Genomic DNA, 144179 nt, shown 5'->3' on the forward strand with positions numbered 1-144179 from the left:
CATATCGGCTTTTTATCGGATGAAATGTATTCTAGAGTTTTTGACTTCAATAGCACTAAACTAAAAGAATTGCGACTCTTTTGATCTTTTACGACTGTACTGAAAAGGTTGCCTAACTTCAATGACAGTTTGTGTATTTAACCCGAACATCTTCAATAAATTTTGACTATATAACAACCCTCATCACTGGTTAGCTAGGATAAACATATTGCATTTTTATGTTCTCTAATATTACGAGCAGCATAATCTAAAAATTTAATGAACTCAATGTACTGTCTTCGGTTAGCCAATTTCATGTCCCTTAGCAAAATCTCTGTATTCATTGAAAATTTTCTCATTAGAACTATCAAATACTAAAGGCTTAATAGGCACCCCCCCTAAACTTGTAACTTTTTTTTTACCTGGCCCCCTCAACTTAGGGGACAACCTCTCAACCCCCTCAACTCTCCAAAAAATCACATACAGCCCCTTACACCCCTATGTTCGGTCAAAATATTGACCCGTGTAGAAAACGCGTTTGACTGTTGACCACACCAATGCCACGTGTCATTTTTTATTAAATTTTTCCATTGAGACCCCTGCTCGGCGAGCAAGCCCAATTGTGCTCGGCGAGCAACTACCAGAGATGGATTTCGATCAGAATTCTTATGCCAGAATGAAAAATTTTAATAAAAAAAATGACACGTGACATTGGTGTGGTCAACAGTCAAACGCGTTTAGGGGGCTGGGTGCCTATTAAGCCAATACTAAATGTTCTTTCTACAAGCTCCAAAAGGAAAAGACTTATCGAACCTTGGCAAAAGATTTATTTCAGAATATATTATTACAGCTAAGACATTATATAAATTAGCTAAGTAACACAAGTATTAAATATGTTTGATCAATTTCATCTACTTACTCTAAATAAGACTATGAGACTAGGACCCAGGCTATAGTCACATGGCAAAGTTTAATAAGTTATGCAAAAGATATTGAGGTGTTAAACGGTGATTAGACATAGTTCTCTTAATGGAATGAGATGTATATATTTTAATGTCAATTGAAATGATAATCAGAAATTATTTACTCACAATCTACTTGCGAAAAGGATATCAATTTGTGATATAGCGTTAAATAATGATCAGATATTATAATTCTTTGGCCACAATGACATGATTATATAATCACATTTATAATTGGACTCAAACAGGCATAAGAAATTCTAAACCTGAACTTTGGAAAAGAATCAACAAAAGCAAACATCTGATATATTACTTACTAATACAAGGAATGATACCGATTAAACTCAATAAGAGATGTAAATTAAAAACTCTTTTGACCTGAAATCTCACACAAGAAAAACCAAAAACTAAATATAGAACAAACGAAATCAAACAATTGAGTTCTATGAAGCATTTGAGACACAATTTCCTTGCACATTTTCAGCAGTGATATCAGTCAATTTGCAACCACAGAGAGAAGAAAACAAATATAACAAGATAGCTATTTCGAATTGTACCTGGTCATAGATCTTTGAAACTTCCTTGTAGTTAGTCTCAAATGACATTAGACTATTATAGGTGACAGTAGATTGTGGAACCCCTCGTTCAGGCATTACTCCAAATAGTTTACGAGCTTTCTCATAATTCCCTGCTTTTCTATACATGTATATCATCATATGGAACATTTTCTGGTCGGGTTTTAGAGGTGGTTGGTCTTCATTCAAAAGAGTCTCAAAAACTTCTTCAGCCTCCTTAAACTTGTTTCCCTGTAGTAATCTCAAAAATATCATCAAGCTGCAAAATGCATCAGGTGACATCATGCAATGCAAAATGCATGATTCCTCATAGAAAAATGAGAAAGACAATGTTCATAGTAGACTTTTAATAAAACTTATCAGATAGGCAATTCTCTACCCCTAATGAGAATAAAGTAGAAAAAAGAAAATTGCATTCCAAGCACTAGGAATACATACAATGTTGTTATCCAAATCAGTTTATTTCCATAGAGAAACCATCAGATGCAACTCAAAAGAAGTATGGACATTCCTATCTAATAACCTCCATGTTTCTATTTATTATTTTAATATGGGCTCAGTTTAAACGAACTTTATCTGCTATATACTATTGCTGTAAGCATGTAATCCTCATACACAGATACATGTACACATTTACAGAGCATGCCATTCACTAATTGTGTCAGATTCTACTGCAATTGGATCCATCAATTTTTTTTTAATCCACCTCAAAGTATATATAGCCAAAATGGTAATACTGTACAAAGTTTCCCAGATAAACATCCATCCTACCAGCTTAGAAGTTTTGATCATTCAGGAATATGTTCAAAATTGCAGAAAATATAGATGTATAGATTAGAAATATAGTAGAATAGGCTTGCATTTTTTTATTTTATTTCGTTTTCTTGTTCAATGCCTTCCTTATGCTTGTTTTGCACATAATTCTTTTACCAGTGCTATTAAAATTTAGAAGAAAACATAAATGCAATGGTTGTTTTTCCAAGCTTGTGCAAATACAAACAAAGATGACATTCCAAGTCTGTGTTACCAGTAATAGTTTCTTCTATTAAAAATGCATGAATGCAGGCAAAGATCAAATTAGAATCTTGTTTTTCTTCACCGCAAACAGAGCGAAAAGATGCTACTACACAAGTCCAGAATAAAGGTCGATGAACAGGAATATTGCCAAAGTACAATGAAGATATAACTACTCGATGAATATGCATAGCAAAGATGAAAACAAACATATATACAATAGATAACTGCAGGCAATAGCCAATAACTACTAGTAGGATCACATATGTAAATCAGTTGCCAAGTTCGCAAAAAAAAAAAAAAAATCCTGATAATTAACTTGTTACATATGATATGATATCTTACAGAACTTATTTCAGAAATATATCCTAATTCAATCTTAACTGCACAGCATAAACAAGCATATGCAAGTACATAAATGACACACATACATGTGCAATTATATGCTTCAAGAAAGCTAAATTACCTCCACAAATATTTTTAGTATTATTTGATACGTTACAGCAGAAGGCTTGGGGCCTGAAGATTGCATCCTCCTAAAAATAGCTTCCGCGTTATTATATTGAGCTCCTCTTCCATATGCCTCCATAAGGGCAGTGTGGGATACAACATTCGGCGCATAGCCCCTCTTATTCATGTAGCTTAAAACCTTCTCAGCTGCATTGAAGTTCCCTTGCTTTCCATGAGCAGTTATAAGCATGATTGAATCCATTTCATTGAAGTCCCACCAATGTTGAGTCCGAAGCCACTCTAAAATCTAGTAAATGAAGCAAATAAGCACACAATAAGCAAGAAAAACATCCAAATATTTTTCAAGCCCATACAACAAAGAATTCAGAACTTGGTTCACTGAATCAATGGGTACCAATTTGGTTCTTCAACTGGGCATTTATGGTCTAAAACCACGATAAATTGTATATGCTGCCACTTTATTTTTTAGCATAATCGGACAAAGGAAATGTCAAGTCCTGGACTGAATTGAAACCTAAACTTTATTTCAGAGCAACTTGATCCTATGATTACGGGACAAGTTCAAAGGCCAAATTGACCAATCATTGGAACATCCAACTATTTCCTTTCTCATATAAGAATAACTGAATTACCAAAACAAATCATATATAAAATTGCAAATGAAGGGTTTGATTTGGCATTGGTAATGGTGGTTATGATAACAAAAGAACAAAAAAAGCAGAATTAGAACAAAGCCATTAAGTTTCTCAGAATTACAAACCTCGGCCACAACATTCCACTTCTTGAGCTGCTTAAATCTAACCAAAGTACCCAAAACCAAGTCTTTAGGAAGTGCACGAGTATCATTTCTCCTAGTTTTAAGAACAGAAACAGCAGAACCTGTTTCCTCAATTTGCTTCATAAGTCCCCTCCATTTCCTCTGGTCAGCTTCATGTGCCGCATCTTTAAACACCTCTAACTTCTTCCGCCTCTGCAAAAACTTCCTAGGAGACAACATACCCCTGGCTACTACCTCTAATCTTCTACTAAATTTAGTATTCAAGTTGACAGGATTCACAACCATGTTTGACTGGCTGAAATTGGAAACAGAACAATGATTAATAGATGAAATTGAACGATAGAAAATAGAAAGAGAGATGAAAGTAGGACCTCCAATTATTTGAAGAAGGTGAAATGCAAGGCTTGAAGTACAGCGTTGGAGCCATTTCCGTGTGGAATTCGGAGCCTCTTTATTTGTTTGTCTTCTTCTTTTTATCTTGGTCTTACAGGAGACCCAAACATGGAATACGCAGAGTTTGAAGTAGAAGGAGACGCAGTAATCAGCATGATATTTCTTCAGTGGAGAGGATAGATAGGAAAATCATTCCTTGCATTCTACAAGTGAAGTGAATGGGTATTGTGGTGGGAACCGTAAACGACCTCGTTTCGACAGTGTGCAATATGGGATTCACCTCAAACTTTCGATTTAGTGGCTATTTGATAAAATTGGAAATTAATTGGTAAAAAAAAAAAAAAACACCCAAAAACTAAAGCAATTTAAGGCCCTATGATTATTTATTTATATTAAATTTTGGATATTGCTATTTACCGTTTCCAAAGTAATTTTCACCGGTTCAATAGGTGAGCAAGTGAAATTTGATCCGCCACCCTTGGATATATAAGTATTAAATCAAAGGGCTGAGAATTTTTAGCGGTATTATTCAAATTAAAAATATCCTTTTAATTTTTAATCCATTAATAATTAATGAAAACTGGATCAAATACTAACTAACCTTCAATTGTTTTTCGCCGGAGAAAAAAAATTACCGCCAGTTCCTATTCGCAAGTCCAGTCCACTCTTTCGTTGACATGAGATTAAATTGGGTCTGTTCCTTCTCTTCTCTTTCATCAACGTGACACATATCCTCAAATTGGAACTGCTAGCTTGATTTTAATTGGAACTGATGGTTTGATTCCTCTTGTGTTCTTCTTTTAATGGGTTCTCTATATTTAATCTCAATTCCGTTTCATTTACAGTAATTGGATTAAGAAAGTAGCCTCTGACTTCTTTTCTATTTTTTATTTTTTAGGGAAAAAAGAAATAAAGACCACATCAGGTTCTTGTTCACCAGAGAAAGAACCACAGCCAGTTCCTATCCGTGTTCGCGAGTTTTGGTATGATTGATTAAAAAAATTATGAGTTCATTATGAGTTTTGCACGGAAACAATGGATTTTGAGTTGAGTGGATTAATGAGCTTCCCAGATCTTGAAACTGGTGCATTTCGAATTACTTCAACAGTGGGATTATGTTTCAGCAGCAGATCTTGAATAGAAATTAATGAAAATTGTATAATTATCAACAAGATAAACAGAAACAATTAAAGTATACAATTAGGATAATCCTATCAAAATAATCACCATGGACTAAATAATTAAAATGAAAAAAAAAATCAAGTCAGCAGTTTCAATTTAAGGATATGTTTAACGATGATAGAAGAGAAGAATAGAAATAAATCCAATTTAATCTTTCACCGCGATGGAAGAGTGGACTAGATTTGCGAATAAGACAGACGAACAGGAAGTGACGGTAGTTTTTTTTTCTCCGACGAACAAGAACCGACGGTGCTGTTATCGTTTTCTCTCAACCTAAGAAGTCGAGATATTGATTCAACAGGTTAGTTAGTATTTGGTCCAGTTTTCATTAATTATTAATGGATTAAAAATTAAAAGGATATTTTTAATTTGAATAATACCACAAAAATTCTCAGTCTTTTGATTTAATACTTATATATCCAAGGGTGGTTGATCAAATTTCACTTGCTCACCTGTTGAGCAGGTGAAAATTACTGTTCCAAATTACTAGTTATCGTTCTCTACTAGATAATTTTACCCTTTTTATTTTTTTTTTCAAAAACCGTGAATCGCTAGTCGGTCACGGAAAATGGCTGGTCAATGGTCAGACGGTTTCCGTGACCACTTAGGGGAAATAACGTATATTTTCATGAAAAATATAACTCGTCCAATTTCTCCGACTCACATTCATCCATTTTCGGGGTTCTTGGGTTGTAACTCATCAATTATTTTCAGAATTTCAGTTTTGATCGGAAGAGAGAAACCATTTACAGTTTTAAAAAAAAAAAATTGAAAAGGGCAAAATTGTTCAATAGGGGGACGATAACTAGTAATTTGGAGACGATAAATAGCAATTCACTAAGTTTTTGATCTTTTCTTTAGACATATTGAATCACTGTGTTTTTTTTTCGCATTAAGCTTTTGTAGTGCATAGGACGAAGTGGAGGGAGAGAATTTATATCGCTGACACAATTTGATTTCACGATTTTGTATGATGGTTCATGTTAGCCGACCCCGAATCATTTCGGGACTAAGCCTTTGTTGTGGTTGTTGTTGTTATTATATTAAGCTCTTGCTTATCAAATTAGTTAAAAAAGACATTATTCATTTATATGAAATGAATAACAACATAAATGAAATACAATAATTTTCACCTGCTCAACATGTGAGCAAGTGAAATTTGATCAACCACCATTGGATATATAAGTATTAAATCAAAGGGCTGAGAATTTTTGCGGTATTATTCAAATTAAAAATATCCTTTTAATTTTTAATCCATTAATAATTAATGAAAACTGGACCAAATACTAACTAACCTGCTGAATCAATATCTCGACTTCTTAGGTTGAGAGAAAACGATAACAGCACCGTCAGTTCTTATTCGCCGGAGAAAAAAAACTACCGTCACTTCCTGTTCGTCTGTCTTATTCGCAAATCTAGTCCACTCTTCCATCGCGGTGAAAGATTAAATTGGATTTATTCCTATTCTTCTCTTCTATCATCGTTAAACATATCCTTAAATTGGAACTGTTGACTTGATTTCTTTTTTTCATTTTAATTATTTAGTCCATGGTGATTATTTTGATAGGATTATCCTAATTGTATACTTTAATTGTTTCTGTTTATCTTGTTGATAATTATACATTTTTCATTAATTTCTATTCAAGATCTGCTGCTGAAACATAATCCCACTGTTGAAGTAATTCGAAATGCACCAGTTTCAAAATCTGGGAAGCTCATTAATCCATTCAACTCAAAATCCATTGTTTCCGTGCAAAACTCATAATGAACTCATAATTTTTTTTAATCAATCATACCAAAACTCGCGAGCACGGATTGGAACTGGCGGTGGTTCTTGTTGGTCCCGTGTAATTAGTTCCAATGGGGGGGGGGTTAGGAACTAATGTAACCTTTTCGTTTAAGAATGCTGACTTAATCAAATCTTTAAATTACTTAACTCAGTTTTGGTCAGCACGGCCGAGAGAGACGTAAGACAACTTTAGTCAGAGGCTGACTAGAACCGTTTTACTTGCGAGTTGGGAATTAACACTTAAGTCAGCTTCCAACTCAGCACTCTGATTACTCAGTGTCAGCTTAAATAATTTATATCCTGAGTAATTTAAGCAAGCAACACATACATATATATTGAGAGAGAGTTAGAAATTACTCAGCAGACTTATCCTGGTTCGGCCTCACCGCCTACGTCCAGTCCCCAGAATCCTTCCGGGCTTTTTCAATCCAATACTGAGCTCTTTAAAGGTAGAGCACAAACCGTTTACAAGCAATTGAGTATGCAAGAGTACCTTCCTCTATTCGTCTACTCAACCCCTACTAAGTGCTATAACCGAACACTTAGATTTTCTCTACCGCTGAGTACTAAAACCGAGTACTCAGCACCACTCTCTCAATTTTTATAATTGATACAAACTTGTTCTTTCTAGATGAAGAACACTTTAGATGAATACAAAATTCAATCTAGCTTTTACACAGAGATAGAAATTTGGTGTAAGATTTTCTTTTCTTGTTTGAATGTGCTTTGTATGTATGCTCTTTTCTTTTGTACTTCGGCAAAGGATCCAAGAGTTGGACTTGTCCTTTTATAGTGAAATCTGATGGCTTAATCATTTAAATTCGGATCTATCCGTTGAATCCAAACGGCTCCTTGAGTCATTTACTGGTCAGCATACAGATTTTGCAGGCCAATCCCGTCGTCTCAAATTAGCAGGCGTCAGGCCTGTCTTCTTCCGCCAGGTTCATCTTCTAGCGCCAGTTTCGTCTTTTAGCTAACGTCCAGTTGACCCATGCATCTCGAAACTGTCTCTGTGCGTAATTCCAAAGCTTCTGTTATTGGTGCAGACAGTTGTCGGATCTTGTCTTTTAGCAAACAGATCATTCGCGATGTCCTGACGAACACTTAGCTTGAACTTATAAACGTTGCCTTTGATCTTTTATCTTTGGCCAGGCTGAGTCATGTTTCACTCAGTTTCTTTGATCAGCTTCGTCTTCAAGCGTTGATTCTGAGGAAGGCCTTTTCTTCTATTATGCTGAGTTGTGTTCTACTCAGCTTCTTTGGTCAGCTTCATCTTCAAGCGTTTGTTATGAAGACGACTTTTCTTCTATTATGCTGAGTCATGTTTTACTCAGCTTCTGTGCCTCATGCTGACTTCATTCTGCCGTTCTTTTTATTTCTGTTTACTTAAAATTATACTCAACATTGAACAAACACATTAGTACAATTAAACCAAAGCACTTAAATTTAATTGCCCCTTAATCATGGATTAACTTAAATAATTTTGTCAAATCAAAATCATGTGGAAAGGTGTTTCAATAAACTCCCACATTTTGATGTTGGCAAAAATATTTACTTGTGGAACTCAGCATTAAAGTTCCCCATGATTGAATCACTTTTCATACTTCTGAAGTTACTCCCCCGTAAGGGTTGCATCTATTGACTCAATTCAACTCTAAACCTTCTAAGATTTAATCGAGTGAAATTAAGACATGGTTTTACTGACTTAGTTCAATTCTAGACCTTCCAAGATCTAATTCAGATGAGCCTAGGTCAGCGTTCAGAAGATGGTCAATACTTGGAATACTTAGTTATAACTCAGTGTGGCACATAGGCATCAGAGTTATTATATAGGTATCAAAGTTACGTGTACTGAGTATATTTTACTTGTATTTTTCTTATGTTCACAAGATTTTTACTTTGTTCAATGTTTAGTTTAAGTATGACAGATCAGCATAGAATCATAATAGGTAAGCATCTCATATAGATAAGTCAGTTTGAAAAAGAAAAGATGCTTATATAGATAGTCAGCAACAAAATAGGACATGCCACATATGAAGTTACAAGTCTAAGGCTATTTTTAATCTATCTCTTCATGTTGACTTGAATTTTTCCTTTGCCTTTGGCAGTTCTTGGTTGCTGACTTGGATTTCTTGGGTCAGCAGAAGATGGACCAGGCTTCTGCTGAGTTCCGGCGGCAGACCGAGTGATCTCCCCTTGTCTCTGCTGAGTTCCAGTAGTGCGTTCTTTCTCCCCCGTTTTGCCAGCATCAGGATTGGAAGGAGGAGGAAAGAAGATTCCCTGTTGATCAGCACGAGACAATTTGGATGAGTACATTTGAAGCTGACTCGTACTTTCTCGAAAACCGTCGAAGACTGCCATGCCATCGGCCATAGTGGAAGCGGGGATCTTAATATTGGTACTGAGCATACTTAAGAGATACTCTTGAGACTTTCCGATCCAAGTTATAGATTCTATCATTTTGGCATAAGATTGATGATACATCTTGAGCAGGGCAGTATCATATTATTGACGTTGAACATTGGTATGTCGAACCTGCTTAAGGGTAGATTGAGTACACTGCAGAATCTCGTTTGTCTTCACTAGGTCAGTGTCCATTTCTTGTTTATTCAGATTGAGTAGGCAAACGGCTTCACTAATCTGTTCGATGGAACACTGGGAGGAGGAGGAGGAGATAAGCTCACGAGCTCCGGTCAGCTCAGAGGTCAGCTGGGTGAAGTATTGATTAACCTCAGCAGAGGTTGCATAAGTTGAGTTAGCAGCTGATAAGGCATTGAGTTGACCTTGGATGGCGTCCATATGAGTTACCATCATCAGCTGGAGTTCAGCCAGCTTCACTATTGATTCTTGCTTGGGTTGTTGAGATTGAAAGGATATCATGACACTCATCAAGTCCTTGAGACCCTTGATTTCAGATAGAAGTTGAGTGACAGAAGAAAGTTGTGTTGGCTCAACATTGAGAGACCCAGCATCATCAGCATTAGTTTGATGAATATCCTGAAGTAAGGCTTGAGCTTAGTCAATTATTCTTCGTCCAGACTCAGTAGCATGCAAGTAAGCATAGGATTCATCATTTCGTGGTTCAGAGGGCGGAATGTGAGTAGCACCGGATGGAGGAGGTGTTTGGTGCTGTCCAGAAAGAGATGTGCCAACGTGGTCAGCAGCTGGACTTTTATTTAAATCAGCAGCAGGAGCTAACTGGTTATCATTCTGCGTTGAAGGATTTGGAAGAGGTGGATCAGCAGAGATATTGACCTGCTCAGTATCAGTCTGAAGCTGAATAGTTGTAGAAGGTGGAGGTAGTTCAGAGCTGACTTAAGCAGGATTTTCCTTTGCTAACTCTTTATCTTGAGCAGCAGGAACTTCGAGCACTTGCTTAGTGGGGAGTTGAGCAGAAGTGTCGGCAGAGATAGGACCCTTAGGAACTGTGGGGTCGGCTTGTTCCTCAGCTTGAGAAATAGAGGCTTGCTTTTCCTTGAGTTGTTCTAGAGTTGGCTCAGTGACGGTGGAGAAGAATTGAAACTGGAGTGTGGTGAGGTCAGTGATTGGTTCCCGTAGTGGAGAATCGTCCAGAAGGTCGATGACTGGAGATTTCTGAGCCTTTCGTTTAAGGCGTTTGCCTGTGCCGTCCTTTTTGTTTTGAGAAGGGGGGTCAGCATCAATAGAGTCAAGTGACTCAGAGGCAGAGATAGGACCAAGGTCAGTATCAAGACCTTCCAAAACCTTGTCCTATACTTTTTGCTCAGTTTGATTCTCAGTCTGCTCAGCATCAACTGTTTTATTTTGCTCAGCAGCAACTGTCTCACTTCGCTCAGCAGAGCCTGTCTTATCAGTATGAAACTGACCTCCAATATCACCCAGTTCTTCTTCGTGGTTAGTAGGAGTTTTCTCAAGATCAATCTCTTGACTTCTCACAAAGTGTGAGTCTCGGAGATTACAAAGTCAAGAGGAGGTGCATCAATTGGCTTTAACCCAGAATTTTTCTTCTTCTTTTACAAAGGTTGCTCAGGGGTTTCTTCACTTTCTTCCTCAGGCTCAACTTGCCTTTTCTGTTTCTCTGCTGACTTAGGTTCACCTTGAGTTTGGGCAGCAACAACTTTGCTAGAGATTATTCTCAGCTTCCTTGGAGCTGTGTTGACATCCCTTGTGGATTGGTCAGCTTTTCGCTTCTTATCTTGCCTTGTTCGGTCAGCATGTTCAACCATTACCTTCTTTCCTTTCTTGGTTGGCACATCCTGTGCAGCTTCAACCATATTATCCCCTTCTTCATTTTCTTATGCACCTTTCCCTTTCTTGGATTTAATCGACTGGTTATAAGCTAACCCAAATAGCAATGCCGCTGTGATTTCTGTTCCCCAAGTCTCAACTTCTTCAACCGTGCTTACTTGGTGGTCCTGAAGGATTTTCGTGATAAGGGAACCCATCCTGAGTTTCCCGGTACTTCGTTGGAATGCGCCGATAAGAAAGACATGCATATTGAGTGGTTGGTAGGTCAGCATATGCCAAATAAAGCATTGCTTGAAGTTTGAGGCCGATGAGGAGGAGTTGACCTTTGGGAATAGGAAGTTGGTCAGGATGTAATGAGCCATTTTCTGAGGCTGACCCATGCACGTGCTGGCTATTTCTCCTTTGTGGTCTTTTGGCTTACAGAACTCAGCAGGATAGTCAATTTTGGTGTGGTCGTTCCTGGTCCTGAATTCAGTACCTTTGGCCGGTAGCTTTAGAAGAGTTGCTAGATAGGATGGAGTAATCGTGATGTCTTTGCCTTTGACCCTGGTCACTAAGTGGTCAACATTGTCCTCGTTAACTCTGAGGTTTGTGTAAAACTCCCTTACCAGATGTGGATAGGTGTTACCGGGGAGAGAGAAGAGTTGGGTCCATCCGTTTTTGGAGATCCACTCACAGAAAGGTTTCTCAGCCTCTACAAACCCTTTGGAGAACCAACGACAATGGAGTACCTCACAACCCTTAACGCTGTTGTATACAGGGATGAATACCTTCTCCTTAGGTGGCTTGTTCTTCTTTTCCTTCTTCCTTTTCGATGGTGTTGCTTGGTCAGCTTGAGGATTTTTACTTGGAGTGCTGACCTTAGTTTGGTCATGCTGACCATGTCCTTGAGACTCAGTTGAAGTCTCTTCATAGTCCTGCTCAGCAGGAGACGGAGGGTTTTCATCGGAGCGATTGTCATCGTAATCGGCACCGGAGATGTTTTGAGAATCGTCAGACATGATTCTTTTTGAGGGATTTTGAGAGAATTTTGGGATTTAAGAGAGAGAGAGATTTAATGCCAAAGATTTCAGATGTAAAGAGGGATAAGTGGGAATTCGTCCACTATTTATAGAGGTGCCGAGTTGATCTGATAGGTCGGAATGGCGGTTTGACATCGAGATGATCAATCGACAGTTATCCTGGCATTTATGACACATTCGGCGCATGTGTTTTTCTAATTATTGCGCTTACGTCATCCTAGGTGGCTATTTAATGTGCGTGCTAGCATTTATTGTTTTTACTGGCTTTACTCAGTATCTAGAATACTAAACATTTTTGTCATTCTGAGTGCACAGTTTTACGTAGAGGAAGTATTTGTATGCTTAGTAACTCAGCTTATGATAATCACTCAGTATGTATATCTACTCAGCATAAGGTGATTTTATGTAACTCATGTTAACTCAGCATGCAATAGTTACTAATTTCGCATAAATCACTCAGCATGGTAATCACTCAACATTCATTTAAACACATAATTTTATTGAAGAGGATTAGACATACCGATAGCTTCCCTTAGTATGTTAAATTGCTCACGAGCCAGAGGCTTCGTAAAGATATCCGCAAGCTGTTCATCGGTTGGTACGCAGGTCAGCTTGATCTCTCCTTTGAGTACATGGTCTCTAATGAAGTGATGCCGAATGCTGACATGCTTCATCCTGCTGTGCTGGATTGGATTCTTGGATAAGTCAATGACACTCTTATTGTCGCATTTGACTTCGATTATTTCTGTTTTTACGCCATAATCCTCAAGCTGTTGCTTAATCCATAGGACTTGGGCCACACAGCTTCCAGCAGCAATGTACTCAGCTTCAGTTGTAGACAGGGCCACTGATGATTGCTTCTTGCTGAACCAGGATACTAGACAGCTTCCAAGGAAGTGACACCCTCCTGAAGTACTCTTGCGCTCTAGCTTATCTCGTCCATAGTCAGCGTCAGTGTATCCAATGAGTGTGAAGTCTTTTGTATTTGGATACCATAAACCTGCATTAACTGAGCTCTGCAAATATCTAAAAATTCTTTTTACAGCTATAAGGTAAGATTCCCTGGGGTCAGCTTGATATCTTGCATAATAACATACTGAGTACTGAATGTCAGGCCTACTAGCAGTAAGATAAAGTAGAGAGCCAATCATACCTCGATATACCTTGCTGTCTACTGACTTACCTTTCTCGTCAGCACAAAGGACAGTGTAAGAACCCATTGGGGTAGATATGGGCTTACATTCTTCCATATCGAATTTCTTTAACATTTCTTTGGCATATTTAGACTGACTAACGAAGATGCCGTTCTTCCCTTGCTTGATTTGTAATCCAAGGAAGAAGTTGAGTTCGCCCATCATTGACATTTCGAACTCAGTTTGCATCTGTTTACTAAATTCCTTGCACATAGTTTCATTAGTAGCACCAAAGATAATATCATCTACGTAAATTTGTGCCAGCAGAGTATCTTTACCCTTTTTCTTAATGAATAAGGTTGTGTCAGCTTTGCCTCTGACATAGTTCCTGGTCAACCTTTCGTACCAAGCACGTGGTGCTTGTTTCAGACCGTACATGGCCTTCTTGAGTTTATAAACGTGGTTTGGAAACTTTGGATCTTCAAACCCTGGAGGCTAACTAACATATACCTCTTCGTTTATAAATCCATTAAGAAAAGCACTCTTAACATCCATTTGATATAGTTTGAAGTTCATGAAACTAGCATATGCACATAGTATTCGTATAGCCTCTAACCTAGCAACGGGAGCAAAGGTCTCACCATAGTCAATGCCTTCTTGCTGACTATAGCCTTGAGATACAAGTCGGGCTTTGTTCCTGACTACATTGCCTTGCTCATCTAGTTTATTTCTAAAGACCCATTTAGTTCCTATGGTCTGTTTTATTCCTAGGTTTTGGTACTAAATCCCATACCTCATTTCTTTTGAATTGATCAAGCTCTTCTTGTATAGCATTGATCCAGAATTCGTCGTGCTCAGCTTCAGTGAAATTCTTGGGTTCATGGACTGAGACGAATGCAACATTGCTAAGATATCTCCTGAGTTGATTTCTTGTCATCAGGTTGTTCTCAGCAGCATCAAGTATGGACTTCTCCGAGTGTCCTCTTGGAATTTTGATTTTTTTGGGTAATGTTGAGTTGTCAGCAGCAGGTGTTTCAACAATCTCTGCAGGTTTAGATTGGTCAGCAAAGGTAATTTCAGGTTCGTTTTTACCTTTGGTAAGCTCGTGTGGTAATGACTCAGCGGCTCCATTTTGGTCAGCGAAAGCTGAGTCTGGGTCATCTTCGCCAGACTGACTTGACTTACCTGCAGGGTCAGTTTCATCAAACTCAATATGGACAGACTCTTCTACAACTTGAGTTCGTTTATTGAACACCCTATATGCTTTACTGTTAGTTGAGTACCCTAGAAAGATCGCTTCGTCAGCTTTAGAATCAAATTTGGCAAGGTTGTCTTTCGTATTGAGTATAAAGCATTTACAACCAAAAGCACGAAAGTATCCAATAATTGGGCTTTCGTCCTTTCCAAAGTTCATAGGGGTTTTTCTTAAGAATAGGTCTAACTAAAGCCCTATTGAGTATATAGCATGCTGTGTTGACATCTTCTCCCCAGAAATACTTTGGAAGCCTATTCTCACTCAGCATTGTCCTAGCTATTTCAACTAGTGTTCTGTTCTTCCTTTCAACAACCCCATTTTGTTGAGGAGTTCTAGGAGCAGAAAAATTGTGGTCAATGCCGCTGGCTTCACAGAATTCATCAAACTGTTGGTTTTTGAATTCTCCGCCATTATCACTACGGATCTGAGCTAATTTTAAATCTTTGTCATTTTCAAGTTTGCTGATCAGTGTTGAGAATGTCTCAAAAGCTTCATCCTTGCTACTCAGCAAGAGGACCCAAGTGTACCGAGAGAAATCATCCACAATGACCAAGAAAAATCTCTTACCGCCCAAGCTGAGTGGTTGGACAGGTCCGAAAAAATCCAAGTGTAGTAGTTCCAATGGACGCTTGGTTAAGACAATGTTTTTACTTTGAAAAGACTTTTTGGTTTGTTTACCTTGCTGACAAACATTACATAATTGATCTTTCTCAAATCTAAGTTTGGGCAAACCCTCAACTAATTGCTTTCTTACTAATTTGGCAAGGAGGTCCATGCTTACATGACCAAGTCTCCTATGCCATAGCCAGGAGTTGTCCTCCTTTGACACTAAGCATATGTTTTTCGAAAAATTCTTTTCTAAACTCAACATATAGACATTGTCAACATGAGGGGCAGTTAAAATCAAATCATTTGTTTTTCCCTCGAGTATCCGACACTCAGTGGCATCAAATACAACCTTTCTACCGCTGTCACACAGCTGAGCCACGCTCAATAGGTTATATTTGAGACCCCTGACTAAGGAGACTGACTCAATAGTAGGGTTACCTCCGATAGTACTTGAACCTACTATCTTACCCTTCTTGTTGTCTCCGAAGCTTACACTTCCACCTTGTTTACGCTCAAGTGTGATGAATTGAGTTTCATCATCGGACATATGCCTCGAGCATGCGCTATCAATATACCAAAGTTTTGACTTCTCCACGCACCTCAGGCTCACCTGCATTTTAAACTATTCATCTTTAGGTACCTAATTCCTTTTGGGTCCTTGTTGGTTAGCATAAATAGGTGACACATCATGTTTTAATTTGTGACGACATACATTTATCGTGTGGCCATCTTTTCCACAATAGTCACAAGAGATTACTCTTGGAGGGTGTTTCCTCTTTTGGTCAGCACGATTGTGCTGAGCATACCAACACACTTTTATAGTGTGTCCTCTTTTTCCACAACAGTCACACTGACTGTTCTGATGAGTGTACTGTCGATGCTGACCAGTATCTTGATACTCAGCATTGGGATAGAACCTTTTCTTAGCCGATGTACTCAGCTGGTTTTGTATATTTGTGATGTCCTTTCTCAGCTTCTTTGAATCTGACTGGACTTCCGAGATAAAACCATGCATGATTTTCAGATTTTCATCTTGCCTGGTGTTGTCTTGGAGAAGATGTCGGAGGTCACTTACCTTGACCTCTTCGATCTCATCACATCGCCTGCTGAGTGCCTTTATTTTCTTGTTACACTTTTTGGTCAGTGTATATAGATCACTCAGGGTGTTAACCATTTCATTTCTAAGCAAGAGAAGAGATGTTACCTCATTGGAGTGTTCCTCTTAGTCAGATTCACCTGAGAGGTCAGCTTGCTCAGATCGGCATTGGTCAGCAGTTTCATCGGCCATGAAGCATATGTTTGCTGACTCATTTGCATCAGCTTCTGATGAGGTTGACTCATCACTATCGCTCCATATTGCCACCATAGATTTTCTGCTACCTTTCTTATATTTCTTCAGTGAGGGGCAGCTTGATTTAATATGCCCAGTTTGATGACATTCAAAGCATGTGACAGGCTTGGAGCTGTCCTTTTTGTATCTGCTGTCACTGGACTCAGCTTTGCATTTATCGCTTTGTCTGAATGTCCTTTTGCTGTTCTTGTCATTCTTTCTGAATAGCTTCTTCATTTTCCTGGTAAATATGGCCATCTCCTCATCATCCGACGAGTCAGCTTCCATTGAGTCAGCTTTCATGACAAGCGATTTTTGCTTCTTGTCTTCTGACTTTTCTTTAGCTTCAAAATTTTTCATAGAGATCTCGTGGGTCAGCAGAGATCCGATCAGCTCGTCATATTTGTAGGTGGTCAAGTCCTGAGCTTCTTCCACAGCTGTCTTCTTAGCTTGCCAGCTCTTGGGTAGACTTCTCAAGATTTTCTTCACCTGCTCTTCTTCTGTGAAGTTCTTGCCGAGTCGTTTAAGCTCATTAATGATATTTGTGAACCTTGAGTTCATTTTTGAGATGTCTTCATTCTCATTCATCTCGAACAGCTCGTATAGCCTCATATGTTGGTTCACCTTTGATTCCTTGACCTTGCTGGTACCTTCATAGGTCACTTCCAGCTTCTTCCATATTTCCTGTGCTGACTCACAACCTGAAATTTTATTGTCCTCTGCAGCATTGACAAGACCATTTTAGTCTTGTTACTTTCTATCTTATTCTATGTAATTTGGAAACATTTGGTGTTTAATTGATGTTTTTGTTTCATATTTTGTTTTGGGAGAAAGTTTAGATGTTTGGTGAAAAATCTGGAAATTAGTGGCCTTTTGGAGCATTTTGGAGTATTTGCAAATCAGAGGCCAATTTCAGTTAAGGCGTGGGCACGTCCTGTCTCAGCTGTAATTGAGAAACAGCAGTCAACTTCAGTTAAGGCGTGGGCACGTGGCTGGACGAATTTGGAAGAGATAAGAAGATATTTTCAGATTTGATTTTGGGATATTATCTTATTTAATTGTATTTTATTTTAGTTAGGATTTGAATATTTCCTATTATACCTATTTAATCATTAATTAATTAGAGATTTATTTTCTTTCCTTATCTCTTAATGATATTTTAGTCTTTCTTCTTAGGGTTTTCCCCCTATAAATAGAGGCTTAAACTTCCTTAGAGAGAGAACTAGGTTTTACAGATTTTCAATTGTATTGTTGAATTGTTTTCATTATGAGTAGCTAAGTTTCATCTTCTGATTCAAGAGGGATTTCATTAGGTTGAAAGTTGTGAGGTTTCATGTATTATTTTCTTCAAGTATTAATTCAAGTTCTGATTTTCTTCTTCAATTCTTTTTATGATTATTGAATCGTATTCGATCTTCTATTGCTAAGTATTTATTCTTGATCCGTAATTGTCTTGAATGAATTACAACAAGTAGCAAAAATCGATCTTGAGTAATTGAGTTTTTGCTTGAGATTGATTGAGAAGAAAATTCAACCAATTGCTATTGTTTGTCGACGTTCCTCTCAATAGGAATTGATTTGATAAATTTTCTTAATCCTAATGCGGTTATTGAGAAATTGGATATGCTTCATTCCCTTTTCTTAATAACCAGGTTGATTTAGATGCTTCATTTAAATTAATAAATTAAGAGAAAGTGAAACAGTGAATTAGGTAATCCTTATACTCTTTAATCAAAGATTTGAATTTTAATTTGTTTATCATTTAAACCAAGGATCAACAAACACCCAATGAACCCAATCTCTTGAATCAGGCTCTCTCATTATTGAATTCCCATTTACTTTACTTGTTTAATTTGATTTAATCATCCATCAAAATCAAAACCCCCCTTTTTTTATTTTATTTGCTCATTTGAATTAAGAGGTTAATTGTTCTCTTGGGATTCGACCTGGTCTTACTATTACTACAAATCAAATTGTAGTCCAATAGAGAAATCAGTAAGTAAAATTATAAATCTATTTTGTCGGGCTTCGACAAACCCGCCAAAATTTGGCGCCGTTGCCGGGGAACAATTTAGTTTCTTGATTCATTTTCCTTTGTTTTTGATACTTTTTATGACCCGCACCTCCCGTGGAAGTGAACGAATATTTATTTCTGAAATAGAAAAAGAAATACGGAGGTTAAGAAAAGAAACAAAACAAAGGAGTGTTTGTTCATCGTCTTTAGAAAATTTTGAAGAAATCAGAGAAAATTTTGTTTTTCAAAGTGAGGAAGAGACGATGGCTGGAAATAGAACATTAAGGGACTTTGCAACACCCAATTTAAATCGCCAATCATTTTGCATTGAGTTCCTAAATCCAGAGGTACCTTTTGAACTTAAATCTGGATTAATCCACTTACTCCCTTCTTTTCATGGTCTTACAGGTGAAGATCCTCATAAACATTTGAAGGAATTTCATGTCGTTTGTTCCGGTTTGAAACCCGAACGAGTAACCGAAGAGCAAGTTAAACTACGAGCCTTTACTTTTTCTTTAAAAGATAAGGCTAAGGATTGGTTGTACTATCTTCCATCGCGATCTATCACGACATGGACAGAAATGCAAAGGTTATTTCTTGAGAAATTCTTTCCATCTTCACGTGCAACGAATATTAGAAAGGAGATATGTGGAATTAGACAAGCTTTTGGAGAGACCTTATATGAATATTGGGAAAGGTTCAAGCAACTATGCACTAGTTGCCAACATCATCAAATACCCGAACAACTCCTAATCCAATATTTTTATGAAGGATTGGCTCCAATTGATAGAAGCATGATTGATAGAAGCATGATTGATGCAGCTAGTGGAGGAGCGTTAGTGAATAAGACACCTGATGAGGCAAGACAATTAATCTCCATTATGGCTGAAAACTCCCAACAATTTGGAACAAGATCAAATAGCACCACCAAGCAAGTTAATGAGGTAAATAATTCTAACATTGAAAATAAATTTGCTGAATTAGTTTCTTTGGTGCGTCAAATTGCAGCAGACAAAGTACAGCCTGAAAAAGTATGTGGAGTATGCTCAATTGTGGGACATTACACTGATGAGTGCCCATCATTACAAGAAGATTTCCAACAAGCAAATGCTATTGGAGGATTTCCAGGACAACCACAACGCAATTATGATCCTTATTCTAACAATTACAATTCGGGATGGAGGGATCATCCAAATTTTAATTATGGAAATCAAGGAGGACAGCCAAGGTTGCAAAACCAGTCATATAATCGACCACCTTAAGTGCAAGGACCATCCAGACCTTCAACTTCTAACTCAGGTATGCCTTTGGAAGACATTGTTAAAAGCCTTGCTGAAAGTACTTTTAAATTTCAACAGAAAATGGAGGCAGAAATTCATAATTTGGGAAGCCAAGTGGCTCAATTAGCTACATCAGTTCACAAATTGGAGGCACAAAATTTTGGAAAATTACCTTCCCAAACTATGGTGAACCCAAAGGAAAATGCTTGTGCAATCACATTAATAAGTGGGGAGGAAGTTCAATCAAGTCGACCTCCAACAAGAGAAGAGAAACAAAAAGAACCACTCTCTGTACCTCAGAATGATCCTAAGGTAAACTCTAATCGTATTCCATTAATTCCATCTAAATTGGCTCCGTTTCCTTCAAGATTGGCAAAATTAAAGGACGAATATGAGAAAGAGGTATTGGAAACCTTTCGAAAGGTAGAGGTAAACATTCCACTACTTAATGCAATAAAGAAAATTCCAATGTATGCTAAACTTTTGAAGGAATTTTGCACAAATAAGAGAAAATTGAAAACTGATGAAAGAGTAATGGTGGGCAAAAATGTTTCAGCTGTGATTAAAAAGAGTCTACCCACTAAATGTAAGGACCCAGGCATGTTTACAATGCCTTGTATGATTGGAAATAAACGAATTGAACATGCCATGCTAGATTTAGGAGCATCAATAAATGTAATGCCTTATTCTATTTATATTGCTCTTAATTTGGGACCTTTGAAAGAAACTAGGGTAGTGATTCAATTAGCTGATCGTTCTAACTCTTATGCGGAAGGAGTTGTGGAAGATGTTTTGGTGCAGGTGAATGAATTGATTTTTCCGGTGGATTTCTATATTTTGAAAATGGAGAATGATGCATCTGGAAATTCAGCACCTTTGCTACTTGGAAGGCCATTTTTGAAAACAACAAGAACAAAGATTGATGTTCATGAGGGTACTCTCTCCGTAGAATTTGACGGAGAGATTGTAAAATTTAATATTTTTGATGCCACGAAGTACCCCAAAAATTCAAATGTTGTTTATCATGTTGATGTCATTAACTCACTTGTGCAGGAAAATTTTCAAGAAAAAGAGAGTCTATATGAGTTGGAAGAAGGTGAACAAGCAAGTGATGATTCATCGAATAAGATGCAAAAAGGTGTAGAAAAATCTGAAATTGAAATGCCCAATACTTACAAGAAAATTCTACCTTCTATTTTGCAGGCTCTAACAGTCGAATTGAATATTTTGCCGGATCATGTGAAGTATGTCTATTTGGGAGAAGATGAGACACTTCCGGTGATAATTGCAAAAGGCTTAACTACAGAGCAAGAAGAAAGTTTGATCAAAGTTCTTCAAGAGCACAAAATGGCAATTGGTTGGAATTTACTCAACATTAAAGGCATTAGCCCATCCACTTGCATGCATCGAATATTTTTGGAGGAAGCTGATTTAAATCGAAAATTGCAAGTGCAAGAACTTAAGGAGCTACATTTGGAAGCTTATGAGAATTCGAGAATTTACGAGGAGAATATGAAGTTGTTTCATGATAGTATGATCTTGAGAGAACAATTTCAAATTGAAAAAAAAGTTTTATTATATAGTTCTCGATTGAAACTCATTCCCGGTAAGTTATGTTCTCATTTGATTGGTCCTTTTGTTTTTATTAATATTATTCCTTATGGTGCAGTTGAGATTAAGAGCGTCGAGATGGATAAAGTTTTCAAAGTAAATGAGCATCACTTGAAAGTGTTCCATGAAGGCTTCAAAGAGGAAAGAGAGTCGGAGATGAGTGTGGAAATTCTACACTATGAGAACGATTAGAAAAGGGAGTTCGTCGAGCATAGCGACGTTAAATAATTGCGCTATTGGGAGGCAACCCATTAAATAACTTTTTTTAATAGTGTTGATTTTTAGTTTAAATTCCAGGAGCTAATTTCATTTAAGTCGTGACCACGTGTCAAATTATAACCTTTGTCAAAATAGAAGCAGGAACCAATTTTGTTTAAACCGTGCCCACGGCTTTTGAAAAACTGGTTACAGCTTTTATTGTACAAGTGCATTGACGATTGACGTGCCCATGACTTAAGCAAAATTGGTCTTTGTTCCTTTTTATTTTCTTTCACTGCTATTTTTTTTATTAGTTTTTTTATTATTATTAATAGTTTTCTTTAATTAATTAATTTATATCATAATTATATAAAAAAGGTTGAAAAAAAAGAAAAAAAAAAACTAAAGAATCGTGAAGTACTGTATTTGCTTTGCTTTATTCAAATAATAAAAGACCAAGTGGTCATTTGTAAATTAATAATAAACAAAGCAAATAGATAAGTGTATGCTACCCAAAGTCTAACCTAACTATTTCTCTTTCTTCGACTCTTGTGCAGCAGCAACATCGACGGACAGCAGCGGCGACTAACGGTTTTTTTTCTTTCGTCGTTCTCGTATCACCAGAATAAGGGTTTAGCGGTCGCTTTTCTTTCTCCTCTCTTCCCATCTGTTCCTTTCTTAAAGTCATGGGAAGGAAGCGTGCCGCTAGAATAATGAAAGTCGATGTTTCGTTTGTCTCTTCGCCACAAAAATCACCAACACCGGAGGACCCATTTGAGGACGTGATCGGAGCAGTCCCTTCTTCCAGTCACAAGCAGAAAACCAAACCAAAAGGTTCTAAAATTCCTCCTACTAGCAGATCAAAAATGCAAAAAGGAACCTTCTGCTTTCTTCCCATCTGGGGATTATGGGGAACCCAAGAAAATCGCCAAGCGAAAGCGAATGGATGAAAGTGACAATGTTTTTGAGGATGGTGAGCCTTCTTCGTCTTCGAGTTCGGATATTCAGAAATTATTGACTCAAAATCAAGAACTGAAGGATGAAGTCAGGAAACTAACTCACATTGTGGAAGGGCTTTGTAGTTTTTTGGGTTTCGCTCCACCTCCTCCACTAACTATTTGATCTGTTATCAGCATCGGCTCAGTTAAGGGACGTTTTCTATATCTCTATCTTTATCTTTCTGAGCCGTTTGCTTATGCATACATTGGGGACAATGTAGATTTTAAGTGTGGGGAGGGAAATCATTGATTGTAACCAACATCTGCATCAATTGCCTAAATGTTTCCAAAAAAAAAAAAAGTCAAAACAAGTTTTGGAACCCCATTTCTCTTTTATACAACTGTTTTGCATTGATTTTTAACGTGATATGCATTCTTCAAATTTAAGTTTTGATTAATGATGAAGGCAAGTATCAAAGTAGTTTTTCCTCAAAAATTTGGGCATTTTTGCTATTTTCAACATTGGAATTGGATGAAAAAGTGCAAGATTTAACTCTATAACATATGTCAGTTTTTGAGCCTTTTGAGCAATTCATCACTTATTGCTCCATATTTCTTGTTGTGTGTTTAATCGAACATAACTTGTTCATTCTAGAATTTGCTCTTTGATGCATTTCAAGACCACATAGATGATTGTGTGCCTTCAAAATGATTTGGGCATTTAGGTATAGCCACTTTTGAATTCTTAAATAGCCTACCCTACTCTTGTCCATTAGTTAGCCATGTTGAGCCTCTAGCATCTTTCCTTCATTGACACACCTCATTTCATCCTTTTCCCTTTCACTTTTATCCTTATAAATTACCCCATTTTTTTTAAGAATTAGTAAGTCGAATCCTTTCTCTGCAATTATCAATATCTTCAGTCAACTATTAGCATAGGTGGGGTGAACTTTTCACCACCCCCTTCTTTTAATGTTATGTCAAAAAAAAAAGAAAAATAAATAAATAAACAAAGTTCATCCTACAAGAACTTGTTTCATGTTACTCTTCCTATATTAAGTGTCAAGCATTCAAACGTCATTCCAATATCCTTATTATGCTTGAACACTTGTTATTAGTAGCTTATTTCTTAAAGCTATCTCCTTATTTTAGTTGCGTCTTGTTATCTTAAAAAAAAGAGAAAAAGAAAAAAAAAGGGGACTGAATTGTCATTTTCGTTAATTGCAGACTCACGTTATTTACTTTGGCTTACTATTCTTATTTTCGCCCAAAATTTCCTTTCTCTTCACACCCTTACCTAAGCCCCATTACAACCTTGAACAAAGACCCGTTGATTGATTGCATACTTTCATTCCAAGTGGTGGCGATTTGATCTTTGAACAAACTTATGGTAATGACATGTTTATGTTTTGATTCGAGTGCTTATTGATTACCCTAAACACTTTGAGTGAATAGAGTGAATTCCCCTTGTGAGAGAGTTAAATTGTGTGCTTTGATTCTAAGGAAAGTGTTGAAAGAAGTTAAATGCTTGTTTTCTCTATTAAAACCAAATGCTTAGATTACTTGCCTATGAGTCATTCTTCTTAATGGAAATTCTTGATGCATACTCACTAGTGAGATTGTGTAGATAGTTCTTAATTGAGTTTTGGATGTTCTATATGCATGAGGACAAACATAGTTTAAGTGTGGGGAAGTTTGACAAGACCATTTTAGTCTTGTTACTTTCTATCTTATTCTATGTAATTTGGAAACATTTGGTGTTTAATTGATGTTTTTGTTTCATATTTTGTTTTGGGAGAAAGTTTAGATGTTTGGTGAAAAATCTGGAAATTAGTGGCCTTTTGGAGCATTTTGGAGTATTTGCAAATCAGAGGCCAATTTCAGTTAAGGCGTGGGCACGTCCTGTCTCAGCTGTAATTGAGAAACAGCAGTCAACTTCAGTTAAGGCGTGGGCACGTGGCTGGACGAATTTGGAAGAGATAAGAAGATATTTTCAGATTTGATTTTGGGATATTATCTTATTTAATTGTATTTTATTTTAGTTAGGATTTGAATATTTCCTATTATACCTATTTAATCATTAATTAATTAGAGATTTATTTTCTTTCCTTATCTCTTAATGATATTTTAGTCTTTCTTCTTAGGGTTTTCCCCCTATAAATAGAGGCTTAAACTTCCTTAGAGAGAGAACTAGGTTTTACAGATTTTCAATTGTATTGTTGAATTGTTTTCATTATGAGTAGCTAAGTTTCATCTTCTGATTCAAGAGGGATTTCATTAGGTTGAAAGTTGTGAGGTTTCATGTATTACTTTCTTCAAGTATTAATTCAAGTTCTGATTTTCTTCTTCAATTCTTTTTATGATTATTGAATCGTGTTCGATCTTCTATTGCTAAGTATTTATTCTTGATCCGTAATTGTCTTGAATGAATTACAACAAGTAGCAAAAATCGATCTTGAGTAATTGAGTTTTTGCTTGAGATTGATTGAGAAGAAAATTCAGCCAATTGCTATTGTTTGTCGACGTTCCTCTCAATAGGAATTGATTTGATAAATTTTCTTAATCCTAATGCGGTTATTGAGAAATTGGATATGCTTCATTCCCTTTTCTTAATAACCAGGTTGATTTAGATGCTTCATTTAAATTAATAAATTAAGAGAAAGTGAAAGAGTGAATTAGGTAATCCTTATACTCTTTAATCAAAGATTTGAATTTTAATTTGTTTATCATTTAAACTAAGGATCAACAAACACCCAATGAACCCAATCTCTTGAATCAGGCTCTCTCATTATTGAATTCCCATTTACTTTACTTGTTTAATTTGATTTAATCATCCATCAAAATCAAAACCCCCCTTTTTATTTTATTTGCTCATTTGAATTAAGAGGTTAATTGTTCTCTTGGGATTCGACCTGGTCTTACTATTACTACAAATCAAATTGTAGTCCAATAGAGAAATCAGTAAGTAAAATTATAAATCTATTTTGTCGGGCTTCGACAAACCCGTCAAGCATCTAACGCATAGTGAAGCATATTGATAGCCGAAGCGTTATTTTGTAATTTTCTAAGGTCATCTTCTGACCACTCAGTTTCGCTCTTAGCGACTTTCTCGTTATTTACCATTTTGAAAGGCACAAATGGGCCTTGGACTATTGCAAGCCATGCACTCATGTTTGTGGCTTGAATAAAATTTTTCATCGTGTTCTTCCAGAATGCATAGTTTGATCCGAATAACAAGGGAGGCCGACTAATTGATAATCCCTCAGGGAGAATCTGTGTTGTTTGATTTCCAGGAAGGAAACGAGTGCTGTTCTCAGCCATTTATAGGGATCAACTCGAGATAGTTATATCTTTAAGTAGTGAGCTACTGAGCTCTGATACCACTTGTTGGTCCTGTGTAATTAGTTCCAAGGGGGGGGGGGGGGTTAGGAACTAATGTAACTTTTTCATTTAATAATGCTGACTTAATCAAATCTTTAAATTACTTAACTCAGTTTTGGTCAGCACGGCCGAGAGAGACGTAAGAAAGCTTTAATTAGAGGCTGACTAAAACTGTTTTACTTGCGAGTTGGGAATTAACACTTAGGTCAGCTTCCAACTCAGCACTCTGATTACTCAGTGTCAGCTTAAATAATTTATATCCTGACTAATTTAAGCAAGCAACACATACATATATATATTGAGAGAGAGTTAGAAATTACTCGGCAGACTTATCCTGGTTTGGCCTCACCGCCTACGTCCAGTCCCCAGAATCCTTCTGGGCTTTTTCAATCCAATACTGGGCTCTTTAAAGGTAGAGCACAAACCGTTTACAAGCAATTGAGTATGCAAGAGTACCTTCCTCTATTCGTCTACTCAACCCCTACTAAGTGCTATAACCGAACACTTAGATTTTCTCTACCGCTGAGTACTAAAACCGAGTACTCAGCACCACTCTCTCAATTTTTACAATTGATACAAACTTGTTCTTTCTAGATGAAGAACACTTTAGATGAATACAAAATTCAATCTAGCTTTTACACAGAGATATAAATTTGGTGTAAGATTTTCTTTTCTTGTTTGAATGTGCTTTGTATGTATGCTCTTTTCTTTTGTACTTCGGCAAAGGATCCAAGAGTTGGACTTGTCCTTTTATAATGAAATCTGATGGCTTAATCATTTGAATTCGGATCTATCCGTTGAATCCAAATGGCTCCTTGCGTCATTCACTGGTCAGCATACAGATTTTGCAGGCCAATCCTGTCGTCTGAAATTAGCAGGCGTCAGGCTTGTCTTCTTCTGCCAGGTTTGTCTTCTAGCGCCAGTTTCGTCTTTTAGCTAACAGCCAGTTGACCCATGCATCTCGAAACTATCTCTGTGCGTAATACCAAAGCTTATTTTATTGGTGCAGACAGTTGTCGGATCTTGTCTTTTAGCAAACTGATCATTCGCGCTGTCTTGACGAACACTTAGCTTGAACTCATAGACGTTGCCTTTGATCTTGTATCTTTGGCCAGGCTGAGTCATGTTCTACTCAGTTTCTTTGATCAGCTTCATCTTCAAGCGTTAATTCTGAGGAAGGCCTTTTCTTCTATTATGCTGAGTTGTGTTCTACTCAGCTTCTTTGGTCAGCTTCATCTTCAAGCGTTTGTTATGAAGACGACTTTTCTTCTATTATGTTGAGTCGTGTTTTACTCAGCTTCTGTGCCTTATGCTGACTTCATTCTGCCGTTCTTTTTATTTCTGTTTACTTAAAATTATACTCAACATTGAACAAACACATTAGTACAATACCAAAGCACTTAAATTTAATTGCCCTTAATCATGGATTAACTTAAATAATTTTGTCAAATCAAAATCATGTGGAAAGGTGTTTCAAAAGTTCTTTCTCTGGTGAACAAGAACCTGATGTGGTCTTTATTTCTTTTTTCCCTAAAAAATAAAAAATAGAAAAGAAGTCAGAGGCCACTTTCTTAATCCAATTACTGTAAATGAAACGGAATTGAGATTAAATATAGAGAACCCATTAAAAGAAGAACACAAGAGGAATCAAGCCATCAGTTCTAATTAAAATCAAGCTAGCAGTTCCAATTTGAGGATATGTATCACGTTGATGAAAGAGAAGAGAAGGAACAGACCGAATTTAATCTCATGTCAACGAAAGAGTGGACTGGACTTGCGAATAGGAACTGGCGGTAATTTTTTTTCTCCGGCGAAAAACAATTGAAGGTTAGTTAGTATTTGGTCCAGTTTTCATTAATTATTAATGGATTAAAAATTAAAAGGATATTTTTAATTTGAATAATACCGCTAAAAATTCTCAGCCCTTTGATTTAATACTTATATATCCAAGGGTGGTTGATCAAATTTCACTTGCTCACCTGTTGAGCAGGTGAAAATTACTTTACAAATTAAAAAAAAAAGAAAGATCAGAAATTGGAAGATATTTTTTTTCTAAAAAAATGTTAAAAATTGTAAATGGATAAGGTACGAAAATAGGTTTATGACTTTTGGGAAGTATCAATTGAGGCTTCACGTACAAAATAACACCAATATAGGTTTAACGTTTAAAAAAGGTACCAGTTTAGGCGTTTAAAAAAGGTACCAGTTTAGGCATCGATAACGGAACGTGACACATCATTCATATTAATCCATTAAGTTCTGATTTCTCTCTCCACGTACAATTCAGAGAACTTAACGGAGTAATATAAATGACGTGTCACCTTCCGTTATCGAGACCTAAATTGGTACCACTTTTTAAACGTTTAGTCTACATTGAACTTGTAAAGGCTCATAGCTCTAAGATTATGTTTTTAATTGAAACATTGCTTCAGAAAGAGCGGATTGATATGCTTAGGAGGAAGTGTAATTTTGATTTTTTCTTTGTAGTAAACTGTCAAGGAAGGAGCGGAGGGTTAGCCATTATGTGGAAGATATATGGGATGGTGATAGTGGCTGGATCTGGTGATCATCCCATTGATATGGTGGTTCATGATAGGTCAGGCGGTGACTGGGGGCTCATAGGTGTTTATGGTATGCTGACTGCAATAAGCAAAGGGAGTCATGGGCTTTATTGAACTCGATAGCTATTGGGTCTAATCTCACTTGGATTATCATTAGAGACTTTAACTATATCCCGAGTCGAGCAGAGAAGAAACAGGGGCCTGTGTATCCTCAGTACCTTATGAATGCGTTTGAAGAAGCTATGGAGGGTGAGGTTTTTACTTGGGAGCGCAGTAGAGTAGACCTGTTCACGGGTCCAAGTACTCATCCGGTCTGCCCAGATCCGTGTCCCTTAGGTTGGGTTTAGACATGAAAATTTAGCTCTAGGTCCAGTCCGGTTCAGATCCGCTAAAACCCGCCTCTTTTTTGGATGGGCTTGGGATTTATAAAAATAGTACGGATCGACTCAGCCCAACTCGCCTATTAATATTAATTAATAAAATTTATATATTTATATACTAATATTTATTTTTAAATATAAATTTAATTTTTTATTATTAAAAACTATACATATATATATTAGCAAGGCTTATATGGGCTGGGCTTGAGATTTTATTTTTTAGTCCGAGCCCAACCCACCTAAATTAACAGTGGGCTCTTGGGTTTGGGATGAACAATTTTAGACAAAAATCCGATGAGCCTGGCCTGAGCCCGGTCCAGCCCGACCCATGAATATGTCTACAGTAGAGGGACAGATTTCTAGGCCCAAGAGAAACTTGATCATTGTTTTTCTTCTACGAGTTGATTGGATTGTTATTCAGATTACCATTGTTGAATGCTTGTTTTTGCTTATTCTGATCACAGACCTGTCCTTTTAAGCACTATTCCTCATCTTCATAGCCATTCGGGGCGTAGCTTTAAGTTCGAGATAGCCTAGATTTGAGAGGAGGGTTTTGATGACATGGTTAAACAATGACGAGTTGCTAGTGGGACATGTTTGGTCATAACCAAGCTTCCGGCTTGTGTGAATTCTATGGAATAGTGAGGCAGTGATTTTAGGAGCCATTTTACATATAAAATCGTTGGTTGCAAGTGAATTTTTACTCAATTGTCTATAAAAGGGATGGTGCCTCCATTACACATTTTTTGAAGCAAAACGCAACCTGAATCACTAGCTCGAAGTTGAAGAAACATTCTAAAGACAGAGATCAGCAGCTTTTTGGCTTGCGAGGGGAGACAACAACTCCAAATACTTTTAATAGCCTTTGTGATTCTTCTGGGGCAATTCATACTGACAAATAAGAGATGGGTAACATTATATCTTCCTATTTTACCTCTCTGTTTGCACCATCTATTGTTGATGATTATGATATTATGAATATGCTCCCTGGTGTGGTGACCGACGACGCTAATATGTTGTTAATTGCTCTGTTTGACTTATGTGAATTCAAAACCAATGTGTTTCAAATGCATGCTGGTAAAGCCCATAGCGCTGATAGACTAAATATGGGGTTCTTTCAACACTACTAGGGTCTGATTGGTGTGGATGTTTTTAATGCTTGTAGTGGTTGGTTGAGTCGTGGTGAATTTCCTGCTAATTTGAATGGTACAATCATTGTCCTAATTTCAAAGTGTGATAATCTTGATAAAATGATTGATATCAGACTTATCTCTCTATGTAATGTGTTTTACAAAATTATCACTAAAGTTTTAGCCAATCAGTTGAAGATTCTACGTCCTGATTTAATCTTTGAGTCCAGTCTGCTTTTATTCCTGGATGGTCTCTTGTTGACAATGTTCAGATTGCTGTTGAGCCTGTACATTATATGGAAAGGAAGAATAGAGGGAGACATGGTGAGGTGGCTCTAAAATTGGATATTAGTAAATCATATGACTGAGTTGATTGGGGTTTCTTAAAGGCTATTCTCAATCGAATGGGGTTTCATAGTAAATGGATCGACTAGTTAATGCTATGTGTTACCATTACTTTTTATACTGTTTATAGTAATGATATGATGGTTGGACGTATCAATCTTGAGAGGGGGATTAGACAAGGAGATCCTCTCTCACCTTATTTGTTTATTCTGTGTTCAGAGGTTCTTTCTCATATGATTCTCAAAGTGGAGATGGATGGTTCTATTTATGGGAGCAAGGTTAGAAATAAGGCCCCAAGTGTCACTCATCTTCTGTTTGCCGATGATAGCTTCATGTTCTTCAGGTCCAACCTAGAGGAGTAAAATAATATTGCTGATATTCTCAAAGCCTATAAGATGGAATCAGGGTAAGCAATAAATCATCTTAACTTAGGTATTTTCTTTAGCACGAATGTTCTACCTTAAGTTCGTGATTCTATTTGCTTTAAATGTTCATCCGGCTTTGAATACAGAGCGGTAATTAGGCCTTCCTTCCTTTATTGGAAGGTCTAAAAATCATATTTTTTGTTTTCTGAAAGATAAAATGAGGGCCCATTTTGGCAGTTGGAGTTTCAGATTTGATGACTTGTGGAGAATTTCCGATTAGCTTCCGTCCCTGTGGGGGCGTCGTTGGGTTCGACGGGGGGAAGCTCCGATGCCAAAGTCAGTATAAAGTAAAAGAGCAAACTGAATTAACAAAGCAGGGTTTCTAGGATTGTGTGAATGTGTACCTTGATAGCTTGAGATGCAAGCTATATATAGTCATGAAGTTGTAACCTTTAGTAACTAGAAAGTCTCCATTAATGCTTCATTAATGGCGGTTACTAGTTTTCTTTAAGTATGCCCGTTAGCTTATTAATAGCTCATTAATGGTCTTTATTGCGGGATTGGCTCAGCTGTTCCGCTGGCGGATTGAGAGGTTATGGCGGATCGCCACATAGACATGACTGCGGATCTCTTGTGGCGAAGTCTTGGTGATCCACCTGTCAGATCTCCTTGCCTGATACGCCATCACATCTCGGTATTAGGTGATCAATACGTGGCCGTTCTAGGCGAATATCTCATTTGATCCTTTGGATAATATCCCAATGTTATCAAAATTCTTGTCTAATGTAGGGAAAGATATGTTGCTAAAGTCGGTGGCTCAGGCTCTCCCAACCTTTTGCATGAGCATGTTCCTTATTCCCAAATCTATATGTGATGATCTTGAACGAATGATGAACTCATTTTGGTGGGGTACAAAATAAATAGGGAAGCGCAATATTCACTGGTTTAGTTACTCTAAAGTTTGCAACACAAAAAACACATAAGATCCTCATAATTATAATCTTTCTCTTTTTAGGAAGCAGGGGTGGAAGTTCATCAGTAACCCTGACAGTTTGGTTAAGAGAATCTTCAAAGCTAAATATTTTCCTATTAATGTTTTTTTTTTCTTTTAGATTGGGCAATAATCATAGTTATGTCTAGGGGAGTGTGTGGGGTGCTAAAGATGTTCTTTCCAAAGGGATTCATTGGAGAGTGGGGGGTGAAAATTCTATATCTGGATGAAGGGATCCTTGGCTAAGTTAGGATGATAATTTACTGTTACTTCACCTTGTGTAACAGGTTTGGAGGACATATGAGTAACTGACCTTTTAATTCCTTTTCCTCATTCAAGAAGCTGCTCAGATTGTTAGTATGATTCTTCCTATGCGTTATTGTGAGGACCGAATGATTTGGTATTATACTAAAAATATGGAAGCTACTCCTCTAAATCAGGTTATAAGATCTTAGACTCGATAAGGAATCCTCATAATAGTGTTGAGATATGGGATGGGTTTTGGAGTCTTCTACTTCCACCAAAGAATATAATTTTTCTCCAGAAGCTTTGCTCCAAAATTCTGCCATTGCATCACCGATTGCATAGGAAACATATTTGTGTTCCGATTGGTTATCTCTTCCGCCCTACGCACAACGAGTACGATTACCACATGTCTTTTGGTTATTTATTTGCAACTGAATGTTGGTCTGGTACTGGTATCCATACCTTTATTTGTGATTTTGGGGAAGTAGGGGATTTGTTTCTTCACCAATGCTTTTTACAAATCACAACTTGGTGTGTCAGATCCGATCCAAAATAGAATCAGATATGAAAGTGAGACATTACCACAGACGTCTACGAGTCGGAAGTAACATCTCACGATTAAAATTTAAGAAATTGCAATTTTGTTTGAAACTTAAGAAACATTTTAAAACTTACTTTTACATTTAGAATAGGTCAAAAAATTACTTACAATTTTCAGTTACGAATCCTTTTCTTTTGCTTTTTACTAAAACAAGTTGAAACATAGAAAATTACGCCCAATTCTAACATGTTAACTTTTATTTTTCCCTAACTCACAAATTAACACCATAATTGAATATTTCAAAACAAAATTTTGCATAACATCACTTCATTAACCTTTCAAAATTGGCAACTCAAGTGCCCAAATATTTACAAGCATAAAGATATGCATATAGGTACATGTACATAATGGTATGCAATACCCTGAAAGACGACTTGGACAACTGTGGACGTGTCCAATCCTCGCCTAGTGTTGAATACCTCCCTCAGTACCCCGCACTTCTTCGCATAAGAACATTAAAACATTTGGAAATATGAGACAAAAAATCACAGCAGGCAACTATTAACTATAGAAACTAGTTTTTACGTAAAATAGCTATACGTAAACATTTGTAAAAATATTTAACCAAATCAAACCTTAAACTTTATAACTTCACATCAAACTTAACCAAAACATAATGATCTTTATATAAACACTTTACTAAAAACCAAAGTTCAAATCAAATTCAATATTGTACCCATCATCGAGTATCCCCTCATATATCATATATAACATGTAAACATATTCGAAACGTCTCTTTAACATTGCCTAATCCTGTATGGTCTTACCCAACACTTTGCTGCCATACTCAATAGGTTTTACCCAACACTTTGCTGCCATACCCGATAGGTCTTTAGACTGTGTACACATGACATGTTCCTCACTGAACATGGTCTTCAAATACCGAAACCACCTGTTCGGACTACTCTCGATGAATATTAAACATTTTTCTATTAAAAAACTGGATCAAAATTCACCAAAAATCCAACCAAAATTCAATTTATATAAAATTTTCCATCAAAATAACAATTTAACCAAAATTTACTAAAATTCGTCAAGAATCAAAACCCAACATCAATTTAACCAAAATAACAATTATAGCAAAATTTCACCATACTTTCCTTAAGAAATCTAATTCAACTTCAATTTAACCCAAAATAACAATTAAAACCAAAAATTCATTATGAATGTATCGAGAATCCAAAGCAAAGTATGAACATCAAAATAATCCAAAACAAAATTACCTATAATATACTTATTTCCTTCAAACTTTGAACACAAACTCAAAATCAACAACTAATCATAGAAAAGTCTCAATAATCATTTGTAAGAAGCCTTAAAAAGTAAATTTCTGGAATTTTAGAGTTCAATATATATATATATATATACATGTAAGCCATAAAAGATAGTTGACAGTTACTTACCTTAGCCTAAAATTGAGAAAAACACCATAAAACCCCAAATCTTCCTAGACCGTATTTTCTCTACACAACTCCAAAGTTAGGCCTATGTGTCTAGAATATACAGTAAACATTTGAAGTGATTTGGACGGTTAGATCTCCGGAAACACCAAAACCGGTAGAGCTGCCCTGTTTTGGTGGTGTAAGGAGGATGGAGAAAGGAGGAGGAAGAAGGTAGTTGGGTGGTTCTTCTTGATACACAAATGATCTAAAATGAATTCAATTAAGAAATGATGCCTTATATAGGCCATGATATGAATTGCAAATTATTTCTTTTGGTCCTCCAAAATCTAATTTCTTTTAAAATTTACCTTAAACTTATAATTATTCCTAAAAATATGCAATTATCCTCTAAACTACACCTGTAACACCCAATTAATCCAACAATCTTAAAACGGTTATAATATAACCTAAGGTTCAGGGTATAATAATTAAAAATTAAGAACACAGACGTGACATAATGACTCTTTATGTGGTTGACTTATGGAGTATTTGGTTGAGGCGTAATAAGCTCATTTGGAATGGCATCTGTAATTCATTAAGTATGTTCTTGAATTGGGCGAGATCATGGGTTCTTGATTGGCAGAAGGCTCATAAAAAAAGTCAGCCAACAGCTCAGTCAAGTTAGACTAATCTTCCTGTGGCTTGGGTGCAACCTGCTAAGGGATATATCAAATGTAATGTTGATACAACAGTATTCCGTGATATGGTTAAATGTGGTTTGGGCACGGTTCTTCATTATAGTGATGGAATTTTTCAGATTTTGCTGAGTTATACTTATAACAGCTCCCCCGATGCTTCTATGGTGGAGGTTGTTGCACTTAGACAAAGTATCGGCTGAGTTATCTCCCTCTAGTTGCATAATGTGATCTTTGAGTCAGATGCACTATTCGTTGTTAACTGTGTTGCTTCTACAAAACAAGATTTCACTGAGTTTGGATGCATAATTCAAGATTGTCGATCTTTTCTCCTTGATAGACCTGATTGTCAATGTCCTATATCCCAAAATTAGTGAACATGGTTGCTCACTATGTTGCTCTTACCTCCATTTCCAATGTTGATCGTTTTATTGCCTTTTCAATTTCTAGCTGGTTAAGTTCTACTTTATGTAATGACTATTCTATTTGAATAAAGCTTCCCCTTTTCATAAAAAAAGATATCTTAATCGGTTTCTATTAAATAAACAATTGAGTCGAACGAGAACTTTAGTTGTAATGATCCTGAATTTTATCAATTATTATTATTAAATTTTTTTTATCCATTTTTATTTTATTTTATCTAATATTGAGCCAGCCTCCTTAAAACTACCCACTCTTCCCGCAACAAACCTTAAAAGATAAAAAAGAAAAAAACTCTGCTTTCCTCCTTTTTGGTTGAAGAGTCGCCGCTTTCCCTTGGTACTCCGTCTAAATTGTTTTCAGGTTGATTTCTTTGTGTATCTGTCCAATACATTTTATACAGACCTGTTAGAATTTATTGCTTTTCAGATAGCTATGTTTTCAATTAATGACTCCTCCTGATATGTTACTTTTCAACTTCAAAAATGAAGTTGCTTTTCTTAATTTAATAATGATTTTCAATGCTCTGTGATGCTTGTATCAACAGAGTTTTTGTTTTGTGTGTTTTCAATCTCCATAAAAAAAGGAAATAAAAGAAAAATAATTTTTATGCTTTTTAACTTCATTGATTTTGGTGATTTCAACTTTTTGAACCATGAAAAGCTTTATTATATAAATATATATATAAAAATCGTCAAGTGGTGCTGTGATTGATTATTTATATATATTCTATCAAATAGTGCCACGATTTCTTTTATGGAATTAAATATCTTACTATTTTATACTATTATTCAATTAGCTTTCTCATGAAATTATTCCATCAAAGTGTTTTATCTACATTTTTAGGTAATCAAACTCTAAAATCGTTTTTAGCTTGTTGCTTATCCCTATAAATTTTCAATGTGTTTTCTAATTCCTCATTTGATTAATCAGCTCCAAATATAGCATCATGAACCCCTATTTGAAACCTATAACTTAAACCTTTCTTTTCCTTAGATCCATTAGCCTTTATTAATTTAGTTCAAATGAGTTTAGATTAATCTATTTGGTTCCCGTCGTTCTTAATTTAGGAACTTCAGAATCACCCACCAACGTTTAGTTGACAGGCAGTTGCAATCTTTGACCGAACATTCTTTTTGTATCTCAGGTGAGTGGTAATTATAATACATGACTCTATTGATTTGAAATACCATACTGGAAAACTGTTTATCGAAAATTGACATTTGACTGTATATTATCTTTCACAAAAGCGTATATTTTTTAACCTTAGGTTTACTAAATATCCTTAGTATTAGAGCGTATATTCTAGGAACAAGCCTTTATATTTGATTTGTTTTATTATCAGTTACAATGAAATTATAAAAAAAATATGATTTGATATGATTTGTATTTTCTGATACACGATTTATCGCAGTTATTACTTTTATTTTAGAAATCTGATAATTTGTTCAATCAGTTATGATTTTCTGATTTATATATGTATACTATATGTTTTCAAATTGGTACAAGTGCACAGTATATCTGTATCTGTTATCTGGCCTCTCACCGATCTTCATAACATTAGGACTTTGTATTTGTCTTCGAGACATGATGTCAGTTGTCAGTTTTGTCGTCAGTTGTGTCAACATTAGAATCATGCATAAGATCGGTAAAGACAATTATCTGTTATCTATATCCGTTATTGGTATCTGGCCCTGGTGGTGTGCAGTATCACCACTCTGTTACACTGTACCATGTGTTTTAAAGCTTTTGCCTTATTTTCTGATTATTCTAATATTTGAAATATTTTTGAAAGGCTTCACTATTATGTTTGATAATTGATTACTAGTATTTGAATTGATCATCTTATATTGACTCTTTAGTTTAACTGATTTTGAAATGCTATATTTTGAACTATAATGGTCATGATTTAAGAGTATCAGCTTGTCTGCCTGTTCCTTTTCGTGTGCTATAACTACTGCTCACTGAGGTTTTCGCTCATATAGACGAAAATCTCATACCACGTTGAATCTTTCTTTTTAGATTAAGGTCCCTGTTCGTGAGGTAACCCTTGGATTGATGTTGAAGGAGACTGCTTAATAATTTAGCTTTATATTATTTTTTGGAGACCTTTGATTATTGAGATTTGACTTGAATAGTTAGGTTCCTTAAGGTTTATGATGTAATTTCAACGAATTTGATATTCTGTTAGTTAATTTTGGAATTTCCATTAGTTCAGAATTAAGGCTAGCATAGGTTAAAGTTAATTTAATTTATGCGCCGGTCATGGCATGGGTTGGGTCGTGACATTAGTGTTCAATTGAATTTGTTTAGGCATCTTTATCTAAAAAAATAAATAAAGGTCCATACAAAGGTCTAATAGAATTTTCTAATGATCATCGGGTGCTTGGGCCCCGTCCAACCCCGCCATGATCTGTAAAGCCCTTCCGAACTTTCAGTTCTACTCTCACCATTGTGGATTCCCCAAAGTTTTGGTCTTGATTCCGCCCATATATATACTAACATTCTAACATTTATAAAAGATAAAAATAAAAAGTTCGCTTTCTTTAATTATTTCATATATATGTTTTAGAAACATAATAATTATGTTCAAGTTGTAACTTGATATCTACCAGCAAAAGGAAAATTGATAGATCCAATCCACAAATGACCATCTTTCTCCATAATTTCACTAATAGACTTAAATCTATTTCTATCTTCAAACACTTCCAATATCTTACCATTTTCATCCAACCTAATTCCCATACCACTTCCTCTATACATGCTCACAATTGAATAAACCCTCATTAGATCAAAAGGAACAAGTTTAATCAAAGCATTTCCTATCCATGGATATGAAAGAACACATTCTGCAAATTTATCTCTTTTTGAATTTACACCAACCCAATATCCACCTCTTGGACTTGTCTTTATGTTATCAGGAAATCCTGGCAATTCTGCGAATACTTCTACTTTTGATGTTTCAATCCAATATTTGAGAATTCTACAGTTGCTTGTTTCTGCAACTAATATGAAACTTCCATCTTCACTTAATGCTACACCATTTGGGAACGATAGGTTTCTCAAAAGTATTGTCACTTTTTTGGTTTTTGGATCATATTTCATTAATCTTCCTGATTTATCACCACTTAATATTACATATATGTAATTCCTGCAATCATATATAAAAGAAAGTAATAATAAATCTATAGTCTTTAATAAGTTTAAGAGAATAGTATAAAAATAAATCATGTGGTTTGACCGATTTGTTTTTGTGGTTTAAAAGTTTGCAAAATCTATGATTTGTGTAGTTTACAAACTCAAACATTCAGTAAGAAATTATTTTCTTGACTATTTGGGTTTAACACCAAAATATGGCTTTTGGGAGAATTATTCTCAATCTGGTAATGGTTAAGAAATAAAATTGCCTTGAAGAGATTGTTTTAAACCAGTTGGATAAAAACAGCTCTAGACAGTTCCACTTCTGTAATGGGTGTTGTGGGCTCTATGGTTATTCTTTTAATAATAAGACACATTACAATGGTTCCGTTGTAATGATTCCATTATGACAACTCAGGCTACGTAATGTGACTGTTTTAACTAATCAGTTAAAAGTAGCCAATTTCAAGGAATTATTTCTCAACTATTACTAAGTTAGGAATAATTCTGCTGAAGTGCCCGATTAGGGTTTAATCTTGATTATTTATCCTAAAAGGAGCGATTTGGAGCAATTAAAAACACTGACTTGGTAAATTACTTCATATATAAGGTTTGACTTTACAAATTAACTAAACCATAAATATTGTTTGAACAAAAAATTGACTCACAGATCCTTTAACCGCAAACTTTATAAATCTTAGACTCATGTTTCCAAACTTTATACAAATCGGACAAACCACATTACTTATTTTTGTACTTTTCCCAAATTTTATTTGTTAAAAAAAATTAATAAGAAGGAAGGATGTGTATTATGCATACCTCCTTTGGTAACGTGAACTACTATCAGTAAAGAAAACGACGTCGTTAGAATGGTCAATGTCGAGGCCATTGGTAAACATAAAAGGCATACCTTCAGCATCTTTTGCGATGGTAGTGGGTGGACCTCCATTGGGGCCCACCAAAAGCAGGCCGAAGTAAGCATCAGCAATGTAGAGATGATTGTTTGATTTGTTGAAGCATAGACCTAATGGACGCCCATAAATGACCTCCCTTTCATATCCATCCTTAATGTCTCTCCCTTCACACCTCTCTCTCCTACAATTCATAAAAAAACATAATTATAATAGCATACATTAAGCATTTAAATGTAGTTTTTCTATAATTACATCAAACACAAATAAATTATTTTCAAATTATTAAAAAATACAAATTTCCAATGCACATTAAAATAAGTGATATGTTTAATATTCATAGCTAATCTTTTCATTAACTAGGATATTAGTTATTGAATTGGTTCAGACTAAAGAGAAACGAGAACTGCGAAATAAAAAAAATCAATAAGTAATACTCACCGAGTTGTGTTGATGAACTCTACGAGTTATTTTGCAACGACCAAAATTCTGTTGTTAGTAACTAATTTCGTCGCTAGTTATCAAATTTCTAAAGATGATTTCATTAGATATTTTTAAAGACTTGGGGACTTAATAAGCAATGGTTGATGTTATTATTGCCAATAGCTAACTTTGGTGCAAGAGGCGCATTTTCTATCCGTGGACTAGAGTCCTGAGGAGGTGGACGATCCAATTATCAGAATTTGATAGCTCGGGTTGTTCAGTCCCGTTTTGTGCACAACAGTCAATTTGTGGGTACAGACTTATCTACGATTATTTATTACAATTGTAAAGAACGAGGTCATTTTTTTCGAAATTGTTCATCTTAGGATTTTGGAAAAGATCAAAAGTCATGTTAGCAATCAGCTAGTCATATTACTTCTACTTCCAATTCTAATAATCAATCATGGATCATGGATACTAGGGCACCCATTATGTAACCTCAAATATGGAAAATCTTGTTCTTCATTTGAAACATTAGGGTCTTGAGGAATTCACAATGTTTTAAACTCTATATTAATTTGATTGGTTCTTTTGATTGTCAATCGAATAGTAAAAATATCAAATTCAAAGATATTTTTTTTGTTCTATATGCTTCTCAAATTTTTATTTATGTTCATTCTTTAACTGATTCTAATAATATTTATATGATTTTTTTGTTGCTTCATTTCTTGTGAAGGATTTGGCAACAAAGAACACACGACATAGTATATATGGACTTTATTATCTATCAATGTCATCAGTTTAGGCCAAAATCTATACTAGTTCAAATAAATTTTGCAGCACTTTCTACATGGCATGCTAGATTAGGTCGTGTTGCAATTTTAATAGTTCCGAAATCACTTAATTCCAATATTATTTTGTCTTCTAATAATAAAATTCAGTCTCTTTGTGAACCATTCTCATTGAGTAAAATACATAAATTACCTTTTGTGAAATCTTTATTTGTTGCTAAGCAACATCTCGAGTTAATTTGTTATGTTGTTTAAGGACTAGCCAAAATACAGTCTCATGATATATATGCTTACCATGCTTTGTTTTTTTATCATTACACAAAATATTTTTGAATTTATTTTTTGAAACGTAAATACCAAGTCTATAACACGTTTGTGGAATTTCAAACCATGGTTGAATTTTTTTTAGCTTAATCCTTTCAATAAAATTGGGGATGAATTTCGCGCACTAACCAGATTTTAGATAATGGGATTGTATAGAGGCCATCTTGTCCATATACTCATGAACAAAATGAATGATAGGAAATATGCTTTTAACATGACTGTTTATATTATTAGACTACTAACTTCTATTATTACCTTTGATATTTCGTATTGCATATGGTTTGGATCCTTACTATTATTCTCAATTATGTATCTTTGATGGTTTATCTTATCCATGATTACACCTATATTCTCCTCATAAATTAGCATACGGTTCCAACAAACGTATTTTCTCGGATATAGCAAACTTCATAACGGATATCAAATCTATGATCCAGTTTCTAGAAAAAGTTATGTCTCACGTCATGTTTTTTCTATGAACATCCTTTTTCGTTTGAGATTCTCAATAAACATTGAATTGGTATCCATGAGTTTCAACCTGTATTATTACCGAATCTAATTGTGACTTTCATGTTAACTTTTGGGCAGTCATCTTTAGGGTATAATACTTCACGAAATTGGAAAATTATCTTATCAGTCGACAAGAATCAAAATTCCTATGCAACAATAAAGAATATCGGCTCATCTTTGGGGCGCAGTGATATACGAAATAAAAAATACCTTACTAATGGATGTCAATTGCATTATACATACACCATTAGGGTCCCAAGCTCCAAAGCAATATTTCCATACTAGTTAGCCTGCTCAAATTAATGAAACAAATGCATCTACCTTGTGTAGTATTGTATTGGGCATGTTATAAGTGACCCTACATGTGCCCCTAAACTTGCCTATACGGATAATTTCGTTGGCAGTAGGATTTTCCAACTATAGTATTATGCCCAACGTACTATCCAACTCTTTAAGCAAGGAAAATAGAGCAAAGTCTCTGGTAGTTCAAACGCTTCAAGATCCTAGACATTTCACTTACAAAATGGTTACGTGATCTCAGGTTGGAACCTGTAATCCCAAGGCTTTAAATTCCATTATTCCACCCGAACCTACATTCTATCTACAGGCTACAAAATTTTAGCATTGGTGAGATGCTATGTCATCAATGTATAATGCTCTTATAGTTAATGACACTTGGAGCTTGGTCCCTTTACCACCCAGTGTGAACTTAATTGATCATCCTCATTAGGCATTAGCACCTTTGTCAACAAATAAAAAACATGCTCATCGTCATTGTCATCATCATCATCATCATCTTCATGGGTATCCCCATTTTGGCTCCACTTAAAATCCTCCAACTCATCTTCATTATAATAGAATCTATCTTTGTCATCTTCATAAGTAACCCCATTTTGGTTCCACTCAACGTTCTGAAACTCATCCTCATCATGGTAAATTCCATCATATCCATTATAATCAAATTCATCCTCATCATGATAAAATCTACCATCATCATATAGCTCATTCTTATAATCATTCTTTCTTCTTTCAATCCCATGCTCGAACTCATCCTAATAGTCAAGTTCATTATCTTTATCTAGCTCATTCTCGGAATGGTTCTCCTTCTTATCAATCTCATTATCACATTCATCCTCGTCATGATCATTTTCAAATTTCGTTTACCCCTTCTTCAACCCAATCTCGCTTCCCATCACCTATCGCTTCCATTTGCTCCTACTCATAGCTCAAACCGGTCACTACGATTGTCAAGTTTCTCGACCTAAGTGACATGCTACATCCTAACATAGTTGATCCACCAACATCTCTCACATCACCATAACCTTCAACCTTTCCATATAAAATGATTTCATCATTCGCCTCAAAGACAAGATCAAGCCCAAAGTCACTCTCCACTTCTTCAAGATTAAGGCTCTCACCTTCCTTAAGCATACAAGTGAAGTGTTGCCTAAGGGGTATTCTATCAAGCACATAGGGAGTGCCCTTTCCAACGTGGGCTTCCCTAATGTTTCCATATACTAGCACTCTTTCTTCCTCATTCATACATGAATTCAAATCCTCAAAAGTCAAATGACTATGATTTAAGAGGAGGAGTCAGACCTAACTTGCTCTCGCTTTCTACGGCATTCACAATTTCATCACCCACAAACTGACAATGAGAATTTAAATCATCATCAACACCACAAACATCCAACTTCTCACTAGTAAATTGATTACCCATAACTTCAACATGAGAACTTGAAAATTTAGGGCTCACCTCTTGATTGTGCAATGGAGGAAAGATTGGTGATGAATCTTTAAGTGACAACATTGGGCATTTTTCATTTCTTTTATGGTAACCTCCCAAGTTTTGTGGAATGGTGCTTTGGATATCTATCTAGAACCTCTCTAAGCTAGCCATTATCTCTTCATTAAACACTCAGAATTTCTCTCTCATTTCGGCTCTCCAATGATCTACTAACCTCGGTTGAGCCATTGCCGAAAAAGTCTCGTGTTAGGAAAATGAGCGGCTCTGATACCAATTTATACGGATCAAATTTGGGGCGATAGTTTTCAACCATAATCTATAAAAGATATTCTCAAGATAAATTTGAAGGAGCCATAAAATCCCCAAATATACAAGGTAAAACTTGTAGGAATTACCCATTGTTAAGAGGGATGAACCGTAAAACAACTCTCAAAGAGATAAATTTGTATTAACTGATAAAAAGTTACATTCTTACTTGAAAGAGATGAATTGATATCATTTTCTAACCTAAAAGATAAAATTACATAATAGCCTAATACATAACTAATTCAAGAGAAATATGTAAGGGGTAAAATGTGATAAGTGTAAGGGGTGATAAGTTTGTAAATAAACTGATGGTAGGAGTTGTAAATAAGGGGTGTCACGCTTGTAATTAGGAGAAAGTTGAAGAAAATGGAGTTGATTTGCATGGTCTTTTTAAAAAGTTCACACGTGGTGTGGGGTTTTCACACGGCATGTGGGCTTTATTCTGAAACTAAATAATGGCCTTTTTAAAGTCTAAATGACATGTGGGTTTTCCATAAGGCGTGCGAGCTTTATTTTGAAATAAAGCTGGTGACTTTTAAAGTCCACATGACGTGTGCCTCTATTTTTCACATGAATTGTCTTCTCTTTCCCTTGGTGTGTCGCCCCTTTGGCTCAGCTTCTCTCACAACTCATTTCCACACATTCAGTCGACTTAATGCCCTCATCACCACATTATTCATGTGTTGGACGTATTCTAAAATTTCTTGTTTCCATGATGATGAAAATAATGCTAGAAAAAAAACAAAAAATAAATAAATTATGTGTTCCACCACATAATACGTGCATCGGTCTAATAATTTGATGTCACGTAACACACCAACCAATCTAAAAATTAACAGATGAAATTAATTGAATGTTTTTACGTAACTATTTATATAAACTTTTAGACTTAAACTATGAACTCTGAACCTTGAAATATAAATCTTTAAATCCTATACACTAAAATATGTGACGTGTCATCAAATTATTTAGCCTGATGTACCACATCAAAAGTTAGCCATGTATACTAAACTTTTTTGTTTTAATGATGATGATAAATGCTGTTAGAAAAAAGGAAAATTTTCCTTTATTTCTCACCATGCGATCAAGCTAATAATTTGATGATATGTAATATAATAACCAATAAAAAAATTAACATATATAATTAATTATTTATATAAAATTCTAAACTTTAAAATATAAACTTTAATATAAATTCTAGGGTAAATAATTATAAAGTCCTTATGTGTTTGCTTAACATACTAGTAGGTCCATTATATTATTATAAGGTCTTTAAGTTTTATTTTAATAAACTCTTTAGTCATTCCATCTGTTTTTGTAGATGAAAGTCCAAATTGCCCCTAGTTATTTACATAAAAAAAAAAACTTATCTTTTAATGCCAAAATTTAATCTAAATAGTTTTAATAAAATTGATGAAGTATATATACACCAAAATTTATATAATTATATATACTAATCATTAAAATGTATTTTTATTCTCTTAAATTTTTATTTTTTAATATAATGTTTTTAAACTAACATTAAATATTAATAATTTTTTAAAAAATCATATTTTTTCTTTATTTATAAAATTTAGTAGAGATCAATAAAGATTACTTTTTATAAAATTTATAAAGTTTTACTCCTATTTTGATAATTTTTGAAATATTTTTCATTCATTTTTTAGTCAATAAATTTTAGGCTACTAAATTAAAATTTTATAATTATATAAAATTCAATAAATTAATTACTCAATATTGTAGAGATTATGTAGAAAAAAAGGAGAAAAAACATAAAATAGGAAAAATAGATGTTTTATTATTAAAGTGTTAAGGTGCAAAAATACCCTTAACGTGTTGGGTCAGGTGCAATTTTACCCCTAACGTCTAAAATGGTACAATTTTACCCCTAACGTTGAAAGTCAAGAGCAATTTTACCCTTAAGGTTGATAAATTGGGTCAATTTGAGAAATAATTCATCAAACTGTCTTATCGGTCATAAATCTTGTCATCTAAACTTCACACGTGTGTCATTTTATCAGTAACAAATCACAAACATATGTTAGGATGTGAAAAAAAATACAAAAAATATACTGTCTTTTAGTACGAATTAGATAAAAAAAAATTCAAAAAATTCACCGAATTACAAATATTAATCTCCAATTCTATTATTAAATTATGAAAAACATGAAATCCTTTTTGTACAACGAATTGTTATACAATTGATGCAAAATAAGAAACAAAAATATCTGTGTTTTATAACAGTGTCTGAAATTGACCCAATTTATCAACGTTAGGGGTAAAATTGCTCTTGGCTTCCAACGTTAGGGATGAAATTGCACCATTTTAGACGTTAGGGGTAAAATTGCTCCTGATCTAAAACGTTAGGGGTATTTTTGCACCTTAACCCATTATTAAAACATAGAGTAAAGGGTAATTTTAGTATTTTAAACTTTATTTGGTATAATTTGACCATTGGTTCAAACATAAGGACTAAGGAGTTGATGAACATAAAAACAGATGAACTATGTAATTATTTCTAAAAACAGAAGGACTGACTAGTGTATTAAGTAAAAACTCAGGGACCTTATAATTATTTATCCTGAATTCTATACTCCAAAATATAAAATATTTGAATTATTGATCCGCTTTTATAATTTGAGCTGGCAAGTGGGGTTGGACTGTCTCGAAACCATATTCTAAGTTTTATAAATATAGTATAGTTTGATGACATACGATACGACCCATTAATCAATAAAAGTTAACACGTGTAATTAATTAATTAAATATTTATTAGTTAATTAATATATAAAATTCTATACCTTAAAATGGAAAGGTTGTACTTTAAAATATAACCCCTAAATATTTTGTGTAGCCTTGATAACTAGTCAAATTAGAAATAATTAGTCCTACTCACTTTCAAGCAAGCTCTGGCAAGGTTGGAAAACGTGGTCGATTGAGATGAGGATGCATCTGAATCACGATTGCAACGAGGACAAATCTTCTCAGTAGTGACTGGAGTCGACACTCCTATTTCCTTCACCGATGCAGCTTTCTTTACAGTGGTGGCTTTGTTTCAGGCCATGCATCTCAAATATGAGATGAAGAGTAGATGTCGTTGACGATTTTCAGTTAATGGAGGCGAGTTAGGGGCCGATAGTTACAGATTTGGAAGAAGATGAGGCGGCGTCAAGAGGAGAGAAACGCGATGAGAAAATTTAGGGTTAGAGAGAGAGAAAAGCAGATATTTTGTGCTTCTTTTGATAAAAGGGCATGTGTTGTAAAAAAAGAAAGACATTTTTTTATAATAAAATGAACTTAAAGACAAACTTGTAGTCTTTAAATGACTACATTCAGTGGTAAAAGTGGACATTAAAATTGGTGCATGAGTTAACTACCAATAGTATGATTAATGACTACTAATTTTAGTCAGTAATTTAGGACTGTTTACATTTAGTCCTTAAGATTAGTTGGTAACTCTTTCTTTTCTTGACGGTGACTTTTTTATCACACATGTATTTAATGTTTTGGTTGTTTACAAAGAATTTTGAAATAAATTATTAATAGAGGCCTTTAATGCATAATAAGAATGGATATTAAATGAATCTTTAATATTTAATTTTTTAAATTATTTAATTAAATTACTCAATTCGATTCATATTATTTGAGAGAGAAGATTCTTTTTGTTTCATATTATTTGTCACTTTAGGTTTTTCATATAAATTATTTCTATTTTACTCATATTATTAAGTTTAGTATTAATTACTTTTTTTTCGTCATTTGAAGTTTTTAAGGTATAAAGAGTGGTATAATTTAATGAATATTATGAAAAATGAGGATTATTAATTAAGAGAGATAAATAGTCATATTTTAGCCTATATACCATAAATTTAATACAAATCAATCATTTGGAAAGCTAAAGATAATAATAAAGTCTTATTAATGAAACTCCTGTGGCGAATGTGGCAGTGTCCTACAGCTCTTTGGGTCCAGCTCTTATGCGGGAAGTACCGGAAGGATAAGGTGTTGGGGGGGCCTAAGGAGAGAGTGGTTAATTGTTCCTTTCTTTAGAAAGGCATTAGTGTTGTGTTTGCTGAATTTTGTTCTGAGATTGGGTGGAATGTGGGTAATGGCAGGTCCATCAGTTTCTGGAAGGATATTTGGGTAGGTAAGAAGCCTTTATTGGAGGTTTGTACTTCCTTGCCTCCGTTGGACGTTCAGGACTGGAGGATTGCTGATGTTGTGGATTCTGAGGGTGAATGGATTTGGGATAAATTTGATTCATACCTCAGTCTGGAATCGCTCATTTCTATTAGAGAGGTTCACATTAGTAATCAAATTGAGGATCATGATAGTTACTGTTGGACGCTGACAAACAATGAGGCCTATTCGTGTAAATCTGCTTTTCAGGCATTCTATCAGGGTTTGGATTCTTCTTCCCCAGGGGTGTGGAAAACGATTTGAGGCTTGAAAGTACCATACCGCATTAGGAGCTTCCTGTGGCTTGGGGCTAGGAATAGGTTGCTTACTAACTCGGATAGAAAAAGGAGGCACCTGGTGGATTCTGGAGCCTGTGGCAGATGCAGAGGGTTTGAGGAGACGTTGTGCCATGCTCTCAGAGATTGTGAGAAAAGTTTAGAGGTTTGGAGAAGAATTCTCCCTAGGGATGTGCTTCCTTCCTTTTTAGCCCATTCTGAAAATAATTGGTTTGTTGATGGTATTAATGGGATTCTTCTGCCTGGGAATCAATGTGTTCTTCTTTTTGTGGCGGTGTGCCATCAGATTTGGAGGTGGAGGAGGAGTGGTTTCTATGCCAAATGTCATTGATTTCTTTTCTAAGAAGTTTAGTACCTGGGTTGAGAGTTTTGGTGAGGACCCCTTAGCTAGGGTGGTTCAGAGGAAGGAGGTCAATCTTTTAGGCTGGTGTAGGCCGAGTGAAGGTGTGGTTAAGCTCAACACTGATGGTTCTTGTCTGAGAGACGGGAGAATTGCTGCAGGAGGGGTCCTTAGAGACGATGGAGGCAGGTGGGTTTCTGGCTTCTCTCAGAATTTGGGCATTGGTTCTTCCTTTTCTGCAGAGCTTTGGGGGATTCTCTCTGGCCTAAAGCTGGCTAAGGATCTAGGGGTGAAGAAGCTTCTGGTTGAGTCAGATAACCAAGAAGCGGTTAAAATGATTTATGAGGGCAAGTCTGTTTGCCGGAATAGCTTGAATATTATTAAAGGCATTAAAAGGATTGGGTCCTCCTTTGAGTCTATTAAGTTTGTTCATATTTATAGGGAGAAGAACCGCGTCGCGGACCGTCTTGCAATGGAAGGGCACTCTGGTTTGTTGGGTCTTTCTACCTTTTCTTCTCCACCGGGCTTCATTTCTTCTTTGATCTTGGAGGATGTGGTGGGGGTCAGTTTTCCTAGACTGATCCCGGGTTGAGTTGTTTTATTTGTTTGTTTTTTTTCTTTCCTTTCCTACAAAAAAAAAAAAAAATACAAATCAATCATTTTCTTAACATGTGTGATTTGGTCAAATGTAACAAGTATTTTGAAACGGAGGGAGTAATTAGTAACTGACAAATTACAATGTAGCCTTCTAATAACTATTTATCAAAATTCGTTCTAGATAAACAAAACATTAATGGCAGTTTCTGCAGAGCTTTTTCGAAGCTTTTCTCGGGAAATTTTACTCCTCGGGATGGAGAAGCTATTAACATTAGAGAAGCTTTGAGCTCGTTTAAACAATTGAGTGTTGATAAGTGTTTGGTAACACTGCCAGTGTCGTTAATCATCTTCGCTAAGTTTCTTTCCGTTAAGATTGTCAACGGTTTTTGCTTTCGTTTAATAACATCAGTATCAAGTTTATTAGCTGTTTCGTAAATAAAATCGCTTATGAATTAGTAAGAGCAGCTTGTTTGAGCCTAAGAAATAGTTGTTCACACCTCCTAATTTTATTTCTATTTGTTTTGTATTTAGATTCTCTTTAATGAATTTTTGTTATATATATATATATAAACGGAAAGATAAGAAAGAAAAGTATGAGGTAAGCATTTGGACGAGTCTTTTAAAATCAATCATATTACTAGACTCAAAATTTTATATAATAATGATAAGACACAAAGAGTATGATGTACACATATTTGGCATGTTTCACTTGCTCCACAAATTAAATAGTTTTTTTTGTTCAATTAAATTTTCTTCTATCTTCCAAAATAATAACAATAAAAATAATAATTCAGCAATCTTCTTTTTCCTAAAAATTATCACTACCACGAAAATAAGAGATATCGAAGAAAAACATTAAGGGAGTGTTTGTTTATCTACTTTTCACCTATTTTTTGCCCTTACAGCTGAAAAAGTAGCTTTTTACAAAAGTCTGATTTTTGAAAAAACCATCTTTCCAAAGGACAAACAGCAAATAGAAACAGCAAACAGCATCCAAACGGACCCTAATGGCCTGCTTGGATGAAAGTTTGACATGGTTCATAAAGGGAGGGGATGTTATTATTTAGTGAACCTCCAGATCCCACCAATTTGGTGGGACTGAAATTGAGGTTATTTCAAGGTTTTCTAACCTTCATTTCACCACCACCTCCATTTAAACTCATTCCCAAGTAAGGGTACGAAAATAACCTCCCTTTAATTAACCTCTTCTAACCCCAAAACAAGCAGACCCTAACATAGTGTTTGTTAGAGGGGATAAAGACACGAGGAGATAGATAAAAAAACTGAGACGGGTTATCTCATGTTTGTTTTAGAGATAGGTTAGGGAGATAAGAGAGACGTGGTATAAAGAGGTGAGATAAACTACTGCGATTTTAATAGGATGCGCATCTTATCTCTCAAATTAATATTATATAGTTTAAATAAGATTAAAATAGTAGAATGTATTATTTTATCCCTATCCTTATCCCACTTAGGAAAATTGAATAATAATTTTCGACTATCATATTTTTATACGCTTGTTTCCTCTTTCTAAAAAGCTCTTGTTTAGTATCTTAATCCAAATATGAGATTTCCAAGCAAACTGCTTTTTCTATCCATTAAAATTCAAACTCAAATTTTAAGGAAAGAAAGAAATATGTACCTGTGGGTGTGAGTAGAAGAAGAAGCAAAATGGAGCCAAGTTGTTTGATTATGTTCCCATTTGATAACACGGCCGTCGGAAATAGTAGCATAAGGACCCTTTCCTGCGGCGTCGAAGGCAAAGCTCTCCGGTCCTCTTTCTTCTTCCCCTAACTCTATTATTACATTTGAATCTGATGATTTTATATAATCATTATTATAATTATATTTAATCCCCATTAATACCGATACTGCCATTCCTATTATTCCTGCTGTAAACAACAATACCTTGGTCTTCTTCTTCATCTCTATTTCTCTCTATGCCTAAACAGGAACTCAAACATGTGTGTATATATATATATTAAGGAAAAAGGATAGAATTGTCTTTTCTCTTTTCCTTTTGTAAGATATAACATTTAGTTTAGGCCTAATATATGATAAACTCATCCATAAAAATATACTGACTCCTTGAACTTTTCGCTCACTAAATTTGCTTATTTCTTCTCACAAACTTTCTATACTTGTTGAACTTTGTAAGTGTCTCACCAGCTTCTTAAACTTGCTTTAATAACTAAATACAAAAACTTATTAAACCTAAATTCTAAAAATACATCTTCATCTATTCGAGAGGTTATTTTTTCTCTTAGTATTACAAGTTTGAGAGATCGAATGGATGAGGATCGAAAGTTAGTATTATAGTTTTTGTATTTAATTGTTACAGAATAAGTAAGTTCATGTAGTTGGTGAGACATTTACAAAGTGCGGAGAGCTAATATACTTTTATAGACAAGTTTAGGAAGCTCGTGATATGAAATAAGCAAGTTTAGGGAGCTGGTGAGGCATTAACAAAGTTCAGAGAATTAGAGCCTGTTTGGCTACTTGCTGTTTGTTGTTCCTATTTATTGGTTGTTGTTTCTGTTTGCTGGTTGCTGTTAGGGTTTGCTGTTTGCCTTTGGAAAATGCTGCTTTTATAAATAGCTACTTTTCAGCTGTAAAAGGCAAACATGAGATGTCTAACCAAACACCTAAAACGTTGTCTTTTAAAATGAAAAAGCAAACCAGAGGTGAAAAGTTGGTAAACAAACACCTCTTAATCTAAGTTTTTGGAGCTGGCGATGTGTTAGCTCATTAGTTTAAGTTTTGTTTAATTGATTAATAATACATATAATTAATGTCTTTCTTTTCCATTTTGCAGATATGTAGCTCAAGATTAGGTTAATTCATTAATGTTATAATTAATTAATATCACATCAATATATCATTCCCAACTATATATCTTTTTTTAATACATATGCTAATCTGTAACTTCCTTTTTTTTAAAGGAATTTGCAACTTTCTTTATTTTATCTTTCAAATTAGTTTTCTTAAAAAAGAACTTTTAAATTAGTTGATAGGTGATTACACATGAACATATGTATATTAGGGTTAATTAAAAAAAAACGTATGTGGTTTCACGTTTTTGCATATTGGTATGTGTTTTTTTTACTCAAAACAAATCCTTAAAGTCTATTAAAATGCTGACGTGACATGTGGTATTTTTGAAAAAAAAGACTTAAAAGTCAACTTCTTTTTCTTTTTGTTCTCGAATTCTAAATTTCTAAAAATCCAGAATTCTGGAATTTCCAGAATTCTTTCAGCATCTGGAAATTCCAGAAACGCTGAAAATGAAATTTCATTCCGTTTTGGAATTCCAAAAAATGGAAAAAGAAGAGTCAATTTTTTTCTTCTAAAAATACCCCTACCATGTCACTGTTTTAATGGTTTTACGGGTTTTGCATTGATTCTATTAAGTACACAAATGACATGGTTTGTTTTGGGAAAAAAAAATCTATAGATACCGATATGTAAAAACGTAAAACTACATGAATTATTTTTGAAATTAACCCTATATATTATTGCATTTTAGTACAAAAGTACACCAAGAACAAAACAACAAAATATCACATCTAAATTCAACTTATAGCCAGATAATAAATTTCTCAAAGGGAAAAATATCCACAAAAACGAAATATAAATCAACAAGGGTAAATATATAAAATAAACACTAGATCATAAACTAAAATTCCAAGAAAATCCAATTATTGTGCATCATTTCGCTATAATTGCAATACCACTATAATAAAAATGGTAGTTATAATGGCCAAACTTTTGGCCGCCAAACCCGTCGCTAGAAAGTTTACCGACCCATATTGAGACACTAGCGATGAAATTGTTCGGCCTGTCACTATAAGGTCAGTAACAATTTAACGACTGTTTTTATGAATAGTCGCAAACATTACGACGAAGAGATTATTTCAGTCGTTAAGATAAATGACCAGCGGTTGGCAACTCGTATTCAATCACGATCTTTAATTCTGGCATGGTCCGCTTTCATTTTTTACCAATGGTTTTTATGTAGTCCTAACGTTAGTTTCCCTTGAAAACTCATTTTCTTTGTTTCTTGTTTATTTGCATATAAATATAATATATCCAATTATAATTCTGATGGATTATTGATATGGATTCGTGGCGATAGTGTTAGTTTTGGTCTTAACTAAAAAAGAACAATCTCTTTATTAGCTAATACTAATAGGAAATAATCCCAAAGGTTGAGAAACCTTGCTTCCAAAGAGGAAAATATATTTTTCATAAAAGTTACTTTGTTCTTACAAAAATTGGGCTTAAATACTTACCCAACCATAGAAAATAAGACCAAAGAGCCATGCGTTCTTACTTTACGATCCCAACTAGTAATAGGGGCAAAAAAGGCTTTACAAAAGTATGAAAAATAGTAATTAAACACAATTGCCAAGACAGTAATTTATGAATGAAAAAACAATAAATAAGAGAAAGACAGAAATGATGCAGGTTTGTCTTCTTTGGACGTTGAGTAGAGCTATACGGCGTGTGGTCTATCTGACACGCCATGTTGCTTTGTACCAAGTTCACACGAGCTTCAAGCCTGACTCGTCGTGTGGAGGATCTTTTTCAACTAATTATAAGGGCTGCTATTGTTTTAACCCACACCACGTGTGGATTAAGTGACACACCGTGTGACTTAATCCGCGAAGAACTAGAGAGCCGTGTCTATGGCGTGTGGATTCAATACGCCGTGTGGACCTTCTTCACTCGAGTCTTCCCCTTCTACCACGGTCACACGGTGTGTCGAATTTGCCACACGCTGTGTGAGCCTAGATTTAGTCTTGGGCTGGATTGCTTCGTATGATGCCCTTATCATTCTTCCCTTCTTCAAAAGAGTTGAAACCCAATTCTTCTTTAGTAAACTCAAGATGTGCATCCGGCTTGTACGAGTTTAGATCACATATGTTAAAGGACATAAACATCTTACCTAGCCAATTCGAAAGTGCAATGTGGTAGGCATTATCATTGACTCTCTTGGTGACTTTGTAAGGGCCATACTTTCTCGATCGAACTTTGCTATTTAGTGCACTTGCGAGTCGCTTTTTACTCAAATACACCATCACCTCATCCCCAAAAACCGAAGGTCCCCCTAGTGAACATTGACCTTAGCCGTTAACTTTTTGTTTCGCTCCTCAAATGTCTCCTTCACCTCTTTGTGCATTTGTTGATACTCATTGGCGAGCTTGTGAGCGGTCACATTCCCATTATCCCATTTTAGAAGGTGTACAATGTCAAAAGTGTGATTAGGAGTATTTCCATAAACCATCTTAAAGGGCGACTTTCCCACTCTCGAGTGAGTGGCCCATTATAAGTGAATTCGGCTTGGGCCAACACTAGGTCCCACATTCTTGGTTTAATCCTTGCACTTGCTCTTCAAGAGGTTTTCCAAGGTTCGATTGACCACTTCAGTTTGTCCATCAGTTTGGGGATGAGTGGTGGTACTAAAATGCCCTCTAAGGCTTCCTCCACGCAGGTCCCGAATCACCTTCTCTCGAATGGAGGTACACGATAAGCATAACTGATTGCCCCTCATGAGGTACTCATTAAGCATATGATATTCTCATTCCCCGAGTTGGCTCTTGCAATTTTCCCAAATAATTCCAAAATCCAGGTCTTCTTTGTAATCTCCCCTTACATGTTCAACACAGTCCACTTGAAGAGCTAAAGTCTTGAGAAGTGCAACTCTCCAGCTTAAAGCATATGTCACCTTGTTTTGTTGCCCAACTCTTCAGCTTGGAGATTTGTTTTGCTAAAATAACAATTTTATGTAATTTAAGTCTCACTTTACGTAAATTATGTCTAAAAATAAAGGATTTACGTAAAGTTCAAAGGTTTTACGTAAAACTCTATTTATCACATAGTTGATGAATTTCTTTTGTAAAATAAAAACTTTACGTAAATTAAGGGCCCGTTTGTTTCACCTGTTTCTGTTTACTATTTGGTGTTGCTGTTAGTTGTTTACTGTTACTGATAGGTAGCACATATTAGTTGCTTTTTCTATTAAAAGCAGTTATTTCAAATTTTTACCAAACACTTTTTTTTGTCTCATATTTATACTTCAAAGGCAAAAGACAGTTCTAAAAATGGAAACAAATGAGCACTAAGTCTAACTTTTTGTAAATTATGTCTAAAAATAGAGAATTTAGGTAAAGTTTAAAGGTTTTACGGGCTTTATGGGATTGAAACTTAATTTACATAAAGTTGAAATGTTTTACACAGTATAAGATTTACACAAAGTTGAAAGATTTTACATGAAACTCAATTTTTCACAAATTTAGATTTTTTTTTGTAAAATAATAACTTTACGTAAATTATGTCTAATAGTAAAAGATTATGTAAAATTGAAAGGTTTTGCATAAACCTCAATTTTTTTCGCGTAGTTATTATTTTGCTAAAATAGCAACTTTATATAATTTAAGTCCCACTTTACGTAAATTATGTCTAACAATAGAAGATTTATGTAAAATTGAAAGGTTTTACATGAACCTCAATTTTTTTTCGCGAAGTTGGAGATGTTTTTTTTTTGTAAAATAAAAACATTGCGGTTCAAGCTGGACGTCCGTTGGTATTGTTGGCTGAAGGCATTGCTTTGCTTGAAGCAATGAGATGGTGCAGGAGTATTGACATGCAGCGGGTGATCTTTGAATCCGACTCTAAGGGTATCATCGATCGAATCAATAATGGAGGTTCAGACGGGTCTGAGATTGGAGGCGTGGTGGAGGATATTCGCAACCTGTTATCTGTTTGCCAAGATTATTCTGTGGCTTTTGTACCAAGATTAGCGAATGGGGTGGCCCACTGTATGGCGCGTCATGCTCGTTCCAATGCTAGTCTTTTTAGCGATACTTCGATTCCTAGTTTTTTATATTCGGCAATTTGTAATGACATTCTTCATGATTAATTGATCTGGTTCCTTTTCTCAAAAAAAAAACATTATGTAAATTATGTCTAACACTGGCAGATTTACATAAAAGTTGAGATGTTTTACATAAACCTCATTTTTTCACAAAGTTAGAGATTTTTTTGGTAAAATAAAAACTTTAAATAAATTAAGTCACACCTTACATAAATTATGTCTAACAGTAGAGAATTTGTGTAAAGTTAAAAGGTTTTACGTAAATCTTAATTTTTTGGCGAAGCTAGAGATTTTTTTGTAAAACAACTACTTTACGCAAATTAAGTCTCATTTAACGTAAATACATAAAATGTAATAAAATGAACTCCACAATATAAACATATTCCAAATTTCAATAACCATGGGTGCATTTTACCCTTATTTCAAGACAGAAGAGGATCCAGAGGGGGCGGGGAGGGTCAGCCGACCCTCCGCCCTCCGAAACACCCTTGAGGAATAGTGGTTGAGCCCCGAGTAGTCCCCAAGATAGTTAAAATTAGTAATTTTAATATAGGATGTGATTATATAACATAAAATTAAGTTTGCATAGTTGGTCTTAATGCTAATTAAAGGAATCTCCATGTTCAATTGGTCCTATGTTGGAATCTCCCTCTTGTTAGTTTTTGTCCCATTTTTATTTTTTCCCTTAAACCTCATACTACTTTAAAAATGTCAATATTACTACCTAAATATCATTTCAATCATTATTAACCTTATTCTCCTTTATAATTTTAAATTGTATTTTTTTTAGTTTAAATTGACTATTTGTATCTTAGCTCTTTATTAGTAATATTAATTTATAGGGATAAAGTATAGAAATACCTCTAACGTGTACCGACATGGGTAATTTTACCCCTAATGAGTGATAAAATACAATATATTTTTTAAAAAAATTCACGTTTAATCGTGTATTTGTGATCTGTTACTAATGGATGATAAAATGATACATATATGTAAAGTGCAGATGATAAGATTCATGAACGGAGAAGACAATTTGATGAATAATTTCTCCAATTGACCAAACTTGTCAACGCTAGGGGAAAAGTTGCTCTTGGCCACCAACATTAAGGGTAAAATTGCACCATTTTAGACGTTAGGGGTAAAATTATTCGTAGGCGTAAACGTTAGGGTATTTTTGCACCTTATGCTTATTTTATACTGAAACTCAGTTGTTTTACACCTTAACGTTTCCAATTAAGATCAAATTTACCCTTACATTATCAAAAAATTGAAAATTTTAAGTTGACTACTATAAATCAAAGCCTTAAGTCGTTATTAGAAAGAAAAATCTTCATGCAGTGGAGCCCCTCCGGACTTTGAGCTCTGACTCCGTCACAGTTTCAAGACAATCTTGAACCAACCACATCAATTAGTCTAGTTTGATACTTTATCAATTGACAACTTGGTTAATTTTTTTTTTTCTAGCAAATAGAATTCATAATAAGGGTGTCCAAATTCAATCACACGCACTCATTTCTAGTTTTTCCTTGTGCCAAGTGAAAAGAAAAATCTATAATTATAGCCTAAATGTTAAGCCTAGCAAAAATAACCATTGATGATTGCAGTTATATTCGTAAAATTCTATAGGCCCTCGCCCTCTTTTGGCCAAATCCGATTGTTTACGGTTTCAAAATCGCAAATTAGTGTTAATTTCGAATTAAATTGTATTTTCCTTTCTAATTTTCATTTTCTAATTAGGAATCTAGTTTTCTATTCTAATTTAGTATTTTGCCTATTTTTTAAGCAAGTATTTTGTCTATTTAAAAGCTTGTTATTATTGTAACGAGACAATTTATTTCGATTAATATTATCAAAGTTTTTTAAGAATTTTAAAGTGTTCTAATAGGGTATTCGTGCGCGGAATCAACTATTAGTTACGAAATATGTTCTTATTGTATTCGTAGAATCAACGTATTTATAAAACAATAGCTTTCTGACATTCAAACCTTGCCAACTATTTTTTAGATAGTTGCTTGGTATAGCTAACCTTGCCAACTATTTTTTAGATAGTTGCTTGGTATAGCTAACCTTGCCAACTATTTTTTAGATAGTTGCTAGGTATAGCTAACTAATACTAATCGGATACTAATATTTTCAATTGTATCCTTCTTTTCTTGGGACAAGGTGTTAGAATCAAAATTGTCTCATATACAACATTTCTAGGTGGATCCTTTTACAATTAAAGTTTTTGATTTATAATAAGACTTGAATTCGAGATCTCTACTTTACACGATTTGAGATCCTTAATCATTCAAACCAATCTTAATTAGTTTAGCAAAAAAAATTAAATATCACATTATTGGTTTTTTTTAATATATGTAATAGTTATTTTTTTAATATATTAATGTATTGAATATTATAAAACACTAAAGTAGTTGATAATAGATTGATATAGTTGTCAAATAATTGTACCAGTCCGTTCAAATTTTCATTAAATAGAGATAAAATTGATATTACTTGAAAATATTAGGAGTAAATTTAAACTATTTCATATGTTAGGAATAAATCAGCACTCTAAAAACATTAAAAGTAAATTTGGACCTTATTCCACAATTGAAACATTTATTCTCATCTTTTTTCGGTTTATACTTCTTTCTTAATATAGTTATATACGTTACGCAATGATTTAATTAAACAAGTTAATTTTTATTAAAAAAAAAATTAAACAAGTTATTGACACAAAAGCAAATGGATAATTAGTACCGATGATCATATAAATTTCAATAATATCTCCAAAAAGTCACAAATATTTATTTTGTCTCAATAAAATCACGTATTTTATCTTTTGTACATTTTTTTTTTTTGTCATCCTCCGGCTGGAAATAGATATGACATCCACTCACATAGCTCAAATGTCATACCAACATGTTAGCACCACATCAGCCTGGTGTCAGCAATTGACGACGTGACACAGAAACAGTAATGTCGTATCATTAAGACATGTGAGTAGATGTCATCGCCGATAAGAGAGTGATTGAAAAATACCTAACGTGACATTATTGAAAAAAAAAACAAAGATAAGTGATTTTATTGATATTGAGACAAAACGAAGATTTCTAACCTTATTCGGATAAGGTAAAACTTACATGACCGTCGGTGCTAATTATACAAAAGCAAAGCTATATAAGATATTGTTACAACAGAAATTCAGTTACTAGGCATCACACACTTACAAATTGTAAACACCAATGAAAGGCATTAATACTGAACCAATCCACAACTTTCCATCCTTCTCTTCAACTTCACTAATAAACTTCAATGTCTTACCTTCACTATCTTCTAATATTTCCACCACTTTTCCATCCTCATTTAGCTTTATAGCAATTGCATGAGCTTTCCCTCCCACCAACAATGAATGCAGCTGCTGCAAGCTCAGCGGAAGTTTTAACACTGTCTTCCCGATCCATGGCTTCCAAAGAGCCAATTTTGCGAATATTCCTTTCTTCGAGTGCAACCCTACCCAAAATTCCCCTCTCGAGTTTCTTCTTATATTGTCTGGAAATCCCGGAAGCTTTGCAAAGATGTCGATTTTTCCAGCATTAGGACCTCGAACCCAAAGCCTTGTTATCTGACAAGTAGTTGTTTCTGCTACTAGAACAAACATGCCGTCCTTGCTCAATGCTACGCCATTAGCAAAAGCTAGACCTTCTATTAAGATTGTCACTTTTTTGGTTGATTTATCATACTTCAGCAATCTACCTGTCTGGTCTCCGCTTAAGACTGCTGCAACAAATTGCCTGGGAAAGGAGAGAATCCAAAATGAAACTAAGGAATCAGAATTAGTAAGGCAGATTTTTCTATTTAAAGTACCTTCTTTGGAAATTTTTGCTTGTATCAGAGAAGTAAATTACATCCGCCTCCTCATCAATATCGAGATCATTGGTGAAGCGCAAAGTACGCCCTTCAACCTCAGAGACAACAGGAGTGGCTAAACCTCCTTCTGAACCTACTACTTGAAGACCTAAGTAGGCATCAGCAATGTAGAGATCTCCGGTTTTCTTCTCAAACCTTAATCCCAATGGCCTTCCACATACATGCTCCATTTCGGGTGCAAATGGCCGAATGCACTCCTTCCTTGCATACAGAGGCATTTTGTGAGTCAAACATTAGTAAACAATAAAAACTATTATATATGTATACTTGCTTGTTAATTTGATGAGTCTTGTAGAACATTTGGAATACATACGTGCGTCTTTCATATATAATTTTATTCCCCTTTCGAGTAGGCATCATAATAACCAATTGTCGATTATGTTTCATATATTCCACAAGGCATCAAAGACTAAACTCTAATGCCAACAATCATCTAGCTGCATATTTCCTGAGCAAGAGGACTAGTATTTACAAACTCTACAATCAAATTATTGCAGAATATGATATTAATTAAACCAACATATAGCAGCATAGACAATCATGTTAAATGGAAATTGCATACTATTCGACGCTAGATTTTTATTAGTGCTAAGCTAACCAAAAGTTTTATATCGCAGCAAATCAAGAAACATAACAATTAACAGAAATAAGTAATTAGTCTATCAATTTTTTTTAAGTAACTAGCCTATTCTTACTCTGATACATGACAGTAATAAGGATAAAATTGGAAAAAAAAATATAAACCCATGAAAACACCCCAATTTGGGATGTTCTGAAATGGAAAAAAAACATGGTTCTGAAACCATGAATAACCATCTAAAACCATACCCTAGTAAATTACACTTCTAACCAAACATGAGTTTTAGTTAAACACTCGAACCATACCATCCCTTGTAAAACGCCCATCTAAACAAAGGGTAGCTTTTTGATGGGATAACACTGAATGGATGTGGATTATGATAAGCAAGTCTGCAAAGAACCTGATCAGAGACAGACATAACAATTCTTGAGTTCGGTTTTCCTCAAATTTGATTGGAGCTCAAGTTGAGTTTAAGTTAAATATTTCGAAGAAAAATGATTGAAGATTGTTCTATGAAATTTTTCATATGCTTGAACTTGTTAAGGAGCTTAATCCACTAAATAAAGTTATAGTCTTGTAGGATAGTTAAATTTTCATAAACACACACACACACACACACACACACACACACACACACACATATATATATATATATATATATATATATATATAAATATAGATAATTTGCATTAGGAAAAAGCAAAAATGACATTTAAATAGAAAATTGAGCTATTCAATTTACACAAATCTTTATGATAACAAGCTGATAAGAAACAACTCAAACAACACCAAAATTGCATAACTACCGTATTTTTCCTTCAATTAACTAATGATAATGCTCATGAAATTGCTATAACATAGCCAAACATACAAGTATATTAGTGTTTTATGAATATCTGTCACAATGGGAAGAAAAATAAGTTTTTGAAAATCCATTTTGATGAATATTTGATGCTCTAAAAGGGCGGTCCGGTGCACTACGCGTCCCCGCTAAGCGAGGGTCCGGGGAGGGGTCCCACCACAAGGGTGTATTGGGGCAAGCCTTCCCCTGCCAATTTTTTTTTTGGCAAGAGGCCGCTCCTAAGACTCGAACCCGTGACCTCTCGGTAATAAACATAATTATCAAAGTGCTGCTATTCTATATCAAGAAGTGTGCAGTGAATAATCTTGTCTCTGTTCAAACAAGTAGATTTTCACATATTTGCAATCCAATGAACAATGAAACATAAGAGGTGACATAAAATCATAAGCATTTAGGATGCAGCAAAACTAAATTTATATGATCTATTAATTTGAGTCAGACTTAAATATTAAGTTACTGAAGATATTCTATATGACGATGTAATAACATGAAATATCCTAAATGTATGCAAGAAATATATTAAAATGAATATTGGATTGTAGAATGGACTTGTGCAATAAAAAATTACTTTGTATAGGAATAAGCCAAATAGTGCAAGGCATCCTAATTTTGTCAAATTGAATATCAATGTATGATTCTATTCAGAAAATTCTTGATGAGAACAAAGAAAAGAGGAGATAGTAAACCACACAGATCCAACTTTGGAAGATTCAAGCTTCTTATAATATTATTCCAAAATGTCTACTTCAAGTAGATTCTTGCATTAAATAAGAGGAAATGAAGGAAAGTGCTTGAATAGGTAGTATAAATTTAAATCAGAAATTCATATTTACTCACCAACATCTTTGATAACACAAATTAAAGAAAAGATAGAGCTTGTCACACACTTGGAAATGCTGAGCATCTACGTTTTCTAAACAGTCATTCATTGTCTGATGGAAACACTCAGTACCAAATAGAATTATAGAAACAGATTAAGAAAAGAAACAGAGATAAGAGAAAGGAAACCAGGTGAAGACCGGTTATATTGATATTGAAGATAAACTAAGAACAGATAAAAGGAAATAGGCACTAAACCAACACCCTCAAGGAAACTCTCCCTCTCTCACTAAGAGCCAAAATGAAAGAATAATCGTCATACCCTGTCACACACCACACACAGCCATATAACTAACCAACCCTACTACTTAGATTATAGCTAACTTATGCCACCTCAACTCCCTCCAGCTATCTTCTTCCTTCTAGAGTAAAACGTGGTAGATCTTTAGGCCATGGGATAAGTGGGCTAAAACGGGTCTAGGTATCACTTGTCTATCATTTGCCCACTTAAATGACTCATGTTAACATTTGCTAATGAACAATGGCAGACTGGACAAGAACTAAAGGAAAAACTTTTTGAAGTTAAAAAGCATGAAAGAATTACAAGTTAAAGTCTATCTCCTTTAACCAAACATATCTCACCAAAGAAAATTTTGAAGTAGCAATCAATAATTGAATGAGTAATCAACACTAAAAATAATCATCATTTTGTGAGAAACAAGCACAACATGCAAAATTTTATCTAATTGAACTGGCAATCGTCATCTTTCCTGCCCAGAAAAAGAAATAACAATCTATGAAATTTTTGCCACTTATTTTCAAAAAGCAACTTGCTGAAACCAGAATCTACCTAAGATAATGGTTAACATATAGGGCTTAGACACATTTCTTAATGTAATTTAGGATTTAGATTATCCGACGAGTTCTTGAATGAATTCGAAGGATATGCCAAATAATATAAAATTCTACTACCAATGATAATTATAACAGCATGATTCGAATTGAGAACATAAAAGCAAAATCAAGAGTATTTAGTTACCGATTAGAAGAGGTGAGAGCGAAATCAGCCCAGGCACGAGCATCCTCATGCCACTTAAGGATTCTACCATCAGCAACGCCAGTGTAGGGTCCTTCTCCGTGAGGATCGAAAACCAAGCTCTCAGGTCCGACAGCTCCGGTGACGGGAATAAGCTTAGAGGAGTGGAGAAGATTAAGAGAAGATGGTAAAGGAGGCGGTGCAAAGATGTTATAGGGATTGGTGAGGAGGATGGAGAGGAGTGCTACTCCAATTGCTGCTGCAGCAACTATCAAATTTCTGCTCATTGCCTGCCTTTTTCTTATTCAAGAATGAACTAGTCCATACCAAATCTAGTAGTAAAATATACATTGTAAAGTCAGCCAACAATGTGTTAGTCAAGGGTATTGAATATTCAAACCTATAAAAACAATATGGTAGTCATAGATGGTTCACTAATAACTTTTTGGTGGGTGGGGGAACTACAAAACTGGATCAATTTGGAAGTGGATTTAAATAACTCATTACATATTTAAACTATTTATTTGTAACTTTTTTAAGTTTTATCTTCTTGTCTTTGTTTCTTTTTTCTTGTGTAAACTGAACGTATCCTTTCATCTTCCTCTATTGGATTCTTTTTTTTTTACGAATCGAATGTATAGTTTTTTCTTCATTTCTTGATTTTTTTCTTCTTATGCAAACTCGAAGACACCATTTTCTTTACAGAAACGATTTTTTCTACGTTTATCATATTGTTTATTGTCGATTTCAATGGCAAAAGACGTAAATAAGGTAAATATCTATTGTATTTATGCGATTTCAATGTTTTTAGGGTTTCGTATTATTTGTTTCTGCGATTTTGGCTTGTGGTTTAGTTGTGCTTTTTCGTTTTTAGCTATATTTTGCGAAATGGAACTTATAGATAGTTCAAAATGATTGTATGGAGGTCATTTTTCTCCAGAAAACAACTTTGCAGAATGAGTTCGCTTCGCAGTTTTCAAAAACCGCGAAGCAAACTCATACGACTTCGCAGAATGAGTTTGCTTCGCGGTTTTCGCAAACTGTGAAGCAAACTCAGGTTTGTCGAGTTGTATTTTCCTTCGCATTTTTGCTTACTGCGAAACGTTGCTTTCATTATTTCCCTAAAATGACTAAATTTTGGTGAAGGTTGAACAATGGCGACAGTAATGGAATAATTAATATGACAGTTGATTATGAAGGAGGCATAAATCATGGGTCGGAACATGATTCTTGAGACGATATTGTGGTTATGGAAGTAAAACGTAGAAGGAAAGAAGATGTTTTAAATGAGGGGGAGGAGGCAGTTTCAAATAATAGTCTAATTGTGGATCCAAAAAACAGATGGACACTGCTGGATAGGTCCACCCATCATCATGAGTCTATTAGCCTGGAACTTCCATGGACTGGGCAACCTACGAGCAGTTGGTGTTTTAATGGATCTTGTCCAAAATTACAAAGCATTTATTATTTTTCATTCTCGTATTGCTGGAAACTTTTCGGTTAGGGAAGGTAAAGCTATTGGTATTCGAGAGGCTCTTAGGTGGATCAAACTCAAGGGTTTGGGTGGTGTGGAGGTGGGGTCAGATGCGCTGTCAGTGGTGTAACATATTCATCAAACATACTTCCGTTGTTCTTATGGTTCAATTATAAACGATTATAAAAATCTTATTTCTAGTATCAATGATATTTCTGTCAGATTTATAGGTTGTTCTGCAAATAAAGTGGCTCATACTTTAACTAGGTCTTCTCATTTCTTGTCAGAATTTGTGGAGTGTGGTATTGTCCCTCCAGATTTTATTTTAGATTCCTTGACTCTGTTTCATAAAACTTATTAAAAAAAATAAAGATTTGGAAGACTTAAGGACATTCATCATAAAATGTCCCAATCAACCATCTTAGGGTCATTTTTATAGTGGATATGCTAACCATTATATCCTAAAGATCACAATTACTAACGTTTATGTTCATTATTAACCTTACGTATTAAATAATATGGGTAGATGATCATACACTGGATCAAAAGATATAGCTAATCTGTAAAAAATCTAAAAAAGAATATTTTTTATCATTAGATAAAACAAATTAATTTCAACCGGCAACAACTACATCTACTTATTAAATAAAATATTAGTAGTTCGAAAATATCCTAATTTTAAGAGAAATTTATTTTCTACACGATTGCTAGTAGAAATTTATTTATTGCTATGTTAATGCATTTTGTATCATTCCAAGAAAAGCAATCCAACTTTATCTAATTTTCGTTTTCTTAAGAACCATTTCTTTTATATAAATAAAGAACTTGCATAAGCTAAAATAATACGAGAGAAATCTTCAATAAATGTGAAAGAGAAACAGTCTAAATGGTCAGATTGGTCTTCGAACAGCTCCGCTGGAGCAATAATAGGTGTTTTCTAGAACCGTCGAGGTCTTAACAACTTCCGAACTGGAATGGCTCTCGAGGGTATTGTTCAATTTCAAAGACTTGCTTTTTATTTTTTTATGGAAACTTTAGTGAACTTTAATAAGATTGATAGCCTAATAGCTAATTTAGAATTCAAGTTTAAAATAATAATTTTTCTTCTGGTATATTACATATACTTCTACAATATTACATTAATTTAAACTAATACTATTAAATATAATCATTTAGATTAATTTATTTAATATCACATTTTTTTTTTGTTCATCTTAAGGTTTATTTTTATTTTTTTTTATAGTTTATCTAATTACTCGGTTCGACTCGTCAGACATAGTTTATGTGGATTCTCTCCTAATTAAAGCTTTCTGCATATGCTAGAACTCAAACTCGAGATCTAGTTAGCCAACTTGATCTCAACATAAAGACCAAGTTTGTTCTATCATTCCCATTAAGTTAGCGCGTTTAGAGAGGAACATACGGAGAACTTAGTTATTTAGAGAAATTACCCTCTATGCCCATATGATATGTTTTACAACTTTATTCCACTCAATAACCGAAATATTTTTTATTTTTACTAAAATTGAAATTTAAAATATTATGAAATATTGATTTGTACCTAAATAAAAATATAAAATAACTGAATATGATATTTATTTGGACATAAATAAAAATATAAAATACCTGAATCAAAATTTTATTTCGATTATGAAATAATCCAATTCGTATGAAAAAAATCTAATTTACAGTTTCGATACACATTAAGAACTTAATAATTTTAAAATGATATGTTCTAATTAACTTTTCATATATAAATTATAGAAACTTACTTTTAACACATAGTTCAAAAACCTAATTGGGTTGTTATGCCTATATATGTATATATACTTGAATCAATCATTATGATCATATTTTACTCAAGACACTTACAGATTTATAAAAAAAAAAACGGCCGGTGCACTACGTGTCCCCATGTAGTGGGGTAAGCCTTCCCTTGCCAATTTTTTGACAAGAGACCACTCCTAAGACTCAAACTCGTGACCTCTCAGTCACATGACAACAGCGTTTACCGTTGTGTCAAGGCTCGCCCTCATACTTGCAGATTTATATATATATAAAAAAAAAAGCAGTTCCATTAAATTTAAATAGCTCAGATTGTAAAAGTTATTCAATGAGTTATCAAATAAATGGAATTAAATTGAAAAGACTCAATATCAGCTAATACGAAAAGGAGAACCTGCAACAGAAATATCCAATTGATAGTGCCCATCAAAATAGCATCAAACAACAGAAGCAGCAGGAAAGAAAAGGAGATGTGATGTGAGCATGCATTTTGGGCCATAAAGACATGGTTTTTTTTTCAGGGCATGACGAGTTTACTAAACATGGCAATTTCTGATCTGAAAACACGGTTTACAAAACCCAACTGACACGATAAGAAAATCATTTTTCTAGCATTTACATCATATATAATCATATGAAACATATTTACGAGATAACACCATTTCAAAAAATAATAATATAAACATAGAATTTGTGGTTAAAAACATCAATTCAAAATAATAATAATGTAATGACATATTTTTTTTTTTTTTTTTGATAATAATGACATATACTTATTACCTTCAATGGATCTAGTTGGAAAAATATATGAGTTATCCATATAAGTTAAAAAAAACGTCAAGATAAAATAAACCATATACAAACACAAATAATGATTTTAAGACTAAAAAAATTCAAAAGTAAAATTTTAATAACTAAAAAATCTGAAAAAACAATAAACCAGTATACAATATATTTTTTTTAGCAATCCCCCACATTAGTGGGCCTATTTGCAATCATTATTTTCATAATTCCATTACTGTATTTGTTACATTACAATTTTTTTTTAAGAAAGGAGATATAGTAATCAACTCTTAAAATTGGAACAACTAGTAACCCAAACTCCAAAAATAGACACATGATCAGCCACCCTACCAAGAGACTGAGCAGCTTGATTAACATAAGCAATTGAAACATTAATTAATTCCTTGAGTAGGAAATGATGAGATCAAGTGGAGAAACACGCTTGAGCCGCATACCTTAGCACCCATTAGGGAAGAAAAAACATTATGAGCCTCTGATGCATCCTCAACCACTAATTGCTTCAGCACCCTTCTTTCAGGGTCCATTGTTGTTTCCCATAGTTGTACAGGCATCATTTCTCCCAACCCTAAAAATATTCAAAATATTCTTAATTGTCAAGTGCTTTTCACGTTCAAGGGTGTTCATGTCCCTATCCATCTATCTACCCATAGAGAGAGAGCACACAAATAGGTGTCGTGTCATATGATCTATATTTTCCATTTGATTATATATGATATAAATGCAACAAAACTAATATTCATGTCAGGCGGATTGTCTATGTAAATCATGTCCACGTGTTACAAATTGACAACTCTAAAGACAACCTCCATTTATTTTTATTCCATCCATGTCCAAACAGAGAAATTAATATCTTCTTCACATATTTACTCTTCCACTTTCTATACATATAACCCAATACAAAGTATATCATACAAAAATTACACTGCAATGCCTCAAGTCAAAGGGTAAACATTTCAAAGAATAATATGAAAAGAAAAAAAAAGTAGTTCAGATAAATATATTGAGTACCTATGAGAAACAACCAAGAGAGGTTTCAATAATGTGGTGAGAGGAATTTTGCTTTTTCTAAAAAAAAATAAAAATAAGGCAAAAGGCTGCTAATGAAATTCTATTTATTATTAAATAGAATTCACAGATTTTGAAGATGAGCACTGCATGCAGATCCATGCTATGCATTCATCTTAGGATAATATCAGACATTCAGATACATCAGCAGAGCATTGTTATTTGGAATAGACAGTGCCAAGCTTTTCACAGTGCCAAATCCAACCTTGTAAAGAGGGGGAACACCAACACATATGCAACCTTCATCGAATAAGCCTTTCTACAAGATAGAATTATCCATAATTACAATCCACATTCAATTTTTATTCGAGCAATATTCAATTTCACAATTTTCTCAGTTATCTACCTGATATCTAAAGAAAAAGGTCAGCAGAAGAGTTCGGATGTGTGCACCATCAACATCAGCATCTGTTAATATGATGATCTTATGATACCGTAGAGCCTCTTTTTTGAAAATTTCTCCCTATAAAGAAGAATATTCTATGCCTTAAAAACAATTAGCAGCTAGAAGACTTATTGCCATTATTATTTTGGGAAGCTAGGATCAAAGGGCAAAAGCAATGAGAGAAAAGAAAAGAAAACCTTCACTCCAAGTCCAAGGGCAAGTATAAGATTTTGAATTTCTTCATTCTTGTACATTGCAGCCTCATCTTTCCTTTCTATGTTCAGGGGGAGAATAGCCTGCAACAACATCTTGGAAATCAAGATTCTGTGGGCAGCAAGACTTTTATGAAATGGCAGATAGTGATCGGAAAAGCCAAGAAGAACATTTAAAAAAAAATCTCGCAAATGGTACTTCTATAAAAAGAAGTCCATTAGGACATATAATATATTTTAAAGTTAACTGTGCAATCCAGAAGTTACACCACTAATACATAAGATATTGCATGGTGAAAATACTAAAACTAAGACTATGGGCTTAAAAAAGGGGTACAAAATGCAGTCACACAGAGCTCATACATGAAACATGTCTTAGAACTTTAAGAGGTGCATTTACTTCAAGTCTTCAACAAACGTAGATTCTATATTCCCTCCATAATTTCAACTTTATTGTCCATCAGAAGAGCAAAAGACATGTTCACCTCATAAGCACACAAAAGGCCTAAAATTGACATTTGAAAGATGTCCATTTTCTTCTACTTTTCTGAAAACAAGGGGTTTCAACATTTTTCTGGATTAAAAAAAAAGGCTTCAGAAACCCAATTTACCCACATACTTAACTTTTCTTTAAAAAAAAATAGTAGGAGCTTGATGTTTCAAGAAAACAGGTTCTTTTTTCCTAGATGACAATGTGTTATCTGGTACTCTTCTATCTATTTCTTGGGACAACTAGAAATCTTAGCATTTGTAAAGCAAAACTGCTTTGAGCACAAAACTATTTTAGCAATTCTTGAACACAATGAACGAGCTATCTCTATTCTTGTTTATTGGATAAGCTAGCATCTGCAGTTGCTTGCAGATCAAAACATATCAATTTGGCCCAATACCTGGAACCGCCTATCACGACCCTGTTTTGCACTTCCACCAGTGGAATCTCCCTCAACTATAAAAATTTCTGCAAGGATCAAATGATAAAGATCAAATATCTAGATTTCAATTAATAATGCCAGTCAAGTGAGCTAACTGTAATTCTGGACTTCTTTAGAAAAATCAAGATTCAATTAGGGGCAAAATATATCTTTGCCTGCACAGGAAATTTCACATTGTAATGAAATAAAGAACCAACAAATGTCAACATTTAGTCAAAGTAACCATTGAAGAATTCACCATATAGAATGAATACCAACTTTGCATCACTTGAATTTGTCCAAGAGAGAGATTGGAGCTTCAGGATAACCAACCAACAAGAAAAATTTCATAAGCAAAGTAACAAACAAACCATAATGGTGAATGATCATCCAAATTACAACTACAAGGATAGCAAGTCATAATGTAATTTACTGTAACAACGAACAATCAGACTATAATACGATGTTTACTGCACAAAAAGTTTTCATATTGGACTTTCTTAGGTCCAACACAATCCCGAAAGAAACTTTGTACATTTCTTTTTAACAACATCTAATTTACATGCTACACTATCTCTAAGAATCATTTCCATTTCCAACTTTTTTCTTCGACTGTGGACAGAAACAAAGAAGGGAAAATTAGCAAAAACAACAGGGATATACAAATTAAGTTTCTATGTTGTCAGCATTGCACTGAAATTAAGGGATAAGGTCCAAATTTTCCCCTATTGTTTTGGGGAAGTGCAGATTTACCCCTAACATATGCAATGGTAAAATTCTACCCCTAAAGTTTCCAGGTAAGGACAGTTTCACCCCTACCTAAAAGAAAAATTGAACGGACTTGTTTATTGTTATTTGAGCTTTTGTTTAATTGTCAAGTCAGACCTTCCAAACATCAATTATGTCTAAAACGTATAGCTAAAAATAACCTACCAAAATGTCAACCAAGTCTGTCACCTATAAGTTAATCACAAAAAAACTGCCTAAAATGTTTACTATGTTATTAACACATCTATAAAAGACCTGCCAAAACGCACGAAACTGCTTCAGTTTATCGATAAACTTGTTTGGAAGGTTCAATGTGGCAATCAAATAACAATCAAACCAGCCAGTTTAAAATTAGAGTTAGGTGGGGGTAAAATGGATCTTGCTTGGAAAAGACACCTGTAAAATTTTACTATTTCGTTTGTTAGTGGTAATCTCACTTCCCCAAAAAAACGATATGGGAAAATTTGGACCTTATCCCATAAAAATAATAACAATAATCTCTGCTAATTAAGATTGTTATTTAGCTCCAGAGACACATTTTTGCGTTCCTTACAAATTACAGTGTTACTAACGATAAAACTCACAGCCACAATTAATCAAGTCAAAAAGAATCAGACAAAACTGAAGATGTTCTTAAAGGTTGAGAAGTTCGTTTGAACACTTAACATAACAGCTAACCTAATAAAAACATAAGCATATTGGCTAATGAATGAAAATAAATTCATGTAGCAAACATCATTTAAAATTTAAACATTTTTAATTTCTGCTAGGTGTAGATAGCTTTCATAAGCAAAATGTAAATACAACAACAAAACCGTTATAGGCTATTAATTAATATTTGTATTTTATTTGTGTTGTTTGGGTCTTTTGTGTGTCAATGGCTTCGTTTATTGTGCATGTGGGTTGAATTAAAAGTGCTGCTGCTTGATGACAGTTGTTGGCATTTGTGAACTAGTGGCCAGTTTCTGTATTGAATATTTATCTAATAGAATTTCTGGATTAGGGAATTAAGTCCCTTTTCACCAAAATAGTTTCACAGAACCGAGGTTCTGTCTAATAAACCTCAACTAACTAACAAGTGTCAGATATTAATATGAATTGGGCCTTTAACTATCAGCTTAAGCTTAGTTCATATCACAGACATTGGTTCATAACAAAAATTTAACATATAACACCAACCAGATTCTTCAGGATTTGAAGATGAGCAATAAGCTAGTTTTCCTGGGAGAGTTGATGTCCGCAAGACACTCTTTTGTCTCACCAACTCTCTTGCCCTCTTTGCTGCCAAAGCTGCCTAGATAAGACACACATACAATCAGGTCAAACTTTTTATCTAACTGTCAGGCAGCCTATGTGACAGAATTAGTCATACAATGGGAAGTGGAAAGAAAGGAAAACAAAATAATTAGAAGGGTACCTTGAGAGCATTTAGAGACTTTGAAAGGATTAAATCAAGAACTCCAGGATGCAATTCTAAATATTCAGTAAGAGACTCTTGCAAAGATTGATCCACCACTTTCCGCACTTCTGGATTCCCTAACCTTAGTCTTTCGATGAGCAATGAGAAAGCCAAGACGTATACTATTGGAAATGAAGAAAAGGCAAAAATTGCAAAATGAGAGTTGGCTCGAGCATAATTAGTACTATGGGAATTTGAGAGTAACCAAACATTACCTTAGTTTGACCTTCAAATTCTGGACTAGGAACTTTAACCGATATGATTGCTGTTAAACCCTCCCTTACATGCTCACCACTTAAACTAATATCTTTATCCTGAAAGACCAAATGATTCAGAACAACTAAAGCTATTTGAATAAGTAATCCGCGGATAAATAACATTTAAAATTGCTTTTGATCAACCACAAAATTGTTTTGCCTGATATGTAGTGTCTCTCTAACTAGTCCCAAGACTTTGGATCTTATACAATTATATTAGCCTTTTGTGTTATTCTCAAATAATATAGTGCATGTATAAAATTTATTAATTCAATAAACAAATGTAAAATTCTCAAAAGTGGGAATAAGAGAAGAAAAAGTGGATATAGTGGAGATGGTGAGGCAGAAGATAGGAAATCATATTATATGTAAACAAGCTATTTGTTGTGCTGAAGTGATCAAATGAGAGCACACATTCGGCATGCATATCAACTTTAAATAAATAATATGCCATGATTAGTAAGAACTAAAATTAGAAGTCCTTGGCCACAAAGGACTCTAGCGACGCATTCAAATTGAACAGAAATACACTGAGAATTTTGCTAAAATGAACACACCTTCATGATCTTTGACTTTTTCCCAAGGTTATTGAGAATTCTGGTTAATGATGCTTAGAAACCATCTATATGAGTGCCACCATCAATAGTACGTATGCTATTGGCATATCCCAGTACTGTATCTGAAAATGCATCAGAAGACCTAGTAAAGAATGAATGAACAAACTGTCACAAATTGAAGGGCCATCAAGATCTGGAACAATTCCATATAATATTTTAGACACAACAATGTGTGTTGCAAAAATTTATACATAAGTTGCAACATGAACTAGTACAAAGTTAGTTACCATTGTAGAGCCACATCAACTGTAACCCCCTCTATTTCTTTGCTGAAACTCACAACATCATGAAGCGGGTCCTGGACAAAATAAGTTATTTTTCATTCAATTATTACTAGAACCCAAGAAAATTAAATATATACATATATATATGCATGACAAATAAAGATGCTGTTAAATACGAGCTGCATATCTACAAAGATCAAGCTCGTAGTTGAGATCTCTAATAATTGTTTTAAATACATCCAAGAAATATTCTTTTTTAATAAAAATAGGAATTCAAGTGTTCAGTGATCGCTACGCTTGATTGGGCTAGGAACCTGAGAAAGGGAGGACAACCGATCTGCAACATCCCCCTCCAACACATGCCTCACATGAATATCCATTGGAATGAAGCGTGCATAAAAACAGATATTCCTCGTACTAAAAAAGAATTCCATTAAAAACAATGACAGTCTAGGATCTGAACTCTAGACCTTTTGTCCAAGACACTTTGACAGCATTTCATTAAATCATTGAGCCTAAAACTCAAACCTGTAAAAGTTACAATTGCCTACTTGATCGGAATTTGTGGGGATAAAGCCCTTTAAGCTCAGGTGAAATAGCATAACCTTTCAAGAGTTATAATAAACCCAAATGTAGTTATCAGTATGAATAATCAGGTAGACTTTCGTCAAGAAAAAATAATCAAATCAAATTTTACAACTTATCAGTCCGTGAGCTTTGGAGCTTGGAAACCTTTACATACGATGCACATGCAGATATCTAATCAGTGCACAAAATCCTGACTGTATAATATTTAAACAACTCCTCTCATGATCTAATTGCCAAACAAAGAGTCTAATTGACAAAGGAAGATCTAACTCTGAAGATAATAATACATTCTCCAAGAATCAATCATAGCACAACAAGGCAGTCAAGGAAAACTAGATCTACGATATATTTTATCACATCCTTGTTGCCAAACATTTTCCATTTTAGGAATTGCCATTTTATTAGGCATATTCAGGAAGTCTTGGATTCAATCAGAGAAATGTGTGAATTAAGTCTTTGACAAACCCATATAACTAGCCATTTTCTTATTTTCTAAGAAAGTGGACTGTGAGATTTGATTTGGTTTAAACTTAAAGTCTAGACTTACTATAAAATGAACACCAATATTTTGAATTGGTTCGAAACCAAATAGATATTTTAGCACTCTTTCTGGCCGGTCTAGAACCTAGGCCCATAGTTATTTAAGGCGCAAGGTGCAAGGGGGTCCTATAACCTAGGCGCAGTCGCGCGCCTGAGAGACACAAGGCGCACAATATATATATATATATATATATATATGGCAACAATTTACATTTCTAAAATACAATAAATAGTCAAATAAAAACAACCTTAATCATAAAATGCACCAAACCAATTTCAAATTAACTAGTAACTCTTCCATGATTATAATTCCAAATAAAATTCTTAATTTAAGAACTCTGACTTGCAGCAGAGCTTCCTCACAGTAAAAAAAAAAGGCACAGTGGAAGTGTGGAATATTCAATACTATATGATATGTATCGGTTCAGATCTTAATCTTCTTTCCTTTGCGTCATGTTTGCCTTGCTATCTTGATTTTCGTTCTTTTTTCTATTTATTTCTTTCTTATTCTATTTGTTTTTCATTTTGTGTACATAAATAAAAATTGACTTCATGAGCTCAAACTCTGCACTAAGAAGCAGCTAATTAACCACTAGGCTAGTAACAGCATGAGAAAGGTTCAAATTTGAGGAAATAAGAAGAAAAAAAAAGGAAATATCTTTACCATGAGTTTGTTGAACTTCTCGTCTTTTACAGTCATCAAATAGCGGAGTATCCCACCGATTACCAGACTGTTGTATTAAGGACAAAGAAATATATCATTACTTTAGGAGGCAGCAATGTAAATGACATAGATTGAAAAAGCAAACTCATATGTGAAGAAGCAATACGTACCTCTTGAGAAGTTGTGCTCTTTTTGTTCCCCCAGAGCAGCTTTTTCTTTTGTTCCGTTGACATAAAACCCACCCCAGTAAGATTCTTGTTAAATTCTATCTTGCTAGTCAGCTCAACATGAATTGAATCTTGTACACTACCCCTAGATGAGTTCAAAGAACAGTTTGATTTCCAACATATAGGTTTCTCTGGAGTAACACAACTGAGAATCTTCAGGAGCATTGTATGCGAGTCTTCCTACTGCTTCATGCTTCAGAAAATTTGAGAGAAAATCTTAATTTTAAGCATATTCTCTATAGAAGTTCTTCAAATACAAGTTGCAGACTTTCTCCGACTACATTCTGAGTGCGAATCTCTTTGAACTGGAGATACTGTCAATCATATATCTCTATAATGTTTTGGTTCAACGTACTCAAGAAGACGAGAACTAAATAAATCTATAAAAAAAGATAAATAGTTAAAATGCAATCAATCACCATTTTCATAAAAAAAAAAAACAAATTTGCCTTATGTCCTCTTGCTTTGCTAACATATGAACTACCTAAAATGAGCAGCCCAAACATAAGTCTAAAATCATCATATGTGGATTCAACCATCAAATTACCACACAGGTATATATTACAAAAAATAATACCCTAAATTTTTATACAAGACATGATTGGAGTAACGAGCCTTGATTCAAAGTTTTCAACAAGTCCTATAAAGCAGTCACCATCTAAAGAAACTCCAAGAGCTGTCATGGGAAAAGTAGTCCTTCCAACAATATGGACAAACAGATGCTTTTATTAATGAAAAACAGTAATTTGAAAAGCTAGAGTACAAAATCGAGCTAAGCTATGCTAAACGTTGAATAAAAGAGATCCAATGAACAATTATCTAATCTCTAAGTAAAAATAACACAATCAGCTACTACATCAGACATATAAGAACAATGTGAGAAAGGATGTAAGATTTCTTGAACTACAGTAAGGAAATCCGAGAGAACTGCCACATTTCTGAAACTGGACGTTTTGATCCAAGAGAGGGTTTCCTTGATGGAAACAACTTCTGCCAGAACGGGTTCAAAAGCACCATCAGATGGATCATGGTAAGCAAACACACGGGAGCCTTGATGATCTCGAAGACGGAAACCCATTAAGCAATGACCCATATCTTGAAATACACCCACCGATAGATAGATAGTTTGTGAGTGGTGATGGTTTCTCTGTGTCTGCAGCATCAGAGATCAATGATACTCTCTCAAGAATGTGTTCTAATCTAATCTGCAAGATAGAGATATAAGATAATATCAAACACCCGAAGAAAGAAATTTTCGCATCTGTTTGAAAGTGAAGTGCCCTTGTTTAGTAGCACTTTTTGATTTACCTTCAACTCATAAGCATCTACAACATAATTAGTGTCAGTTCCTTCAAAAAATCATGTCATAAAATTATTATCCTGACAGAGTTTTATAGCATCTGTTCTCAGCATTTCGTTCCACTGTTCCAATTTTTTATTTGATTCTGTATCAACCTGAGCAGAACAATAACAATTCAAATTGTGCAAATGTACGTGTTTATGGCATCTGTATATATAATACAGATCTAAAAAAACTGAAAAAACATAATTTAGGGAAAGAATAACTTGCTGCTATTTTCATATAGAATTATGCATGCATGTGTGTTTTCAACTATCTAGTTGTTTGCTTGCCAAATTGCAGTATAATTGTAATCTTCTTCTCCTTCATTGCAGATGATGGGCTAATTTCAACCTTGTAATTCTATTCTTACTCTAACTGTCAAATTCCCAAATAATAGCCACTGCTCACCGGAATGAACAGCCTATAATCTGGTTCCCAAATTGAACGTCATAACATACCATGGAAATAGAGATGAATCCATGGGATACCATGTAGGCTAAGATAATACATTGATATATTTTAACATATAGAGATGAATCCATGGAATACCATGCAGACTAGGATCCATACCTACAAGACTCATACCATGCTGATACTATCACATGATCTAAAAACTAATTTGCTCAATGCTACTCACAATTAAAAGCACTGCTATATAACTAGTGAATTATTATTATTTTTAATAATATGGTTTAGTGTCCTATAGACAATTGTTGCAGGATACAAACTTATTGTAAATGAATTGTTCTTTATATCATTTGTTTTAATAAGATATATGTTTTATAACTATATAAAGGCAATCCCTTTTAAAGCACTAAATAAAGTCTAATAAAAGGAAATCCGTAAGTTTGTTTAAAGTGATTATGAAGTGTTCATACAAGCATGAAGTGAGACAAAACTTTATAATAAACTAATAAACTTAAAACCACCCCAAGTCAAGTGATATGTTTAGGATTGATATATCACTGTTGAGACTTGTATGTAACAATGTCTTCTGTCCGACAGAAAGCTGATCTCACAAGCTTCACATATATAGATATCTGGACAATTACATAGATCCGGTGAAACGTTGTTCATTAGGATTGGGGATCCGATTTGAGATAACATGATGGGTAGATTCGTCCTTGTCACCTGTTCATCTCATTGGTATTAATAGGTATAAATAATCCTCAGACTCAAAGGAATGTTAATTGGTCATCCTGAATTACTGAATGTGAGACTTTGATCGCGTGGTCCCACGATCCTTAACAGAGATGACTCTGGGGTGTGAACTGCAAAGGTTGGGTGTCACAGGAGGTAATGTCAGGGTAGTTATACATTGGATTGAGCATTTATCACTCCCGATGAATGGGAGATACGTCCAAGGATCGCTTGTGGAAGACTCGACTCTAAATCCTTGTAAGGTGATAGCTTAAGAGTAGAAATACAAATTTCACTTAACCTATCTATTTGAGTTGACTCGGCCTGTACAAGTAAAACGAACGTCTCGCTATATGTGACTTGACATCATCTATAGTCATAAGATTCAGTTCAAGTGATGTAGTTGATAAAGGATCGAATTATACTGTAACTAATACGGAAGGGTTAACGGCAGAATCAACCTGTCTTCTTAACGGACTCTGGGGGAATGATTACGGACATGCCGATAACATGCTCTGTTCATCATTCCATTATGCAAGGATTAAATATAATTCTTGAAGAAATTAACTTAATAGTTGCATACGGCCAGAAGTAGTAAGGACCTAATGGATCACACATAAGACTTGGAAACAAAAGAGAGATGGATATGATTAATAGATGGAAGCCCAATTGAGCCCGATAAGGCCCACATATAGGAGGGGGTCGAAATTTATGTATATTAGGGAAGGAATTAATTTATTCCACTCTTCCTAATTTGATTAGGATTGTGAAATTAAATTAATTAAGAGATAATCAAGTTAGGAGTTTTAATTAGATTAATATACTCCTATTATTATCTAACTAGGTTATTTATTATTATCCTAATTATATTGGATATATAGTAAGATAATAATTAGAAATCCTATTCCGAATTGGATTCCTATTAAGTAACCTATTCCTATCTAACTAGGGTTTAGAGACAAGCTAATATATATACCCCCTTCCCTTTGGAATTTCGACACACACAAACCCTCCCCCTACATGTGATTTTCGAAATTGCTTCTAGAGAGAGAAAGAAAGAATTCCATCCCCAAGTTCGTGGACAAGAATTCATACGGCTTCCGTCAATCGATTAATCTCTTCCATCTCTTTTCTCTTTGATCTTGTGTTGGTTTGTTAGAGGCAATCTATTTTGGTTGCATCTCATAAGGGTTGATTCTAACTTAATCTCACCGTGTTCACGAAAGAAGGAAAAACAAACAAAAGGGAGAATTCGTTTTTCTTCGCCTACATCAGGTCAGTTCACTATTTCGAGGATTCCCGGAGATTGAACCGTTGGATCGTCGCGATTTGTGGACAGTAGCTTCTAGACACATTCTTCCACGTTTCCACCGAAGGGATTGTCGTTCGGAGGTCTGGAAGGTCTGTTTCGAATAGGGGCAGATTGGTAAACAGTTTACATCTCCTTTGAAGTTGTGGGCACTTCGTTTGCAACGGTAGATTGATAATCGAAAGGTATTTCTTCTTATCCCTCTTTATATGAAATAACGATTAACGGATCCTATGGTTAAAATGAAGTAGGCTAAAATTTTTATATTTCCGCTGCTATACCTTAGCCCTATTTCCAACAGTGGTATCAGAGCCATCGTTAAATCCGTTATTTCATATATGAAAATATAGAAGTTTTCAATAGGATTGAATAAATATTTATGGTTAGGATTAATTGACAAATAGTATTGATTGATTAATTCTAAAGATAAATAAAGTTTTGATTAATTGTTAATTAAAACTGATTATGCTTATGTTCCTAATTATTTCGGTTGATAATCATTATAACAAAATCTATTAGTTTTATGGTTAGATTAATAAAATTAGTTTTATTGATTCTAAAGATAAAACGGAAATCTATTGTAGTTTTTCCTATTTCTGAAAATCGCTTTTCAACCGTTTTGAAAATCTGATATATATGTGTTTAAAATTAGTTTTGAATATAAAATATATATACATGTTTCGGAAATTAATAGTTTTCTGTTTTGATTAGCGAATGAAAATTCGTTTAAAAGTTTGTTTTTACCAAGTTGTAAATCAAAGCGTTAAATGAATTGAAATCAAAATAATTGGGACATGCATAATCAACGTTTTGTATGGTTATATTAATCTAAGAATTAATATAAAGATATAAAACGATTAGAAGTAAAATTGGATGAAAGTTAATTTGATAAGTTAATGTGATTAACCTAAATATTACATAAGACAGTTATGTAATCAACCAATTAAATTTATTTAATTGAGTCTTTGCATGTTTGGAGTTATGGACATAGTTGGACCCTCTTTTAGTCTTTTGGTATTTTTGAAACAGGGCATGCGCGTCCTGCCTTTCTACTATCTATTGTAATTTCTCCTCTCATCTGATTCCCTTCAATTCAATTGAAGTTTTCTTTTAGTAGTATAGAAATTAATATGTAATTTCAAGGCGCCATGGAGAAGACGGAGGACCTAAAGAGAAATATGTAATAGTTAGTATTTCCTTAGGTTTGCCCTTTTATTCCGTCTCTGGCTCGACGGAATAATTTAGATGATATGTCCATAACGCCAATGTATGTGTGAATGTGTGTCTGATGTATGCTAAAGCAAATCAAGACTAAGTTAGATTATGAGACTTAAATAAAAATCCCTCATTAAAAAGTTAAGTAAATAAATAAGTTATTAAAATCGGTTGCCCCTCCCTAATATTATAATTCAACCGGCAGTACTGGGGGCCTTTGGGTTGTTGGCCAAAGTCAAGCTCGGGGTCTTATGGTAACACCTGGATTATCGAAAATCGTTCTTTCATGAATATGGGGTAATACTTAAATTAGAGTATGATAATTGGATGGGCAAACTCATATTGTCATACACTAATGGGCAAAATGGTTGGGATTAATATGAATGACATATTAGTTACTAATGTGGTTAGGAACCCAATAACCTAGGAATCGCATTCGAGATGTGATTGATTGAATGAATCTACCTAACGAATGAGACTAGTTTGTTGGCTAAAGTTAAGGCGAAAGCTCAGGAGTTAGGATCCTAGCTCACTAAAGGATTTGTGAAATTCTTCGAATTAATATGGAGGGTTATTAATTTGGCAAAATAGTGGGAGCAATCTGAAATAAATTAAAAGGCCTATAATTTTAGATTGTTATACTTTAAAGCAAATGAATAACATACGTTTACTCTTTCTCACTCTCAGTTTAATGAAACACTCTTAAAATCATGACTAACACCAATCTGCAAAACACATTTACCGATAACAAGTTGAATAGTTCAAACTTCACCGACTGGTATCGCAACCTCAAAATTGTTTTGAAGTTCGATAAAATAGGGTATGTATTTGATACATCGATACCCCCTATCCCTAATAATGATGCTCCAAATCGAGGAAATCGATGCTTACAAGAAGTACAAGGCTGATGACGATCATGCCGGATGCATCATACTTGCATCGATGACATCGGAATTACAAAGGCAACTATGCCTGTTCCATCATCATGCGCCTAAAGGAATTGTTTGGGAAACAAACCAGGTGCAAACGCTACGAGATATCCAAATGGTTATATCGTTGCAGGATGCAAGAGGGCACATCAATCATGACACATTATGTCAAGATGATTGGCTATATTACCAAACTTTCTAGTATTGGATTCGCGATGGATAACGAACTAAGTGTAGACTTAATTCTTCAATCCCTCCCAAAGAGTTATTCATAGTTCATCATGAACTATCAGATGAATGACTTGCAAACCTCTCTTGAAGAGCTTGCAAATATGCTCAAGTCAGTTGAGCCCAATATTCAGAAAGGCAAGGCAATACCGGCTATTGTCATATAGGGATCAAAGAAGTGGAAAGGGAATTCTCCCGATCCTAAACATCCCAAGAAAGGTAAGAAAGCCATGCCCACTAAAGTTAAGGGAAAGGAAATGAAGAAGCCTAAAAGAAAGTACCACTATTGTGGTGACATGGGGCATTGGAAGAGAAATTGTTCTTTGTACCGAGCTACCCTCCAGAAGGGAAAAGCCGGTCTCCAAACATCTGGTATGTTCTATATTTCGATAAAGAACAAACATTGCGATTTTTATAGAGATGGGATTTTCTATTTTTTAGGAATATCACAAAATGGGATTTATGTGTTAGATTTCTGTTTTCGCAATTGATACCAAAAGACATAAGCTAGATAATTCAACTTACTTGTGGCATTTTCATATAAACGAGAGACGCATGCTAAAGCTACATTCAGATGGGCTTATAGATCCAATCGATTCTGAATCATTGGAAACATGCGAATCATGTTTAAAAGGTAAAATGACAAAGACACCCTTTAGCAATAAAGGTGAGCGTGTATCAGACACTCTAGGACTCATTCATTCAGATGTATGTGGCCCTATGTCAGTCCAAGCAAGAGGAGGATTCAGATACTTCATTAGCTTCATAGATGACCATACTCGCTATGGTTATATCTACTTGATGAGGCACAAATCAGAAGCTTTTGACAAGTTCAAATGCTTCAAGAATGAAGTGGAAAATCAATTAGGAAAGAAAATAAAGACACTTCGATCTGATCGAGGTGGCGAATATCTTTCTGATGATTTTCTGAATTATCTAACTGAATGTGGGATATGCTCACAATGGACACCTCCCTATACACCACAACACAATGGTGTATCCGAGAGGAGAAACCGTACCCTATTAGATATGGTACGATCCATGATGAGCATGGCCTTACTTCCAAAGACGTTCTGGGGCTATGCCTTAGAAACTGCCCTCTTCACCCTGAATCGAGTATCAACTAAATCCGCTTGTTCCACGCCATATGAATTGTTCGTTGGTAGGAAACCCGTGTTCTCTTTCATGAGAGTATGGGGTTGTTCAGCATATGTCAAACGCGTTGCGTCCGACAAATTAGATTCTAAATCTGATAAATGTTTCTTCATTGGATACCCTAAGGAAACTATGGGATATTACTTCTATCATCCAGATGATCAGAAAGTGATCGTATCCAAACACGCAACCTTCTTAGAGAAAGAGTTTCTCGAAGAAACACAAAAGGGAAGCGTGATTGAACTCGACGAAGTTCAAGAGGAAGAAACAACGACTGAAACAACGGAGGCGGTCGAGGTACCCGAAGAAGTCCCATTAGATGAGACTCTAGTGGCACCTATTCGTAGATCACGAAGAGTTCGTGAACTCCCAGTTAGATATGGTTTTCTAGTGGGAGATGATGACGAGGTTCCCGTGTTAGACGACGAACCCGAAAACTACGAAGAGGCTCTTACTAGTCCAGATTCTAAAGCATGGCTTGAAGCCATGGATTCTGAAATGGATTCCATGTATACTAACCAAGTTTGGACTTTGGTTGATCCACCCGAAGGGATAAAACCCATTGGGTGCAGGTGGATCTTCAAAAAGAAGACTGACATGGATGGAAAGGTTAGCACCTACAAGGCTAGGTTGGTAGCGAAAGGATATCGTCAAAAACAAGGCGTTGATTATGACGAAACCTTCTCTCCCGTTGCTATGTCCAAATCAATCAGAATCATGCTTGCAATTGCCGCTCATTTTGATTATGAGATTTGGCAAATGGATGTGAAAACATCTTTCCTAAACGGAAACCTGCTTGAGGATGTATACATGATGCAACCTCAAGGTTTCATATCAAAGGATGCAAATAAAGTTTGCAAACTTCAGAGATCCATTTATGGACTCAAGCAAGCATCTAGAAGCTGGAATAAGTGTTTTGACGAAACCATAAAACAATTTGGTTTCGAACAAAATTGCGAAGAAGCTTGCATTTACAAGAAAGCAAGTGGGAGCTCTATAGCATTTCTCATACTATATGTGGACGATATACTGTTAATGGGAAATGACATTGCTCTATTACAATCGGTAAAAGTATGGTTATCCGGTAACTTCTCAATGAAAGACCTTGGTGAAGCAGCTTATATACTTGGTATAAAGATCTATAGAGATAGATCAAGAAGACTGCTTGGTTTTTCACAGGCTACATACATTGAAAAGGTGCTAAATCGGTTTAGCATGCTTGAATCGAAACGAGGTAACTTACCCATGCTACATAGAGTAAAGTTAAACAATCATCAATGTCCTAAAATTGATGATGACAAACGACGCATGGCTGTAGTCCCGTACGCCAGCGTGATCGGTTCGATTATGTATGCTATGCTATGCACTAGACCTAACGTAGCGTTCGCGTTATCTGTAACGAGTCGTTACCAAGGGAATCCGGGAGACGAGCATTGGATTGCCGTCAAGAACATTCTTAAGTACTTGAGAAGGACTAAAGACATGTTCCTAGTGTACGGAGAAGGAGATCTGAAAATTGAAGGATTTTCAAACGCTAGTCATCTCACAGATGAGAATGATTTTAAATCCCAATCAGGATACCTGTTTATCTTGAATGAGGGCGCGGTCAGTTGGAAAAGTTCCAAGCAGGGAAGCGTAGCTTTCTCTACGACCGAGTCAGAGTACATCGCTGCTGCGGAAGCAGCAAAGGAAGCAGTTTGGATTAGAAAGTTCATTACAGAACTAGGTGTGGTGCCTGACATTGTCAATCCCATTACTCTGTACTGTGATAACAATGGAGCCATTGCGCAAGCAAAGGAACCACGGTCTCATAATGCATCCAAGCACTACCTAAAGCGATACCACATCATTAGAGAGATTGTGGCTAGAGGAGATGTGAGAATAGAAAGAGTACCTACAGAGGACAACGTTGTAGATCCGTTGACAAAGCCTTTAACCCAGAAAGTACATGATCGTCATTTAACTTTTACTGGGATAAGTTTTAGAAACAATTGGCTTTATCCAAGTGGGAGTATGTTGGGGTTTAGTGTCCTATAGACAATTGTTGCAGGATACAAACTTATTGTAAATGAATTGTTCTTTATATCATTTGTTTTAATAAGATATATGTTTTATAACTATATAAAGGCAATCCCTTTTAAAGCACTAAATAAAGTCTAATAAAAGGAAATCCGTAAGTTTGTTTAAAGTGATTATAAAGTGTTCATACAAGCATGAAGTGAGACAAAACTTTATAATAAACTAATAAACTTAAAACCACCCCAAGTCAAGTGATATGTTTAGGATTGATATATCACTGTTGAGACTTGTATGTAACAATGTCTTCTGTCCGACAGAAAGCTGATCTCACAAGCTTCACATATATAGATATCTGGACAGTTACATAGATCCGATGAAACGTTGTTCATTAGGATTGGGGATCCGATTTGAGATAACAGGATGGGTAGATTCGTCTTTGTCACATGTTCATCTCATTGGTATTAATAGGTATAAATAATCCTCAGACTCAAAGGAATGTTAATTGGTCATCCTGAATTACTGAATGTGAGACTTTGATCGCGTGGTCCCACGATCCTTAACAGAGATGACTCTGGGGTGTGAACTGCAAAGGTTGGGTGTCACAGGAGGTAATGTCAGGGTAGTTATACATTGGATTGAGCATTTATCACTCCCGATGAATGGGAGATACGTCCAAGGATCGCTTGTGGAAGACTCGACTCTAAATCCTTGCAAGGTGATAGCTTAAGAGTAGAAATACAGATTTCACTTAACCTATCTATTTGAGTTGACTCGGCCTGTACAAGTAAAACGAACGTCTCGCTATATGTGACTTGGCATCATCCATAGTCATAAGATTCAGTTCAAGTGATGTAGTTGATAAAGGATCGAATTATACTGTAACTAATACGGAAGGGTTAACGGCAGAATCAACCTGTCTTCTTAACGGACTCTGGGGGAATGATTACGGACATGCCGATAACATGCTCTATTCATCATTCCGTTATGCAAGGATTAAATATAATTCTTGAAGAAATTAACTTAATAGTTGCATACGGCCAGAAGTAGTAAGGACCTAATGGATCACACATAAGACTTGAAAACAAAAGAGAGATGGATATGATTAATAGATGGAAGCCCAATTGAGCCCGATAAGGCCCACATATAGGAGGGGGTCGAAATTTATGTATATTAGGGAAGGAATTAATTTATTCCACTCTTCCTAATTTGATTAGGATTGTGAAATTAAATTAATTAAGAGATAATCAAGTTAGGAGTTTTAATTAGATTAATATACTCCTATTATTATCTAACTAGGTTATTTATTATTATCCTAATTATATTGGATATATAGTAAGATAATAATTAGAAATCCTATTCCGAATTGGATTCCTATTAAGTAACCTATTCCTATCTAACTAGGGTTTAGAGACAAGCTAATATATATACCCCCTTCCCTTTGGAATTTCGACACACACAAACCCTCCCCCTACATGTGATTTTCGAAATTGCTTCTAGAGAGAGAAAGAAAGAATTCCATCCCCAAGTTCGTGGACAAGAATTCATACGGCTTCCGTCAATCGATTAATCTCTTCCATCTCTTTTCTCTTTGATCTTGTGTTGGTTTGTTAGAGGCAATCTATTTTGGTTGCATCTCATAAGGGTTGATTCTAACTTAATCTCACCGTGTTCACGAAAGAAGGAAAAACAAACAAAAGGGAGAATTCGTTTTTCTTCGCCTACATCAGGTCAGTTCACTATTTCGAGGATTCCCGGAGATTGAACCGTTGGATCGTCGCGATTTGTGGACAGTAGCTTCTAGACACATTCTTCCACGTTTCCACCGAAGGGATTGTCGTTCGGAGGTCTGGAAGGTCTGTTTCGAATAGGGGCAGATTGGTAAACAGTTTACATCTCCTTTGAAGTTGTGGGCACTTCGTTTGCAACGGTAGATTGATAATCGAAAGGTATTTCTTCTTATCCCTCTTTATATGAAATAACGATTAACGGATCCTATGGTTAAAATGAAGTAGGCTAAAATTTTTATATTTCCGCTGCTATACCTTAGCCCTATTTCCAACAGTGGTATCAGAGCCATCGTTAAATCCGTTATTTCATATATGAAAATATAGAAGTTTTCAATAGGATTGAATAAATATTTATGGTTAGGATTAATTGACAAATAGTATTGATTGATTAATTCTAAAGATAAATAAAGTTTTGATTAATTGTTAATTAAAACTGATTATGCTTATGTTCCTAATTATTTCGGTTGATAATCATTATAACAAAATCTATTAGTTTTATGGTTAGATTAATAAAATTAGTTTTATTGATTCTAAAGATAAAACGGAAATCTATTGTAGTTTTTCCTATTTCTGAAAATCGCTTTTCAACCGTTTTGAAAATCTGATATATATGTGTTTAAAATTAGTTTTGAATATAAAATATATATACATGTTTCGGAAATTAATAGTTTTCTGTTTTGATTAGCGAATGAAAATTCGTTTAAAAGTTTGTTTTTACCAAGTTGTAAATCAAAGCGTTAAATGAATTGAAATCAAAATAATTGGGACATGCATAATCAACGTTTTGTATGGTTATATTAATCTAAGAATTAATATAAAGATATAAAACGATTAGAAGTAAAATTGGATGAAAGTTAATTTGATAAGTTAATGTGATTAACCTAAATATTACATAAGACAGTTATGTAATCAACCAATTAAATTTATTTAATTGAGTCTTTGCATGTTTGGAGTTATGGACATAGTTGGACCCTCTTTTAGTCTTTTGGTATTTTTGAAACAGGGCATGCGCGTCCTGCCTTTCTACTATCTATTGTAATTTCTCCTCTCATCTGATTCCCTTCAATTCAATTGAAGTTTTCTTTTAGTAGTATAGAAATTAATATGTAATTTCAAGGCGCCATGGAGAAGACGGAGGACCTAAAGAGAAATATGTAATAGTTAGTATTTCCTTAGGTTTGCCCTTTTATTCCGTCTCTGGCTCGACGGAATAATTTAGATGATATGTCCATAACGCCAATGTATGTGTGAATGTGTGTCTGATGTATGCTAAAGCAAATCAAGACTAAGTTAGATTATGAGACTTAAATAAAAATCCCTCATTAAAAAGTTAAGTAAATAAATAAGTTATTAAAATCGGTTGCCCCTCCCTAATATTATAATTCAGCCGGCAGTACTGGGGGCCTTTGGGTTGTTGGCCAAAGTCAAGCTCGGGGTCTTATGGTAACACCTGGATTATCGAAAATCGTTCTTTCATGAATATGGGGTAATACTTAAATTAGAGTATGATAATTGGATGGGCAAACTCATGTTGTCATACACTAATGGGCAAAATGGTTGGGATTAATATGAATGACATATTAGTTACTAATGTGGTTAGGAACCCAATAACCTAGGAATCGCATTCGAGATGTGATTGATTGAATGAATCTACCTAACGAATGAGACTAGTTTGTTGGCTAAAGTTAAGGCGAAAGCTAAGGAGTTAGGATCCTAGCTCATTAAAGGATTTGTGAAATTCTTCGAATTAATATGGAGGGTTATTAATTTGGCAAAATAGTGGGAGCAATCTGAAATAAATTAAAAGGCCTATAATTTTAGATTGTTATACTTTAAAGCAAATGAATAACATACGTTTACTCTTTCTCACTCTCAGTTTAATGAAACACTCTTAAAATCATGACTAACACCAATCTGCAAAACACATTTACCGATAACAAGTTGAATAGTTCAAACTTCACCGACTGGTATCGCAACCTCAAAATTGTTTTGAAGTTCGATAAAATAGGGTATGTATTTGATACATCGATACCCCCTATCCCTAATAATGATGCTCCAAATCGAGGAAATCGATGCTTACAAGAAGTACAAGGCTGATGACGATCATGCCGGATGCATCATACTTGCATCGATGACATCGGAATTACAAAGGCAACTATGCCTGTTCCATCATCATGCGCCTAAAGGAATTGTTTGGGAAACAAACCAGGTGCAAACGCTACGAGATATCCAAATGGTTATATCGTTGCAGGATGCAAGAGGGCACATCAATCATGACACATTATGTCAAGATGATTGGCTATATTACCAAACTTTCTAGTATTGGATTCGCGATGGATAACGAACTAAGTGTAGACTTAATTCTTCAATCCCTCCCAAAGAGTTATTCATAGTTCATCATGAACTATCAGATGAATGACCTGCAAACCTCTCTTGAAGAGCTTGCAAATATGCTCAAGTCAGTTGAGCCCAATATTCAGAAAGGCAAGGCAATACCGGCTATTGTCATATAGGGATCAAAGAAGTGGAAAGGGAATTCTCCCGATCCTAAACATCCCAAGAAAGGTAAGAAAGCCATGCCCACTAAAGTTAAGGGAAAGGAAATGAAGAAGCCTAAAAGAAAGTACCACTATTGTGGTGACATGGGGCATTGGAAGAGAAATTGTTCTTTGTACCGAGCTACCCTCCAGAAGGGAAAAGCCGGTCTCCAAACATCTGGTATGTTCTATATTTCGATAAAGAACAAACATTGCGATTTTTATAGAGATGGGATTTTCTATTTTTTAGGAATATCACAAAATGGGATTTATGTGTTAGATTTCTGTTTTCGCAATTGATACCAAAAGACATAAGCTAGATAATTCAACTTACTTGTGGCATTTTCATATAAACGAGAGACGCATGCTAAAGCTACATTCAGATGGGCTTATAGATCCAATCGATTCTGAATCATTGGAAACATGCGAATCATGTTTAAAAGGTAAAATGACAAAGACACCCTTTAGCAATAAAGGTGAGCGTGTATCAGACACTCTAGGACTCATTCATTCAGATGTATGTGGCCCTATGTCAGTCCAAGCAAGAGGAGGATTCAGATACTTCATTAGCTTCATAGATGACCATACTCGCTATGGTTATATCTACTTGATGAGGCACAAATCAGAAGCTTTTGACAAGTTCAAATGCTTCAAGAATGAAGTGGAAAATCAATTAGGAAAGAAAATAAAGACACTTCGATCTGATCGAGGTGGCGAATATCTTTCTGATGATTTTCTGAATTATCTAACTGAATGTGGGTATGCTCACAATGGACACCTCCCTATACACCACAACACAATGGTGTATCCGAGAGGAGAAACCGTACCCTATTAGATATGGTACGATCCATGATTAGCATGGCCTTACTTCCAAAGACGTTCTGGGGCTATGCCTTAGAAACTGCCCTCTTCACCCTGAATCGAGTATCAACTAAATCCGCTAGTTCTACAACATATGAATTGTTCGTTGGTAGGAAACCGTGTTCTCTTTCATGAGAGTATGGGGTTGTTCAGCATATGTCAAACGCGTTGCGTCCGACAAATTAGATTCTAAATCTGATAAATGTTTCTTCATTGGATACCCTAAGGAAACTATGGGATATTACTTCTATCATCCAGATGATCAGAAAGTGATCGTATCCAAACACGCAACCTTCTTAGAGAAAGAGTTTCTCGAAGAAACACAAAAGGGAAGCGTGATTGAACTCGACGAAGTTCAAGAGGAAGAAACAACGACTGAAACAACGGAGGCGGTCGAGGTACCCGAAGAAGTCCCATTAGATGAGACTCCAGTGGCACCTATTCGTAGATCACGAAGAGTTCGTGAACTCCCAGTTAGATATGGTTTTCTAGTGGGAGATGATGACGAGGTTCCCGTGTTAGACGACGAACCCGAAAACTACGAAGAGGCTCTTACTAGTCCAGATTCTAAAGCATGGCTTGAAGCCATGGATTCTGAAATGGATTCCATGTATACTAACCAAGTTTGGACTTTGGTTGATCCACCCGAAGGGATAAAACCCATTGGGTGCAGGTGGATCTTCAAAAAGAAGACTGACATGGATGGAAAGGTTAGCACCTACAAGGCTAGGTTGGTAGCGAAAGGATATCGTCAAAAACAAGGCGTTGATTATGACGAAACCTTCTCTCCCGTTGCTATGTCCAAATCAATCAGAATCATGCTTGCAATTGCCGCTCATTTTGATTATGAGATTTGGCAAATGGATGTGAAAACATCTTTCCTAAACGGAAACCTGCTTGAGGATGTATACATGATGCAACCTCAAGGTTTCATATCAAATGATGCAAATAAAGTTTGCAAACTTCAGAGATCCATTTATGGACTCAAGCAAGCATCTAGAAGCTGGAATAAGTGTTTTGACGAAACCATAAACAATTTGGTTTCGAACAAAATTGCGAAGAAGCTTGCATTTACAAGAAAGCAAGTGGGAGCTCTATAGCATTTCTCATACTATATGTGGACGATATACTGTTAATGGGAAATGACATTGCTCTATTACAATCGGTAAAAGTATGGTTATCCGGTAACTTCTCAATGAAAGACCTTGGTGAAGCAGCTTATATACTTGGTATAAAGATCTATAGAGATAGATCGAGAAGACTGCTTGGTTTTTCACAGGCTACATACATTGAAAACGTGCTAAATCAGTTTAGCATGCTTGAATCGAAACGAGGTAACTTACCCATGCTACATAGAGTAAAGTTAAACAATCATCAATGTCCTAAAACTGATGATGACAAACGACGCATGGCTGTAGTCCCGTACGCCAGCGTGATCGGTTCGATTATGTATGCTATGCTATGCACTAGACCTCACGTAGCGTTCGCGTTATCTGTAACGAGTCGTTACCAATGGAATCTGGGAGACGAGCATTGGATTGCCGTCAAGAACATTCTTAAGTACTTGAGAAGGACTAAAGACATGTTCCTAGTGTACGGAGAAGGAGATCTGAAAATTGAAGGATTTTCAAACGCTAGTCATCTCACAGATGAGAATGATTTTAAATCCCAATCAGGATACCTGTTTATCTTGAATGGGGGCGCGGTCAGTTGGAAAAGTTCCAAGCAGGGAAGCGTAGCTTTCTCTACGACCGAGTCAGAGTACATCGCTGCTGCGGAAGCAGCAAAGGAAGCAGTTTGGATTAGAAAGTTCATTACAGAACTAGGTGTGGTGCCTGACATTGTCAATCCCATTACTCTGTACTGTGATAACAATGGAGCCATTGCGCAAGCAAAGGAACCACGGTCTCATAATGCATCCAAGCACTACCTAAAGCGATACCACATCATTAGAGAGATTGTGGCTAGAGGAGATGTGAGAATAGAAAGAGTACCTACAGAGGACAACGTTGTAGATCCGTTGACAAAGCCTTTAACCCAGAAAGTACATGATCGTCATTTAACTTTTACTGGGATAAGTTTTAGAAACAATTGGCTTTATCCAAGTGGGAGTATGTTGGGGTTTAGTGTCCTATAGACAATTGTTGCAGGATACAAACTTATTGTAAATGAATTGTTCTTTATATCATTTGTTTTAATAAGATATATGTTTTATAACTATATAAAGGCAATCCCTTTTAAAGCACTAAATAAAGTCTAATAAAAGGAAATCCGTAAGTTTGTTTAAAGTGATTATAAAGTGTTCATACAAGCATGAAGTGAGACAAAACTTTATAATAAACTAATAAACTTAAAACCACCCCAAGTCAAGTGATATGTTTAGGATTGATATATCACTGTTGAGACTTGTATGTAACAATGTCTTCTGTCCGACAGAAAGCTGATCTCACAAGCTTCACATATATAGATATCTGGACAGTTACATAGATCCGGTGAAACGTTGTTCATTAGGATTGGGGATCCGATTTGAGATAACAGGATGGGTAGATTCGTCCTTGTCACCTGTTCATCTCATTGGTATTAATAGGTATAAATAATCCTCAGACTCAAAGGAATGTTAATTGGTCATCCTGAATTACTGAATGTGAGACTTTGATCGCGTGGTCCCACGATCCTTAACAGAGATGACTCTGGGGTGTGAACTGCAAAGGTTGGGTGTCACAGGAGGTAATATCAGGGTAGTTATACATTGGATTGAGCATTTATCACTCCCGATGAATGGGAGATACGTCCAAGGATCGCTTGTGGAAGACTCGACTCTAAATCCTTGCAAGGTGATAGCTTAAGAGTAGAAATACAGATTTCACTTAACCTATCTATTTGAGTTGACTCGGCCTGTACAAGTAAAACGAACGTCTCGCTATATGTGACTTGACATCATCCATAGTCATAAGATTCAGTTCAAGTGATGTAGTTGATAAAGGATCGAATTATACTGTAACTAATACGGAAGGGTTAACGGCAGAATCAACCTGTCTTCTTAACGGACTCTGGGGGAATGATTACGGACATGCCGATAACATGCTCTGTTCATCATTCCGTTATGCAAGGATTAAATATAATTCTCGAAGAAATTAACTTAATAGTTGCATACGGCCAGAAGTAGTAAGGACCTAATGGATCACACATAAGACTTGGAAACAAAAGAGAGATGGATATGATTAATAGATGGAAGCCCAATTGAGCCCGATAAGGCCCACATATAGGAGGGGGTCGAAATTTATGTATATTAGGGAAGGAATTAATTTATTCCACTCTTCCTAATTTGATTAGGATTGTGAAATTAAATTAATTAAGAGATAATTAAGTTAGGAGTTTTAATTAGATTAATATACTCCTATTATTATCTAACTAGGTTATTTATTATTATCCTAATTATATTGGATATATAGTAAGATAATAATTAGAAATCCTATTCCGAATTGGATTCCTATTAAGTAACCTATTCCTATCTAACTAGGGTTTAGAGACAAGCTAATATATATACCCCCTTCCCTTTGGAATTTCGACACACACAAACCCTCCCCTTACATGTGATTTTCGAAATTGCTTCTAGAGAGAGAAAGAAAGAATTTCATCCCCAAGTTCGTGGACAAGAATTCATACGGCTTCCGTCAATCGATTAATCTCTTCCATCTCTTTTCTCTTTGATCTTGTGTTGGTTTGTTAGAGGCAATCTATTTTGGTTGCATCTCATAAGGATTGATTCTAACTTAATCTCACCGTGTTCACGAAAGAAGGAAAAACAAACAAAAGGGAGAATTCGTTTTTCTTCGCCTACATCAGGTCAGTTCACTATTTCGAGGATTCCCGGAGATTGAACCGTTGGATCGTCGCGATTTTTGGACAGTAGCTTCTAGACACATTCTTCCACGTTTCCACCGAAGGGATTGTCGTTCGGAGGTCTGGAAGGTCTGTTTCGAATAAGGGCAGATTGGTAAACAGTTTACATCTCCTTTGAAGTTGTGGGCACTTCGTTTGCAACGGTAGATTGATAATCGAAAGGTATTTCTTCTTATCCCTCTTTATATGAAATAACGATTAACGGATCCTATGGTTAAAAGGAAGTAGGCTAAAATTTTTATATTTCCGCTGCTATACCTTAGCCCTATTTCCAACACAAGACTCATACCATGCTGATACTATCACATGATCTAAAAACTAATTTGCTCAATGCTACTCACAATTAAAAGCACTGCTATATAACTAGTGAATTATTATTATTTTTAATAATATGGTTTAACATATAGGATAAAATCCATAGAAACACCTTATTGTACAGACCTTGGCACATTTATGGATGTGGCGAAGCTTCGTCGTCGTCAGATGGATGTCACCCGCCTTGGACAACTTCCCTGACCAGCATTCTTTGGACATGGGAGAACGGGAGTCCGAGCTTTCTTTATTTCCAGAAGATGAAGACCTTGGTACTGTTCTCGGCAATTCTGAATCACTAAAATCTGGATGATTATCATTCAGGAACTGATCTTTACCAGGTGGAGAAGGACAATGAAGACCCCCATGTAAAGCTGTGTCAGGAACCATGATATCCTCTTTGTCAGAGTCTCCAGAAGTTTTACTTGAAATATTCATAAATGCCCGCAACAAGTTATCTAGCTTCTGGTGAAGTGTTAAAAGAAAAATATGGAAGCTTTGAAGATCCCTAAGAGCAGCGCGGAACCCATTACGAAAATGATGAACGACTGAAGTAATTTCTGTTCCTCGTACACCATTTATATTGGCATCTTCTAAAGGAGGGGATCCTAATCTCCCTCCTGTTATGTCATATAACAAATTAGAGGAATAACCATAATTGTTAAGAAGTAACTCGACCAATTTAGGGTAATTTGCATGGTCATTTGTACGTTTTCCAGAAGGAGGTCGACAAGGAACACCAGAATCAATGGCTACAATTTGAAAGTTGAGGAGTTGAGAGAGGATTGAGTCGTTTGCAGTGATCATTTTATCAGCCAACAACAAATTGTCTGGATTTCCACGCCATCCGAGTTGCCGGCAAGACAATCTATCTTCATTTCTGATGACAAGGTCCAACAGCAAGACCCTGCCAAGAGCTGCCGCAGTTTTCTCTGCAGTTTCACGTTTGAACGCATTTGAGCTTTCCAATAAAGGAGATCCATGAATATAACTGCAAAAGCCAAAAAGTTACGTCCATTAGGGCGAGGGTTTATACCCTGGATATAGATCAAGGGAGCTGGAACAGAATATGCATGCAATAACAATTTCAATTCCTCCTAAGGTTCTAAATATGCTTCTTTTCTTTAATGAAGGCATAGAGTAAGTCGAAGCTTGACCAGCTCATTCCAGTCTAATTTAAGTAGAAGAAATTTTACAATTCACAAACTAGGTTTTGATTTCACCTCATAAAAAGAAGGCACCGGCTAAGATCAAGAGCTTCCAGAAGTTCTGAACAAGTAACTTCACCAATTTTATCTCCCCTCAGAAGTTGATGTAGCTCTTGCTCTTTCTGCAGCCTCCTTAATCTGGAGCCACTCTGAACTGCAATTATGAATTACTCTAGCCTGCAACGCTCCATCAAAATCACTATAATTAAGAAAATGGAAGAATGCAAGCACGAAATCTTGTTTAAGTGATGGTTGCAAATGATGAGACTACCAAGGTACAGCAATATCACCTGTGGAGTTTGGACTCCTAACCACTTAGCAAATTCAAAGCCAAGACGTTCAGATTGTGTGGCCATCCTCGAAGATGAAAATTTGATAACAGCTGCTGCATCTTTAGAAACAGAGGCATTGTCTCCAGACTGATTGAATATTGCAAAAAAGACGACTCCCCCAGAATTTACAGTTACCTAATTGCACATAACAGAAAAATATTAAACATAGTCAGATGAAGAAACAAAGATGTATTATTATGTTCTTTAAATATTTGACATACAGATGAAGAAACAAACATAGTTGAAGTTCATTGATCTATACAAAATGCATGTGCTTATTTTTTTTTCCTATGACCTTGAGTGCACGTGCTTTATCCTCAGAATGTCCAATGCTACTACTATGGTGAAGAGAAGATAGCATGTCCCAGGAAAAAGATTTGGATTCGATGTCCAAAACCACAGCTTTGCCAAGCCTATCTAACAAATTAATCACAGGAGGTGGATCACTCCTTGCACCAACAATTGGTTCTACTACCCTAGGGTGACAATTTTAGCAACAACCATGTAAGGAGTTGTATACCTAGTTGACTCTAATGCATAGGTAAGTTATCAACTATGTTGCACGGACACGGATACAGACACACACAGAAAGACAGAAACCCTAGTGATTAGAAGCGTCCGTACAACATAGGTTATCATTGATATCTTAGTATGGTAAGTAATTCAGTGGATTACCTCTCGGCTTCTCTACCCTGAGGCGAAAGAGTTGTGGTTTCCTGAGGCGAAAGAGCCGTTGTGGTTTCCTGAGCCATTGTGGTTTCATGAGGCGAAAGAGTCGTTGTGGTTTCCTGAGGCGTTGATATCAAAAAAGCCGTTGTGGTTTCCTAAGGCGAAAGAGCCGTTGTGGTTTCCTGAGGGGGAAGGTCGAAGAGAGGGAGGGCGGAAGAGCAGAAAAGCAGCGACATTATAGTTCAGATCAGTGGCGGAGCTAGGATTCTAAGCTCGAGGGGGCTTAACCATGTAAGAAAAAGAAAATTCAATGGTACTTAAACATATTCATAAATCAATTCAATTCAATATCACATTCAATTCAATTCAATCCTAAATTCAATTGAACCCTCAAAATATCCAATTCAATTCAATCCTAAACTCAATTCAATTCAATTGAACCCTAAAAAAATCACATCCAATTCAGTCAATTTATTCAATAAATAAAAACCCCTAAAATTAAAACCCTAACTATCACATTATCAATTTCAATTCAATTCAATATCACATTCAATATCACATTTAATACAATTCAATCCTAAATTCAATTGAACCCTCAAAATATCCAATTCAATTCTAAACTCAATTCAATTCAGTCCTAAATTCAATTGAACCCTAAAAAATCACATTCAATTCAGTCAATTTCAATCAATTCAATAAATGAAAACCCCTAAAATTAAAACCCTAACTATCACATTATCAATTTCAATTCAATTCAATATCACATTCAATTCAATATGACATTCAATTGAATTCAATCCTGAATTCAATTGAAAACCCTCAAAATATCCAATTCAATTCAATTCAATCCTAAACTCAATTCAATTCAGTCCTAAATTCAATTGAACCCTAAAAAAATCACATTCAATTCAGTCAATTTCAATCAATTCAATAAACGAAAACCCCTAAAATTAAAACCCTAACTATCACAGTATCAATTTCAATTCAATTTAGTCAAAAACCCTAAAATCAAAATCCCATTAAAACCCTAAAATTAAAACCTTAAATTAAAAACTAACCTCTATATCTCTCTTCCCCAAATTCCGGTGGAGGAGATGAACGGCGTCGACAGAAGCAGCAAATGAACGGCCGGCGGCAGCAGCAGGAAGGTTGAACGGCGGCAGCAGGCAGCAGCTCCTCTCCTTCCTTTGGCGCGGATTCGCGATGTTGGTAGAACAGCAGTAAACAACAAATGATGTGTAATATATAAAGGCTTAATACCTGTTTTAAATGAAGGGTAGAGAAGTCATTTCCACAATTTTATAAATGCCCCCCAACACTACTAAAACCACGTCGTTTTAGTTCTATGATTGAAAAAAAGGCTTAAAATATCATTTGCCCCTGAACTTATCTAAAAAGCTTTATTGACCCCCTAAACTTTCAAAATCTCCCGATAGCTCCCTGAACTTGCATAAAATCTAATCATTTGATCACTCGGTCGCAAAAAAGTAAGTTAAATGCGGAAAATATATTGTACGAGTCTTAAAAAAATAAAACAACCAAAATTGATGTATGCAATTCTAATATTAGAGAAGACAAGTTGTATAATTGAGCAAGTAATAACTTCATTTTTAATTTAATTTTTAATTATGTAATAACATTTTAAGACTCGTACAATACATATTCCGCATTTAGCTTACTTTTTTTGCGACCGATTTTGATCAAATGATTACATTTTACACAAGTTCATAGTGCTAACTAAATATTTTTTGCAAGTTCAGGGTGCTATCGGGATGCTTTGAAAGTTTAGGGGACCAATCAAATTTTTTGGACAAATGGGGGAAAATGATGTATTAAGCAAAAAAAAATAGAATTACAGAAATGGGGGCTCTATCGTCATGGCTGGGGGGCTCCCATCCATGGCGATTTCGGCACCTAACAGCAGCGGAGCACCCTATAATAGGGTTTTCCGGAGGGTTGGAGGGTCGACCGACCCTCCGTGACCCTCCCTAGCTTCGCCCCTAGATAGAAACCTTATATTGTATTTTTCGAAATAGGATTACTAAACAGTGTATCACATAAAAAAGTGGAGAATAATAAATTATTTATCCTTGTTTTTAAGTAAATTTAAGGGGTTAATAAGTGAATTTAAGAATGTTGAGAGGGGCAATAGGTTATTTTAAGAATTTTAAAAAAGTCAATACTAAAAGAACATAGTCTAATTCTAAAAAAAATGATATGGTAAAAAGCATTTTGTCATAATTTTTTATTTTATTTTATTCAAAATATGACAAATTATCTCTATTCTCTCCCCTCTGCTTCTTTCTCTTTCATTATTTCACCTCTTAGCTATTGTAGTTTTGTCCATCAGTAGAACTGTAATCGAGTAGATCTTTGACCTGTTCAGACTTGACTTGTTAGAAAATTAATGAGTTTGAACTTAACATTATATTCGTGAGCTTCTCACGAGCTGTTCACGAGCAGTTCATTAATCCATTTCATGAACTTCGCTCGCGAACAACCCATTAATTATGTTGATTAATTATCTTGATTTAAAATTCTACGGTATTTATTTCTGTAAATTCTAGCGGTATAAGAGCAATTCTGTGCATGGATGGAAGAAGATCTCTAGGCATTTTTAGCACGGTCTTTGGAGAAATCACGATCCAAAGCTAGTGGAAGCACTGACACTGCGGAAAAGCCTAAACAAGGTGGTAGACCAAGGACTGCTGAAACTGAAATTTAAGCTTGATGCAAAACTCTTCGTGGAGGGTATTCGGTTCAACCGAACAGATCTATTAGAATTTGGTTCTATTATTAAGGACTATAGGATTATTCTTAAGGATAACTGAGATTTTTCAGTTTCTTTTATTCCTCGTTTAGCGAACAGAGTTGCTTACTACTGTATTATTATACACTCTCTATCTAATGCTAATCAGTATTGTGCTTCTTCTATTTCTAGTTGGCTTAATGTTGTAATGGCTAAGGATTTTCTCCTTAATAAAGCTATTTTGTTTTTTTTAAGAAAACAAAATTCCTCCTATACAGGGCCAGCCCTGGGCCTAGGCCAGGAGTGCGCTGGCCTAGGGCCCATGGCTGTTAGGGGGTCCAAAAAGTTTTTATTACATAGATATATTGTATATAACAGAATAAAACACAACTTAAACAAAAGTTAGCAAACGTCCTAGCCGTTTAGAATGTGGTCCTTCATTGGAAGGAGACTGGGTTCGACTCTCGCATGTGTCAGCTTTTTTTCTCAAAAAGAAATTATACAAATATTTTCCCCCCTGGTGGCAAATGTTATTTTTCCCAAAAAAAAAATTATACAAATATTTAGCTTTCTAGAAAACAAAAATTTATATATAAATCCATTTTGAAAACTTATTTAAAAAAACAAAAAAAATATATATTACATACAAATATTAATATTAAAAAATTTACATAGAAATCCACTTTTGAAAACTGATTTACAATTATATCAAATGATGTTTTAAATTAGGTCAAACTAATAAAATTATTATTATTAATATATTTTAAGATTAAGACTTATAAATTAAGAATCTAGAATATATTTACTAAGCTTTGAAATTTATGAATTAGGGTCTTATTTTATTTTAATTAGAGTATAAAATCATATTTTTTTTCTTATATATGAAAAATAATAACATATTGAAAAGTAATTTTGATTATATGATTTAATTATAATTTTGTAACCAATTGTGTTATTCATGTAAAAAGCCTTAAAAATTATTTAGGTTTTAAAGAGTCAAAATAATTAATATTTTAAAATTAAAATAGGTCTAATTGATTTTTTTAATATAGATTGAAGGTTAATTTAAGAATTAAAACTCTAATTTGGGCTCTCTGATATGCAAAATTTTATCATACCATTTGGTAACATTTTCTCCTTTAAGTATTTCCATAAATGTCATTTAACACATTTTGGATGAAAAATTAATCGATTTGTTAAATTTTTTTTTTTTTTTTTTTTTTTGCAAAATGACACAATTTTTGACACGTGATATATACACGTGGAAATTGATTTAATTTTTTACTAAATAGATTTAGTATGAAGATAATAAAGAATTAATGAAATACTTTTCTATTTATCATGTATTGAAATATATTTTAAATTTTTTTACATAAATATTAAAGGGGCCTTTATTTATTATTCCGCCTAGGGCCCATAAATTCTCAGGACCGGCCCTGCTCCTATATTCGTCACCCTTAATACTATTATTGGCACATCATACTAAATGACAAGCATACATTATCACGAATGTACTAGGAAATGACAACGTTTTGATTGTTAGCAGTTTCATTTCTTTTCCCTAAAATTCCAACATCCCCTCTCATGTCGTAGTTGCCTATTAGCTAACAAGTCTTGAAGTTTGTATTATCTTAAATGGATAAAGTGGTGAAGCCAGAAATTTACGTCTTGGAGAACTGATTTTAATATTGCAGCAAGTGTGTGAGTCATACGTACGGATTTGGGGTAATTTTTTAAATCAAACTAGACATATTTTTTTTAGCCTCCGACATCCTAAACTTCACCGTTTTTGTACGTTGGAGGCTAAAAAAACTAAAAATGTTCAACTTAAAAGAAGAAAAATAAGAAATTAGAAACAGGTGGAGAAGATGGTGTATTTGATTTTTATTTTAGGATTTGTTTGTGATAATAAAATAATAAAGGGGTTAATTTATAAAATAAATATAAAGACAAAATTAAATCTTTTTCCTTTCATTTTTGACTTTTTTTTAACACTGTTAGTTAATTTTGTCTATGTTTGCTAACAGGATGAACCTCAATAAGGTACCTGTTTGCCAACTTTTAAACCACATAATTTACGTTTGAAAATGGTCTAAACCATAAGGTTTATTTTTGTACTTTCCTCTAAAAATTATACAACTTTTATCTTTTCATTTATTATAAATTAAAATTTAATTCAAAAATTAAGTTATTTGACTTTCAAAAGTAAAAATTTGATTTAAAAAATCAGTTTAAAAGGATTAAGAAGATAAAGAGTGTATAGAAAATAATAAATTATGATAATATAGTTATGTAGAAAATAAAATTATAGATATAAAATATGGGTCCATAGATTAGAAAAGAAATCAAATACCCAAAATCCAATTTCCGACTTCTCCTAATCTTTTACTTATTATGGCGGGTGTTACAACTTGAATAATGAAAATAATATTTTAGAGATAAAAAGTTCTCCTTTATAAAAAAAGGCGGTCCGGTCGCATTACGCGTCCCACCACAAGGGTGTATTGGGGGCAAAAGCCTTCCCTTGCCAATTTAATTGGCAAGAGGCCGCTTCTAAGACTCGAACCCGTGACCTCTGGTCACACGGCAACAACGTTTTACCGTTGCGCCAAGGCTCGCCCTCAAAAAAGTTCTCCTTTATATTATATAAAAATTAGTCACTTTCATTATATATAATTATTATTATTATTGAAATAATAAATGTATTCTTTATATTAGACCCTTATTTGTCTTAATACAAAAGATGATTAAGGCCCCGTTTGTTTGGGAGAAAATATTCTGTAGGAAAATATTTTCCCAATTTTCCACTGTTTGTTTTGGCAGGAAAATAAGTCAAAGAAAAATAAGTAGCAAGTCAATGGAAAAGAAATGAAGAAATAAGGAAAAATGTTTTACCCTTTTCAAAAGGGTAAAACATTTTCCCCAAAACATATGCGTCTAGAGAAAAAAGGGGAAAACGTTAAAAAATATAAAAATATAAAAATATGAAACACGAAAAAACATGAATAACGTGAAAACGTTACAAAATACGAGAATATGAAAAAAAAACCCGCAAAAAATTATGAAAATGTGAACAAACATGAAAACACAAAAACGCAAAAAAAAAAAGCAAACGCTTGAAAAGGCACAAAACATGAACAATACGAAAAAGTAAGAAAACACGAATTATACAAAAACGTGAAAAATATAAAAAAACATGAAAATGTGAAAAATACGAAAAATGCTAAAACACAAAAACGTGACAATAAGTGAAAAACGCGATAAACAGGAAAAGACGAAAAATGCAAACAAAATACAAAAACGTGAAAAATACGAAAAACATGAAAACGTGAATAACACGAAAAAGTAACAAAATGCGAAAAATAAAAAACGCGAAAAAAAAGAAAGCGTGAAAAAGGGAAAAACCGAAAAACTAAACGTGAAAACACGAAAAAATGTAAAAAAACACAATAACGTTAATAACACGAAAAACGTACAAAAAATACCAAAAATGTGAAAAAAAAAACATTTTTCGTGTTTTTAACATTTTTTTTTCACATTTTCGTGGTTTTCCACTTTTTTCCATATTTTTAATATTTTTTTTACTTTTCGTGATTTTCGCATTTTTACAATTTTTGTGTTTTTAACATTATTTCTTTTTTTTGTGCTTTTTCACGTTTTTACTGGTTGGAAAATATTTTCCAGTGTTGTAGCCAAATACCGTAAAATATTTTCCAGTGTTGTTGTCAAACACAGAAAAATATTTTATTTTCCTACACAATATTTTCCCTGCATAAAATTTTCCAAAACACAATATTTTCCCCCAAACAAACGGGGCCTAAAATGTATCTTAGGTTTTAATTTTTGTTTTTGTTTTTCTTTTTCTGTTGATTGTGAAGAGTGCAGTGGAAGCGTCACTCTTTTTGGATCTCACTCTTTTTTGGATTAATAAAATCGATGTTTCTATTTTATCTTACTCTAGAAATCACATTGACTTTGCTATTTGGATATAGATGATTTGTTATGGCGGTGTATGTGATTTTACTGGTAGCCTAATAGGTTAATGGTAATCTCTTGTGAGATTTACTTTGTGATTTTAAGGCTATTTCTTTGCTGCCTTGTACTTAGAGATTATATTGATCTGTTGTTTGAGTCTGATAAATGAGGGGCTCCTCATCCGGAGAGGTCGTTCATAGGGTTTGGTCACTCTTTCTTAGTTGACCGATCGACGAATCCTTTGATGATAAAAGTATAGTACCCTTCTATTTGAGGAATGTCGTCTTCCTTCTCTCACCTGAACTGATCTTACGGCGGATTGTTCAGAATCCATTATGTTAAACGAAGGGGAGTTCGAGATCGGTGATGTCATACCGAGGAGACTCCCTTCCTTCTTGACTAGATGTCCAGATCTCTTATTCGGATTTGTGGAAATCCATCTTGTCGACTATAGCAGCTTCAAGTAGTGTGGTGTTTGGTCAAGCAATTGGTATTCTCAGGTTTGTTCAAAAACCTGAATGTTTATTATGCTATCATGATCAACTTTTCTTTCACTTCAGCCATTTGAATAGCCTCATGACGCTGACGATCTCATGCACAAAATTAAGTTTTCTGTCAAACGTCGGGAGATTGGCCCAAGAGCCTTTCTTTTCGGGATCCAAGACTTCATCGTCTTCCACCATTTCTAGAATAGTTTGGTCGCCGTTGACCCGATGAATTCAACGCGGCTGTTCTTTGATTATTTTTTGGACCTCCATTGTGGGGAGTGCACTAGTGGAAGGAATTTCAATGGAACTGTTCAAACGAGTCATCGATGTGTCAGTCCACGCTCACCACACCAATTTGATGTGGTTGAATCTTAAGAGTCCATGTGTCAACCTACAATTATAGAGAAGCAAGGTCAAAGGGGGCATTATACGGCGAACCCGCTCTGATGCTTAAGCGAGTTTATGAAATCGTAGAGGATGACCACAATCACTAAACAAAAGCTGTAATGCAAACTTAATAGAATGAATGAACGTGTGTACTTTGAGCTGAACTTACTTTATATATATTAACATTGAGCTATAGAAAATGGTTATGGATTATGGAGCGGAGTGGAGTGGGCCACATGTCTTTTGTTGATAGGAGGAAGTGTGCCCAGATATCAGTGTTTGATATCCCTCGAGCCTACTAGACCTCTATAATTTCCACGATCGGGCGTGATTATGACAACGACTGGAACTTTGACTAGGGCGTGATTAGTGCATGATATAATAAATGAATAAAAACATATATATAATGGGACTTCTTTTAGGGCAATTGGGAATAAAAATGGAAAGTTAGGAAGAAAGTGAATATTTGGGTTTATATGGAAATGGAAACGACTAATGGCTAATTATTATATAATCCTGTCTAACACATTTATTTATCTTATAATACCTTAACTAATCTCTTTTTTCTGATTTTATATATTCTAATCTACTGGGTGGTTTATACACTGTATCAACCTCTATTTCCATTTTATTACATTTATTTAATGTAAATCTTATTCCGGTATTGTTTGTTCCAACTGCTCACGATAATTATATAAAATAAATAATATCAACTTTTTTCTTCTTTATTTTTATTTTTCTATTAAGAATGATTAAGGGCATTTCCAAGAGACTCTTAGTACACTCTCTAAAAATAATATAAATAATTGATTCTTAGTGGTTTAAGAGTGACTAAGATATATCATCTCCAACAATACTCTTTATATTCACTCCTTATTTATTATTTTATTATTAAATTATTGTTTATTGTTATATTTACCAACAGTGTGAGGAGAGTGACTGCTCAATAATAAATTATAAATAAAAAATGAAATTAGGAGGCACTGAGAGGTGGAAAGAGACTTTCTATTAATAGAGAAGATGAAGAAGCTTTTAGTAATTTGAGGAGCCACTAAGAGACTGTTGGAGCTCATTTTTTATTCTCTCTCCTCAAATTTTAACTTAAAAGTAAACTTAAGAGACTGTTAGAGATGCTCTAATCAATTAACAAAATTAAATATTATATTAAACAAGTGTATATGACTTTAACTTTTATAGGATTGGTATTGATAGGAGCCTGATCAACATATGGATTTGAGGTGTCCAACAACCAAGGGTCTCACCAAATATTAACTTCAGCACCATTTCCTATTGCCTTACAAGCTCTTACTTTAATAAGGTCATGTGTTGCCATTATGCTTCACCAGAGATAGCTAGGGTTATTCCGATTGATGCCTCCAGAAAGGTGGAGTTAGGATAATACCGAGCCTTATAGAATTGGGCTTCTAACGACTGAGGTTTCGTGAGAAGACACCACTCTTGCTTTGCTAGTAGAGCTAAGTTGAGCTATTTTATTTTCTGAATCTCAAACCCCCAAACTTCTTAGGTGCACAAAGAAGACCCCTAGACTGCCATTGAATCCCTTTTCTAATGTTACCTTCTGTTCTCCACCAAAACGAGTTCATCACCTTCTTAAGGTCAGCATAGAGGAGATCATGGATCAAAACGAGGCTCATGGCATAGGAAGGGAGAGCTTGAAGAATATATTTTACCATGATCTCTTTCCACGTACGTGATAAAAATCTAGCCTTCCAGCTGTTCATATGTTTAGAAAATATATCCTCTTGGTAATTAAAGACTTCCATCTTATTCCATCCAATAAAAGAGGGCAAACCCAAATACTTCCCAAGAACCGAAATAATGGAGATACCCAACTTAGAACTCAACATGTCACAAGTGGATTGGGAGCAATTCTTGCTAAAAGAACCCGAAACTTCCTCGTACTAGATGAGATAGTCTTTTATTGCTTTGCACTTAGGAATCCTAGCCGTAAAAAAGAAATAATTGTCATCAGCAAAGAAGATATGGGAGATAGGGGAATTTGAATGAGAAATGTGACACCCGTGAATGATACCTATATCCTCTAGATGAGACATTGAGGGTGACACGACCCTCCACACAGATTAGAAATAAGTAAATAGAGATAGGATCCAATTGTATAACTCTAAGCCAGTATCGACCCAATAGTATTGACAATATGATATCGAGACTTACGAACACACTGCAGAACAAGGTCAACCCAGCTTTCACTGAAACCTAATTTCATCATCATACACCAGAGAAAGTCTCACTCAATTCTATCATACGCCTGAGACATATCCAGTTTTAGAGAGGAAAAACTTGTTAGGCCCTGCGTCTTCCTGTTCAAATAGTGATTAACCTCATATGTCAGCATAACATTATCAGATATAAGGCGACCTGGTATAAAAGCACTCTAATATGGAGAAATAAGGTGTAACTAGCTCCAATTTTGGGTTTTTAAGGATGAGAACCAAGGTAGTATCATGAATAGTGTTAGGAAGCGAGCTCGAGTTTAACCAATCTAAGCAAACAGCTGTAACTTGGGGGCCAATAATATCTCACTATTTCTAGTAAAACCTAGGGTTAAAATCCTTCGGTCCAGGGCTTTTATAACAGTGCATACTAAAGAAGATGATTTAAAGGGGTTCTTACAGACAAGTGTTTGCTCTTAGTTGCTACTCGCCTCCAGAATAAGGCAGCAGCATGGTGGCAATAACTGAAGTTGACAAGGAACAAACTTGGCAAAGAAAAGACCGTGACTCGGGAGAACATGAAAAAATATATGCGAGCAGAAATTCTTCCCTACAATTTCCAGCGGATCATGTACTAGCGCTTGCAGAATTTGAGGCAAGGGTCTAAAATTGTTTTTGATTATACCAGTGAGTTTTATCAATTCTTAGCTAATAATCAGATTCATGAAATGGAGGATCAATTTGTGTCTCGATATGCATTGTTTATTGATGAGAGGGAAGAAGAGGACGTGCCTTTTGGGGTTGATCATGTTTTTTATATTAAGAGATCGAAGGTGACTATGAGTGGATAGAACATGGTGCTTAGGGGGTTGCCTTGGTAGTGTGATGTTCATGCCTTACACCGCGGGGTTTAAATGATGAGTGGCTGTCTTCCATTCGACTTGCACTATTATGGGAAAATTTTGTCATTTTATCATTGATGCTGAGAGTTGTGAGAACATTGTTTTTAATGAGGCTGTGCAAAAATTAGGGGTTAAAGCATAAGATCACCCCAAGCCATATAAGCTGGGTTGGTTTCTGAACAAGATATGCGTGTTTACTAAAGAAATCTAACCAAAGGTTAGACAAATTACAAGAATTGAAAGATTGAATTACAGAGAATGAAGGAATTAAGAAATGAAATCTTGAGAATATAAAGATGACAATAATCGATCCCTTATACCTAACAGCTAGTCTGCTATTTATACAGCCTAAAAACTAACCGTTGAGTAAAACGGTAGAAGCTATTGCGTTTTGTCTAATCCCCCCCCCCCCCCCCCCTCAAGCTGTAGTGTATACAGATAAAACACTAAGCTTGCTGAGATTGAGTTGGAACAACTTTGGTGAAAGTGGTTTGGTGAATATATCAGCAACTTGGTTGATTGAAGAAACTGGGATTGGCTTAATAACTTCTTGCACCAGCTTTTTCCAAACAAAGTGACAATCTAATTCGATGTGCTTTGTTCGCTCGTGGAATGTTGAATTATTTGTAAGATAGATGGCAGATAAATTATCACAGTAGAGAGGCACTGGTACTTTAGCAGACAATCTTAAGCTTTGAAAGACATATAGTAGCCATTGTACTTCTGCTGCATCAGATGACATTGATCTGTATTCGGCCTCTGTTGAAGAGCGTGAAACAGTAGCTTGCTTTTTGCTCTTCCAAAAAATGAGAGATTGACCCAAAAACACACAGTATCCTGTTGTATCTACACATGTGGCCCAGTCAGCATCTAAGAAGGCATGTAAGTGCTGAGACTGCATTTTGGCTGGATAAAACAATCCCTGACCAGGATTGCCTTTGATGTAATGCAGAACATGTTGAGCAACTTTAAGGTGGATAGCAGTTGGTGCTGAAAGAAACTGGCTAAGGGTATTGACAGCAAAGGTGATGTCTGGTCTGGTATTGGTTAAGTAAACCAATCTACCAATGAGCCTTCTATACACAGTAGGATCAGGCAACAGAATTCCTTGATCTTTAGAAAACCTTACAGTAGGATCCATGGGAGTAGAAACTGGTTTTGCCCCTAACAGACCTGCATCTTCCAACAGTTCTAAAGCATACTTTCTTTGAGATATGTTAATGCCCTTTGATGTTCGAGCTATCTCAAAGCCAAGAAATTTTTTTAAAGTTCCCAAATCCTTAATACGAAATTCATTATCCAAAGATGTCTTAATAGAATCTATTTCATTAATATCAGTACCAGTTAATATAATATCATCTACGTATACAAGTAGAACAGTAACAAGATTTAATCTATGTTTTATGAACAAAGAATGATATGAAACACACTGTTCATAACCATGTAAAACCAGAAAATTGGATAGTCTAGCAAACCATTGCCTACTAGATTGTTTTAGACCATACAAAGATCTTTGAAGTTTACATACCATATCAGCATGAGGTAAAGAAATTCCAGGAGGAGGTTTTATATAAATTTCTTCATGCAATTCTCCATGAAGAAAAGCATTATTAACATCACATTGATATAAACCCCAACCTTGTAAAGCTGCTATTGCTAAAATTAATCTAACAGTAGTTAATTTAACTACTGGTGAAAAAGTATCAAGGTAATCTATACCTTCCACTTGAGTATATCCCTTAGCAACAAGCCTAGCTTTGTATCGTTCTAAAGTACCATCACTTTTAAGTTTGACTTTAAAAACAAAACCACAATTAATTGGTATCTTACCAGGAGGTAAATCAACTAGTGTCCATGTTTGATTGGCTTCTAAAGCCTCTAATTCTTTTGTCATTGCTTCCCTCCAACATTGATGTTTCACTGCTTCTTTGTAACTCTTAGGTTCAGGAATTATAGTTAAATTGAGAACATAAGACTTATGAACAGGAGCTAAGTGTGAATAACTAATGACTGCTGACAAAGGATGCTGTACAGATTTCTGTATCATAGGTTCAGCACTAACCTGGTGACAATGATAGTCTACTAAATAAGAAGGTGTCACTCTCACTCTAGTAGACTTTCTTATACTTAGTTCAGGTGTGGCTTGGCTTTCTACAGTTGTCATTCTTAGGTCAGATTGACTATTCTCAACAGACTCATCAGTATTCGCAAAATCTGTAGATTGAATAGTAGTTATTGGTTCACTGTTTATCACTTCATTACTATGAAGTTGATCACTGATTTCAGATTCCCTAGTAATCCCTTCAACACTAGGTATAGACTGTTCATGAACTAAGTCAAGTGGTTGGTCATAATCTAATTCTATAGATTCATTAGGAAAAGTTCTCTTTGCTCCTGTAAAATCATTATAAAGAGATAACGACGCTAAACATTCTTGACTTAAAGTTTGAAAGTCTATTAAAGGAGGATAATACCTCAAGATCGGTATTGACAGCTGAAGTCGGTTGATTCCACAAATTATGATTTTTCGATGTTTTTCGGTGTTTTGGTAAAATATTTAACTTTTAGAAAATTTGGATTTTTTAGGGAAAAAAAATATTTTCTCCCAAAAATTGACTTTCTCTCTCTAAAAATGTATAAAGTGAGAAAGCTCCAAAAATCCTTCTCCTCACAATTGCAAGGGGATCCGTGCCTTTTATAGGCACGGATCCCAAAAAGTTTTGGGCGTCGCCCGACGGGAGTTGGGCGACGCCCAAAACAGGTTGGGCGGACGCCCAACATCAGTTGGGCGACGCCCAACTCGCGTTGGGCGTTCGCCCGACTACGTTGGGCGTTCGCCCGACTACGTTGGGCGTTCGCCCAACGAAAGTTGGGCGTCCGCCCGACGACGGCCAGGCGATGCCCGACACGGTCGGACGGTCGCCGAACGGCCGTCGAGCGACGTTGACCGTGCGTCAGGCCATGTCCAACGCTCGACGGGCGATGCCCCCTCTCCGACGGGCGACGTCCGACGCTCGGCACGCCGGACGGACGCCCGACGTGCCGCGCACCGTGGTTTACAGAGCGACGATCGCTGCTAGGAGCGTCATTCTTCGCTCACCGGCCGACGCTCGGCCTCTGGGGCCTTATCGCTCACTGTCGTAACAGTGAACGTGCCCGACCTCACATAGGAGACGCCGAATTTGTTAGCGGGGCTTTCAAGTGCCGAATCTCCGGGCTTTTCTGTTTATTTTTAAATTTTCTAATTAATGGAATCAACCGACTTGGCCGTTTATCGTGGTTTTCGTCACAGGTCCTCCGACTCGGTGTCTACAGTTGCCCCTACTTTTCTATTTTTGACAGTGACGTGTGTGCTTTTTGAAAAAAACTTTTTCTAGAATACAACACATGCAATGCGAAAAATATTAAAGTAAAAGACACATATAGAGTGGGAGGAGGACTCCCTGAATACCTGATCTTCACGTTGTATGCCTCCACATCGACTGCAAGCGTAGATCTCCCAGCGCGGTTCCTCGTTCCCTGTCTTCAAGTCGACCATCCAACCCTAGCCTGTACATCGACCGCGGGTATATAGCTCTTTCTAGCGACCCTAGTCTAAAAAATCGACCGCAGGTAAATTGCTCTTTCTAGCGACCCTAGTCTAAATCGACCGCAGGTATATAGCTCTTTCTAGCGACCCTAGTTTAAAAATCGACCGCAGGTATGTAGCTCTTTCTAGCGACCCTAGTCTTTACTTCGACCGCAGGTATGTAGCTCTTTCTAGCGACCCTAGTCTTTACATCGACCGCAGGTATGTAGCTCTTTCTAGTGACCCTAGTCTTTATCTCGGCCGCATGTACTCTTTCGTTTTGCATATCTAGAAATCCATTGTTCGACCCTAATCTCTACATCGATCGCAGGCGTTTTCTTGTATTGTAGATCTCCAAATCGAACATCCGACCCTAATCTATACCTCGATCGCAGGCGTCCTTTCGTTTGCATATCTCCAAATCAACCGTTCGACCCTAATCTATACATCGATCGCAGACGTCCTTTCGTTTTGCATATCTCAAAATCAACCGTTCGACCCTAATCTCTACATCGATTGCAGGCGTCCTTTGTTGATGATAGCTGGGCTTTATCACTCGTCCGAGAGTTTGTGACCGCAGTCGCTTTGATATTTGGGCTTTATCACTCGTCTGAGAGTTTTTAACCGCAGTCGATTTGATATTTGGGCTTTACCACTCGTCCGAGAGTTTTTGACCGCAGTCCTTTGTTATTTGGGCTTTATCACTCGTCCCGAGAGTTTTTTTTTACCGTAGTCGCTTTGATATTTGGGCTTTATCACTCATCCGAGAGTTTTTGACCGCAGTCGCTTTGATATTTGGGCTTTATCACTCGTCCGAGGGTTTGGACTGAGGACCTCGTCCTAGATGTTTCGACCGCAGTCGCTTCTTTTTACCAGGATCGTCTGAGTTTGACCGGAGTTGATGATGCCGTAGATCGGAGTCCATAGCGGGGCATGTGCCCAATGATGATGTCGTAGACCGCAGTCCGTAGCGGGGCCTGTGCCCATTGATAATGCTATAGACCGCAGTCCGTAGCGGGGCCTATGCCCATTGATAATGCCATAGACCGCAGTCCGTAGCGGGGCCTGTGCCCATTGATAATGCCATAGACCACAGTCCGCAGCGGGGCCTGTGCCCATTGATAATGCCACAAAGCCACAAACCGCAGTCCGTAGCGGGGCCTGTGCCCATTGATAATGATGTAGACCGCAGTCCGTAGCGGGGTCTGTGCCCATTGATAATGCCATAGACCGCAGTCCGTAGCGGGACCTGTGCCCATTGATAATGTCGTAGACCGCAGTCCGTAGTGGGGCCTGTGCCCATTGATAATGCTATAGACCGCAGTCCGTAGCGGGACCTGTGCCCATTGATGATGCCGTAGACCGGAGTCTGTAGCGGGGCCTGTGCCCATTAATAATGCCATAGACCGCAGTCCATAGCGGGGCCCGTGCCCACAGATCGAATCCTAATTTGCCTATCGAAGCCTGCTTAGACTTGCACGGATTTCATGGAGCTATCCGAGTATTTCTGCATGTGGCTTGACTTGAGCCACGACCATCACCTGGTGAGTATTTTTATTGTATAACCTAGTGTAGTGATATGTATGCACATGATTATGAATGAATGTATATATATTTTTTTCTCTCTCTCTCTCTTTTTTTTTACATTGCTTCCCTCCTATTTTTCTTTACAGGGAGACCTCCCTTCTATTGACCGGAGAGTACAAGAGGGCGTGGTGGCCGCGCGAGAGGAGTCACTACAGGATGATGATGCTCAGATCGGACGTCGTTACCGGGAGATGGAGGAGGAGCGCTCCAGCTGGGAGGGGCGAGGCCGGGGAATCGAGGAGAGGAGCCGTATGGATATAGAGGCCCGACGAGTTGTTGAGGAGAGTTTTTGCGGATTGCGGTGGAGGGTTGCCGGGTTGCCGAGGAGGCCTTAGCCGAGAGCGGGCATCTTACTTTCGAGGCTTGGATTCGTCTGAGGGCTTTTGGAACTTTGGGCTTCTTCCTCCTTGATAGTCCCATCATTGTTTTGGTTTACAGCTCTATTAGTACTACCACTGCTTAGGATATTCTTCACGAGAAACGGTCCTTCCTAGTTTGGCCTAAACTTTCCCCTAGGGTCAGTGTGCGTCATTCGAATCTGCTTCAGCACCATGTCCCCTTCCTTAATAGGACTAGCCTTAATCCTCTTGTTGAAGGCGCGGGCCATCCTCCTTTGGTATAGCTGCACGTGGTAAAGAGCCTCCATCCTTTTTTCGTCCACCAATACCAACTGTTCATACTGCTTCTTCACCCATTCCGCTTCAGGAATCTCTGCTTCTACCGCGATTCTCAACGATCGCTTCTTAGTCTCAATTGGTAGAACTGCTTCTACCCTATATACCAAGGAGAACGGCGTTGCCCCAGTAGATGTTCTAACGGTCGTGCGATAGGCCCACAAAGCAAGTGGAAGCTGCTCGTGCCAATTCCGATGTGACTCCACGGTCTTTACGAAGATCCTCTTAAGGTTCTTATTAGCCGCCTTCACTGCCCCGTTAGCTTGTGGGCGGTATGAAGAAGATCGGTGGTGCTCAATACCATACTCCTGGAAAAGATTTTTCACTTCTCCCTGAAATTGGACCCCGTTATCTGTGATCATGTGAGGAGGAACCCCAAACCTGGTGATTAGATGTTTTTCAATAAACTTCCTCATCTGCTTCGATCCCAACTTACTAAACGATTTTGCCTCTACCCACTTGGTGAAGTAATCAATGGCAATTGCGATGAACTTGTGTCTGTTTGATGCATTAGGCCTCACCTCGCCGATGATATCAATGCCCATAGCTGCGAACGGCCAGATGGGCGCCAATACATGCAGTTCCATGGCCGGTAGATGATTATAATCCCCATGGATTTGACAATCATGACACTTCTTCGCATATTCGTTGCAATCTCTTTCCATGGTAAGCCAATAGAAGCCTTGCCTTACGATTTTCTTTGCTAACACTGCTCCCCCATTTGGGCTCCACAGATTCCTGAATGAACCGACTCCATCGCTTCGCGGGCTTCCCTTTCGTCTAAACATCTCAATTGTAACCCATCGGTGTGCCTTTTGTAGAGCAAGTCATTATGGATGATGAATTATTGTGCTAGCCTTCCAATCACGGCTTGATCCCTAAGCTTTGATTCCGCTGGATAGGTTCCATTTTTCATGAAGTTCACGATGTCGAAATACCAAGGCTTCTTATCCACTCCTAACAACATCACGTCTTCATAGCACGGTTTGTGAGACCTCCTCAACCCCAGAGGTTTTCAGGCAAGGTTCCGAGGATTATCCCAAACTGACACTGACGTGGCTAAAGCATCCGCCTCTTAGTTCTGCGCTCGAGGGATATGATAAAAATGACACTCACTGAACCTCTGTGCCAACCCCCCTAGCTGATCTAGGTACGGTCGCAACCTTTCCTCCCTTACTTCCCAATTTCTTTGGGCTTGCTTGATAATTAACTTTGAGTCTCCCCAGACTTCGACATACGACGCTCCCAGTGCCGCTAATGACCCTAACCCGTAGATGCATGCTTCGTACTCGACCATATTATTGGTGAGAGGGAACGGCAACTTCTTTGCCATAGGGATCCTTTCCCCTTCTGGTGAGATAAGTAACACTCCTACCCCTGCTCCACTTGAATTAACTGCGCCGTCGAAGAACATTTTCCACGGTATAACTTCCATGGCGCTCAAATGCTCATCGGGGAAATCATAGTTCGTCTCCTCTTCTTCCGCACTTAGGGGCTGATTGGCCAGAAATTCTGCTACGGCTCTCCCCTTGATAACCTTCTTCGTTACATATTCGATGTCGAATTCTAACAGAAGCAACAACCATCAGGCCAACTTTCTGGTTAAGGATGGAGTTCGGTACAGATACTTCACGGGATCCATCCATTAAATGATGATGACTTTGTAAGATTGAAAATAGTGTCGCGGCTTCTTTGTTAGCCATACTACTGCCACGCACGTCTTTTCGATCATGTTATATTTAAGCTCATATTCCAGGAACTTCTTACTCAGATAATACACCGCATGCTCCACACCGATGTCTCCTTCCTGGGCCAGCATTGCCCCAATTGATCGCTCCTCGATCGCTACGTATAGGAGAAGTGGTTTTCCAAGTTTAGGCGGTCTCAAAACCGGTGGATTAGATAAATAATTTCGGACACTCTCCAATGCTTGCTGGCACTTATCATTCCAAACCGTGGGTTGATCTTTTTGTAGCAGCTTAAAGATCGGCTCGCAGATCGTAGTGAGTCGTGCTATGAACCGACTGATATACTTAACCTGCCCCAGAAATCCTCTCACTTCTTTCTCATTTCTTGGTGTCGGCATTTCCTGTATGGCCTTTACCTTGTCGGGATCCACCTCGATCCCCTTGTTACTGATCACGTAGCCTAAGATTTTCCCCGATGAAACACCAAAGAAGCACGTCTTCGGGTTCAACCTTAGCTTGAATTCTGCAATTCGGGCCAAAAACTTCTCAAGTGCAGCGAAATGCCCTTCTCTTGTCTCCGATTTGACCATCATGTCGTCCACATAGACTTCCACTTCATTGTGTATCATATCGTGGAACAGTGTCGTAGCCATTCGCTGATAAGTTGCCCCGGCATTTTTCAATCCAAATGGCATTACTCTATAACAGTACGTTCCCCACTCAGTTGTGAACGAGGTCTTTGCTTTGTGCTTTTCGGCCATCTGAACTTGCATGTAGCCCATGAAGCCGTCCACATTCGTGTGCAAGACGCTCGATGATGCACTGTCGATCAATACATTGATGTGAGGCAATGCAAATTCATCTTTAGGGCACTCCTTGTTGAGATCTCTATAATCGACGCACATTCTCACTTTGCCGTCCTTCTTCGCAATTGGCACTACATTTGCGACCCAAGGGGGATAGTCGATTACTTCGATGAAACCTGCTTCTAACTGTTTCTTCACTTCCTCTCTGATCTTATCTGCCCATTCCGGCCTCATACGTCGGAGTTTCTGTTTCACATGCTTAGCATCGGGGTATGTTGGAATACGATGAGTTACGATTGATTGGTCGATTCCCGGCATGTCTCCGTATGTCCAAGAAAACACTATTTCGTATTTTTTAATTATTCTCTCAAATTCTTTCCTCTCTTCAGTAGTTAATTCTTGAGCAATTTGTATAAGTTTAGGATTTTCATCCGTGCCAAGATTGAAAGTTGACATTTCTATTGTATTGATTTCAAATGTAGGCATGTTATATGAATGAGAATGCATGGAATGATCAGAATCAACATCAAGCAAGTAAGCAAAATCAGAATTCATTTCATTGATAGTATTGGCGAGTACATCATCAGATTCAAAGAAAGCAGTAATACAATTGTCATCATCGGGGTTCTCGGGTTTCTCATAGGCCTTGGAGGTGCCGAGCTCGTTCACCGCTCCCACAGTGGCTTCCATTATGACGACCTGCTCCTCAGCATTCAGATCTAACATCATGATCTCCTCGACGAAGCAGTTTGCTTCTCCTTTGCCCCAGCTGGTGACATCGTTGAAGATCTCAAAGCCTGACAGAATCTTTCCTTCGGTGCTAGTCCACGACTCGGGGGTTCCAGAATAAATCTTCCCGTGGCCCTCATTCACGAAATACTTCTTTAGACCCACTTTTTCCTCACTGCCTGTGTTGGATGGACCTCCCAGCTCATATCCCAAACCCCTCCGGGTTTTCTGACTCTTGAAGTCCGGAGATTCTGGCAACCCTTGATGGTGTGCTCCCAAGCCCATACCGGGGATGAAACCCCATTTCATCATCTTTATCACATCGGTGGTCATGCTGGACTCGTAGATCCGGAAACCTGGAATCTAGAGAAAAGCTGAGGCTCAATTCCCAACGCAGCCACTGAACTCAATTTCTCAGCTCGGATAGTTACTATCTCCTCCCCGTAGGGGAATTTGATCATCTGATGGAGTGTGGAGGGCACGCCTCCCAACTTGTGGAACCATGTGTTGGTCCCTTATAACGTAACAAGTTAGTTCCAAGGGGGGGATAGGAACTATTTAAAATTTAAGTACGTTAAGGCTGACTTCTTTTTCTTTGAAAAAGGATTACACAGCGCGCTGAGTAAATAAGACACTAGCTTAGTCAAGTGGTGACTAAGTCAGCTTCTTTCGTTGAGTCAGGAGATAACACTTTGAGTCTATTCCTGAACTCAGACACTCAATGCACACAACTCAGTGTGACCTCTTTACTTGGTCAGTTTTGTTTAAGCAAGCAATATATATATATGAAGGAGTTTAAGGTTAGAAAGATGTTACTCAACAGATTTATCCAGGTTCGGCCTCTAAGCCTACGTCCTGTCCCCGGAACACGTTCCGAGCTTTTGAATTCTCTACTGAGCTCTTTAACGGTAGAGCATCAAACTTTTTACAACTTAGAAGCTGAGTATAACAAGAGTACCTTCCTCTATACCTCTACTCACTCCTAATCTCTCACTGAGTACTATAACCGAGTACTCAGCCTCTCCTTTCTAATCTCTAGAAATGATAAAAATTTGTCCTAAACAACAATTGCTAAGACACTTTAGATGATTGAATAATCACTCTAGACTTTTACACGAAATATATAGAATTTGGTGTAAGTATTTGCTTTGTTTTTTCTGGCAGAACTTTGAGTAGAATTTTGGTCAGCGTAATGGCTTGATAAAGTTCTGTGTGTAATGAAGCACTGAAAGGCCCTTTTTATAGAGACGTCTGAGACATCGGTCATTTCGAATTTAAAAATAACCGTTGGAGGGAAACGGCTTCCTGTCGTTGTCACTAAGTCTTGCTCAGAGCTCTCGGCCAATCAGATTTGAGTATCTTCTGTCCTCGGTCAGTGTTGAGCAGCTTTTAGTCAGCTCGGCAGAATGTCTCTCCATTTATGGTAAGGTCAACTAGACAGCGTTTTGTGTCTTCTGAACTTTACCCAAAGTGGAAACACTTTGTCTGGAAGTTGTTCTTGCTCAGCTGCTGTCTTGTACTCTTTGTCGATTCAACCCAGCAGCTTCGTTACGAAGTTGTTCTATGAAGGTCTTCTCGATCCTTCTTCCGCTGAGCTGCGTTTTGTACATAACGACAGCGTTTTGCATACGCGGGCCGAGTTGTCTTGATCTGTTTGACTTGGGCTTTGACTTCCGTATTGGGCTTTAAGCCTTTTAGTCTTTATGTCTTATAAACAATTTAACTCAACATTGAACAAACACATTAGTTAAATAAATCAAAGCATTTAAACTTAGTGTGTTTAGAATATATTTAATTTTACTTAAATAATTTTGTCAAATCAAAATCATGTGGAAAGGTGTTTCAACAAACTCCCCCATTTTGATGTTGGCAAAACTATTCAGCGAGGAACTCAGTGTTGAGCTCCCCCATGATAGTTGACCTATTATTACTTAGCAAACTCCCCCGTCAGGGTTGAGCTACTGACTTAGTTTTACTCCAAACATTTTTAAGGTTTAAACGAGTAAGTCTGAGGTCAGTTTTCAGATATAGGTCAGCTCATGGAACATATTCTATTTTACTCAGTATAAAGCGGAAGGTTTATCATTCAGAGAGCACTGAGTAATCATTTTGTTCAATGGGTCTTATGAGATAGTGTTTTATAAACATACAAGACAATGTCAAACATATGATCAGCATTGGTTACAATCAACAAGTATTATAAGCATTAAACATAGTTGATGTATTTAAAGATACATAATAACATAATACTCAGCATCGTATGAAATAACTCAAGTTTGGATAAAAGATGCAAGTATTATATTGAAGTAAAGTAGTCAGCATACATAGCAAAAGATGAGCATAAAAGAACATAGAGACTGCAGACTAAGTAAAAAGCTAAGCTAGCCTATTTCTACTTCTTTTTCTTTTGCTTAGACTGACTGCTTCTAGGAGCCTCCTACTGAGTTCTAGCTTGTTCTTTCTCCCCCGTTTTGTCAGCATCGGGAGGAGGAGGAATTCTAAAAGAGTCGGTTAAGACTGCGGCAGTCAGCACGGCGGATAACTCCTTAAGTTTGTCGGCACTTTCATTAATGTCGTCAAAGACAATAACGCCTTCATTCAAGACCTCTTTTGGTATACCGATTTCAGCGGCGCTGAGCAGGCTCAGTATGTAAGCTTGAGACTTACCTACCCAAGTAATTGAATCTGTTAGTGCAACAAAAACTTGATGAAAGGTCTTCAGCAGTGCTGAGTCATAATATTGACGCTGGATATTGTTATGACGCACATGGGTGAAGATCCTTTGGGAGTTGACCAATATCTCATTTTGTTTCATTTGGTCAGTGTCCATCTCTTGCTTATTCAAGTTCAGCAGACGAACTGGTTCGCTAATTTGCTCCACCGAGCATTGAGAGTAGGAAGCCAACTGATGGTTGGTCTTGGTTTGTTCAGTGTGAAGCTGGGCAAAGAGCATCTTAACTTCATCAGAAGTTGCATAGTGAGTGTTCGCAGCTGACAAGGTCTAGAATTGGCCTTGAAGAGTGTTAAGATGTTGAACCGTTGTCAGTTGGAGCTCAGCCAGCTTTGTTATTGAGTCCTGCTTGGGCTGATGTGATTGAATTGTGATCATATCACTTAGCAGATCCTTCAGTCCTTTAACTTCATTTAAGAGATGAGTGACTTGGGACAGCTGAGTGGATGTATTGAGGGAAGACCCAACAGTAGGTTCAGCACTTTGATGAAACTCCTTGAGTAATGACTGCACCGAGTTGATCAGTTTTCTACCAGACTCAGTGGCATGCAGATAGTTGAGTTGTCCTTCATCATGTTGCCTAGTTTCCTCAGTTTGACCAATTGGTGGAGGAGGCGGAGTGATGACATGGTCAGTGACTGGAAGAGGGTTATCAATCTGCACTTGGTTTTCTGGAAAAGATGATTGATCGGCAGTAGTGATGGTCGGTGAAGTAGTAATCCTAATGCTGTCAGTGCTGATAGGGGCAGGAATGTTCTGAGTTAGCACAATGCTTGGAGCAACGGTGTTAACGAGAACTTGCTCGGTCTGACTAGTAGAGTTGGCGGAAGCATTCAAGTCAGCTTGTTCCTTTTGTGAAGAAATAGAGGCTTGCTTTTCAAGAGAAGCTTGTTGAGAAGAGGGGGTTTGCTTACTGAAAAACTTCAGCTTAAGAGAAGAAGGATCTTTAGTCGGCTTTTGAACAGGAAGGTCAATGACAGTTTTCTGACTTGCCTTTACTAATCTTCTTCTACGAGGAGGAGTGTCAGCTTGGATAGACTCGCCTGAGTGAGAAGGAGAAGTCTCTTCTTGATCAGCATTAAGCTGGTCAGCATGTTCTTGTTCTTTATCTGTAGCCAACTCAGTATTAGTTGGCTCAGCATCTTCCTCTTCACTAGCTGTTTCCTCAGCGTCATCCTGACCGCTTTCTTCTTCTTCTGCTTCCTCATCATCCTGATCTTCGTTATCTAATTCATCTTCCACCTGAGTGATGAAGTGATCATCCAGTTCTACATCATCTTCTTAATGATCAGTTTCAGTTCCTTGACACTGTGTGAAGTGAGAATCACCAGGAACAATGATGTTAGTGGGGATAGCATCAATAGGGGTCAGCTCTGAAGACTTCTTCTTCTTCAGAGGTTGCTCATCTTCCACTCTTTCCTCTGTATCAGGCTCATCTTGCCTGCTTCTCTTTTCAGCTGACTTAGGTCTCTCCTGACCTTTTTGAGCAGCTGACTTTAGCTTCTTGACCTGAGACTCAGCCTTCTTTGAAAGAGTCCCAACAGCTTTCCTTTTTCGGGCAGCTGGAGCCTTTGTCCTTTTCCCCTTCTTTGAGACAGTTGTCTCCTCATTAGCGTCATCAGCATTTTTGCCTTTCTTAATTGGTTGGTCATATTTCAAGGCACGCAGCGCAGCAGCTGTGATCTCAGAGCCTTGGGCCTCAGTTTCCTCGAATAGATCAATCTGATGGTCTTTGAGGATTCTGGTTATGAGTGAGCCCAGCCTAAGAGTTCCAGTGCTCCTATGGAAGCCAGCAATTAAGAAAACTGGCATGTTGATGGGTTTGAAGGTCAGCATATGCCATATGAAGCATTACTCGAAATTTGTCGCTGAGCTAGTGCAATTAATCTTGGGGTAGATGTAATTGGTCAGCAGATAGTGTGCCATCTTTTGGTGATGGCCCATTGATGAACTTGATATTTCTCCAGAATGGCCAGGGGGTTTGCAGAAGGTGGCTACATACCCAGTTCCTTCATGATCACCGGTTCTCCTCATCTTTGTTCCCTCATTCTTCAATTTCAGCAAATTGGCAAGGTAGGTAGGGTTGATGAAGATTGTTTTCTCCTTTACCACGATTACTAGGTAGTCCTGGTTATCGTTAGCAACCTGTAAGTTGTGGTAGAATTCCCTTACTAGGTCAGGGTAAGTGGGATCTCTAATGGAGAACAGCTCGGTCCAGCCATTCTTCGATATCCATTCACAGAATGGTTGCTCGGTTGTTACAAAGGCCTCAGAGAACCATCTTGAGAAGTCTATCTTGCACTCTCTAACGTCTTCGAAAACCTTAGTGTAGGTTCTGACTTTGGTCGGCTTCTCTTTAGAAGAGGTGGCTTGGCCAGCTTTTTCTTTGCTCGGTGTGGTGACCTTGGTCGTTTTAGACGGAGTAGTTTGCCTGGAAGGTTCATCGAAACTGGTCTTAGGGTGACCGGCACCGGAGATGTTCACGGAAACCTTAGTCATAGTTTCAGAGAAAGGCTTGGAAGTTTTTGAGAGTTTTAGAGAGAGAATGCTTATGCCAGAGAATTCGGTAAGTGTAAAGAGATAAAAATGGGGATTTGCCCATTATTTATAGCAGTGAAAAGTGGATCTTATCGAATCCATGTGTCAGTTTTGCCTTGGGATTGTCAACCGACAATGATCCTGGCTTTTATGACACATTCGGCGCATACGTCATCCTAGGTGGCTATTCACGTGCTCTAGCATTAAATGCAACGGATCTTATACTCAGCGTTTAGAATACTAAGCGTTTTATATTCTGAGTGGTCAGTTTTATACAAACGGATGATTTCTCAGTTTGAGATAACTACTCGGTGCCAATGTTTGCTCAGTATATGATATTCATTCATTTAGCATTAAGCAATCAGCATACATTGATTCACTTAGCAAACAATAGATCATTCAGCATGTTAATTCACTCAGCATGAATCTATATTAAGAGCTTGAATTTACTGAAGAGGATTAAACATACCAATAGCTTCTCTCAGTATACTGAACTGTTCACGAGCCAGTGGCTTTGTGAAGATATCGGTAAGCTGCTCATCCATTGGGACGTAGGTCAGCTTTATCTCACCCTTGAGTACATGGTCTCTAATGAAGTGATGTCTTATGCTGACATGCTTCATCCTGCTGTGTTGAATTGGGTTCTTGGATAGATCAATTGCACTTTTGTTGTCACATTTGACCTCAATTGTCTTTGTTTGAACACCATAGTCTTCAAGCTATTGCTTAATCCATAGGACTTGAGCAACACAGTGTCCAGCAGCAATGTACTCAGCTTCAGTGGTAGACAAGGCTACTGACGCCTGCTTCTTGCTAAACCAGGATACAAGTCAGCTTCCTAAGAAGTGACATCCTCCAGAGGTGATTTTTCGTTCAAGCTTGTCTCGAACATAGTCAGCGTCAGTGTATCCAACGAGTGTAAAACCATGAGTGTTGGGATACCATAAACCTGCGTTCACTGAGCTTTGCAAATATCTAAGGATTCTTTTTACAGCTATGTAATGAGATTCCTTAGGGTTAGATTGATATCTAGCACAGTAGCATACTGAGAACTGAATGTCCGGTCTACTTGCTGTTAAGTAAAGTAGAGAGCCTATCATACCTCGATACAATTTGCTGTCTACCGACTTACCATTCTCGTCAGCGCAGAGGACAGTGTCAGTGCCCATAGGAGTGGATATTGGCTTGCAATTTTCAAGATCATATTTCTTCAATATCTCCTTGGCATATTTAGCTTGACTGATGAAGATGCCATTTTTCCCTTGTTTGATTTGAAGTCCAAGGAAGAAGTTGAGTTCTCCCATCATAGACATTTCAAACTCAGTCTGCATTTGCTTGTTAAATTCCTTGCACATTGACTCATTAGTAGCACCGAAAATAATATCATCAACATATATTTGAGCCAGCAGGGTATCTTTACCCTTTCTCTTAATGAATAAGGTTGTATCAGCTTTGCCCCTGACATAGTTTCTAGTCAGCAGGAAACTGGTCAGGCTCTCATACCAAGCACGTGGTGCTTGCTTGAGGCCGTACAGAGCCTTTTTGAGTTTATAAACGTGGTTTGGGAATTTAGGATCCTCAAACCCTGGAGGTTGATTAACATAAACTTTCTCGTTTATAACTCCATTAAGGAATGCACTCTTAACATTGATAGGGGTATTTTACCCCTACATTTTAGCGTGATTTACGGGTTAATTTTGGATAAAATAAATAAGTTTAATTACAAAAATAAAGTGTTTTGATAAAATAAAGAAATAAAAATAAATCTCGTACTATCAGTTAATTTTCCTCGTTTTTGATTAGTTTAGGAAATAAAAACGTCAAGCTAACTCGGCTCTCAAGTTTTGTATTTCAGGTACGAGAAATGAGCAAAAATCCACTCCATACGCGGGGCGTATAATCCTCTACGCGGGGCGTGAAACATGGTGTCGGTAATGATTGCCTTATCTGCAGAAGCCATGTGGAACTGACTCAGTATACGCGGGGCGTATGCCACTTTACGCGGGGCGTATGACACATGTCGGCAATAATTGGCCTAATCCTGAAAGTCAGACTGCATTGTCTCCCAGAGTCAACTCTCCTTACGCGGGGTGTACCACCATATACGCGGGGCATAAAAGGCAGTTCTTCAATATAAAAAGATCAGAGACTCTTTTACGCGGGGCGTACTTCAGCTACGCACGGCGTAAAAGCACCAATTCAAGCAATAAAACTTCAGAAACTCAAACACGCGGGGCGTACAATCCTTTACGCAGGGCGTGCTTGAGACAACAAGACAACGAATTGGTCCACATGTAGGAGATTTCTGACGGAATGGGCATTTACGCGGGGCGTAGACCAATTTACGCGGGGCGTATCATGGGATTTCTGCACCAACAATCTTCTCCATGGTATCATAGTTGTCATCTGTGGGACGATCTCACGGATGACGAATGTTCGCACCAACAATCTCCCTCGCAATTTGATGTGGTAATCTCTATCCTTAAAGATATTCAAGTAAGATTATCTAACAATGAGGCATATTGCAGGGATTTGGGAAATCAAATCACTAGATTGACATCTCGTATTGATTCAACCGCGGACGAATCAATTCGAGATGCCAATCCGGGTGGTCAAGTTGTAGGGGTCCAGTTAATTGAGCCCTCTCAAGAGGAGTCCCCAAGTCATGTAGGATGTCTCAACTGCGAGGAGCCGAAAATCCTAATCGATAAGCCGGTTGTGTGCGGGCCCATAGAAATAAATCCAAAGCTAGAAGAGTTTGAGGTTCCTTCTACCTCGGAATATTTCACTCTTTTTGAACTACCAAAGGAGTCAAAAAGGGAGCAAACTAAACTCTTCAATAATTTCTGTAAATATAGTTTTTGGTTTTTGTTAAATTTCTTTGAAGCTAACAATCCGTTTTGTAGGTACGGATTGTTTATTCAAGAATTTGCATTTCTAACGCGAATGGAAGCATACACCTAGGAGGAAATGCTAAGTCGAGCTCACCAACTATAACGTATCGCTTCTTGGGAGGCAACCCAAGCTCGAATAAGGGAGTTTTCTTTCCCAACTTTTACTTTCCGCATGTCATTTCTTTTAAAAAAAAAATCCCACTTTATCCAAAGGAGAATAAGCCACGCGGGGCGTACACACCTATACACCCCGCGCACCGTGCTTGTTATTTCTGTTTTTGCGTGAGTTAATAACATTCACGCGGGGCGTATCCCTGTTACGCCCCGCGTGCTCCACCTTTTCCATAATAAGATGGCTCAGAGCTCGAAACACGCGGGGCATCCCTCTACGTGCGCCCCGCGTATCTGAGTCTCTGGCCCCGGTGCACTTAAAAAGCCTCTTCTACGCGGGGCGCCCCCAGGGATACGCCTCGCGTAGGATCTGACCTTAAAGGTCCCTTTTTCAGCTCATTCTTTATTTTTGTTTTTGTTTTGTTTTCTTTTTGCGACGCCCTTGGAATAGGCGTCATTTTAATAACGCGGAGGGACGTGCAACCCCGCACTTTTAGTTTGGTTTGCACTAACAAAAACAAAAATAAAAATCAAATAATTATCAAAATAATTAAACAAATTTATTAACTCTTGAAATTATTCCTACACGCTACACCTCCCTCGGAAATTAATTAAAGTTCCGTTATTTGTCGTTAAAAATAAAAGACGTCGACACAAGGGGATGATCTAATTAAGGAATTTTAGTCTTGGTTTTGAAATTAGGGAATTTGTGCAAAGCTTAGGTTAGTACTAAACTAAGGCATTGAGTCTTAACCCAAATGTTATTTCCATAATGAACTTTAAAAAAGCAATAAAAACGGGATAGTTGAGAATTTGACGAGAACTTGAAAGTACACATTTTAAAACCCGAATTTTTTGTGAGGCAATTTTGAGCCTAAAAGAGTTCGTACGAGAACTCTATTTTCTTTCACAACTTTTCGAGGGCTTTGACTTTACTCGACTCATTGAATTTGCATCTAATACCGGGTTAAGTACACTTATTTTTGGTAAAAAGGCTATAGATGATAAACTGAACCCACTTAGGCTAATTTTTCTTAATTTATTTTTGTCGTTTTCATTTACCACTAGGAAACCCCTTCGAGCTTATTAACCAACTTCTTTGCTAACACCCTTATAACATTTAACCCTTTTTCCTCTTGTCCAAATACCGAAAAAATCAATTTGCACCCGAATTACCCAAAGTAAGCCACGGTCTTAACAATTGAGCACTATAAGCTTTCAAAAGTCGTTTTTGTGCCTCTATCGAAACAAAGGATACAATAAAAAAGAAAAGGCATTCTCAAGCTCCACCCGAGAAATTTTGAAGTATATTTTGTAAAATTCGCCAAGGCCAAAACAAAAACACGGTGCAATCACAAAACGGTATTTTTGAACTCGAGTTTCTTTAAACTAACCACTAAAGAAGCCACCCACATTACAACCCCCATCCGGGTTCATTTTTAATGTTGCCTAACCATATTTTAGGAGGAAAAACCCGGATGAAAATGCAAATTCAACATGATCTCGAGTAAGTGCAAGGAAGAGTGCGAAAACACCGACCCACCAAAAATTGAGCGTAAGAGTGAAATTCCTTGGTGAGGTACTACCGAGTTCTCAAAAAAATGATCGGCTCTCGTTAATATCGCCTATTAAACTTAATCATGGAGGTCTCAAATAAGTTTTTGTACTCAATTGCTTGCGTAGGTACTTACCGGAACCTTTGCACAAAACCATAACTTTGAAATCACGCACTTGGCAAAACCAACTTTCGGTTTGTTTCTTAGTTTTCTCAATCCCTTGTCTTTCGATTTCTTTTACTTGAGGACAAGTAAAACTTTAAAGTCCGAGGAGGTTTGATAGGGGTATTTTACCCCTACCTTTTAGCGTGATTTACGGGTTGATTTTGGATAAAATAAATAAGTTTAATTACAAAAATAAAGTGTTTTGATAAAATAAAGAAATAAAAATAAATCTCGTACTATCAGTTAATTTTCCTCGTTTTTTATTAGTTTAGGAAATAAAAACGTCAAGCTAACTCAGCTCTCAAGTTTTGTATTTCAGGTACGAGAAAGGAGCAAAAATCCACTCCATACGCGGGGCGTATAATCCTCTACGCGGGGCGTGAAACATGGTGTCGGTAATGATTGCCTTATCCGCAGAAGCCATGTGGAACTGACTCAGCATACGCAGGGCGTATGCCACTCTACGCGGGGCGTATGACACATGTCGGCAATAATTGGCCTAATCCTGAAAGTCAGACTGCATTGTCTCCCAGAGTCAACTCTCCTTACGCGGGGCGTACCACCATATACGCGGGGCGTAAAAGGCAGTTCTTCAACGTAAAAAGATCAGAGACTCTTTTACGCGGGGCGTACTTCAGCTACGCACGGCGTAAAAGCACCAATTCAAGCAATAAAACTTCAGAAACTCAAACACGCTGGGCGTACAATCCTTTACGTAGGGCGTGCTTGAGACAACAAGACAACAAATTGGTCCACATGCAGGAGATTTCTGACGGAATGGGCATTTACGCGGGGCGTAGACCAATTTACGCGGGGCGTATCATGGGATTTCTGCACCAAATAATGTTGCTCCATACTTGTGCTGTGTGAAATTACACATTGCCCTTGCTTGATGTCTATAAATAGATAGCTCTTGAACATTACTAGACACCAATTACATATTAGAGAGCTACACTATACTCTTTTCTTTCCTTGTAATTTAGATTCAGATTTTGTAGTTAAACTCTCCCCCTCGAGAGCTTGTTCGGTTGTTCCGGCGTTCCATCGAAGTTCCGTTCCACCATTCGTCACCAAGCTCGAGAGTTCCACCTCCACGACCTAGGAGACGGCTTTGAGTCCGGTTAGCTAGTTCCAAGGGCGGATTCTCCCTTTTTACTTGCTAATTAGCTTGTACTCTTCCTATGTACTAGGCTTGGTTGTATTTCATCTAATCACTTTCCATATTTATAATTTATGATTTATAATCTCTATTTCCCTTTATGTGTTAATGTTTATTGCTTGTTTTGATATTGATAATTGATTATTGTGTAGGAGAACGCGATTACCGCCGCCATTCGGGCTATCTTTAGGGAGTTATATAGGTGTTGCCTTACCGGAAGTGATAAACCGAAAACCGTAGGAATTGACAAGCCACGGAACTTACGGGCCCTAGTTTCTAATTCCCCCGCATTAGACACGCCTTGACTAGGAATCACGTAGTCTAAGTGCTTCACGGGTCGGTTCTACTACATTTGGTCGTCTTTGCAAGAGTAAACTATTATCCGTATACATTTAGAGTCATTATTTATCATGGTTATAACTTATCATATTCATCCCACTTCATAGAGTTTTAGCTACATAAATCTGTGTCGCCAATAGTGAGGAATAGTGTGTAGTTGTATCTTACTTAACCCCAAAGTAATTACCGCTTAAATAACATACGAAACCGAGTCGTCTAATACTTGTAATTATAAATCCCGTGGATTCGATACCCGGTCTTAATCGGATTATTACTTGATACGACGGGGTACACTTGCCCCTAAGTAGTCGTTGCGTCTAGTAGAGTTAGAGCATTAGAAAGATCATATCCATATTAGTAGCACATTCATCGGAATACACATTTAAGTCGTCGTAAGAAACTCTACCACTAGGCGTCGCGCTATCAAACATCCATTTGAAACAGTTTAAAGTTCATATAGCTTGCATAAGCACATAAAATTCTAATAGCCTCTAGCCTTGCCACTGGGGCAAAGGTCTCACCGTAGTCAATACCTTCTTGCTGACTGTAGCCCTGAGCTACAAGCCTTGCTTTGTTCCTGACTACATTTCCTTGCTCATCCAGCTTGTTGCGAAAGACCCATCTTGTTCCAATGGTCTTCTGACTCCTTGGATGTGGGACTAACTCCCATACATCGTTTCTTTTGAATTGGTCAAGTTCCTCTTGCATTGCGCTCATCTAGAATTCATCTTCCTCAGCATCAGCAAAGTTCTTAGGTTCCTGAACTGAGACGAAGGCTACGTTGCTGAGGTATCTCCTGAGTTGGTTTCTTGTCATCAGGGTATTCTCAGCAGCATCAAGGATAGCACTCTCTGAGTGTCCTCTTGGTATCCTTATCTCCTTTGGTAGATTGATGTCTTGTGCTGTCTGTGTTTCAACAATCTCTGCAGGTGTAGACTGGTCAGTGAAAACAATTTGAGGTTCACTTTTACCTTTGGTCAGCCCTTGAGGGAATGACTTAGCGGCTGTATCTTGATCAGCGGGTACTGAGTGTGGATCATCCTCGGTCAGCGGCAGATATCTTCCTGCAGGGTTATTTTCATCGAACTCAACATGTACTGACTCTTCTAAAACTTGAGTTCGTTTATTGAAAACTCTGTATGCTTTGCTGTTTGTTGAGTAGCCTAAAAAGATAGCTTCATCAGCTTTTGAGTCAAACTTAGCTAGGCTATCTTTGGTGTTTAAAATAAAACATTTACAGCCAAAGGCACGAAAGTATCCAATATTGGGCTTTCGTCCTTTCCAAAGTTCGTAGGGGGTTTTCTTTAGTATAGGTCTAACAAGAGCCCTATTAAGAATATAGCACGCTGTGTTAACAGATTCTCCCCAAAAGTACTTTGGAAGCCTATGCTCACTCAGCATTGTCCTGGCTATTTCAACCAAGGTTCTGTTCTTCCTTTCAACAACCCCATTTTGTTGAGGCGTCGTAGGAGCAGAAAAATTATGGTCAATGCCGCTGGCTTCACAGAATTCGACAAACTGTTGGTTTTTGAATTCTCCACCATTATCACTTCGGATGTGAGCCAATTTTAGGTCTTTATCATTTTCAAGTTTTCTAACCAAATTTGAAAATGTCTCAAAGGTCTCATCCTTGCTACTCAGCAAGATGACCCAAGTGTACCGGGAAAAGTCATCTACAATGACCAAGGAAAATCTTCTTCCACCCAGACTCAGCGGCTGGACTAGACCAAAGAGATCCAAGTGTAGTAACTCTAACGGACGCTTAGTTGAGACAATATTTTTGCTATGAAAAGATTGTTTGGTTTGTTTTCCAGCTTGGCAAGCGTGGCATAGTTGATCTTTTTCAAGTTTAAGTTCTGGCAGTCCCTCAACCAATTGCTTTCTTGCTAATTTGGCCAGGAGGTCCATGCTTACATGACCAAGTCTCCTGTGCCATAGCCAGGAATTTTCTTCCTTTAAAACTAAGCATACAGTTTTTGAAAACTTTTTCTCTAAGTTCAGCATGAAGACATTATCAATGCGAGGGGAAGTTAAAATTAAATCATTAGTTTTACCCTCGAATATTTTACATCCAGTGTCATCAAATATAACTTTTCTCCCATTGTCACATAGCTGAGCTACGCTGAGTAAGTTATATTTGAGTCCGCTGACTAGGGAGACTGACTCAATAGTAGGATTACCTCCAATGGTTCCTGACCCTACTATCTTACCCTTTTTGTTGTCTCCAAAACTTACGCTTCCTCCTCGTTTACGCTCGAATGTGATGAACTGAGTTTCATCACCAGTCATATGCCTTGAGCATGCGCTGTCAATATACCACATCTTTGACTTCTCAGCACATCTCAGGCTTACCTGCAATGTAACTAGTTACTTTTAGGTACCCAATTCTTTTTGGGTCCTTGCTTGTTAGGTTCAACAGGTAAAGCATCATATTTTATTTTATGCGGCATACTTGGATAGTATGGCCATTCTTTCCACAGAAGTCACAGCTGACCTTCCATTTAGGATTTTTCACTGACTGGTCAGCACCCCAGTGCTGAGCATGCCATCACACCTTTGTGGTGTGTCCTTTCTTCCCACAGAAGTCACACTGGACATTCCGCTGGGGATTCCATCTCTGCTGACCAGTACTTCGGTACTGAGCATTCAGAGGAATATTTCTTTTGTTTGGAACTTTAGTTGGTTCTGAATGGATGTGACGTCCTTTCTCAGTTTCTTAGAATCTGATTGGACCTTAGAGACAAACTTTTGCATAATTCCAATGTTACTATGCAAATCTGAGTTGTCCTGAAGAAGATATCGAAGGTCACTCAGTTTGACTTCCTCAACCTCGTCACATCGCCTGCTGAGTGTTCTAATTTTCTTATTACACTTTTTGACAAGTGTGTAGAGGTCACTCAAGGCATTAACCATTTCATTTCTGAGCTGGGGAAGTGATATTACCTCATTTGATTGCTCCTCATCGTCAGATGCAATGGAGGGGTCAGCATGCTCAGAGACGCACGGCTCAACAAGTTCGTCAGCCATAAAACAGATCTTTGCTGACTCAGTGGCATCAGCTTCTGATGATGAAGACTCATCACTATCGCTCCATGTTGCCACCATTGCCTTTTTGCCATTCTTCCTTTCTTTCCTCAGCGTGGGGTAGCTTAACTTAATATGGCCAGTTCGATGACATTCAAAGCATGTAATGGGCTTTGAGTTGTCCTTCTTGTATTTGCTGTCGCTGGACTCAGATTTATACTTATCAAACTTTCTGTAAGGCTTCTTAGAATATTTGTCATTCTTTTTTAACAGCCTTTTCATCTTCCTGGTGAACATAGCCATATCCTCATCATCTGTTGAGCTCCCATCAGTGGAGTCAGCTTTCATGACAAGAGACTTTTGCTTCTTGTCTTCAGACTTTTCCTTCACCTCGAAATTCTTCATCGAGATCTCATGGGTCAGTAGTGAGCCGATGAGTTCATCATATTTATAGGTGGTTAAGTCTTGAGCTTCCTCAACAGCAGTCTTTTTTGCTTGCCAGTTTTTAGGAAGACTCCTAAGAATCTTCTTGATTTGTTCTTCCTCAATGAAGATCTTCCCAAGTCTCTTGAGCTCGTTGATGATGTTTGTAAACCTTGCATTCATGTCAGATATTCCTTCATCATCGTTCGTTTCGAACAGCTCGTATAGTCTCATCTGCTGGTTCACCTTGGACTCCTTCACTTTGTTGGTTCCTTCGTAGGTGACCTCCAGCTTCTTCCAGATCTCTTACGCTGACTCACAACCTGATATCTTATTATATTCTGCAGCATCAAGTGCACAGTGAAGCATATTTATAGCCGAAGCGTGATTTTGTAGCTTCTTGAGATCATCCTCTGTCCATTTGGCCTCAGCTTTGACAACTGTTTGGCTAGCCACAACTTCAATAGGAACAAACGGGCCTTGGACTATTGAAAGCCATGCACTCATGTTTGTTGCCTGAATAAAGTTTCATCCTATTCTTCCAGAAGGTGTAGTTAGACCCGAAGAATAGGGGAGGCCGAGTAATGGACAGCCCCTCAGGTAAGATCTGAGTTGTCTGGTTTCCTGGGAGAAACCGAGTGCTGTTTTCAGCCATAGTGGGGATCAGCTCAAGGTAGTTAAACCTTTCACAGTGAGCTTTTAAGCTCTGATACCACTTGTTGGTCCCTTATAACGTAACAAGTTAGTTCCAAGGGGGGGATAGGAACTATTTAAAATTTAAGTACGTTAAGGCTGACTTCTTTTTCTTTGAAAAATGATTACACAGCGCGCTGAGTAAATAAGACACTAGCTTAGTCAACTGGTGACTAAGTCAGCTTCTTTCGTTGAGTCAGGAGATAGCACTTTGAGTCTATTCCTGAACTCAGACACTCAATGCACACAACTCAGCGTGACCTCTTTACTTGGTTAGTTTTGTTTAAGCAAGCAATATATATATGAAGGAGTTTAAGGTTAGAAAGATGTTACTCAGCAGATTTATCCAGGTTCGGCCTCTAAGCCTACGTCCTGTCCCCGGAACACGTTCCGAGCTTTCGAATGCTCTACTGAGCTCTTTAACGGTAGAGCATCAAACATTTTACAACTTAGAAGCTGAGTATAACAAGAGTACCTTCCTCTATACCTCTACTCATTCCTAATCTCTCGCTGAGTACTATAACCGAGTACTCAGCCTCTCCTTTCTAATCTCTAGAAATGATAAAGATTTGTCCTAAACAACAATTGCTAAGACATTTTAGATGATTGAATAATCACTCTAGATTTTTACACGAAAGATATAGAATTTGGTGTAAGTATTTGCTTTGCTTTTTCTGGCAGAACTTTGAGTAGAATTTTGGTCAGCATAATGGCTTGATAAAGTTCTGTGTGTAATGAAGCACTGAAAGGCCCTTTTTATAGAGACGTCTGAGACATCGGTCATTTCGAATTTCGAAATAACCGTTGGAGGGAAACGGCTTCCTGTCGTTGTCACTTAGTCTTGCTCAGAGCTCTCGGCCAATCAGATTTGAGTATCTTCTGTCCTCGGTCAGTGTTGAGCAGCTTTTAGTCAGCTCGGCAGAATGTCTCTCCATTTATGGTAAGGTCAACTAGACAGCGTTCTGTGTCTTCTGAACTTTACCCAAAGTGGAAACACTTTGTCTGGAAGTTGTTCTTGCTCAGCTGTTGTCTTGTACTCTTTGTCGATTCAACCCAGCAGCTTCGTTACGAAGTTGTTCTACGAAGGTCTTCTCGATCTTTCTTCCGCTGAGCTGCGTTTTGTACATAACGACAGCGTTTTTCATAATCATGTGGAAAGGTGTTTCAACACCATGGACGTCCCAACAACACAGCAAAAGTCACCGGTATATCCAACACAGTGAATTCAGTCTCTTCCTCATGCGGCCCCACTTTCAGCTTAGCCTTGAAAACTCCCTCAATGTGGCGACGACTATCATCGTAAGCTCGAATTATCGTCTCCGAGGCCATCAAATCTCCTCTTTCTATTCCCAATTTGGATAAGAGTTTCAGCGGGCAAACATTAATGGCTGATCCATCATCAACCATTACACAGCTCGTCCTCTTTCAATTTATCTCATCTCGGATGTACAACGGCTTGTTGTGAGCCTTCCCCTCTTCCGGGAGATCTTCATCGGTGAAAGTGATTTCAGTTCTCTTCCGGGCCATGATTGCCCCTACTAATGCCTCCGGCTCAGTATCGGTAGAGATGACCAAATTCTGCAACTCTTTCATCAAATTCTCACGGTGGTATTTAGAATGGCACAAGACTTCCCAGACTGTAGACTTAGCTTGTGTTTTCTTCAACTGTTCGAGGACTTGATCATCGGGCTTGGGAGCCGATCCTTCCCCTATCTCTGTCTCATCCATGGGTGCCTTCCCTTCGGCCACCCGACCTGATCTTGTCATGACAGCAATTTCCGGCTCGTCATCAGATTCATCCCAAATATTGATAGGAATTCTCTGATCGGCATCCTCCTCCTCCGAGGAACTTTCCCAAATGTCCACAACCATCAGATCCATTACGTGAGGGACGTTTTAGTTCAAATACAAGGGATCCGCTGATCCATACATGGCCCAACCTATCAACTCATCATAGTCCTTGAGGGACACTATGTTCATCCTCCTTGCCGCCATCAGAATAGCACCTCTTTATATGCACATGAGCTGCACCTTATCACTCATCGTTTCATGACACTGCTCGAAGCGGTACCTCCACCTCCGAGCGTAATCCGCAAACGGTTCCTCGGGGAATCGCCTGATCCTATCCAGATCTTCCAAGGACCCCATCCATGGAACATACATCTCATATCTCGACACAAACGCATCCCGAAGAGGTATCCAATGACCCATTTCTTCTTTTGATAGCCCTTGGTGCCACAACAAGGCTTCCCCTGTGAGAGTTTCCGGGAAGTGCTCGTGTAACTCACTTTGAAGGAACCCAGTGTCATACATATGGTTGCGGAATAACTTTGCATGTTCAGTGGGATCCCGATATCCACCATACTTGGGCATTACTAATACTGCTTCAGGTGTCTCGTACGAGGGCAAGTCCAGTGTTTGCTCCGCAAGCATCCATACTGTATATTCCTTAATGAACCTCTTGGTCATCGCGGCCCAATCGCACTTGATACGCATCGGAAGAGACATATACCACATCAGTGGCTCCCCCATTAGTGAATTGCAAAACAGACTGGTGATCTCTTCTTCCTTAAAACCCAAAGGCCCCATGGCCGACAAGTAGAAGTGAAGGTGTTCCATTGGATCCTTGTTGCCGTTATACTTACTGACAGCCGGCAACGGACGTTTAATAGGCCCAATTTGCAGTGCAAAATGCTCCGCGGTCCTATCCTTAGCTTTCTTGTACTTCTCTAGGAATAGATCGGACAACTGTTCCCAATCATGCTTGCAGGAGTCGGGCAATGAGTGGAACCACCTCAAAGGCTCGCCTATTAACGAATGGTGGAACCACTGAGCAACCTCGTCCACCCCAAAGTATTCAACAAACATATCATGCATATACTCATGCAAGTGCACCTCGGGATTCTCCACCCCACTGAACAAACTCAACGCTGGCACAATAGTTCGAGACGACCCTTCCCCAGTCTCTTCGGCACTATCTTCATCATACGGTGTTCCACCGTCTAGTCCTTCATCCATCGGTTCATCCTCCTGCTCCTTGCCAAGAAGGGACACATATAAACCCTTTCCCACATTACTCTTCTCATCGGAGTCCAACAACTCATCTTCGTTCTCCTCGAAGGATTCCATGACCAAGCTCTCTTCGAGCCCAGACCCGATCATGCTCACCCTGTGATTAGGCAATGGATTACGCCTAGTGGAAGGGTTTGCTGATGAAGGATCAGCTATTTTCTTCTCCTCAATCAAATCTTGGATCTCATGCTTCAACCTCTCACAGTTCTCGATATTGTGCCCATAATTACTGTGGAACTCGCAGTATCCCCTAGCTTGTATCTGCGGAGTAGGCGGTGCTTTGTTATAAGAAGTGAGGGCTTTCAACAATCCCTTTTTCTGCAATCGTTTGAAAACTTTTGCTAGGTCTGATCAAACTTGGAAAACTGCCTCTTCTCGATAGCATTAAGTTCAAGCACTTTTACCGCAGCAGATTCTGTACTCGCGCTTGGCCCTCCGGCACTATATCCAGACTTCGTCCACTTGGTATAAGCTTTCTTCGGCTCACCATCCCCCTCAACTGTCAAGGCGCAACTATACATCTGATTGAAATCGGTAAAAGGCATGTACCGCAGCTCGTTCTTAATATACAGCAAAGTGTTGCCAATTACCATTCGGATCTGATCCTGCTCAAGCGGCTTCTGCTTCATAACTGCCACCTTGGCTCTCCACCGCCTTACAAAATCGGACAAAGACTCCTTAGCCTGCTGCTTAGTACTCTCCAGCTCCTTTAGAGTAACCTCAAGCATAGTGTTGAAACTATATTGAGCGATGAATGACTTCGCCAACTCCTTCCAATCTCTCTTCATCACCATCGGCAACGCATGAAACCACACGAGGGCAGCCCCCTCCAGGTAAGTATTGAACAGTCCAAGAACTTGATCCTCAGTCAGGATCGTGTGTTTCATCACCGCGACATACTGGTTCATGTGAGACGTGGGATCCCCAGTTCCATCAAACTTCTTCATGTCAGGGAGCCGGAATTTCAAAGGCAAAGCAGTTGCCGATAAACAGTACTTCATGTTATAAAAGTCCTGACTCCCAGAGCTTCCCCCACGCAGATCCTGCACCTCCTGAGTGATTTACTGTTTCCACTCCTCTTCCTTAGCTTTCTCCTTCTCAAGCTGTTTCTGGATGTAATCCTGGTAGTCATCCTCATTCCCGAAGCGGGGACCAGTGTTCACTTCATTCTCAGCATGCTTACTACCGCTCTTGTTATCCTTCAGGGCCAACTCAGCTAGCTGGGCCAGGATTGCGGCCAACTGATCGTTAATGTTGTTCACCGAATTCTCTAATTCGGCCACCTTTTCGTCGGTCACAGACATGCTGACTGAAGACTGAGTATATTCAGACGAAGATGATTCAGAAGCCACAATTGCCGACTGCGATGGTTCGAAACTGATGATCTGTAACTGGTCGAACTGTCTGCATAGCCGACTACTCTCACAGAACCACAACCGCTTAATGATGATGTCTGCGTAAGCAACACTTGTTTCAGTATGTATGCATGATTTATATGCATGAGTCGTGGTGTGTGCGTTTATTATTTACAGATATATAAGATGAGAAGAACAAACGTTAGTCTAATTACACGTATCACAACATCTCTCTTTCACCCTTATTCCTCCACACACTCGATGGTCCAAGTCTCTTTCTTAGGATTTTGGTTTGGGGCTCATATTGCGGTCCAGAGGACGCGTGATGCCGTCGATTATTGCAGAAAAAGGTAAATCATCCATCAGACAATACAGTTCGTTCTGACGTATCAACATTCAGTGACTAAGATATCGACCAAATGGATTGTCCTTTCGAATAACTCATCTTTTGTTATTTCACGAGACGCATTAGTTTGGGTTTTGATTCCCTTTTGAGCATATCACGGATTTAGACGTGGTACGAGTTATTCTTTTCAGTTCAATCGTTCGTTATTGACAATGACTCGTTCCCTTTTATTCGCGTGGGTTCGTGTCTCGATTTTTGGATTACAACGGGATCCTTTGGATCTATCGAGAGATGCAACCACGTGTTTGTTTAGTGATGAAATCACTTTTTTTTATTTTTGTTGGGGAATGGACTCATCGCGTAACGTGTTTGTTTTTAGCGTCAAGAATCCGTTTGCTCGTTTTGGCTACGTGAGAAGACGGCGAGTCTTATTTGAGCGCACGATAATCTTTCAGCTAGCAACAACTCTTGATTTCTTCCAATTCACGAGATATATCATCCTAGCGTGGTTATAGAAAATCAACGTTTCGTTGAATCGCATGCTTATTCGAAGCAGGGATATTACCGTTTTTTTCACTTTAGCACGAACTGAGCGAACACGCAGATCGGGCCATATTTCTTGTAGTTTTGGTAACGGTCGAAATGATCGAGCCATTAGTCAAACCCACAGTCTCGTCTATATGGTGCGATTATGCGGTTTAGCTTAATTCGACTTCATGATTTTAATTGGCATATATACCCGTTCGATGCACGTATTCAACGGCATTGGTTCATTTTCTTTAACTACTCTCGGGATTGACATATATCATAGATACGGAATGATTTTGGTCGTTTGTTTATTTTTGCTTTTCTTTTATTTTCTTAGTCATTTTTGCTGATACGTCCATTTCTCTTTAGAATAACGCAAGGTGTAACGTAAGAGCCTGTCTTTTATTCGGAAGGGACGGGCCACGTTTGCAAAACTCTTTACGTTACAACGGGGTCGTTCAAAACAGAAATGTTCTTCATTTTCGTTTTGTCATAATCTCGTTTTATCCCAACCTATTTAAAGAATGTGAATAACGGCTACTGTTAATATAGTCTTTTGAATCGAGCTATAACTATCCTTAATATCAAACCGACTTGAACTAATACGTGCTTACGTCACAACGTATTTCCTGAACATGTGCCTTCTTCGAGACACGGAAAGGGACCAAGCGGGTCGCACAAGTTCATTCATACGAGATGACTAAGTCGTCTTTAGTTCGAATCGTTTCGATGTTTTGGGAGTAGTTTGTATATCGGTTTAAGAGTATATATTAACGTATCGTTTCATTTTTTTTATATAGTTTAGGATTAGACACATATCATGGCAATTTGAAAACACGAATTGATTCATTTATCACATCAAAAATGGTAACAGGTAATCCTATGGCAACTTCTAAGGCTACTATATACTGACACGGCTGATCGTGGGACCTCACAGGACCGCACAAATTCGCCCCTAACGAATGGATGGGGACCCTTTGGCGCCTTACTGCAAGGGGGAACTTACACTAGCCTCTTTCAAGCGACGAATGGACTCTCGCTAGAGGTTTCACGGAAATTACCCAAAAGGTTTGCAATAATGCTTATGAATGCATACGAAAAGAAATAATACGATCCATCCCCGTTAAGGGCTTAATACACGCCTTTTGGAATCAAATTTCTCGCTTCCCCAACAGAGTCGCCACTTGTAGGTGCCACGTCCTCACCCGGGCGGACCGGGGGGTGGACACCGTTGATGACAGATGCTGTGATTGGCGCTGAAAGCAACCAATCATGGAATCAAGCTGCTCGGCAGGGCCGGAGCTCGGAGTATGGAAGAGTCGCCACCCACGAATGGGAAAATGAACACCGATCCCTTGCGGGAGACCGGTGAGGGTTCGGGAAACTTAGGTACGAGCCGAGAAGGCTAGCTCCTTTCCGGAGAAAGGCTACTAGGCACCCCGACATCGCCCGATTATGAACCACCGGCCTCCTACTTAGCGTGTTAGGCGATAACGGACTAATCGCATATTTCTTTAAGTTTAAAATTCATTTGAAACCTTTTCTTTCTCGCTTTGAAAACCGTTTTGAGCATGTTATTTGAAAGCCATTTTAGTAAAGAATCACCCATTTTGCATAAATTTAAAGTATATAAGAGAGAGGGGGGGATAGAAGAAATAATTGATTTATTTACAGTGTGATTTTATGCTTTAGACTACGCTAATCTCACTCCCGAAAATGAGTTTATTTACATGGTTCGTACCTTAATCGCCGTTGGAACGATTTAGGTACGTTTCAAAACCCCGTTAATTTACATGATATCGACTCGAATCGCCGTTGGAACGACTCGAGCATTTGAAAACGTGAGATAAGAAGTTTTAACAAAAAACGTGATTAAGAATACAAGTCCATTTATTTTTGTACAAGATAGTTTAATTAGGAAAACGATTCAAAACTCGGTTATTTATAATGAAAATGGTTTTAATTACAAGGTTCGCTTAATCCGTCGTTGGAACGGATTAAGGTTTCAAAACATGATGTTTTTAGGAAGTCGTTTGAAATGGCAAAAGTCTTTTATTTACATTAGGAACTTCTAAAAATCTTAACTCAAATAACCAAATTGAAATCTTTTTTGTGGTTTATTTTTCCCTTTTTCACTCTATTTACTCCTCTCTTAAACATAATCATAATAATGAACCAATTAAACCAAAATTCACCAAGTAAAGCCCATTTGAAATATGTACCCATAAATGTCAAAAGAATAAGAAAAAGAATATATACCTATACATATATATTTTTAGCTAAAAATAATGATATATCTATAGATAAAAAAAATGAATTGAAATAAGATATATATATATATATACTATAATTATCAATAAGTGAAAATAGTAATAAAAACATTATTCCATTTGAAGACATGTAAAAAGCAATGAATCAAGTCCAACAGTTGGCCATCGCTTCACGTGGGAGAAAGGGAGAGGGTCTCGGAACAGCATGGAGGAAAAACTGGACTGGATTTTTGCGGATTCGACATGGTTGAATTTGTTTCCCGCTCTATGTTTAACGGTCAAGGTGGTAACAGGGCAAGTTCAAAGAAGATTCCGTTTTGAAAACAGCTGGTTGCGGGAAGAGGATTGTCGGGCTCAGGTAGAATCTGCGTGGAATGAGGAGGGGTCGACGGGTCTGCTGTCCAGACAGGAAAGATGTGCTGATAAACTGTTTCGATGGGGAGACAAAATCCGGGAAAAATTCTCAAAGCGGATCAGGGGCTGTAGAGAAGATTTACGATATCTGAGGAGTAAAAGTGACCCTGCGTCTCAGAGGCTCCTGCTCAAGACAAGAGAGGAGCTCGAGGCTTTACTGTTACAGCAGGAAGTTTTCTAGCGACAACGCTCCAAACAGCTGCGGCTCAAGGCTGGAGACTTAAATTCGAGGTTTTTTCATACCTCCGCGACAAATAGAAGAAAGAAGAACCTGATCGCGAGGCTCAGAGATGAAGATGGGGTATGGTTGGATTGGAATTCTGGCCTCAGGGATCACCTAATCAACCATTACAACTCTCTATTTACTTCTTCCGGTTCAGATGCAAGCGACATTTTAGCTCATGTACAACCATCGGTTACTAGTGCCTGTAATGAAGAGCTGATGCTTCCTTTTGAGAAATGCGAAATTCGTTCTGCTATTTTTAGCATGCACCCGGATAAAAGCCCGGGGCCTGACGGTTTTAATCCATGTTTTTATCAGAAACATTGGAACATAGTGGGGGATCAGGTAACAAAGGATTGTTTAGATTGGCTACACTCAGGTTCTTTCCCTCAGGCTATCCATGATACGAATTTGGTTCTAATTCCTAAAATGTCAAACCCTGAGATGGTCGCTGAACTCAGACCGATTGCTCTGTGCAACGTGATCTACAAAATTCTATCTAAGGTATTAGCTAATCGCCTGAAGAAAACTCTATCAACTATTATTTCCCCTTTTCAAAGTGCTTTTGTGCCCGGCAGACTTATTTCAGATAATGTAATGATCGCCTTTGAGGTGAACCATTACCTGCGTAGGAAGACTCAGGGCCGGGTGGGATATGCTTCTCTGAAGTTGGATATGGCTAAGGCTTATGATAGAGTGGAATAGGGCTTCCTGAAAGAGATAATGTTAAAGATGGGGTTCTGCCAAAGATGGGTCGATTTGATACTACAGTGCGTCTGTAACGCTAGGTATCATATAGTCAATGGGTCCCATACTGTGGGCCCTATTACTCCTCAATGGGGACTCAGATAAGGGGACCCTATATCGCCCTATCTGTTCTTAATTTGTGCTGAGGGGTTGTCAGCGTATCTTTCTCATTTACAGGGTCGGGGAAGTATACATGGTTGCCGAATAGCAAGAACGGCTCCTGCAATATCCCATCTGTTCTTTGTCGACGACAGCTATCTGTTCTTCAGAGCCACGGAAGAGGAGGCCGAGGTGATAAAATAGTGCCTGTCTCAGTATGAAGCTGCCTCCGGTCAAAAGGTGAATTATTCTAAATCTTCCATCTCCTTTAGCCGTAATTGCAATTTGAATCAGTGTAACTCAGTGAGCTCAATTTTGGGGGTGTCTCAGCTCTCAGCTCCCGGGAAATACCTAGGCTTACCCTCTCTAATTGGGCGAAGCAAAGTTGAGGTTTTTAATTTCCTGATTGACAAGTTCAGTAGAAGGATAAAGAGTTGGAAGGTGAGGTTCCTATCCAGGGCTGGGAAGGAGGTTAAGTCTGTGCTCCAATCTTTACCGTCTTACGCAATGAGTTTATTCTTGATCCCTGAAATGTTATGTTCAAAACTAGAGAAGATGATGAATTCCTTCTGGTGGGGGTCGTCGGGCTCAAATGGCAAAGGTATCCACTGGCAATCTTGGGATAGGATTTGCATCCCGAAAAAGATGGGGGGTATGGGTTTTAAGAAGCTCAAGCAGTTCAATCTAGCTTTATTAGCTAAACAGGGCTGGCTTTTACTGACAAAGCCAACAACCCTGGTGGCTCGTGTGCTTAAGGCTCGATACTACCCATAAACAGGCTTTAAGGATGCTACTATATGCAATAACCCGAGTTACATATGGCGGAGTATCATGGCGGCTAAGAGCTTGGTTCTGGCTAAGACTCGCAGATTGATAGGTGATGGTGCTTCGACTTATATTTGGTCAGACCCCTGGATCCCGGACGAAACGAACCCTATATTGAAATGCCGATAGTTGATCAACTGGCAGGAGCTACGGTGGAAAGCCTAAAATCGCTAAACGGGGACTGTTGGGACGAAGACGTGCTAGCTGATATTTTTAATCAGCGAGATTGTAGTAGGATTATGTCTATACCGTTATCAATGCGAAGGTTGAATGACGAGTGGACGTGGATTATGGAAAGCTCTGGTCAATATAGCATGAAAAGTGGCTATAGGAGCATCAACAGTGAGTGGTCGGAAAGGGTGCCACAGGCTGATACGGGACTCTGGAGCTCGATCTGGGGACTAGAGGTACCGCCGAAAGTGAAAAATCTGCTATGGAGATCGTTGGCGGGATCTTTACCGACGCTAATGGCTCTACGCTTAAGACGTGTGCCAGTCCAGGATCAGTGCTCGTGGTGCGGGAATGGGATGGAAGATACGTACCACGTGCTTGTCCGGTGTACGAAGGCTCGACAACTTTGGTTATATTCCCACATTGGGGATATTAGCCCGAGTTTTGTTGACTTTATGACTTTCTGGAAGCATCTCGTACAGTATAGCAGTAAGCAGGAACTGGAAGTAGCAGGTATGGTGTGCTGGACTCTATGGACGGATAGAAATAATTGGGTTTGGAACCGCAAAGCCGTCCCAGCGCCTGTGTTATTCAGCAACTCAACGGCTCTTCGATCTAAATGGCAACAGGCCCAAAAGTTAAATGCTACGAGCCACAACGCTGCTGCCCCTGGGAATAGTAGATGGACTCCTCCGCCGCATGAGTGCACTAAGATAAATGTAGATGCGGCCCTGCTCGACTCAGGCGATATGATGGGCTTTGGAATTGTGGTGAGAGATGCGCAAGGGTCTTTTATAGCTGCTAAAAATGGCGCAACACCAGGCCCGAGAGATCCGCTGCTAGCTGAGGCTATCGCGTGCCGATATGCTCTTATCTGGGCCAAAGAATAGGGATGGAGGAAGGTTGAAGTTGAATCTGATTCTCAATTGCTGGTTTCGGCTTTGGCTCAGTTTCCTCCCACGTCTTTCTTTGGTTTAATAGTCGGTGACTGTAAAACCATCATTAACGACATTGGTTGTGTCGTCAGTTTCGTTAGAAGGTCAGCGAATAATGCGGCTCATGTGTTAGCTAGAGCAGCCAATTCTATGTCTGATCAGGGTGAGTGGCTTGAGCTGCCCCCTCTCTTTTTATGTAATGCGCTTAATGCGGATCGTTTCTTAATGAATTCTTTCATTCTTTCAAAAAAAAAAAGTCCATAAAGAATAAGAAAATAATCCTTAACCCAAAATAATCATTTTAACGAATATATAGAAAATAGCTCCTACCCCAAATCACATCTAAAATAGCTTCAATAAGCCAAAATATATATATATATATATATATATATATATATATATATATATATATATATATATACAACATATATCACTTTACAAAACAAAATCAATATGAATGAAGTTTCTAATATAAGATAAGTAAATATATAATAGGTAATTAATAGTCATGTAACCCAAAAATGCATTTAACAAATATTTTACATAATTATATAAATATATGTATAAGAGTAAATGTAAAAAAAGGTAAGAAAAAGGGGCGAAAATAGGCTTTTGGAATTTCAGCAGCTTTACCGACGGAATATCCGTCGGTAAACTACTTTTAGTGACAGAAAATGGAAAATACAGAACTACTCCAACCGTTTCCAGATTTATTAAAAAGCTTTAGATTAGATCTATTCTATCATTTTGGGTCCCCGAACTACCAAAATTGGATCATAGTCTATAACGGAGACTCCTAAAACGATGTTTTAGTTTTAAAACGTTAATAAAAAAAAGGTTTTTCTAAAATCTATGTATATACAACGTTTTAATCCCGAACTACCCTCAAACGGGATCACGGTTCGTATGGGGATGTTAAAACGAGGCTTTTTATTTCAAAACCAAAACAAACGTTTATTTAATACGAGACGAGAATTAAATAAATACGGAAAAGTAAATAAACGTGATAAATAAATAAATAACTAAAGAAATAAAAATTATAAACTAGATAAATAAAGGAAATAAAATAAATAAATAAATAACACGAGTCTAGTCCTCGGATAATACCTAAAGATCGGTATTGACAGCTGAAGTCGGTTGATTCCACGAATTATGATATTTCGGTGTTTTGGTAAAATATTTAACTTTTAGAAAATTTGGATTTTTTAGGGAAAAAAAAATATTTTCTCCCAAAAATTGACTTTCTCTCTCTAAAAATGTCTAGAGTGAGAAAGCTCCAAAAATCCTTCTCCTCACAAATGCATGGGGATCCGTACCTTTTATAGGCACGGATCCCAAAAAGTTTTGGGCGTCGCCCGACGGGAGTTGGGCGACGCCCAAAACAGGTTGGGCGGACGCCCAACATCAGTTGGGCGACGCCCAACTTGCGTTGGGCGATCGCCCAACTTACGTTGGGCGTTCGCCCGACGTAGTTGGGCGTCCGCCCGACGACGGCCAGGCGATGCCCGACACGGCCGGGCGGTCGTCGAGCGACGTTGACCTTGCGTCAGGCCGCGCCTGACGCTCGACGGACGATGCCCCCTCTCCGACGAGCGACGTCCGACGCTCGGCACGCCGGACGGACGCCCGACGTGCCGCGCACCGTGGTTTACGGAGCGACGATCGCTGCTGGGAGTGTCATTCGTCGCTCACCGGCCGACGCTCGGCCTCCGAGGCCTTATCGCTCACTGTCGTAATAGTGAACGTGCCCGACCTCACACAGGAGACGCCGAATTTGTTAGCGGGGCTTTCAAGTTCCGAATCTCCGGACTTTTCTGTTTATTTTTAAATTTTCTAATTAATGGAATCAACCGACTTGGCCGTTTATCGTGGGTTTTCGTCACAGGTCCTCCGACTCGGTGTCTACAAGCATGTAACACACAATCCCCCCAGAAGGTTAAAGATAAAGATGCTTGAAATCTTAAAGACCTAGCAACAGATAACAA

The 144179-nt window shown here is 37.0% G+C and overlaps 3 protein-coding genes and 2 pseudogenes across 3 annotated transcripts in view; all 5 read right to left on the reverse strand.

Moving 5' to 3' along the window:
• The window catches only part of LOC136209314 (pentatricopeptide repeat-containing protein At3g59040), an 8190-nt gene extending 3811 nt beyond the window's left edge, over nucleotides 1-4379 (reverse strand). The window contains exons 1-4 of the mRNA XM_066000752.1: nucleotides 4151-4379; nucleotides 3762-4074; nucleotides 2997-3287; nucleotides 1499-1747 (exon numbers count right to left, since the gene is read on the reverse strand). Coding sequence (XP_065856824.1) covers nucleotides 1499-1747; nucleotides 2997-3287; nucleotides 3762-4074; nucleotides 4151-4206 — 909 coding nt within the window. The 5' untranslated portion in view covers nucleotides 4207-4379. The remainder of the gene's footprint in view (nucleotides 1-1498; nucleotides 1748-2996; nucleotides 3288-3761; nucleotides 4075-4150) is intronic.
• A 33424-nt stretch (nucleotides 4380-37803) lies between these two features.
• LOC136208419 (protein STRICTOSIDINE SYNTHASE-LIKE 2-like) lies at nucleotides 37804-50819 on the reverse strand. The gene is made up of 3 exons (XM_065999280.1): nucleotides 50462-50819; nucleotides 39215-39490; nucleotides 37804-38408 (listed from the first exon to the last, which is right to left on the reverse strand). The coding sequence occupies exons 1-3, from the start codon at nucleotides 50743-50745 to the stop codon at nucleotides 37847-37849; spliced, it is 1122 nt and encodes a 373-aa protein (XP_065855352.1). The 5' UTR covers nucleotides 50746-50819; the 3' UTR covers nucleotides 37804-37846.
• Nucleotides 50820-58741: 7922 nt separating this feature from the next.
• Nucleotides 58742-63239, reverse strand: LOC136208863 (protein STRICTOSIDINE SYNTHASE-LIKE 10-like). Its single transcript, XM_066000120.1, has 3 exons — nucleotides 62909-63239; nucleotides 59546-59809; nucleotides 58742-59472 (listed from the first exon to the last, which is right to left on the reverse strand). Exons 1-3 carry the CDS (start codon nucleotides 63190-63192, stop codon nucleotides 58905-58907), a joined length of 1116 nt encoding a protein of 371 aa, XP_065856192.1. The 5' UTR covers nucleotides 63193-63239; the 3' UTR covers nucleotides 58742-58904.
• A 3950-nt stretch (nucleotides 63240-67189) lies between these two features.
• On the reverse strand, nucleotides 67190-75021 carry LOC136208945 (DNA gyrase subunit B, chloroplastic/mitochondrial-like; annotated as a pseudogene).
• A 572-nt stretch (nucleotides 75022-75593) lies between these two features.
• On the reverse strand, nucleotides 75594-105124 carry LOC136208946 (dual specificity protein phosphatase PHS1-like; annotated as a pseudogene).
• Between the last annotated feature and the right edge of the window lie 39055 nt (nucleotides 105125-144179).

This window comes from Euphorbia lathyris, chromosome 10, assembly GCF_963576675.1.
Source record: "Euphorbia lathyris chromosome 10, ddEupLath1.1, whole genome shotgun sequence".
NCBI classification, from domain to species: domain Eukaryota; kingdom Viridiplantae; phylum Streptophyta; class Magnoliopsida; order Malpighiales; family Euphorbiaceae; genus Euphorbia; species Euphorbia lathyris.

Bases quoted from the DNA above. Each gene is read 5' to 3' on its own strand.
- LOC136208419 (XM_065999280.1), bottom strand. From the start codon at position 50,745: ATGAAGAAGAAGACCAAGGTATTGTTGTTTACAGCAGGAATAATAGGA. The intron at 39,491-50,461 runs GTACATATTTCT...TATGAATTGTAG, and splicing joins TCTTCTACTCACACCCACAG to GAGAGAGAGGTGTGAAGGGA. The intron at 38,409-39,214 runs GTATGCATAATA...ATATGATTGCAG, and splicing joins AGTTCACGTTACCAAAGGAG to GAATTACATATATGTAATAT.
- LOC136208863 (XM_066000120.1), bottom strand. From the start codon at position 63,192: ATGAGCAGAAATTTGATAGTTGCTGCAGCAGCAATTGGAGTAGCACTC. The intron at 59,810-62,908 runs GTAACTAAATAC...TCTGTATGCAAG, and splicing joins GCTCTCACCTCTTCTAATCG to GAAGGAGTGCATTCGGCCAT. The intron at 59,473-59,545 runs GTACTTTAAATA...CTCCTTTCCCAG, and splicing joins AGCAAAAATTTCCAAAGAAG to GCAATTTGTTGCAGCAGTCT.